The 102,501-nt window shown below is 40.7% G+C and overlaps 8 protein-coding genes across 16 annotated transcripts in view; 5 read left to right on the top strand and 3 right to left on the bottom strand.

Annotated features, from left to right (window-relative positions):
* Positions 1-478: 478 nt before the first annotated feature.
* On the top strand, positions 479-49,049 carry LOC310952968 (LIM domain only protein 7-like). Of its 9 annotated transcripts, XM_083921840.1 has the most exons (30): positions 479-584; positions 722-915; positions 6,790-6,860; positions 9,083-9,152; positions 14,817-14,923; positions 23,153-23,183; positions 24,737-24,844; positions 25,781-25,994; positions 26,710-26,959; positions 31,352-31,375; positions 32,149-32,263; positions 33,122-33,261; positions 33,744-34,425; positions 34,870-35,127; positions 35,525-35,639; positions 37,051-37,212; positions 38,101-38,285; positions 38,378-38,441; positions 38,756-38,812; positions 39,995-40,020; positions 41,037-41,144; positions 42,068-42,154; positions 42,617-43,017; positions 43,231-43,287; positions 44,113-44,168; positions 45,258-45,441; positions 45,708-46,034; positions 46,721-46,829; positions 47,312-47,414; positions 48,351-49,049. In XM_083921840.1, the coding sequence occupies exons 2-30, from the start codon at positions 847-849 to the stop codon at positions 48,371-48,373; spliced, it is 4,203 nt and encodes a 1,400-aa protein (XP_083777966.1). In that variant the 5' UTR covers positions 479-584; positions 722-846; the 3' UTR covers positions 48,374-49,049. The 9 variants fall into 9 exon arrangements, with proteins under 9 accessions (XP_083777966.1, XP_083777967.1, XP_083777971.1 ...); XM_083921841.1 differs by having other exon boundaries at positions 524-915; positions 25,790-25,994; XM_083921845.1 differs by having other exon boundaries at positions 524-915; positions 38,185-38,285.
* LOC310952969 (LIM domain only protein 7-like) lies at positions 28,857-31,345 on the top strand. The gene has a single exon (XM_083921848.1). It carries the CDS (start codon positions 29,197-29,199, stop codon positions 30,037-30,039), a length of 843 nt encoding a protein of 280 aa, XP_083777974.1. The 5' UTR covers positions 28,857-29,196; the 3' UTR covers positions 30,040-31,345.
* Positions 49,050-77,455: 28,406 nt separating the features above from the next.
* On the bottom strand, positions 77,456-78,734 carry kctd12.1 (potassium channel tetramerisation domain containing 12.1). The gene has a single exon (XM_083921930.1). It carries the CDS (start codon positions 78,714-78,716, stop codon positions 77,850-77,852), a length of 867 nt encoding a protein of 288 aa, XP_083778056.1. The 5' UTR covers positions 78,717-78,734; the 3' UTR covers positions 77,456-77,849.
* A 1,731-nt stretch (positions 78,735-80,465) lies between these two features.
* Positions 80,466-83,036, top strand: LOC310952454 (cis-aconitate decarboxylase-like; the record flags this gene model as incomplete). Its single annotated transcript, XM_083921070.1, has 5 exons — positions 80,466-80,477; positions 80,659-80,820; positions 81,298-81,387; positions 81,485-81,684; positions 82,076-83,036. 5 exons carry the CDS (start codon positions 80,466-80,468, stop codon positions 83,034-83,036), a joined length of 1,425 nt encoding a protein of 474 aa, XP_083777196.1.
* Positions 83,037-86,665: 3,629 nt separating this feature from the next.
* LOC310952621 (cis-aconitate decarboxylase-like) lies at positions 86,666-90,051 on the top strand. The gene is made up of 5 exons (XM_083921282.1): positions 86,666-86,738; positions 86,946-87,107; positions 87,482-87,571; positions 87,669-87,868; positions 88,950-90,051. The coding sequence occupies exons 1-5, from the start codon at positions 86,727-86,729 to the stop codon at positions 89,917-89,919; spliced, it is 1,434 nt and encodes a 477-aa protein (XP_083777408.1). The 5' UTR covers positions 86,666-86,726; the 3' UTR covers positions 89,920-90,051.
* An 863-nt stretch (positions 90,052-90,914) lies between these two features.
* On the bottom strand, positions 90,915-94,680 carry LOC310952527 (glutamine amidotransferase-like class 1 domain-containing protein 3, mitochondrial). The gene is made up of 4 exons (XM_083921151.1): positions 94,460-94,680; positions 93,260-93,431; positions 92,287-92,485; positions 90,915-91,415 (listed from the first exon to the last, which is right to left on the bottom strand). Exons 1-4 carry the CDS (start codon positions 94,652-94,654, stop codon positions 91,220-91,222), a joined length of 762 nt encoding a protein of 253 aa, XP_083777277.1. The 5' UTR covers positions 94,655-94,680; the 3' UTR covers positions 90,915-91,219.
* Positions 94,681-95,670: 990 nt separating this feature from the next.
* Positions 95,671-99,756, top strand: cln5 (CLN5 lysosomal BMP synthase). The gene is made up of 4 exons (XM_083921985.1): positions 95,671-95,841; positions 97,083-97,257; positions 97,773-97,998; positions 99,040-99,756. The coding sequence occupies exons 1-4, from the start codon at positions 95,741-95,743 to the stop codon at positions 99,525-99,527; spliced, it is 990 nt and encodes a 329-aa protein (XP_083778111.1). The 5' UTR covers positions 95,671-95,740; the 3' UTR covers positions 99,528-99,756.
* A 77-nt stretch (positions 99,757-99,833) lies between these two features.
* The window catches only part of fbxl3a (F-box and leucine-rich repeat protein 3a), an 8,085-nt gene continuing 5,417 nt past the window's right edge, over positions 99,834-102,501 (bottom strand). Inside the window, exon 5 of the mRNA XM_083921855.1 lies at positions 99,834-102,501. This exon is cut by the window's right edge and continues 1,259 nt beyond it. The gene's annotated coding sequence lies outside the window, so the exon portion shown is untranslated.

Here is a 102,501-nt window from a genome sequence, read left to right as displayed (position 1 = left end):
GATCTGCACCCATAATCAAGTCAGTCGCTGAATTGCACCCTAACCGCCGCTGGGTGGCGCTGCAGGAAAGAAATTAGTTTTAAAAGGAGAGCCGAACTCCTTGATGCAGAAGAGTTTACCCAGGGACTCAAGCTTTGTAACATTTAATTCCACATTTTGTTCTCTGCAGCCCACTTCTTTTAAATTGATACTATTGTGACGTGAAGACCTGTAACGTGAGAAAATGTTATGATTCGGTGTAGAATTACACTCTTGTGCACAGACTGTGCGGGCAGCAGTGGAAACCTGGGATCAAAAATAATCTCCCAGAGAGGGAAATAACTCAAGCTCGTGTTCACCTGGAAGCCGTTCAAAGGGACCCTTGGGTGGTCCTCGGACCCCACTTTGGAAACCCTCCTGCCACAGCCTCATGCAGCTTAAACTTCATGGAAAGAGTATCTCCCCTGTCAGTGCCTCTATGCCAGAGGAAGTGAGCCCTGGTCGGACTTTGAAGACTCGTTTGATCGCTGCATAGGAGTAAACTGAGCGGTGTGTGAAAATACCCGACAGAAAAAAAAAAACAGGTGTGTCGGATGAAAGAACAGGTAAGCAGGGTGATGCAGAGGGAGTGCATCACTGTTACACCCTGCATTCAGTCAGTGATGAGCTGGTGGAAATGAACAATAGGAGGCATTTCTCATCAATGAGTAGTTTGATCACAAGTTCACCTGTGTTGCTCTAGATTGCTGGGCGAGTTTAAAGTGCATTCGTTGTGTCTTGCTTGTCTGGACCGGACCACACTTTGGATGCGGACCACTTGGAACCGATTTGGCCCGCCGGTGCAGCTCGGATAATACGTTTTTTGTGATGGAGTGGCGTGAGCAGTCCACTGTCAGCTGCGACGAAGCCTACATTGAGGCGCAGAGATGGATTGAGGTGAGTAAAAGCATTTTAAAACTATTCCCTATACCTTTCTATGAAGTTACTGACAGCACTTGATAGACAAGGTGAAATACAATTGGCACTTGGCTTGTGATCAACATATGGCAACTCAGGAAAGTGGTTTTGTGTGTGTTTTTTTGTTTGTTTTTTCAGATTAAATGTTTTACCCTCGTATATTTGGCTACTATGTGATAGGCATGTGTCTTTAAAGGTGTAAAACTGAGGTTTACCTTTCAACACATCTCTGATTTAGAAGTATGTTGCATGGTTTTAGCTCAGCTGCTTACCCCAAAAGTTTCAGGTAATAGTCTGGACCAGGGGTCCAACAGAGGCATGTGTCACTCCTGACCTCACAACTCAGGTAACTGGTGAAACACAATCAAGTCTATTATTTCAGCCACTTGAAATCATGTGGCTTTAAACTACTCCAAGCATTAGCCAAGCCCCCTGTCTTATCTGTGTCTCTCCTCGGGATACAGGTAGTAGATATGACCCCCATTCATCACCATTGTTTGCTCCCTGTGTCCTTTGTCAGATCTTGCCTAGACCTGCTCATCCGTTTCCCCCAGGGTTTCTTTGAGGCTACAGTTTCAAGCATATAGTGAGAGAATCAACAGAGCAATTCAAATATATATATAAGTGAATGATCCAAGCTATCTCCCCCCACACACGTTGATAGAATAGAACAAATTCACTGGGTTTGGGGTTTCCACCTTGTTTATGACACATGCCATTAAATGCAATACTCTTAGCCATACACAGAATATTGAAATAGCTATTTCAGGTGACAGTAATGAATCAAAAACTTAACAAGGGGTCACATTACTGCTCATGCAATGGTTTATGGCAATTCCTGAATAACGTGTAATATATAGAATAAAGGTTTCAGCGGTTTCAGGAGGTAAAAAAGAAGATATTTTTTATGTTCTTAACAAACCCCCTTACTCAAAATACAAAAAAGCTACCAACTCACATAAAACCAACACTTTCAAAGAACAGTCCCTTTTCTTTATTTCTCACCATATTTAAAGTTTCCATACACACTCCAGCCTGCTCTTTCTTTCCTTTTTACAAGCGGGTAAAATTATGTTTCCTCATCTCGCAGATTCTCTTCCCAGCAGGGTGGCGCGGAGCTGCTGCATGGCTGTGACTAAACAAATATTGTTCTAATTTCATGAGGGGTGAATCTGAATTCTTCGGATGTGACATCAGTGTCTCTCACACTTGCACACTGGCTCATTGTAGTGGCTTTTCCTCGTGGTTTGTGGTGGGGGGCATGATCTCAGACAGGGGGAGGAAGATTATAGGGAGAGTGAACAGGAAGCTGAACAAGTTCAATAGGTAAAGGTACAGGCCACGGGACGAGTATATTAACAGTGAAGGTATGTGAGGTTTTGGGGTAGAGGAAATACAACAGCAATCGGAGACCAAGTTCTGGCATTGGGCAGAAACTTTCCCCTCAAAGACGTAAAGTTTTGTAGTTATTGGATTCTGCCACTGAATGATTAACAAGCACTTTAAACTGAGGCATGTGTGCATGGCGAGGTTGGTGGTATTGTTAAAAAACTAAACTAAATGGTCTGGAGCCTGTCACATGGACACATTCCTGCATTAGCTGCCATGGCTGTGAACATAGCTCCCTCAGAGCTGGCCTGCTGTCAGCACAGGGTGCCGTGTCCTACAACCACAGGGCACAGTAGAAGAATAGAAGTCCTTGTTAATTGAATAGAAAGGCTGTAAGTGTGACCACTGTGACAATCAAGAGCAAGCGGCAGTGTTTATGCAACTTACAGGTCAGAAGATCATACAGTACATATGGCTGTCTGTAAACACAAACAGTCTGTTATGAATAATAACTAAATGAGTTTGCAGTTGGTTATCTAATCAGTACATATTCGTCAGATTTGATCTGTTTCAGACCTTTTTATGGCTCTAACTGATGGTGTTTTAGCAAATGTTGGTTGTTATATAAATGAGCGTAGTGCAACAGCGTCAGACACGTCATGCCAGTTTTTCTTTTGTTAAGGTTGTGATGGACAAGAACTTATTTTCTCAGGAAGGTGCTACCCAGAATTCTTAGGATGCCTCTTTAAACAGGTTTTAGGTTTCACTACAGCCATTGATCAGGTTTAAGGTCGTGTTATAACAGAGGCAATCATCTGTGTAAGATTTCAGCTCTAGTTTTGATTCTACTCCCCTGAGTTTGTGTGTGGCTTGTTCAATAGGACCATATTGTGTTTCGTACACACTCTGGAACAAAGCAGCCAATCAAAGGTACTGTAACACAATCCTGTGGATTGACTGAAGTTTTGTTACTTATGCTGTTGTTGTTGTCATGTTTCACTGAACCAACTCCAAGCCTCCTAGTGGTTTGGACGTACGTATGTTTGTTGGAAAAACAACGTAACACAGGTACATTGTCAGTTGATTTTGTACATGCTTGGATTAAGGGATGCAATTCGCAATTATTTTCATTATCTGTCAGTCTGTGATTATTTTCTCTGAATTGATTAAATGTCTTTGTCCATAAAATGTCAGGAAATGTCAGTTTTATTAACCCAGATCCCACAGGGAAATCTCCAGGTTGTTTATTTTGTTCAACAGTCCAAAACTCAAATATATTCCATTTTGGAGAGGGGAGAGCAAATCTACATGTTTGAGAAGCTGGAACCGGACAACGTTTTGTCTATTTTCTCATTTATTGTGTTTTATATGTTTGTTTTTTTCCCACATTAACCCAGTGGTCCTGCAGCCAACACCTGCCTTCCGTGACATATGTCACAGTGTTGTTTTTCACATGGATCTGTGACTGGACCGGATCATTAGTCACCTCACTGTAGCACCATTTAGGGTTGTTGACTGTTCAGATAGAGAGCAATTAGGATACATGCATTCAGATGTACTCATGTGAAGCAGTACCTCGCACAAGAAGCCATCCACCCGTAGTTGCATGTTGATGTCATCCTATTATTGTGATATGTTGACGGTGTCGATCCTGATGGCTTCTACAGTGGTATGTTTTCCTTGAGTCAGATCCCTCAAATATTTGGATAAGGTCCCAGTTGCCCTCTGATGACCCATGCCCCTGTCCTGTGCAGAATAATCTGAGGAACAATTAGTAGAGATAGAGAGGGGGGGCTTGAATACTGATTTGCCTCAGAGCCCTGCATGAATAAACAATAGCTGTGGTCACGGACCCAGAGACTATTCAATTCCTCTGATTATTTGTGTTCTGCCAAGACACCATTCTTGGTTCACTGCAATAATAGTAAAAAATATTTTCACACGTGTATCATAACACTTTAGGAGCCTTTTAAGAATTCTAACCACCACATTTCTATATTTTAATGTCGGGAAGGAAAGTCATAACGAGACTCATTTCTTCAGCGCGTTCAGCAGCACATTCTTGAGGGGAGCGAGGGTTGATTTGCAGGAAGGCGAGCTGTTTTTGAAATATCTGCTCCTGCCTTAAATCTCCTCTGTTAAATCAGAGTAGCAGTATGTTGTTGCAGATTAAAGTTGTTATCCCACATGGCAGGTTTAACAGGAGAGAGAGAGAGAGAGAGAGGGCACAGCAGGCTGGATCTAAGTTGAGTTAATACCTCTAATGATGACGATAGAGAGGAGAGAACTATTCTGTTACAGCCAGCTTAGTGCAAGCTTCAGTGCTAGGGTGGGTCCCACCTCCTACACATGGGCGAGGAGATAATATCTTAATTATCACATTCATTCTGTTTCTTTGTTACTTGGCTGTTTTTCCTAGCACATTTTCCTATCTAACATCTACAGTAAGCACCACGGAAAAATAGAGATTTAAGTGATTGTGCTGTTTCTACCTGTGTTGTTTGTTTGCAAGTCAAAAGCAACTGGACTTGGTTATATGTCTTGGAAGACGTTTCACCTGGTCCGGTCCTGTCCCAGCCTGGTCAGTTGCGTCCACGAACTGATGAAGCCTCTTGAATGAGAGGTGAAGCGTCTTCCTAGACAAATAACCAAGTCCAGTTGCTTTTGACTGAAATTGCTCAGGGGATAACGAAGACCTGGACAAATGAGAACATTCACAGGCTCTTTGCATACATGAATCCCAGCTGCTGGCCCCACATACATACAACAGCAGGGGTCAGGATTTCATATGCCAACTGCAGCGTCCGATTGATAATACAATACACTGTGAAGTTTGCTATCTGCGTCTGAGTATGTGTGTGTTCAGCTTTGCTTGTCTGTCTGTGTTCCTGTTTAGTATTTACAGTCTTATGATTGTATTATTTAAGCCTGTCTCTCTGTATGTTTAGTAAACAAAACAAGTATTTCCCAACAATACCTGGATCACGTTGCCTAAATAAATAGATTGCAGACAATGTGTCAAAACTTTAATCTTATTCATCTATTCCAACATGGTCTAATTCTCTGGAATGATGAGTATTTGAAGCCATCTCAGGTTATCCAAGGTGTGGTCTGAGGTAACACGACTTTGTTTGAAAAATAATAATGGTGTCCTCCAGCCTGTCTATGTAATTGCTCCGGTTTCTCCTGTTATCAACAAAACGATGGGCTGTACTTAACTTTGCCAGTAATTTTCCCAGCTTTTGTCCCTTTCCCTTGAAAGTAAAAAGGAACATCCGACCAATTTGGTTCGTGAAACCAGTTCAACTTGTTTTCCCTTGTGCGTGAGTGTGTTTGTGTGCACTTTGGTTTAATGGCAGCTGTCTTATCTAACTGTATTTACAATGTGATATGTGTGCTCATCTGCCCTGTCGGTAATGTAGATTAATCAATTACCATGCAGTCGTTTTCAATAATGTTTATAATTATACTCATCCTCCCACAGCGACTGTTATCAAACTAATTATGCAACAAACTATACTGTAGTTACACGGTTGTCCCAGTTTGTTTGTGTGACTGGGATCATTTGGCAGGATATTTCAAAAACTTGTAAATATGTTGGAAAGTGAGGCCATGGGCCAAGTAACAAGTGATTAGTGTTTGGAACAGATCCAGATCCAGGATGTTTCAAAAGGATTTCTAGAGCACATTTGCTGTTTTCTGTTCTGCACTGTGCATCCATGTATAAACATCTTTAATTATGTATTTTTATGTACATCCAAAATATTATATGTTTTCTAATGTGTCGTATTTAGAAACTCAGGTACTGTATTGTCCAGACGTTGAAACATTCCAACAAAACAGAACAGGAAACTCTGTGAAGGAGTGGCCATTAGCAAGAATTTGATATCGCATAACAAAGTTGCAGTTTCACATGAAAAATGTAAAAAAAAAAAAAAACTATTACTGCCTTTTATTGGAAATACAGATTGCATAAGGCTACAATATGTAGTAAAAATACAGAAGGATGTTTCTGTGTGTCTCCTGTAGTGTATATGTGCATGTCTTTAAGTGTATAAAGCTGGACGTCATGCATGCAGTGTGCGTATGTTTTCCTGCATAATGACTCGTGGTGTTCCCGAAATGGTGGTTTGAGATCATGGGAAAGGCATGAGGCTATAACACAGCGCTGTGTTCCTGCAGCGCTCCAGATGCTCCCATAGCCTTGCGGCTTGGGCAGCCTGGCTCCAGCACAGTTTTAGCACAGCTCTCCCGTTTACCAGCGTCTTTTAGCATTCAAGCGAGAAGAACGGAGACACTCCAGAGCCCCCGAGGAATACCTGAAGAACTGTGCTCAACTCTGTCCCACAGACACTGTAGGAACTCGGGAGGAAATACCTCTCACTTCCTCTGCTACTGTTCTCAACATCCTACCTTTCTTCTCCAACCACCCCACCCCAGCACACATGCTAAACCCCCGCCTCCTCTCCTCACCCAACCCTGCTCACTGCTTTTCTCACTGTTTTTCTATCCCTTTTTTTCCAGGCAGTAACCAAGAAAACATTTGGGAGCGACGACTTCCGATCAGCGCTGGAGAATGGCGTTCTGTTGTGTGAGTAAGTATTGTGCTTTTCCCAGGCACCTCTCTTAAGCCACTCATTCATATGGAAGTCCTCTACCCTCAACCAGGTCTGCACTCCAACGTAAGTGTTACTGATATTTCCCAGGCAGACCCCCTGCCGGGGCACTGTTTGTTTGTCAGCCACATGAAGTAAGCCAGTGTTTTCAGACAGCACAATAGAGGCTGTATTTGTGTTAGTTATTTGATGTTTCCAGTGTCTGATCTGCCCTCTGAGAATATGAAGCGTGATCTATTTCAAGAGGAGTTGTGTTGCCTGTTGGACAGATGTTACAGATCTTTGGATGGGCGATGTGCCATCCTTTAATGAGAGCTGTGAGAAACCGTGTAGTGAATGGAAAGCCACCGACTGAAACCACATCGGAGAGCCAGGGCACTCTGCTTTCTCATTAGCCCGGATGCAACAAGAGGTCTGATGAGTTAGAGGAGCAAATTTATCTCTGCAAAATTGGCTTTTGCATTCATTCACCAGCTTCTCTTCTAAGAGTTGTGGAGTTGTGGCTTTTCTCAGATCGGGGATGTGTTTATGTGTGTGAGAGAGAGGGTTAGCATCGTGTCCCTTTATAAATGTGTATGTGGTCAGCTCTTGTGGATGGACGCAGTGATGTGATTTGCACGAATCAGCAGGAAGCTATAATTACCAGCAACCCATGCAGAATCTTCCAAACCTCTATGGGCATCGTTTCAAAGAAGAAGCCCCTCATTCTGCTGATTTGAGCCTGACTCCACTGTTTGCTCCGCTCTCAGAGAACAACCGAGACACTTTCATTCTGGGAGCTGTCCATGTTATTCTCAGCTTGAGGAAGAGGAAGACAGAGATTAAATCGCTTTCACCTAGAAACTCCATTCCCATTGTGTTGTGGTTATCCCAACTACTTGGAAGGGAACCTTTAGTGTGGGTCACACACATGATTACATCCTACTTAGCTTACAATGTGTGCTATCTGATTAAATATTACAGCTTTCTATTGTTTCGCTGCTAAATGACTAACTTAAACTCACATTCCTTTTGCATTCTCTCTCTACATCTATTGTCAACCTATTCTTAAACTCCCCCGTTACATCCACCCCCCAGTCTGTCTGCTACAGAGCAAAAGATACACCCTGCAAACACCTTGACAACTCATGTAATCTCTAGTTGAGCTCTCTTAAAACAAGGAAAGGGTGAGATATTTGTACTTTTTTATTTGCAGATTAAGGTTTCACTTACAAAACATAGGACCAATTTATATACAGTATATAAAGCAGTCAGTATTAGCTTGACCAACTATGTCATTAAATGCTATTTACTTGTTAGTGCATCTGTAATAACAATCCAATAGGTGCTAATGAAACACCCTGAAAGGAGCCATTCTGCACATGAGCACTCTCACTTTTGAGGCTTTGAGTTGGAACTGCAACGATAAACACTATTTTGATAATTAATTAATCGTATAAGCCACTTTTCAAACAAAAATGACAAACCTTTGACTGTTCCAGATTGTTATATCATAATAAATTGGATATATTTAGCTTTTGGACTGTTGGTTAGATAAAACAAGATATTTGATGCAGTTGCCTTGAGCTCGAGTGAATTGTTATCTTTTTTCACCGTTTTCCGGTGTTTTATGTTGTTGTGATTATTACAAAACGAATTAGCTTATAAAGTGTTCATTGTAATTTACTTGCAAAAGCAATACTTGCACCTGTAAACGGGAGTCTTTTTTACACTGGTGGTACTTCTTTTGCTCAAGTGAAATATCTGAATAGCAATTTTCGATTTTAATTTTAAATTTTCTTTTGGAGATTTTTAGGTCTTACTAAACTACCTACTACCTAGACTAAACAATCCCTTCCCAAACCCTTTGAATAACTGAAAATGCATCATCATTTATTTGTCCCTGTTTTTCTTAGCTGGTAGTTTGTGTTTTGTTTGCTGATATGTGGTAATTCCAGGTTTGTTTGGGGTTGTTCCTGTTGAAGGGAATATGTTTTAGGAGCAGAGGACCCAGCGTGTTTACATCACGGTGCAGCACCAGCCATTTACTAAACTAAAGCCAGGTGGCCACCATTAAACTAAGTCATAAACAAACAACACCGAGACTTTGCAACACTTTTTTCATTCCTTGTTAGTTAGACCAGCCAGGCCAATGACCAAGTGCTTTCACTTACCCCTTTTTCCTTTCCCTGATGTTCACACTCTCTTTCTTTTGCTTGCAGTGTGATCAACAAGATCAAGCCTGGTATCATCAGGAGGGTTAACAGGCTGCCCACACCTATTGCTGGACTGGTAAGTCTCTTGTTATTCAGCTTAAATGTGAGACATAGGACATTCCATGTACATTTTGTTTTAAATATATCTTACTACATAGCCACAAGCTGTTATGGCTATGTAGTAAGATATATTTCCTAGGATGTATATCCTAATGTTCTTTACACTCAGTTTTGTTTCCTGTTATTATTGATGTGCACTTGTCTGCTGTGGAGCGTATTTGTTAAATTAATAGTTGTGATTTTATTTAAGTGGGGTTCTGTGAGGTACTTATCCATAGTTAGTGGAGCACCTACAGTATATGGTGGTAGGCCACCCTCAGTTTGGCGAAGCAGGCAGGAAGACAGGTATGAAAGCTAGGAGATGCACTGTTGTGGATGGGGACAGTAGCTAAATGTATTTTAGCCACCTAAAAAAGGCCAGCCGAAACACTATTTAGTTTAAGTGTACACTATATTTTGACTATTTTCACAGCTTTACCTTGCTGTCAGACAGCCATGTTTAAGTTGACACATGGGGAACCAAAGACGTTCTATGCTCTTTTCAAAGCCACCAGACTGCATTGCATTAAGCTATCTGCCCTGGCCCACAGCAGTACATGTCTTAGCTTCCATGTCTGTCCTCCTGTCTGCTTCAAACTGGTGGGCGGGCTGATCTGATCGCCATCTACTGTGGGTAATACAATGAGTCTGAATAAGTACCTCATACAACCGCACTTCAAAACATCTAAACTATTACTTTAAGTTTAAGCAGCAGTTGAGCTGACTGGTGACAGGTCTGAGGCATGGCTACCAATGAGAGAGAGGTGTTTGCCTCAGTGACTTGTCGCTCCTCATATCCATCCACACTAATAAGTTCAGTGAATGTGGAGCTGCTTGAAAGGGCACTGGCCCCATTTGAGTGCACCCTAAATATGATGTCTGCCATGCCTGAGGCTGCGTTCAGTCAAAGTCATTTTAGACAAAAAGTCTTTGTACTGGTATGATAATTACGTTTTTGATTGAGTGACGGGAGGTCAAAAGGGGACAGAGTTTTGGTTTACGTAATAACCCGTTATTGAATCAGTGTTTTTTCAATCTTTCCACCTTTGCAGGCCTGGCATTGTCTCCAAATTTAAGCTGCTTGTGGCAGAGGCAATGTGGGCCACAGTGTCTCTGTTGAAATAAATGTTTTGGGAGTGTCTGCATACAAGTGCTCGGGAAGTAGAGGGTTGAAAACCCTACCTTAAACCCATCCCTCACAAAGCTCTCTCTTGTGGGAGTAATTGAGTCCAGCTGTCTAGAGGAATTATAGAGAACCCCAACCTTAACCCAGCCAGTCTGAGTGTACTTCGGTGGGCTCAGTAACACTCAGCATGTTTGGCAAGACAATGACAAGTTTGCAGAAGAAGAAACAGACTGGCATTCATGCTAGATGTAAACAGTAAGCATAGTGTTTGCAGTATCAAACACTGTACCATCATATCTGTGTCGTGACATAAATCAAAATTCCTGGCAGTTTGTTTTGGACAAATTATAACTGACTGGGCACCTGCTGAGGTAATGAGGTAAAGTATCTCCTCCATCAGTAGCACTGGTGTGGTATTTCCAAGACTTGGACACAAACCTGAAACAGCCTCATCATAAATTCTCCAGCAAATGTGAAGGGCTCCTGGTTGGCCTGCGGCTATCAGTTACTGCCAACCACATGGAGAAATGTGGAGAACAAACATTACTCACTCTCACTCTGCTGTGAGAAAAGCTTTTCTCTCAAAGTAGTCAAGTAGAGTTGTTAAGATTGTCCTTTATCTCTCATCTCTATAAATAGTAACGGTCTGTTCTTTAAAGGGGACATATGTATCAGGAAATAGTTTCTTTTTCACGGCTTGTGCACATACATTTGTGTATCTGGAATGCCAACCATAAACTGTGACATAAGACTCTGTTTTTTGTGGGCTACCTTGAGTAGATAGGATTCAACAAACCATTCAGAATTGGCTCCCCTTCCTACAGAATGGCACATACAGGCTCATTAGAATATATTAGACACATAGTTATGATTGTCTTTGTGTTGTCTTTATGTATGCTGTTGCCAGAGAAGAAGAAACCGGGAAAATGCTGCTTTTTTAGTATGCTTAACTTCCAAAAAGGTTGCACGTGGAAGAAAAATACAGAAGACAAAGACCAAGTTATGTTGGTGCTTTTTTCCCTTTAATCACAGCTGAATACAAGGCTCTTTGCAAACATGCCTCATTACCACTCAAATATGTACATTTCATGTAATAACTGTAGTTTAAGTTTACTATCTGAAAGATTTCAGCACTCAAATCAACACCAGGCTCCAGCTAGGACGGAATAAAAAGCCCACGGAGGGAAAAGGGGTAAAAACGGAAATCTCTGGTTTTGCGGAATATTTAGCAACATTGGCTCCAGACCCGGGGCCTATTCTTTGGCTTCACTTGTCTCCAAGGGAATATTTCCCATGTCAGCACACGTCTCTGCCTGTTGCTCAGCACTAGGGAGCTGTGGGTTTGGGTCATGGCACTCTGGTTCGGGCCCGGTTCTGCTTTTACCAGTTCTGGGCAGGAAGCCGACAGTTGTGTGGTGGGGCAGCAATCTACTTGAGCGGGGGCCTGGATTTGAAGTCCACTGGTCTGACTCCAAAGGGACAGAGTAAAGATGACTCCGTTGGCATCTTCCCACTGTAAATGCACTGTAATTGACATGGTGCTGTATGTTCCCATGTACACCGACTCCTTGGTTACTTGAGGTAGCAGTGGGAGGACATAAACAGACAGTTTCAATGGACCTGAGGGTGTCTTTACTCATCTAAATGTCTGTGTAATCATCTGTGCAATGATAGGCATTTTACCATGTTATGTTACTGTGTTTGTGTTGTATGGGTGCATGTTATGACTGGATCTGGCTGTTGGGAAAGGAGGGTCTTTTATTGGGTCTCTTTCAGGAGAGGCAACATTTCAAGTATTCCATCCCCTCTCGGTTTATTGTCCCAGGACTGAATGTGTAGCCTGATATTTTAACCATAGCTTTGCTTGGTGTTTGAAGCACTGCCAAGGGTCAGTTGAGGGTAATTGTAGTGTATGCCCATCTTAGACAAAGAATGCAGTGGAAGAAATAGAGTGACCACAATGTGACCAGTATAGAGGGAGATCTTTTTATACCAAATCACACACCTTATGAGTCAAAACCTTCCGTTTTCTCGGTGTGAAGTGCTTAAATCAGGGTCCTCAAGTCTGCATGAGAGGATTAGAGGCTGCTGGATGGGTACAGCATATTTAGCAGGATTATGTGCAGGCACAAGTCAGCATAACATTCCTTCAACATCATTATCTCTGCATGTTCTGGGGCCGGTGGTTAGGGGGGCTTTTAGTGTGTTCATAATGCTTCATGATGATGAAGATCCCATATTGTAAAAAGGGAGATTTCTTTTTTAATGATAAAGCAGATGAAGGTGCTATATGGATACTGTGAAAGTAGCAACACTCAATCCACAGAGAAATTCTCACAGCCCATATTCAGACACTGTGTCTTTAAACGAGCTGTGACAACTTCTGTATGGTTGTGATGTCACAACTATACGATATATAGGTAGAAAGTACTGCTACAGTGCTATTACAGTCATTCCCCTGCTGCAATATCGGTACAGAAACGCTGAGAGCACAGATACGGGAGACTCAGAAATGCTGACCAATCGGAGCAGACTGGTCTCTTTTGGGAGGGGGGGTTTAAAAAACAAATACAAACATTTCAGACAGAGGGTTAATACAGGTAGATTCAGACAGACAGTTTGAGAAAATCATGTGTTTTTTGCACATTAAAGCATGAAAAGATGTTCTAGTAGAAACTAGGGGTGGGAATCCTATTACGATAGTACGACCACCCACCGCGATAATGAAGGGTCATCATGATACAGCGATTCTGTGCGATACATTGCAGGACAATCATCTACGATGCATCACAATATCTGTATAACTGAAGAAGAAAAAGTATCCCTACTAAGGCAAAAAGCAATTGTGTGTATTTATTCACTGCATTATGGTTTCAGTTCCACAGAATCTTATATATATATATATATATATATATATATATATATATTACAGGAATTTACAGGAAACTAACAAAACCAACCTTAAAAATTAATACAAAAAATACACATTTCTCTTTAATAAAAAACACTGATTTGGTGCCAATGTGTGCAATGTATTACAAGAGGAAGTAATACAATATAAATTGCCCTATCGATATTTTGCCCCACCCCTGGTTGAAACCAAAAATTTGTATGTATGAACCTGAAAATGAGCATAATATGGGAACTTTAACATGCAGAGTACTTGAATGTTACCTGTATTATTCCTGTCTTGTCAGACAACATGCTGAGGTGAGGCGAAGAATGCGTTCGTTATTTTTGAATGTACATTCTGTACGTATTGAATAACAAAGTCATAAATCTGAAAAATGTGCATGTCAACTAAGTCACATGGAACAATGAGCTCTTACTTACTGTATTAGATAAAGCTTAACATTCAAAACCCATGTAATGAACTCAGTCCTATTCTGTGTCAATCTGGGACAAAGCAGAAGAAAAGAAAATCCACTCTAATATGATGATTAAAGGGTGACCCGGGTGTCTGTATTCAGAGTAGGGGGGGTTGATCCTTGGCCTGTAGGGGCCCACTACGCCCTGTAGAGCCCGGCAAAGTGCAGTTTAGGGACACGCAAAGTTGTTAGTAAGGGATTCCTGCACAGAGAGGTCAGCTCTGTCCTACCATTTGTTAATAAGCATGTTTGCTATTTAAATATAGAACTAGCTAACCCTTAATTATTCCAGCCCATGTTGAGGCCATGCGTCACTACATGAAACCTTCTTGTGCCTCAGTGCTGCCCCAATGGGAAGTGCAGACTTACAAACAAGACACTTTATTACAACTGGAAAAGTCATTACTCCGGAAAGGAATGGTGTTTTTGTGGTTAAAGATTAGTTTGAAATGCATGGGATGTGTGTGTATTTATAGAGCAACGTGTATTTTTGCTATTGTACATTACACTCCCACATCTGTGCAAGTCATATGCCCACATACAGTATAAACTGTATGCAATATGAAATGATTGATATAGGACACTCCCATGTCCTCTTGAGTTGCTTCGGGAAAAATATTTCTCAGTTTCTGTCACCCGACCTCATGTTTCATAGCAACCAAATGTCTCCAAAATACTCCACCGCCCCACAGATTCCACAGGTGTTCTCGAGTTAAGGGCTTGGCAGGGAGGGGAGGGGACAGTTTCAGGGTGTGAAGGGAAGCAGACCGCAGTAGACATTGTGCTCCTGCGTGTGTCAGTTTTGCACTTGCATGGCCGGTTGGGTGGGACTTGTGCAAAGCTCTGATGTCATCCTTCCTGGTTTTGGTTTTGTCCCCACCCTAACCCAGCCCACAGGTAGCTTTGCTGCTGTCAGTCAACTCCTGTCACGCAGCCTCTCCGCCTGCATGTGTGTTTGTGTGTGTTCTGCACTGGGTCACTTCTTATTTGCTACACACATGCTCCTCCCCACCCGTCTCTGTTCACTGGTGATATGAACTTTGGAAGCAATGAGTTGTAGGCTGTGTCCCTGCCAGAGAATTCTTGAGTGATTATTCTTTGCCTCTGAAGGTAGACAACCCTCATCCCTGCTTTGTTCTTTGTCCAGGACAACCTAAACGTCTTCCTCAAGGCCTGCGCGAAGCTTGGACTAAAGGAAGCACAGCTCTTTCACCCGGGAGATCTCCAGGACTTATCCACAAGAGTTACAGTCAAGTAAGTGCTGATCATATGAACTTTGTAATATATTGATACTACTGTGACATTTTGATACCCGTCCGAGTTGATAAAGATTTCAGAGCACGTGTTTCCTTGTGTGAGGCATAATTTAGACTGCAGTTAGCAGAAGTCAGAGCTATTTTCAGTTTGCATGTATTGTTGTTTTGGTTAGCACCTCTATAAGCACAGTTCTGTGTGTTTCTTTAAAATATGATGGAGGGAACAATTGATGAAACTACACAGGTCAGAAAAACAAACCATGTACTTTCCAGCATGTCTCCCCTGTTCTGAACTGATCAAATGTATTTCCTTTTTGGTACAAGTCTAGAAAGTCATCACAATATATTAGTCAGGTGCAGGATTTACATCTTAAATGAATGTTTTTCTTTGAACAGAAAGAAGTTGCATTTAGTAAGAGCATGGGTTAGAGAGCAGGACAAAAATGTCAAGACACTACCCACAGTGTTTTTGTTTTGTCAGTTGCAGAAAGTTGCTTTTGGCAAGTTGTGTGCCATGCAGGGATGCATGTGGTATGTTGAACAACCTGTTCAGTTGTAGGTCTGCCTTCAGGACGGAGCGATGTAAGGCAGAGCTCAAAGAACAGTCCATCCAGTGTGACACAGCAATGCTGTGCAAGCACAAAGAAAAGTGCTTTAGCAGCAATATCTGCAGGTTGTTAAACTTGTATACTGTCACCCAATAGCAAATAGGTGTCACAATAATGTAAAATGATGCTGAGATGCTGCCGCAACATTTAGGAGAATTTCTCCCTTGATCCACCCAAGAACCTGTCAGTCAATCTTCATAACCAATGACAATGGTGTCGAAACAGTTGTCACAGTCGTCACAAAAACACATACAGAGGCATATGTACTCAAGACTGGAATATGAACTCTTAATATGCAAATCCCCTGCCTTTGATTAAGACACACCCTCTTCCCACGGCAGAGGATATGCTGCCCTAAGATAAGACAATATGAGTCATTAAATGCCTGAGTCAGTGTCATAAAATATAAAGACTATTTTATGGCCCTATATGGACACTTTTCCCATGACATTGGCGGTAAATGACACCCATAGTTATGTAGCGACAGCTGACGTGTAACTAAAACTAACCTTTACATTGTGTTTTTTTAATGGATCAAACTCTTCTACCATGAAATCCTTCAAATGTCCTAGTCCCACCGTTAGGTTGGAGCTGAGTGTACCTCAGCTCTTTGCCACTATGTCCGCTTGCGTGCAGGGGTTTGTATAGAGGGGGGGGTCACTTTCTATTTTCAGCACATGGGTGTCACTTTGACAAGACGGATTGATTGGAATGGTATCAGGACTCAGAAGAAGATCTTTTAATAGTTTGTTGTCTCCTCCTCCCAGTACATTCTCCCCCTGCATGTGGTCTTAGGAGTACACTTGTATGTGTGTTTGTGCACGTGGTTTGCAGTTGAGGTTGTGGTGTTGTCACTGTATCCCAAATGTGAATGTGTTCATTCAAAAAAAAAGAAGAAGTGTTTTTGTGTCTTTGCTTGCTGCTGCAGCACAGTGTTGCTCAACAGTGACAGGTTTTCATTTGTTAGATGAACCTGCAGCTGCTCTGACTGTTCCAGAGTCAGTGTTGATGAATTACAAAGGGAATCTTTTCTTCTTCGTCACTTTTTTTTAATTAAAAGCACCATATTATCTTTGGGCTAAAATGTAGAAATATTTGAGCTTGTGGGCACAATTATGTGGTTCCCCAACTGCAGTATTTATAACTCATACACAGAGAGATGGCACACACAGGGTAACATGAGGACATAATCCCAAACAAGGCAAGCAACCAATGGTTTTATTTCACTGTTGCTTATCAGAGCCCATGTTGCAAATGAGCCACAGAGAGCGGAAGAAACAGAGAGCAGGTTGTCTCTATCAGCTGTCTTTGCCCCTGGTGTGTGTCCAACCTCCACTCCCTTTAACCCAGTCTGACAGGTGCTTTGCTCAGCTTCCCTGTTCTGTGTTTCAGCTACAGTGAGGTTGTAATCCTGTTGGTGCTGTGAGTTTCGTTTCACCTATTTTCAATGATATATAAAGCATCATACATACATCAGCTGCTTTTCATTTTTATTTTCTCTTTTGTACTGTCTTTAATTTATATACATTTCAATGTTCCAGTTTATTTCATTCCACTTGTGTCATTTTCGTTGAATATTAATGCCTGATAGAGAAAGTTATAGGTACATACAGTATAACTTTAACCTCTGTGTTTGCATTAGTGCTTGAAATGTAATTATAAAAACCCTGATAACTTTCTTTTGGCATGAAAATGGAGTCAGATATTGACTGAAGCAAGGTGTGCTGAGAACACAGTTTAATTCATACTGGTCTGTGTTTGCTACGACAGCCATAAAAGATTATTGGAGGTCTATTTTGACCTTTGAGCTTTGCAGTTGTTGTAGTATTGACCTTACACCATATGGCGTGCGTGTTGGTCTATTGCCTCATGTTGTCGAACCTGCTCTCTGATAAAGGCATTTATCAGTTAAAATATCAAAATCTGTCACATAGCATGACAAACTGTTGTAATATAGAAGCAGACTGATAAGAGGAGCCTGTTTGCCGCTGAGTGATGTGTCCTGGAAGATTTCCCCACATCATTGACGTGCTGTGAACTATAGCCGAATGCAAATACCCAGAGGTGTAGACTGAATCTGATTCATCATTGGAGACTATGATTCACTGGCTACTTTGGACCAACTCTGTCAGTTTCTAGCAGCTGCCCAGGAAATGGCGAGTGAGGGCATTAGAGTGCTTCAGATGAATCATGGCATCTGAAAGTGCTCTTTTTAACTTCAGCCACTTCCTTTGGACCCTTAGCTGCCATTTGGAAATTCAGCAGCATGGAGTCAAAGTTAGACTAGGACCACAACTCTGAGTTGACATAAAGGAAAAGCCCAGAACATGCCAGGATTTCCCTAATGACACAGAATGTCAGCTGATTGCTGTACGCTTGACCTCTTTGAATGTTTTAATGACTACCATTTGTCATAGAGATACTTAAACATGCCATCTGCCTTAGAAGGTGGAAATTGCAGTATGTTGAAGGAAGCACATGTCATACTGTAGCATTAAAAATTGTGCTGTTGCTTATACACCTTATTTAAGCTACATCCTCAGGTTAACCCTCCACAGATCTACTGTATATTAGAGAAAGTCTAAGAGGAATTACAACATATTTGATCCTCTATATTCTTGTGAAAGCCAGATGCCTTGGAGAACAAGCTGAGTAGTTTTGGAAAGTAAATTAACGTGCTGTATTTAAACAAGTCTTAGGTATTTGTACTTAACTGTAGTATCTCAAATGTATGACACTTAATTCTTTGTAAACTACATCTAAGGGGAAAGTATTTTACTTTTTACTATACTACATATATTTGGCGGCTATATTTAGTAGTTACTTATAAAATGAGATTCACTGTTAAATATGACATAAGGGATGCATAGTTAGATTCACCAAAATCAGGTACAACATTAATTCAACTCAACATTAACATCAACTCTGCAATGTTCGTCTCTGCATTATGAGTATCTATCTTTGATACTTAAAGTGGCTATAATCAAATTTTTTTTAGTAACAATGTATTAGAAGACAATTTTAAGCCAACTGAGCCCACAATTATCACCTCAATCTTCAGATCTCCTCCAGGAGTTGGTACATCCTTACATCGTACTTTTTCTGGATCTTCTTTGATCTCTTCTTGTTCAGGACCTCTTCCTCTTCAGGAGTCAGCTTGGCATAAACATGATTCTGAATAAATGATAATGTTTTTTCATATTGCTGGATATGCAAAAGAGCTAATGAGAAGAAGAAGAAACTGTTTGCTAACAAGTTAGCCATATCGACATATGTCAATGCTGGGTTCACAACTTGTTTCTCCTGCCCCCAAGTGGCCAAAAATCAGCTCGTGCAAAAGTATATTTTGCCAAAAGTACTTCTGTACTTTTCATTGTAATACTTTTACACTACTACTACTACTTCAAATGATATACAAAATATATGGCCAGCTTTTGCTCTGTGACCTCCAAAAACTGACAGAACACATCCCCCGCAGAGAGGAGTCCAAAGTCTCACTCATTGCCGCCGTTAGATTAAGCAAATAATTGACAACGGTTGACTGCTCTCCAAACCAAAAAAAAAGGAAACTTCACTGCATTGGCAGATACATCAAAATAAATTGTCCGTTGAGGAATGTCAATGACCCCCTTTAAACAATAAATAAAGAGGAGTGGCTATGTGGTGTGATTACCTGATTTGGATTATGCAATGGCATCCCTGGCTTAAGATCAAACCAAATGTTTGAACTACCTGAAGGAATGTGCTGTTTCCCAGATAAATGTGGACTCACTACAAAGCCTGTTATCAGAGTTTATAAAACACCAACGTATATTGAACCTCATGCCATGTCTGTACTGTTAGTTATGTAGTTTAAAGCTCCCATTTTAGGCTCATTTTCATGTTCATACTTGTATTTTGGGTTTCTACTAGAACCTATGCTTTAATGTTTTAAAAAACATTATTTTTCATACTGTCTGTTTGAATATACCTTTATTCATCCTCTGTCTTAGCACCTGTCTCTTTAAGCCCCCCTCACAAAACATTGCAGCTGGGGAATGACTGTAGCAGCACTTTCTACCTATATATATATATAGTATAGTTGTAACATCACAACCGTACAGAAGTCTTGACGGCTCATTTAAAGGCACAGTTACTGAATACAGGCTGTGTGAATTTCTCTGTGTTTTTAGAGTTTTGATAGTTTCACAGTATTTATATAGCACCTCGACCTGCTTTATTAAAAAAAAAGACATGGACAGCTCATGTTTTATAATAGGGGACCTTTAAAACGTATTGTTTCAAAGTGAAGTTCATAATGCAAAGAAGACAATGTGCCCTGTGTGTTAGTATTTCGGGTGTGGTCCACTGAGCTGGCACTGCACGTTCTAGTTTTGTGGTTTAATATATGGTACTGCCGTCACTTGTTGCAGCAGTGTTGTGTGAACTGTGGGCAGATTGTGAAACCAAACGAACAATGATGATGATCAAAGGCCAATAAAGTTTCTTCAGCATGGACATGGCCCTGGCTGTGAAAGGCCAACACAAGGCTTATATTTGTGCTCCGTAGTTGACTTGGAGAGAGAAATGCCAGCCTCACCCTCTTTGCTCACTCACAGAGGCAGCAGTGTCTCTGACAAGTACGCCACAATGATGCCCGACACTGTCTTACCCACAGCTGATTGCTCTTTTCAAACTCTCCTTGTGTCTACATTTTTCAGGACTGATGCATGAGAGCGTCTGGGTGTGTCTTTGATTTCCAAAGTATTTCATTAGAATGAAAGAACAAAGATGAAGGATGTTGTTGAATGCTGCAGAGCAGGTGATCTCCGCTGCAAAGGTATGCTTCTGATCACACATGCACACCCCTTAATTTAAGGCTTTAGTGCTGGGTTTGTTGGTCTTTTGGATGTTATTGTCTCAAAGAAACTGCCTTGATCCCATTTGTTGCTGTACATGGATTGAGACACATCCACAGTTTGGTTGTATGTACAGTTTTAATCAGTAGATTTTCGTCTTGCTAAAGATTGAGACATCATTTTGACTCAGTTGCAGGACAGGGAAGTGATTGACTGATTTGGAAAGATCATTTACTTTGGCTCATTTTGAGAATGTATTTTTCTAACATTTGAATAGTGGCTTATGTTTCTTCAGTTGTATGTGTTTCTTTGTATTGGCAGAAAACACTCTTCAACTCTTTCACATGAAATGAATTGAATGCTTTGGCACAATGGTGTCATGTCATACTGTCACAGTTTGACAAGATAAAAGTCAATTATGATAAGAATATAATATAAAGTTGTGTTATCAAGTTATTATATACATTATGGTTTTGATTAGTATCCAACTTATGCAGCTAATGTTGATCGGTCATGTTACTGTTGTCTCTTGTTTTATCCCCCTAAGCTGCTAATTTGCATGTAATCATGTCTTTCTATCTTTGCCAACTTGTGATGATGTGTAATGGCTGGCTGGTGGAAGTGATTTGAATGTCATGTTACATTGCCAAGCTGGAGGGTTACCTATCAGAGCTCTCTGTACTTACTGTATGGCACATATATATTGCCTGATACGGGTCAACCGCTTGAAATGTCCCATTTTGTAAAAAGTTAGATTCCCATGTCTTTTTTTAATATTATTCTAAACAGGCTGAGGTATATAACTCTATAAGTATCAAAATATTCATTCCATTAATTCTCAAATTATAAATATGAACCTGAAAATGAGGATAATATGTGTCCTGTTTAAATTCTTAAACCAGAACCTTTTTTTTATGTGTCACGTAAGAAACAAACCTAACAAAGAACTAACACACCTTCACAAGACAAAACGTCCAGTGTAAGCAAGTCATTTCTTGGCTGTGTGCATGATACACAAATACCATCTCCTTTCGGCACAATAAATATAAAAAAAAAACAAAGCGATGTGATTAATTTCACTGATAAAGCGACTTCATAGAAGTTATTCCTAGCCTCTGTGCAGAAGTTGTGTGCTTCAGACTCTGATGACGTTCTCGATGATTATGTTCAATCATATGAGCACTCAGCTGATTTGAATGGTCCTGAGGCTTTGGAGAAAAATGGCCCTTATATATTTTCCTTCTGTTTAGCTATTACCACTAGCCATAAATAAGCATTATGAGAAGCCTTGTGGTGCTAGTTTTAGTATACAGCTTCTTTTTTCTGGATCTGGCTTCCACTGCTATAATTGTAGACTTTCTAACTGTGTTCCAAGCCACACAAGAGGGTGCATTTTTTCTCCCGCCTCTTTTATTGGGCCTATAAATTTGCAATATGTCAAATTGGTAACGGTCCAGTTCAGTTTTTCACTTGGCAAATTATCACATTGGAAGCCCCTGGTGTGAGATGACGCATACTGGTGAGAACGTTGATCTGCTTCCCTTCCCACTGGTTTAATCTTTAACAGTCCATTTTGTTTTATAATATAAACCAGTGTTTTTGATGTAAACTCTTGATCTGTCAAGTAAGTGTGGATGTCAGATAAATGTAGTAGAGTTAAAAAAAGAATTACCTCTAAATATGTTTCTGTCTGAAATGCAGTAAAATAGAAAGATAGAGTAACAGCAAATGGAAGTACTCAAGTCAAGTAAGTATGTAAACCAAACGTGTACTTACTTTCTTATACCACTGAGAGCTTTATAGAACAGTAACTTGTTTCCATCTAACTAACAAAACTGATTTTAAAGAATTAAAATGATGTTAAATGACATTATCCAGCTTTGTTTCCTCCCTCCAGCCTATATGAATATTTGACTGACAGGCAGTCATCAGGTGTCAACCCCATAAATGCATTACATTCTCAGCAGGTGCATCGGTTGCATTGCATGCTGGGAAGGGGCTGTAAGAAATCCATGTGCTCAAGGGTAGAGACAGGCATGTGTGACTATTGCATTACCACATGAGAGCAGGAATGTGTAGCATGCACAGGGGAGGTGAAGCAGACTCTGTCAGGTTACTGTATGCACTGTAGCTGTTTATTGGCCTCTTTAAATATAGACTACAGTAAACATAGGTGACAGGTACACAATGTACATTTAAAAAAAAGGCAATATCAGGCTTGCAGGTTGACACTGAGTTGAATTTGGTTACACAGGAGCAAGAATGAGCTGACATTTTTCCTGTGAAAGTGAATTACTGACTGCCAGGTCAACTGTCAAACCCCAGAAATATGACTGAAATGCCGTATGACCTGTAGTATGTGTGGGCCTTTGTTGCTCCAAAAGTAGAGATTTGTTTAGTATTCAGATGTTAAATCATCATTATTATGTTTTAATACGTTTTATTTGAAATCTGAAACAAAAACCCCCTTTGTGCCCCTGAACCTTAACTAGATGTTTTTACAGCTGCTTGATTGTGTGATTAGTGTAAAAATACACAGGCACACATAAAACACTTTACTTTCTGGCTTATTATGTTTCCAGAAATGTGTATTTGTTTTTCCCTCAGCCTTTGTGTTGTTGTGTGAGAGTGAGTGAAGGGCTGGCAGTAGTCTGGATTGTGCTCTCATTTTCCAGCTCTTTCACTGCTCAACACAGAGATCCAACAAGCATGCCCTCTGTTCTTTTTATTGTCATTTTTCTCTTACACACACACCCCTGTTTTCTGCTCTTTCTCTCACAGGCATCAAGAGACTAACAGGAGGCTGAAAAATGTGAGTGGAAACATATAAGCTTTTTTGCTGAGAACTTAATTTGTTGACCTGTCATTCATTAATTATACAAAATAAAACATGATTAGCTTCAGTCCTGTTCAGGTTTCGCTAGAGAATAGAATACGGGAACTCCACCAACTTTACACTTCCAAGTGTTTACAGGTGTTGGGAAGTACCACCTACTCATGCAGGGGGAAAAAGTTGTGTAAAGTCTGTTGTGGCTCCAGAGAGAGCTGCACAAAATCTGATCAATTGCCTCGAGTGATGTCACTTGAGTCAGTGTCGGTTGGGGCTGAAGACTGAGTCTGAAAATAAAAAAAATCTGTAGTTAAGGAGTCAGAAAGAAGTGAGCTGTCGACAGTCAAGTTGCATTGTGGGTAATGTAGGCGCCAAATTTTAGGAAGAAGAATGCGCGGATTAAAAAAAACATATCTCTGCTTCTCCTGTATTGATTTTGACTGTCCATCATGAGTCTGACAATACCATAGGCGCAAAATGCTAAATCTGTGGAGTAATCTTTTAATTTGATACCTTAATAGACCAAAACACCGTGACACTGCGTTAATGACAACAATGGGTAGACAGCTCGTGGTTGATTTACATTGCCAAGACATGTAAAATTGGCAAACTTGTTTATTTGTGTGGTCAGTTGCAATCAGCAACATCCCAGCGTCGTTCATACTTACTGCTAGTTTTGGGTGGTGTCATCCTCAGTCTGTGGCCGAACAGGTAAATCAGTTCTCCAACCTAAAGTTAAGGGAAGTTTTGTTATTAATGAGATATGAAAACATCAAACATGCATTTTAGAAGAATGAGGTGAGAGTATATCCAGGTGTTCTGTGACCCAGTTGGCTCAGTGCTGTTAAATTGTATGTACGGGCATTTTTGTGACATCAAATAAGGGGAGAGATGTGGTGGACGATGACAGGCACAGCCACAGGATCCACAGCCAGAAACAAACCAAAGACTTTGCAATCACGTGTCAGATTTCAAGTATATTTCAAAGTCTTTCCTATAAAATTAAAAGGTAACCTGAAAGGCATTAAAGGTTTGGTAAGGCTTTTACCATAGATGTAATATCCGGCGTACATTTTAATTAAGATTTTCAAGTGCAAGTGAAACCATAGAATTTCTCAGCACAGCTTCATTACTTTCAATTAATCCTACATTATTTTAATTGTATTGCATGTGGCCGCATGACTTAAAACCAAAGAGCTGACATGTCAGTTTGAACCGTATCGTGTAATAGGGGACCGGCATGGTTGATGTAACGATGACTGTTTGCTTTAGTGCAGCACATTTACCTGCCCAGCCTGATAATGCACACACAAACAACAACAGAGTATTCTGGATGAGCCTGGAAACAAGAGCAGGGCACCGGGTGATATCGCCTTGTGTCAGGGTAGCATCTATCATAACAATCACCTGCTTTAGCACGGCACAGAACATTCATCAGCTAGGGGACAGGTATAACTATGGGTTTTGTCTGGTAATAATAATTAATTCCTACATGTATGGTTCGTGTAATTACCTGCTTGTTTTCTTCTCTCCAGGTATTAATCACCATTTACTGGCTAGGGAGAAGAGCTCAGTGTTTCTATGATGGACCCTACCTGAATTTTAAGGCATTCGAGGGCTTATTGGGCACAGCACTATACAAGGTAAAACTGTGGATATTTATCCCATTGTGCACTCTGATCTGTCTTATCTTTGTCGTCATGAAACAAACGTGTTATTCTCCTGTGGAAACCTGAAACAGCATGCATGAAATCCTCTTTTACAGCCATACCCAACACATTTCTGTATCCTTCCTGGTATGAAGGCTATGTGCAGAAGAATGACTTTTAAAGGCCAAGGGGGTCTGAGATTGCTGGCCACTAAAACCAAAGCTACGTTAAGTCATAAATGACCTGATCCCTTGGCTCTGCTATTTTAATCTTGTTTATAGCACGGCACACAGTTCGCATAGTTTACTTCTTCTTTTCTTGAAGATGCCGATTTCCTCCCCATGCTCATTCTCGTGTTGAATTTGGCACTTTGCTTTCACATGGATTTATACTGTAGGTGGCGGTGTGCAAGTCCTCTTTGATTCAACTGACTACAGGGATTTTCACTAATTGCAGTTTGTGCGCCATGTACGTTTAATACGATAATCCAAGTTCACTGGTGTGGAGTTAGGCTGGGTTTAGTATGTGGACTTGTATTGTCTGGTAGGATTCAGCGGATTAAAGATGTGAAAATATATTTTTTTTAAAAGTGGCTGACAAGTCTTTGCATGTTTGTAGCCCTGCTAGTAAATTTGGCTCTGGGGCTTGCTTATGTGTTTACATGCAGTAACATAAGTAAATATTCATCGAGGGAACATGGAAGATGGCACTGTTTGTTCTTACACACATGTAGAAAGCAATGAGGTTTTTCCGTTTAATTTACAGCATGCATTGCCCCTTATAAACAGTATTATATGAGCAATATCTACAGTCTACAGAGGGAGAGGACATACAGTACAGGCTTCACACTGAGACGTACCACACACACACACAAAATGGAGCTAAATATTGTAATTGGCACCCTATTATCTGACTGTGTTTCTGTGAAAGGCTCTGCAGGAATCGTCCAGTCACAAAAGTAGCAGCGTCAGAGACAGCGGTTTTGGAGATAGCTGGTACTCAGAGCGAGAGGAGCTCTTTCAACTGAGAGAAGGAGGAGGAGGAGGAGGACACAGGAGAGACGACTCCCTGGACAGCTTGGACTCTTTGGGCTCCCCACCCCAGAGCATCTCATCTGAAACCACTCTTAAAGGCAGCAGCGAGGGTAGGAGACCTCATTTCATTTGCATCTATTTATGAGCACAGTCAGACATGTGCTGTAGTGACAAGCTTGTAAAACCTTCTGTTCTTGACCTTTCTTCTTTTAACCCTTCTAAAGCTGACTTCGCGGCATTTAAGAGGTTAGAGAGATGTTTTTCTTTATTTTTTGTGATAGCTTTTGAGATGGTCCCTGACACTCTAGCTGTAGAATGCTATTGAAGTGTTCAGACTGTCTCAAATGGCATCTTGCAATTGCAGAGAACTTCAAATATTTGTGAACAGGGAAGATATGCTGCATCAGAGCCAGAAAGTTGCCTCCCATTTGTGAAAACAAATACCTGTTGCCATCTAGTGGTACGCTTTTGAAAGTGAAGGTTTTCAGTGAAAGGAAGGAGATATTATGTATATCAGTGCTAAAGCCCGTCTATGATCTTGTCTCATAACAAAAGTGTGGCACGCTTTGAGAGAAGTGCTCGTCATTGATCTCAGAGAGGTTGTCCCCCCCTGTAGCAGAGGGCAGTGAGACATTCCACAGCCGTCCACACCGGCTTGTAAATGAGGAGGCCTCTGTTCCCCACCCGGCACCCCTCTGTTACTCCTCCAAAGTCACGCCAGAACACACAACACATTCTCCTTACTCGTTTCTTTTCCCTCTTCCCCTGTATGTTTCCTATACACATCTTTGTCCTCCCTCCTCTCCTGTTCTGTCTTTACTCCAGGTTGTTGGAGTGACACTGAGGCAGACTCTGTTTTGAGAATGGCTGAGAACAAGGACACTCTGAGTTACCGCCGGTCAATAACCATCACACCCAAGGCCAGCGCCCAGTTTAACCAGTTCCTGCCTACTAAAGACAAACCCTCAGGCTACGTGCCTGCTCCGCTCAGGAAGAAACGGGCCGAACGCAATGAGGACAACCGGCGCAGCTGGGCCAACTCCACTTACACAGAGGATGAAGGCACACTCACCAGGTACTCTTACACACAACAGTAAACACTTTGATCTGTTTGAAGGTGCTGTGTCTCACCTAAGCTAATTCATTATATTCCTTTTTGTATTTTTTCTTTACAACAACGTAATCTAGAAGTGCTGTGTCCGTACCCTAATCCTCGGTTTGCGCTTCAAATGCCTGAAGTTTTCATTGTGTCCTCTCCCATCATGTTGGTGTTTGTGATGCTGTTGTGTTGTCTGCAAATGGTCGATGGTGGTGTGTACTGGTGTTGTGTTTCATTTGCTGTGGAATGATGACCTCAGCGAAACAAAGCCTTCCTCTGACTGCTATGACAACAGTCGAGGATCCCAGAGTGCCTCGCCTGCGGCTCATCTTCAGTTGGCCTACGAGTATGAAAGTGGCAGCGACTCGGACGCAGATCGACCGGACCCTGACCTTGTTCTGGATGACCTGGCCAGCAGACGCTTCCACAGCCCATCCCCAGCTCCTCCCACCAACTTTGCCGTGCCCATCAGTCCTCTGGCAACAGGAAGGGCGTCTGGGGTTAGCGGGGGCCCCTGGCCTAAGATCACTATGACTCCCAATGTTTCCCCTCAACAGAATGTGACCTGCCTCAGGTCAGAGAACATGAAGCAACAGTGTGACTTTGATTTGCCTGCCTGATGAGCGCAAATTAGAACGCTTCTCTTACCCTCAGTTTGCATGGTTAGTTGTAACCATGAGCAACACACTTGGTTGTAATATGCGGCCTCTAACAGTGCTCTAAAGTCTTCCATTTGTTGCTTTCTGTTGGGATTGTTTTGACTTTAGATGCAGCACGTCCTTATTTGCGCCTTCTGGGTTTTATAAGCTTGATTTGAGATTGCAACATACTTTCTCAAATCAAATTTGCTTCTTTTAGTTTGGTTTTGAGCTTGCATTGGTCTGCTAATCCTTGCGTCATCTCATTTGAGGTTGTTTTGCTTGAGGGATATGCTCCCCTTTGCGTGACTGGCGTGCTGTGCTGCAGCTGAAAAATTCTTTTGACACGTGTGATTGGCTGTCTCTCTTGAGCAGCAGCGGCATCAACAGTGGGGAAATGCAGCATCCCCAGCAGGGCTCCGTGAGGGTGGACCACCGCCCTCCCGTGTCCACTGACAGCCTGTTCAGGGAGATATACGATGACTCTGAGGATGAGGACGATGAAGACGGCTATGCTGACCCCGTCCAAGATGATCTCTATTCCCGCAAGATAGGCATCAAACCCGAGCCTGTTGCCAAAGTATCTTATGACAAGTTCTTACCAAAGTTCTGGACTCCTGAAGAAGACATTCACATACAGAAGATCAAGCTGGGCTCTCAGAGGAGACCCTGGTACAAGAAAATGCAAGGATTCAGGTGTGTGAGGGCATTAAAATCCAACATAATGTTTCATTCTTTCATACGTACTACACATACTTTAAATCCCTGTATATTACATTTTACAGAGTAGAAAAATAATTGATATAATTTATTCCCTGCTTCTCTAAATAATTATTGCATGCCAATTTCACCTTTTAGCTCCTAATATTCAAAATTTGGTGTTTTGTCATTCTGTATAGAATCCTCCCACTTACTTTTCTTTCTCTTTCCCTGCCATTGCCTCCTATCTTTCCACTCCCTCCTCTCTGTGCTCCTGTCCCCTTTCCCTCGTCCACCCTGCTGTCCTCGGCTGTAGCTATAAGAAGTCGGGCTCTTCATCAGATGATTCAGACTGTGACATCAGTCCTTGGCTCTCCTCTGCCCCCTCTCCCTCTGGTCCCTCTCCCTCTCACTCCCACACACACGAGGCCTCGGCTCACACCACCCTTGTTGTGGGGAAAAGGTCGATACAGCTGCATGATTGTGACACTGAAGGAATGTTTTAGAGCACCCAGATTTTAAAGAAGAAATATAATTGGCTCCTGTTGGGGCTGAATTCCTGATGAGCTGCTTTCTAATGTATTGATGATGATAAAACGCTACTGGAGGCTTTACTAACATGCCTTTATAGAGCAGTTTGTTTGCACTGATCTCAGTGGAAAATAAACTCTTTCAGTATTATTTTACTTTTATTACAGTCTATTCCAGTGAAGACTTGACTTTTGTTTTTATAGAAACTAGCATCGAAGTTTAATTCGTAGCAGAGTGATTGAAAATCCTGATTTGATCAACACCTGTTTGAATCAAATATCAACATTATGCGTGCTTGATGTATCTCTTCCTCCTTTTCTTGCTTCTTTGATCCAGTTCACATGCATGCACTCATCACCTCTCTGTCCTTTTTTCTCCTCTTGCCCACCCTGCAGTCCTCCTTTTCAAGCACACACTCGCCCACAGCTCCCCAAGATACAGTCCCCTCTGTTAGAAACCCCACCTCTGGTGTTTGCCCCAGTGGACCCCGCCTCAGGTCCAAGACTGGTCAAATGTGAGAGGTGGCCACTCCTGGGGCGCCAAGACCCCCGGGAGCCCCCAGATCGCTTTGATTATGAGAGTCTTTGCCCTGACTTGGATAATGATGACATGTTTACCAGGCGAACCCTGGCCTTCCAGTCCAACACAAACTTGGCTATGATGAAGACTCAGCTGTCTGCCCACCGTCGCCCCTATACGTCTGAGCCACAACTCAACATAATCACCCAGCAGCACAGCTGTGTCAGCACCGATGACAAAGAGTTCCCTGATATCGAACAGGATGATGTTGTTTATCGTAAGGAGAAGGCCCAGGAGGCTCGGCAGCAGCGGCCTCTCTCAGGAGCCCCTGACAACTATGCACCTATGCCCATCCTTGAGCCATGGGCTCTGCCTCCTGATCTCAAAGCAAGACTCCTGTGTCCCCCATGCCCTCTGACACAGGAGGCAACAACAAACAAACAGAATCGGGCTGAGAAGGAGATGCGTCCAAAAACAGATGACATGCTCATCCGGAAACTTGGAGTTTGTTCTGAACAGAGCCAGAGCTCAGCCAATCAGATGGCGCCCTCAGTACCTTCTTCCTGTAGTGAAGGTGACCTGCAGAAATGGCAGGCGATTAGGGAAGCCAGTCAAATACGATATAAGAAGAGACTGATGGTGGAGAGGCTGGCTGCTCTGAAGTTGTGAAACAGATTGCTGTAATAGTGCCTGTTCTCCTTACTTTGTAGACTGTGAAAACGCCTTTTCAATATTTTCTGTCTGATTGTGAAGTGATCTAGACTGCATGTTGTAGTTGATTGGTCTGAAGGCCACCACAGTGATGGATGGGAGTTATATATATTTTAGCTCTTCTCTATAAAAACTAATCGGTGGGTCACACAATGAGGAACTTTTTCCTGTTTTAAATGTTTGTTGATACCTCAGAAGTGAAAGAAACCGTGATAAAAGTCCATATGACATTGTCACCATTGGGCCATTGGTTGTGGTTTACTGCATGATAGGAATGTAATTAATGTTAGTATGGCAACACGTGATATGTACATGCTGAGTGGAAGGCAAGACTGTACATTGAACCTACTGCTACTGTGTTTTTGAAGTGTGATTTTTTTTTTTTTTAACAGAACAACACAAATCTCCAACATCAGTAACCAAATTGTTTAGCACATCAAAAGCCCTGTCAAACAGACCCCCAAATTCAGCATTTCATGTTTGGTTGTGTGAATGGGGAAAAAAAAGCTTAATAAAGAAAATAAAGCGACTTCATGATGTCGTGATGGACTGATGCATTGAACTGGCCATTTGTTGACCTCAGCTAGCACCTACTGTAACACGGATTTGACCAGAGTTCAGTGTTGTTTTTCTCAGCAGAAGGAACTTCACACTGACATGTAAAGCTCAAAGTCCAGCCGCACGAGAGTGTGAAAAGGTTCAAGCCTGAGTAATATCCAAACATAACCTCCTGAAAACACTGACGGCTCCGAGCGGGGTAATTAAATGAAGTCTTGTCCGTTGAGCCGACATGAAAGCCTATATAAATTCCCCATGGCTCTGAAAGAACATGAAACTTGTGGACTCCATGGTAACCTGAACACAAATCTGTACTGCAGTGTTTGCACATTGACACACACAAGTACGCACAAAGCAACCATTTAACGTGAGTCAAGGCCATCTGGATTTACTTCACTTCCATGTGTAAAGCCAGTGACATCATATTGGAGTCTCCAGAAAGGCAGCATTGTCCAGAGAAACACACGTCTACACACACATCCCCAACCACATGTCAGGGAAAGGAAAGGTGATACTGTGCTGTAAGCCTACACAACTTTCTTCAGTGTATAAAGTTAAAAACAGAAGAGTCATGTTTTAGCTGGGTTTACATATATTTGTAGCGCCCAGAGTCACTATTTGGTCTCATGGTCTTGACCACACCACTCTCAGACTCAAGGATCCTTCTGCAGAAATGTGACTTTGTTGTGTTTGGTTCTTTCCGGTTTCCTAGACAGCAGCAAGAGAGTATCGACGGGTGAGTTGATACGGGCTCCCAGGAATGTGGCACGTTTGCATTTGCTCTGGCCTCTTACAGTCGCACCTCACTACCCCCTGCTTTTGTGCCGCTGTTCTCACTCACTAGCTACTAAATGCTGACACACAACACAGTGTATTGTATGGCACAAGGCCAAGTTCAGGGTGGGCGGGGGTTTCATCGCTCCACAAAGCTCTATTGACAATGCAACAAAGTGAAAAGATGCAATACGCTGGGTCATCTATCTAAACTGTAGTGTGTCCTTGTGAGAGTTATGACTGAGCACTGGTCTAAGCACCCTGATTGCAATATGAAACGAGTGTCATTTTTACAGGTAAGTGGAGAAACAAAGTGCATTTTCTGAAAGCTGTGAGTGACTTTGCTCTTTTGCATGACGGGGGAGTTACTGTACTAACCCACTGAGCTTACATCACTGCACAGTTTTTTTTTGTGTGGTTTTGTTAGTGTACCATGTTTCCAAACTAACACTTGGTTACAGTGTTTTCACCATAAGCTTCTAAACATATACAAGGTGGGAATTATTTTGACTATTTGAATTTTGGTTGGTGTGTTTTCTACTGTTTATTTAACACAATGGTAAGAGATGGTGCATGCATACTTGGAGTGGGATATTTTTTGAATTGTACTAACTTTTTTTTACCCTGTAAAGCTTCTGCCAGGATATGCAAACTAAACATCCCCTCCATTTCTCTTTAGCTGCTGATGTCTGTGTCTTTTTTTTTTTAAACTTTAAAAACTCCTTTTTTTCACAGGAGTAAATCAACAAGTGATATCCAGGTCGCCCCCACCGTCGTCCGGCAGGAACGCTACGAAGAGCTCCAGAAGTATCGTGAGCAGATAAAGGAAACTGAGGATAAGTGGCAGGATGTGAGTATAGCACATCAACGCTCGAGGACATCTGTTTACTTCCCACCATTATTCTTTTACGAATCAAGACAAGCTGACTCTGGCAGTAAGACATTATATTCCCAACACAGAAGTTAAAGGTGAACACATGAGCTGAAGGACCTCTGCAGCAATCAGGACAGCAGGTGTTGCGGTGCTGTCTGTGGCCACAGGGTGAAAACAGAGCTGCTTAGATAGAAGCCAGAGACCGAGGTAGACACTGATTGGTGCAGCACTGCCCTCTGGCTATGGACTGTCCTCATTTCCAAATCAGTGTACATCCTGTATATACTAATAGTATAATGAACGTGAAATGGTGTTATGATTTAATATAGACAGATGATGTAAGACAGAGAGATACAGTTAATATAATACAATTCATCCATGTAAAATTGAAGTTCTTCCTAGAAAATCCTTTCTGAAGGGCAGTGGTTCTCCAATTTTAAACACTGGTGATCATCAAGTGTTCATTCTTAAGTAGATAAATTCAAAAGTAATAAAAAGTTATCCATATTTACATTATATGACTTGCTGTGACAGTGGTGTGTCCGTCAGCAGTCTGCTAGTTGTCTTGGCAAAATAATGGAGCCTTAAAGTAGCATTTAGGTCACACAGTCCCCAATACACAGGGGAAGTGAGCCGGGAGGAGCCTAAAGCACACAAATAGAACACCTTCAAATGTAGCCCTTTCTATTTTTTTTGTCTTTCTCTTTACTTCTCAACTCCCTTCCCTTCAGCTGCACAGTGAGCCATGCAACATGACCAGTCGGTTTTATCTAGATCTAAGCTGAATTGTTACAAAATGCTGCATGAGGTGACCCAGGCTTATTTTTGCTGCAGGACTTGAGCAAATGGAAGAACCGACGTAGGAGTGTCAACTCTGATATAGTGAAGAAGAAAGAGGAAAGGGAGAAGATAGAGCAGGTCACGTACAGCGGCAACAGAAGGTCCAAGACCTTCAAGGAGATGCAAGAGGAGAGGTAAGAGAAAACATATTTTGATAGTGCATTATGTTATTGGTAGATTTAATGTGAAGTATGACGACCCTGGTTTTCATCAGAAAACAACTGAATTTGTTCCTCTTTTGCACATTTTTGTACCCTCAGAGGGGGATCCTTTGCTAAGGTAATAGTAGAAGTAGAAGTTTTGCTGTCTTAAGCTACAGGAGTATTTGTGCAGGTGTGAATGAGTAGGCTGTAATTGTGTCTTCAATCAGTGTGAAAGTGTAATCTCATCATTGCTTACAACCTGCCTCCCCTTGTTTTGCCCCACCTCTCGCTACCCTCCTCTTTTACACTTGTGCTCTTCTTTCTACTTTCCTTCCTGTCACTTGTCCCCTTCTTCCCCCTAAATTGCATCCCTTTCAATCCTCATCTTTAATTTCACCTATCACTGTCCACTTTTTTCCTATTTACCTCTTCACCCACCCCCCCCCCCCCCTCCTCCTATGTCTGGTCCACAGAGAAAATAAAGGAAACAGGAGCAGCATTGGCAGTCGTCTCGGATCTCTGTCTTACCTTGACAGCGAAGACGTATTTGATGAACCTGTCATTTCCCCTCGTACCCGAACCCTTCCTGCCAGGAGCTACACTATTGACACTCCTTACTATTCCTCCGAACCACCTGAGCCTTCTCTGAAAGAGGACGAACCCCCAGCTGCCTCCCCAGCTACTGGCAGGGCCGCTTCCCCTCCCACCTCACGGGAAGTTGACATTTTGGACAGTCCTGCAGGCAGCGACGCCACGGCCACCATCACTCCCACCAACCACAGCTTTTTCCACAGCTCCAATTCTCCAGCAGTTGCACCTTTACAGAGGAGTTCAGTCTCAGAACGCACCAGCAGAGTCAAGACAGAGGAGACCACAACCACAGTCTCCTCTTCTGGCTCCCAACAAAAGGTGTTCGAGCCAAGGCGCCCATTGTCGGGCACACAGACTGAGGTGGGGGCCCCCTCCTCTGCTTCTCTGTACAAACAACCACAGCCCAGCTCAATGGAACCCAAGCCTCCAGGGGTGTCTCGGGTTTCCGCCTCCCTCCCCAGGAGCTACCAGAGATCGGATAGCGCACGTATAACCTCAGTTGTCACAGCAAGGCCCTTCGGGACCCAGTCGTCCCGCCTCACCTCACTTCCCCGGGTCTTTACAGTGAGTACTAGACAATTCTACAACTAAATATAAACTACCGGTGTAGCACAAAGAGCTTATAGACATCTAGAAGGCAGGGGAAAACTTTGCAGTAAGACATATATGCCTGTTATTGTGTTATTTGTTTTGAGTGCATCAGTGTTACCCAAGAGCGATCTGATTACTGTGTGAATAATAGATGAAGCTAATGTTTTAAGAAAACCAACCCAACTGCCCGAGGTGCTATTTTCAGCTTCCTTCACATTTATTACAGTTCCACTTTTATCACATCAGTTAGTGACTGTCATGTGGAGATTGAAAAGGTTTCACCCTCACTGAGTTCACATTCATCCGCTGATTCCCCCACCCCTATTCTAATATCTCTTCAGATTTAAATAGATTATTTTGTAATGGACAGCCCTGTTTTATTTGCATTCTTTGACAATCTGCATCCACCCCGGACAGATGGACGACTCTCAGAAGCGCGTCAACGGGGATACCGATGTTTCTAAGAAGTCGTCGGTGCCGAGCCGCTATCAACAGTTCATGACCTCTGAGGACGAAGCTCAATCCAGCTCGGCACACAGCAGTGAAGAGGAGGAGGAGGAAGAAGACAAGACCGCTGCAAAGAGCATCACCACAACTCAGGCTGTCTCACCTGTCCCTCCTCAGGTCAAGAGTGAAGCCCCAGTCAGTCCTGCTCCAGCCAAAGAAACCAGCCAGGTACTCAAGTTACCTTCTGTTTATGAAACCAATCAGCTTGTATATTGAAGAGTGTGTTTGTGACACAGATTTTATTTTATACTAACAATGTGTAGAGTCACTGAATGTGTTTTTAGCTTTGTGGTAATAGATAAGTGAACCCAAATGTATCATTAAATAATTCAATCAAGCACTGCAGAAATTAAAGAGCAACAGCAGGTCAGCATTTAATCTACAGCCATTAATGATTAATACAAAGCTTTCTTGCCAAAGCAATACACACAGACACACAACCTGACATGCTGATCTCCAGAGCGATGGAAAGTCAGCACCACACCTCTGCACTTAAAGCTGTTTTTTTGTGTTTATGTGAATTGTTGTTCATCTCTTCTCATGTGTGTTGGTGTTCGGTTTCTAGGAGAACTACTGTGAGACCCGGATCAGCCTGAACCAGAAGCCAAACAGCAGCCAAGACTTTGGCTTCCAGGCGGCCTGGGACTCGACAGGAGCTCACGTCAAGTCCATCCAGCCAGGTAACAACAGAGATATTTGAGAGAAATACCTGCAGACAAAGGGATTTGAATTGTATGGGTTAGAGTTTTAGTCACCTTCAAAACTGTCAACCTTAAACTCCAACATTTCCATGTTTTATAAAAACAAAGATCAAACAGGCTTGGTCATATCTCACTCTCACTTAAGCTAACTGATGTATTCACAGATGCAGTACAGTGCAACCAGCAAGCCAGTGTAGTATTTTACAGCCAGGCACTGCTGGATAGTTGTCAGCAGGTTTTCGAGTCCATTGCAGTGGCGAAGCCAGACCTATGTAGGGCAGGATATATCTGGGTCAGATCTTCTGGGCCTGAGCCTCTCTATCTACTGAGATTTGCCACACTCTCAGCTCATGTTATTAATGTTTCACTAATACTTGTTGTGACACCTAACATTGATGCACAAACTCTAGCTTTGCCTCACCAGTTTCAATCTACTGTACCGTGTACTTAAGAGTAACTTTGTCGTCGTTGTTTGAACAGTCAGGGTATGCATCGTGTCAACCTTGACAAATCGGCCATCGTGTTATTTATAAGGATGACACAAATCACCATTTCTCTAAATGTACCAGTATTAGCCAGCTGGCATTCTTTCAACTGCAGTCCTTTGGCGAGATGTTCCAAAACCACTGAAGTGACAGGTTTAGAAAAACAAACATAAATTGAAGAAATGAACATGCACAGATCATTTACAACAGCAGGAAGAAGCAAACCATTGATGCAACATTACAATGACCTCATTCGCTGATCAGCACCCATGCAAAGCGGTATTGAGCAACAGAACAGAAATTGGCTATGTTATTATTAATCACTTTTGGCATTAGCCTTGCAGAGCCATGAGACACAACGTAATGTGCGTAATGTTAACAACCAGTAGCATTAATCTTAGTAGGATGTTATAAATACAAAAAATGTTCAAAAGTTGGTAAAATATTAAGGTCACTCAAAATAAAATATGTAATATATGTTCTCTCTTGTACTTGTTTTACTTGTTGGAAGTAGTTTTCAACATTGTTTGGTGTCTGTCACACAAAATACATCGTAAATACATGTGTACATTTCCATCTTAAATAATTCTAATGACTGCTTTTATAAAAATAAAATAAAAACATGTGTAAGTAAAGATGTCATTGTCCATAAACTTAAACCTGTGGCCTTGTTCCGTATGTGGAGAATTATCCTGGTGTGAATGAAAACTGTAAATAGAGGTCAATAAGATATGTTCTCATATCGGGACAATTTCTTGTAGAATCAATTTCAGTGAAATTACTCAAATAAACATTGCTTTATGCAAGAATATTAGTTCTTGTGAGTGATAGCCAACCATGTCACCGCATTGATAGAAGCGGGTACTTTCTTTGCTGCGAATGATGTGTTCCTCTGTCTCGAGCAGGCAGCCCGGCAGAGATGTGCCAGCTTCACACTGGAGACGAGGTGCTGACGGTGAACGGGCACCAGGTGGCAGAAATGAGCTATGCAGACTGGAAGTCCTGCATGGAGGAGGCTCTGCAGGAGGGCAGTCTGGTCATGGACATACGCCATCATGGCAAGAACAGTGAGTCATCTGAACGCTCTGTGTGTGTGTGTGTTTGTGTGTTGTTTACAGGGGATTGAATTAAACCACTTTAAGGGTTGCATTCCTGGACTGACAGTGCTGCTTATGCTACTTGCGTTGCTAAACAGATTTGACATTTTAAATTGGTCCGTAAACTATTGTGAAATCATCCATGAATGATCTCATGACAGCTAAGCAGTGAAGGACCTGTTACCTTTTTTTCCTCATCTGACGAGGGAAGGCTGTTATTTTGTTGACCTCAGTGGGTTTTATTTCTACTTTTTGCTTTCCTGTGTGCATTTTTCTTGTCCTGGTTTTTCCTTTCTTTTTCTCCTTTATCTCTACTGGTTGTTTCTTTCTTTTTTTTCAGCCTTTTTCTGTCTCATCAGCATTCCTCTCTGTATCCATGTGGTGTTTTCATTGTGGAGAACTATCTCAGCTCAGGTCCATGGTCTTCTTGAGTGTTCTGTTTTCACAGTGTTAGTATAACAGGCTTACTTATCCCAACTACGTCAGTGTCACCTTCCAAAAGTAATAAACCACCCAGAGTAGCTCACTTGAACTAATACACCATACTTGTTAAAATAGACCAGTGAAGCCCAGTGGTGGTGAGCCTGTTAGAAACACTGTGTGGGTTTATGAAAGTTTTAATAGGCTGCATGGCTGGGGAAGGTTTCTCTGTCACACGCTGCTGCTCTCTATAATAACACCATAACAGCAACCTTGTCCCCTGCTTTATAGTGTTCTTTATGTAAATAGAAAAATTCTGTGTAAAATGTTTCACATAGACATTAACAGAATGTCTACTGCATACACACAGGCACAGAAAAAACATGGTTTTATGTGCAAACAAGTCCTATTTTTTCCCATTGCATTGTCTGCATTCAGACTGGGACAGAGATCAACCTTCCCTGCCATTTAAAAGCCATAAGACCATCAATCTGACCAGTACGGATCATCCGATACTTCTAGGTTCCCCTGACTCAAACACTGTCAGCTCCAGCCTGGATTTCACCTCACGTGGTTCCATGGAAAAGCTGCCGTCCAAAGAGGCCCCCTCCCACCAAGTCGTCGTAAGTGACCCAGAATGAACCTTGGTTCGATCAAGTTTTATTTCTGTATGGGCCCCTTTAATGAGCACATACCCTGCCATGTCTCCCCGCAGGATGTGGCTTCAAACGGAGTTAATGGAAGTTTCCGTGAGCAGTTGGTGACCATGAGGAACAAAGGTAAAGAGCAGAGCACACAATCAGAAAGGTTACGGAATTGATCCTGATGACTATTTCTGTACTAAACACAAAAACACATCGACGAGGGGATGTCATGTTGTTGACTTAGTTTTGGGAGAGAAACATCTTTGCAAACACTGGACTATTGTGGATAATACTGATGGACATTTACCATGTTGTGTGACAAAAATGATGTAAGAAAACCATGAATCGGATTATCATGTATCTTAAGCAACATACTGTATGTGTATATTGGTAATATAAGATGGTACAACTTGTTTCTCACTATATCTTGTTTTCCATCTCTCATGTAGAGTCAGAACCCATATCTTTGAAAAACTTAAAACGGAGGTCAGAGTTTTTTGAAAAAGGTAAAAAAAAAAAACAGGAAAAAAAAACAGTGACCAAATCAGGGTGGGTTGGCTCTTCATAATAATGATGACTTCTGTGAATTCTGGTGGCTGAGTTTTCTGTGCTTCTGTGTCATTGAATTCTTCAGATTCCCAATGGATTTTTGCATGTTTATTATCAGTCACAATCTCATGTTCAATTGATAAATAACCTATTATCAATTGATTATGAGCCGTCAGGAGTCCTCCATCATTTTGGTGCCAGAGCTTAACCTTTGTGCTGTCCTTCCTTCAGGTGGCTCAGGGTCCAGTATCAGTGCGCTGGTCTACCTCTGTGGTAAACAGGGTTCAGTGTGCAGTGACCTCTTCCCCTTTGCTTGGTACACCCTGGGACACTGACATGCTTTTCAAACCAATGGAGTCTAGTGATATTTCGGGGTAACTTAAGGAATTATCTCCTCATACACCAAAAGAGTTAACAACTGAATGTGCTGTAATCAAGAGGAGACCGGATTAAAAAATAAATAAAAAAGAATAATAAAACACTCTGAATAAAAGCAACATTCAGCTCCAAAGGCTGGAAAGCACGTCAGACACCACACCAGCGTACCAACCACAAATATAAATATTTAAATCCTGTAGTATTTGTGGGGTAGTTTTCTGAATGGTGTTCAGATGTAACTCATGGTTACACTTTGCACTTTGCTGCGCATGATGTTGAGAGCATTCCTCTTGTTCCTGGCATGCATGTTTTGAACTATTTGTTAGCCTTTCAGACCGGCTGCACTCTGCTTGTGTGCATCCTATGTGTGCATGCTGCTCATATGTGTGTGTTTTTTCTACCAGTTTGTTTGATCTTGCTCTCCTCACAATCAGTTTATTGATTTTCCTATTCAGAAGTATTGGGCTGACATCCAATCTACCTCTTCTAGAAATGGGTGATCTTGAATTGAGAGAATCAATTAGACCCAGCGGGTGAAATTCAACCTTTGTTGCTCGAGGCTTGTTGAAAACACCAATTAAAGTTTTAAATGTTGTTTTAAAGGAAGAATTAGGACTTGATTTTAAAAAACCAAGTTGAGACTTTAATAAGCCTGTCAACTTGTGTTCCTACAGTTTATGGCCCCGAGGTTAACTTCTATTCTATTGCTCTCTCTGCGCTTGCTAGAAGTATTGACTAGATGATTTTATTTTATTTTCAAGGAGGACCAGACTCTGCAATGCCAGATGTGAGTATTTTCAGTGTTTAAAGGGCCGTTTTTGTCTCTTTTGTTGTTTTTTCTATTGTAGGAGGAGAACATATTTAAAACCGATAACCGCACAATTATTACAAAGCCCAGAGCCATTATTAAGAATCTTTCATGCACTAGTTACTTCAGATGCTGGGTCACACTGCTTCTTAAAGGGGAAGTTCAGATTTTTAGAAGTAGGGTCGTATGAGGTACTTATCCATAGTCAGATGTCAGTAGATGGCCGTCGGCATGTTCCCAGTTTGGAGAAGCAGGGAGGAGGACATGTACGGAAGCTAAGAAATGTGCTGCTGTGGATGGGGGTCGCAGCTGACACATATTTTAGCATCGGAAAAACAATATGTTTAGAATATTTTCACTTATTTGCCTTGCTGTCAGACAGCCCTGCTTATGTCTCCAAATTTATCAGCCGGTTTTCACCTGGTTTTAAGATCCATCCTGAGTGGTCAGATCACAAGTGGACGCAGAATTTGAACTTGTGACCTGATTTCCCTTACCGCTCTACATAATTTGAATTAAAAAAATGTTTTTGTTTTTGTTGTGATGTGTTTGAATTCCATTTGCTACTCTTGCATAAATCATTATAACAGAAATTGCTTCTACCGCCTACAGCTTGTTTATGTCAGTGGATGCTGATGAAGGCCCAACATGTCCTTATTTTGCTGCTACATAATAATTGCTTTTAAATAACAAAATAATGAGGGACTTTTACTGAGAAGAAATTATAGTAAATTACATGTATTTATCCGTTTGACAGACACTCAGTCTTCTAGATAGCAACTGCAGACATTACAAAAAAGAGCAGGAATATCTGTAGAAATATATCCTACATATTTGTGATTTTTGATGCATTTTATGAACCTTAAAGTGAGGTTATTATTCACTGGCGGTCATAGGGGCCTGACGATACCACAAAGTCAGTTCGGGGGTCATGCAGTTGATGGCTGATGTGATGCCGTTGCCTTATAGTGAATGCCTATCATCTGTGTGTGCAGATACCTGTTCCTTCCATCACTCCGTCTTCCAGCCGCTGGTCTTGGGACCCAGAAGAGGAGCGCAAAAGACAAGAGAAATGGCAGAAGGAGCAGGAGCGCCTCCTACAGGTACATCAAGGCACACTCATGTGACAGTGACATGTTACAATATGCACTCAGTTGCCAGGTTAGTAGGTGCACATAGCTCAAGTGCGATAAATCCTACTGTCATGAAGGTTATAATGTTCAGCTTTTGTTTAACATGAACTATGGTGTTGATCCTGTTTTTGATGCTGCTACACAATATTCTAATATTTGGTCTGCACTCTTTGATACTAAACCAACACCTCTCTAAATCAGTTTCAACAAATCTTTATGACCTTCATGAAGGTAGTGTTTATTGCAGGACTGTTGTATTAGACTGCATTAGATTCAGCTGGGTGTACCTAAAAACCTGGCAACCTCACAATGAAGCAACCTCACAATCTACCCATCTGACAATGAGACGAGGCACAGAACTTGAGATGACCGACTAGGAAGTCCTCACAATCAAAGCAGACTGCTCTTAATAGGCTCAAACAGACAACTTTACAAAGCGCTCAGGCAGCTGAAAGAAAAGCATCTGTCCAGTATCCAACTTAAATGTAGTAGAATCCTGTCAAAACATTTTTCTTAAGGGTCTATTTCTGGATGGAGATCAAAGGTGTCCAAGCAGAGTGTTGTAGCCGGGAAGGCTTGTTACTCCTTCAGTCTTATTCCCCGTTGGATGCACGGCCTGATTTCATGATGTGCCAAGGAGACTTCCTGCTCTGGGCAAGCTGCTCTACTAGGTTTATCAACTTTTCAGGGTGGTTAGATAACATGTAGGTGAGCTTGGAATCCCACTGTACTGTACGGTGTGGTTGCATAATAACATCACCATGGATTTGTGAAGGTTTTTTTTGTATCTGTGTTTTTTTTTCTCTTGTTAGATTTTTTCAATGTGTGTGAAACAATGTGAGTGCTTGTTGATTTGGATGACCTTTGACCTCTCTTTCTGCTTTTTCATCCAGGAGAAATATAAGCGGGACCAAGAGAAGTTGCAGGAGGAGTGGCTAAAGGATCAGCAGGAGGTTGCCAAAAGTGTAGATCAACAAGAGGTAACAAAAGTATTCTGATTTGGTAAATTATGGCCTAATACCATAAGTCCTGACTCACAGCAGTAAATTATCTAGATGGATCCAAAGAGCTATTTTACTGTCCGAAATTGCTATAATCATGCTGCAGTTAGTGGGTAGCAGCTGGTCTCTCTGGTTTAACAGCGCAGGTCAATTTCACATAAAAGGAAAAGTGAGAGCAGAACAATGTTTAATCATGTGGATATTCACACAGGACACAAAAAACCTGTGGTTTTATTTCCTGTAATAGCAGAAATCTTTCCAGCTCTAAGTTTTGCAATAAAACTCCCTTTTGATTGGAATTCAGTTGCACTTGCTGGTTTGTCACCTTAGGGGATAACATGAGTTCCTCCACTGTTGTGTTTTCTACTGGAGGTCAGATTACTTAATGCCAACATCATGTTAAATGCTTCCTCTATTCGTTCCTTCCTTCTCTCTTTGCAGGTCGAGAGCCTGGAGGTGAACAGGCACAGCATCAGCCCACACTCGCCCCTCTCTCCCATCAACCAGCCCACCTCTCCTCTGTGGGAAGAAGAAGAGAGAAAGAGGAAGGAGGAGCAGGAGCTGCAGAGGCAAGCAGAGGAGCAAGAGCACCAAAGGCAGGCGGAGGAGCGGGAGCGCCAAAGGCAGGCGGAGGAGAGGAGGAAGCGTGAAGAGGAGGAGCGGGAGCTGCAGCGTCTCCAGGATGAGAGAATGAGGAAAGAAAGGCAGGAAGAGGAGGAGAGGAAGATGAGGGAGGAGGAAGAGCTGATATGGCAGAGGAGGAGAGATGAGGAGAGGAGGCAGGAAGCTGCGGAGAAGCACCGGAGAGAGCAGGAGAGAGCCTTTGAGCTGCAGCAGCAGTGGTCAGTAGAGACACTGCTCCTTCTTCTACCCTCACACTTTACTCACACGTCTTCCTCATCTGTCCATCATGTTGATAATAACACATTTAAGTGAGAAACATAACCTGCTTTATTGTCTGTGCATTAACAGAAGCGCAACTAATGTGTTTGCATGTGCTTTGTCCTTCACCTTTGTGTTGTAACCCTGGCCCTGCCTCTCCCTACTCACAAAAGGAATAGTGGCTCCCATGGCTTTGCCAATGTCCAGCCATCTCTGTCCTTTACTGACAGGTTAGTACAGGAGGGATTGTGTTTTCATTTGTGTGCATACATAACCTGCTTGCTTCATAACCTATTTTTTTATTGCAAAATGATGAGTTAATTAGGTCGATCTGCAACACTTTATTTTAGGTCCCCCATGCAGTACAGTATATAAATGATTCATAAATGGTCTTTTACCCACTACTGTAATGCATTTGTTTGCAGATATAAGTGTTCATGTATTTGCCAACATCTTTAACTCCTCGTGTGGGCATCCATAAGTTGAGGCTGGAGAATGAATGGCAATATACTAAAACACTGTTCTATTGATATAAAATATGTGTTCATAGGAGAATTTACACTTACTGACAAATACTGCACCGAGCATATAATCTTACAAATGAGAGATTTGTCACTCAGGTACATGATTTAACTTTTTCTTTGAAGCTGTAAATCATGTTTTTGTTCCGTTATATTTTCAACATACACTAAGGTCAAAACAAACCTGGTGCATATTAACTGTAAAGATTATATGTCCAGGTATGCACTGCATTGTTTCGTGCTGACTCCATCTGAGCCGAAACATTCAAACAGCATCTCTGTATATAGACGCTCATGAAATTGGAGCAAGTGTGTTAGGTATCCAGCTGAGATGAGAATTGCCTGTGATTGATCTGCAATCAGCAGGTTCCCCATGTGACCATTTTTCACTGCGGCATCAAAATACTTGAACTCTTGTATTTCATGGTGGTGACAAAATGGTTGTAAAGTCTGTGGCTTCTTTTAAAAGAGTTGCTCTAAGTATGATTACTTTTTTTTATCAGGCCCTAACAAGTATGTTCTTTTGTGTGACAGGACAAAATCTAAGTCATCTCCCCAGCTTGATGAAGAGGAAAAACCTCAGAGAAAAGGTCAGTTTTCTTGATTTACTGTATTCTCTATTAGTGAAAGCCATAACTGTTTTAGCCTATGCAACACTGATGAAAGCCTTTACATTGGCAGTACTAGGTCCAGCAATGCTTGGTCCGCCAGATGGTATAGGCGGAGCTAATGCAACAGCCTTGTGCTTTTACTCATTTTGTGTGAAAAGCTATTTCTGATTTCTGCTAATGTTGAAAAAACTTACTGTGGCAAAGAAGAAAGAAAAGATTGATGACTAAGGACGATGTAACTTCAAAATCCAGTGAAAATGGGATCCAAAAACACACCTGCAAATACCACGTATCGCCAGATGCCGCCAAAGAGAATAAAGAGAACTTTGAGTGTATAACTTTGAGTTTTATTATAGTTTTTCTTTAATGAAAGATGATCAAAAAGCAACAGCAATATGAGACCAGGGATGTTAGAACATTCAAATATTGGCCTGTGCTTTTCTTCATTCTGTTTTTTCTTTTTTTTTTTAATGACTCAATGTACGCATTTTGTTGCATACGTACGTGGGCTGTACTCTCCTGTAGGTGTGTATGTGCAGCCTGGGGGGATGGCTCACTGGCTGCTGGGAGAGCAGGTGTGGAGTGCGAGTAACAAACAGGCCCAGAGTCAGCAGGCTGCATCAGAGCTGGAGATGGAGAGGAGAAACATCCTCAATGCCATGAGATACAGAGAGCCAGAGAGAGGTGGGCTCGGCCCCTGATCTGCTCTCAGTGTGATGCTTTGATTAGCGGATCACTCAGTTATTAGTAATTATTTTTACCAAATCAAAACTAACAGCTGCTTGATTAAGAGCTGACCAATCAAATGGTAAATCAATGTCATCCAACCCCAGAAAATTAGATGCAACATAAACAATGAACTCGTTGATTGCAGGGTGATTTCTCTCAGGTCGTAATTTTTGTACTTAAAACTGCAGGTCTAATCAAGACTGTTTCGACATCATCACAGCCTCATTCTTTCTGTCCTATTTGTTTTTCCAATTTAAAGTCATAATCTATTTTTTGTTTCCCAGAAACATTTATTGTAACCGGCATAATGTTGAGTTGATCTCTCCTCTCTGGGTGCAGTGACGGGCAGTGGAGTAGGCGAGAAGAAGGGTCAGCAGCCCGCGTCGCAGGCTGAGCTTGAGCGGCAGCAGATCCTGAACGAGATGAAGAAGAAGACTCCGCTGCTGAGGGACAAAAGCTGGATCCGCCAGCAGGCCTCCACCACTGACCCCACCAGGGATTCCGACATACCACCCATGCGCAGGTACAGTCTATCCAGTGTGCATTAGAGTAAAATATCCCGTCTCTGGTGTGTGATGGTGGTGGTTTTAACACTTACTAATACCCTGTAGACTTGTGGTGTATGCTGACATTAAAATATTTTAGTCTGGCTACCACGCTGACCTTGCCTCGGCAAATTCGATTGGACCATTAGTAAATATTTGAACTTCAAAAGGACGGCCATAGGTACAGTTAGTAGCCAGACATTTTAGATGCCTAACATTGGTGTGGCTTGGGTTGGCTTTGCAGAGGGGAGTCTCTTGACAACTTGGACACCACTTACAACTCCTGGCGCTCATCATGGACTCCCAGAAGCAACTCCCACACCCAAAACTACACTCGGCCTCACTCTGCCCTCTCTGGCAGCATTTCTTTTTACGGTGGCGGTTTGGGTGCCCAGCGGTCGGGTTCCTCCACTCTTCCTCCCTCCTACTCCATGGGCTCCCTCCGAGGCGGGGCAGGAACCCACTCGTCCCCTTGGTCCCGACGGTCGCCCTCCCCCTCCCCCTCCTCTCCGTCACCCACCACCTCTCCAGAGCCCACGTCTGAGGCAGGCGCTCCTCAGCAGCGGAGCAGGTAAAATCAGCAATGGTGCTTTGCTTAACACCCCCAACAAGCTGCCTCTAACCTCTTACTGGTATACTGGGTTGCATAATCATAGTTCAGGTGGTGTTATTAAACCATATCTTTTGGATGGGAAGTGGTGGCAATGGTCAGCTAAATCTCAGTGTATTTCTATCAGAATTATATTGTTTTATGTGACATTATCCATCTGTTCACCCTCCTCTCCACAGTTGACACACTATACTCTATTTGTTAATTTAACCCTTATCTTGTTTTTTACAGATTTCCTCTTTAATTTCACTTGCACACACAGTGTTGTTTTGAGTTTGTGTTTTTGTGTTCATGTGTAAAAAGAGTTAAGCTAACACTTCCCAACATCTTTGCCAAATTGTTTCCATATCAAGATTATAAATGATCATTATTTCCTCATAATTTTACATCAGGAATAAAGATGGAACATATACGTTATATATGACACAAAAATATTAAATCAAATTTTTGCAGGGGGCGTGTGTGCGTGTGTGTGCGTGTGTGCGTGTGTGCGTGTGTGTGTGTGTGTGTGTGTGTGTGTGTGTGTGTGTGTGTGTGTGCGTGTGTGCGTGCGTGTGCGCGCGTGTGCGCGCGTGTGTGTGTGTCTGCATACATGTCATGCATGTGTGCTCAGCTCTCAAATCACAGCTGTGCGTTCTGTAATCCAGGTCAGTGAGTGGCAAGAAAATCTGTACGTTCTGTGACACCCCGCTGGGAAAGGGAGCAGCCATGATCATCGAGTCCCTTGGGCTCTGTTATCATTTGGGCTGTTTTAAGGTGAGAGCTGGGCTTGTGTCAGCCCCGGAGCACATCGTCGACACACCTCGGCCGATGCTCAAAAGCTAACCTGACCACTCCAGACTCTTTTTCTGTTTTTACTAACCTGGATGATCCTGCCAATTTTGACGTTCCTGTCCTCCTTTACAGCTGAGCAAAGTAGATTTTCTGTGACAAAACCTGCAAGCCAAACTAATCAACCCCTCCCTCACTTTGTCTCTTTTTACTTAATTGTTGATCCTTCCTGGAACTTTGGTCTACACTTGAATGTGGTTTCCTGCACCTGAACAGTGATCCATTCTGCCGATCTCTGTCATTTGACTCTCATTTATTCTTTCTTTTCATGATTCTCTTTCTATACGTACAATCAAGGGGCTTCTGTCTCTCCTCATCCCTCAGCTCTTGGACTTGGACACTTTAGTCCAGCTTTAAGCACCGGTTGAGTGGCTCTTTAACTCTTCCCTTTTCCTAAATTTCCCCAGTGTATCGACTGTAAGTCTGACCTTGGTGGATCGGAAGCCGGGGCTGAAGTCAGAATACGAAACAAACAGCTCTTCTGTAACTCCTGCTACATGCGATTCAAAGGTGAGTGCGTGATCACTCGATCGGCATGATGACGTGTTGTTTTCAGCTTTCTTTCGATAAACTGACGAAAACGCGGAGTGGGGTTGCCTCCATACGGTTCTCATAGGCCATTCCCCAATACGCAAAATACCAACGTCTTTTCACAACCTCATCAACTAACGTGGATGCTCAGTCGGACCAGCTAACAAAACAAACAACAGAGGAACTGTGATACCAACACACACAGGGAGAACACCATTACTCCACTACTGTATATGTTTACATATCAAATATTTGTTTGCTGCTGTGTTAATACTCTGAATGTTGAGTGCAGCTCCTTTAAGGCGAGACACTACAGACAAAATCATTATCTTTTCATGCACGGGTCAACTCTGTGATTTTGTGCTATTTTGCTTCCATAACTTCTTCTTTCAGACTAGTGGAAAGAAAACGTCCAAAATACACATTTAGGTGTTTATTTTACTGAACATTGTCTATTTTTGCCCTTAGATTTCTCCTAAATTCACCAAAAGTTAGCATCAGATAATGTCACATTTGCATATTTGACCATAAAAATTCAGAAAACTAGAAATTACAAAAATAATAATTTTAATAGTAATAAGTCATCTCCCCAGCTTGATGAAGAGAAGAAGAATAAATTATTTGTTATTTGTTAATGTCCTTATTCACCTGTAGTGTCTTGCCAAATTTATGGAATTGTATTATTCATCTTTAAAGTTTGTTTTCTTAAAAAAAAAAAATGTCTCACTCTGAGTCAGAAATCTCAACTTCATCATCATTTGCCTATTTAAACATTATATTTAAACAATATAAAATATTGTCTTAATGTAAGTAATTAACTGGAGAAGTAATATCTATTAGTTAACATTTTTACCCTATTAACCTGTAGTGTGTCCCATTATTGTAGGTGTAATGTTGCTGTTTGTTTTCTTTCAGCTGGCCAGCCAACCTCTATGTGATGTGGCTGTACTCCAGCAGATCGATGAAGAGACTACTTGTGACAACAACCCATGAGCATTAAGGTGAAGCCATCAGCTGGGACACTTGGTTTCGACATTCTTCCATTTGTGACTCTAGAAAATCTCAGTTGACTCAAAGTTGAATGAGAATTGTATTTGTGTTGTTTTCAGTGTGTGATTGAGAGGGTAAGCTTGCAAAGAAGTTATCTACTTTAACGTGTTTATATAATAGTAAAAAAAAGTATTACAGTTGTACAAAATGTAAGGGTTCAGCATGCATCACAGTTAAATGTTTTAGCCACAAAATTAGTCAAAAAACGTTAAATTGTCTATAAGATTATTGAGGCAGTGTAATGACCTTCACTGAGAAAGATTTTAAAGTTTCCAAGGTTGCAATCTCCTCTTACTCATGCTTCTGTTGGTCTTTTGGTATTAACACGTTTGTCGACCAAGGTATTCTTATCATGTGTATGTGCCTTGTCGTTTGTAACAGGGAGAAGTGATTAAGATTATAAGAATTCTTTCATAACATATTTAAAACCATCTGCTTGGATAGCACTGGAGTCTGGAGGTTTCACTGATAGATGGACGATTGTACACACAAAGCAGGTTTCCATGTGAAGAATATATAATATTGAATGGCATTGACTCACAGTAACATTTGTAAATAAAATGACTAAATGCTCATCCCTGTTGTTTGTGTTTACTTTTTTCAGCTGTGAAATTGCATAATTCTTTGTAATGCTATCCCTGTGCATGACGCAAGGCTCTGCCTGCCTCTGTAATCAGAAATCATTATATTCATCTTTCTCTGTCCGTCCCTCCCGCTCTCTGTTTCTCTGTAGTGCCACAGTCATAATGAAAGGAATTTCAATGAGCTTTTGTGCAAAGGTTCAGAGGACCTGCCTGCTCCGTGTTCTCTGAAGCCAATTTGTCATGCATATTTCATTCAGTGCACATGCATTACATTTGATTACACTTTGATAAGCTATTTTCATAATGTATTCTGTCATTTTGGCTGTTTGTAAAACCACATCTGCATACACATACATTGAATATTCATAAGGGACACTCCTGATTACCTCCCAAATGTATTTTAAGCAAGGTAAAAAAAAAAATTGTCCTCATTTCCCATGAACGGAAATAAGCTCTATTGAAGCAATATATGGAAATACGTTGGACTGAGCATAAATTGGCTCCATTTTCTTGAGGTGAAGCACAAACAGCCCCTGGAGGCAGGCATCTCAAATTCTTAGATTCCTTTATTTAGATTTTTTCTGGCACTCTCGCGGGAGAGAGATATTTTAATCCTTATGCTTCGAAAACAAGCGCGACCTGAATGGCGCCAAGCAGAGTCGAGTGACTGGGAAATATAAAACCCTTCTGGATAAATACCTCATCTTTTTCCTCCAAAGCCAAGGCCACAACCAGCCTGAGGCTTTGACGGGTAGTGTGTGTGTGTGTGTGTGTGTGTGTGTGTGTGTGTGTGTGTGTGTGTGTGTGTGTGTGTGTGTGTGTGTGTGTGTGTGTGTGTGTGTGTGTGTGTGTGTGTGTGTGTGTGTGTGTGTGTGTGTGTGTGTGTGTGTGTGTGTGTGTGTGTGTGTGTGTGTGTGTGTGTGTGTGTTTTTCTGCGGCTTAAGGAGAAACAGTATTCTTGGCTGCTCAGAAGAATAGGTTCTGTAAAGAGATGGAACACAGATGGAACAGCTTATGCTTGCTCTTCCATCCATCAGTGAAAGAATTCACAACTCTGACAACTCACTGTCAGCTTTTTTTAAACGCTCTCCCGCTGAAGGGAAAGATTCCACATTTTTCATGAGATTTCCTGTCAGGACTATGTGGATGATTTTTTCATCTTCCAATCAACACACAAGAGTGGGTCCGATAATCATGCTCCATTTCCACACTGCAGGCTTTAAGCCTAGGTGTACTTTGACTCACCAGTGGGGGGCACTCTGATCTGGGATTGTTACCCAGAAACACTGAAATGATCCTTCAGCTGCAGCTGGATGTTAACTGCTGCTGTTAGCACAACTCTTAATGAAAAGAGATGCTGCTGTGTCCTTTGAATTAAGCCACCGTAGTTTATAAGCATAAGGCGTATGCAATATGTCATAAGATTTTGTGGTTTAAGTCTATTTTGTAAATGATCTACAAGTGACACCGAATTCTGTCTCTGAGCACCATCAGTAGCTCTGCTGTTACGTTTCTCTCCTCAGTAGAAACCACATATTTGACTCCATCTTACCTTCAAGTAGATATGTTTTTGCAGCTCCTGCGAATTGCCTTTCAGAGGGAATGTTTTTCACACTTTGAGAAGCCATCAGGCACTAATTCACCTGCAGCTTGAACCGATGCTATAATTAGTCATGTAATTGCAGACAGTCTCAACAGACCTGTTGCCATGGCTTGCAGGCACTATGCATACATCTCAAAGTGCTGTCGAGGTTCAATTATCTACAGTGTAGGGATTAAACTAAGAAATTGACTTTAAGTAAACCTAAATTCCCAGGTTGAAACTGCGAGACTAGTCTCCATTCAGCATAGTATTTCATTCTCAGTGGAGAATCTTTAACTTGAAAAAGGTGCAGAAATATAATGAATAAGTGATCATGCAGTGGTTTCACACATTACAAACAATAAATATGACAGTGAAAATCCAACAGTATCAATTGTAATGCATTCGTGTAAGCTGTGATTACTTTGGTAATTATAGCAGTTTGACTCAATTTCACGTACAAGTAAACATTTTTTGCAGAGTTAATGACCCCTCTCACCAACTGAGTAGTGAATTTGAACGGTTGCGTTCAGGGAGACATTATTGTGCACTGATGGCAAAGAAATATCTATAAAGAATCCTTTGTTCCGAATGCTGTCAAGGCCATTTAAAATGTTGTAGTCTGGGATGCAAGAAGGAAGGCCTAGTCCTGACTTTCCTGCAGATTCAAATTGTATATATTATATTGTGTATTTTGTAGACGTGTAATCGTGTGGTATTTTTTAAGAATGTGCGCTGACTCTATTGTCTTTTGTTGTTTGAAGTTTGTTTTCCATCTTGGAACTTTGTGGGCAATAAAGTATGTATATGGTCTAGACCTGCTCTATATGACAAGTGTCTTGAGATAGCTTCTGTCATGATAGAAATAAAACTGAATTCAAATCTCAAGATTAAATCATTGTCAATCAATTGATAACATTATCTGCAGCTACGGGTAAATGTGCCATTTCTTCCAAGGCCGTAGTGGCAATTAAGAAGAGTATAGATTTTTGCTTAGCAGCATATCATTCCCATGGTTAAGGCGTGTATTTTATTTCAATATTTTAGAGCTGATCTTAAAACGAAATGGTTTTCCAGAGTTGTTTTCTTTAATGGTGTGTTTCCAGTGTATGCATGTGCTCCTTACTTCAGTGGATTCACAATGACACAAGCATTATCAGGGTGTGCAGTTTCATTTCTGTGGGTGCTACCTGTAGTGAATATGTTAAATACCAGTGTTATCATGTGGAATAAGATACAGACAGTACTTGGTGGTTAAAACGTTCTTTGTGGGTGGCACAGGTGGCTATCAATTGTAGATTATCAACAGATTATCCCCCATCATCCGCAGATATGAAATGTTTGGGTTTTTTTCAAATTTAGAGATATTGATCTGTGACCTTTTGTTCAATGAGGAAATGATCAGCCTAGATCCCTCCTTATCCTCATTATGGATGCTGACTAATCCCTGACTCACAAAAGGGCAAAGCCCAGGGATTCAATTTTAGAGCAGAGATGTGTGGGGGTTTTTTTTTTCAATAAGACTCGATCTATTTGACAACTGAAGGCTTAAAAGTAAATATGACACATTCAAAAGTGCAGGTTTGTTTCTTTGTAGATGATCGTTAAACATGACTCATCTTGAGCAATGCTGTCCTCCTTTCTTCTACTCGTAAGTTACTGTTTTGATAAAGGAGGGATTTTTTCTCCCTTGTTTTCAAAAGAACTGTATCTCTGCAGGGAAAGAGTCCAACAACCAAGAGAATTATTCATCCAAATGTAAGAAAAAAAAAAGCTTTTGTTTATCTTTCTTCCTCTGCGTGCAAGAACACCCCATGCAGCCATGTTACAATCACAAACAAGAACATCTGTGATTTCTCTCTGTGACCTTAAAGAACCCTCCGATTTATTTTTCGTTCCCCTACTTAGCATCTGAGGGAGGAAAAGTAGCACTGGCAATGAGATGCACTGGAGTTTCTTTTCCAGCTGGCGGGGAAGAGCAAAGAAGTGTAGAAAGTGTTACATAGCTCTGAAATGATAAGACTGAATGGTCACAGCTGGGGCACCCTGATATGCTTGAGACCGCATTATACCCGGGGTGACAGGGGACCACATTTTCTGTCCTCACATTAATTCATCCTGCTTCACTTGTATTGCAGAGCATGAGCTGGAATACTGATTCTCAGTTAAGCATTCTGCACTGTTCATCTGGTGTTGTCAAATGGGAAGATGAACGTAAGAGAGCAGTCATTTGTTGAGAATAAATCAAACGTATCCCCATCTTATTTTGCAGTACCTCACAGTCCGATGCATCTGTTCAAACATTACCTTGATAGGACGACAGATGTGTGACAGAAGCAGATGCCTTATATTTTATTGTATGTCACTTCCAGTCCAACTCCGTCACATTCAGCAAAGTGGAATTCACTTAATGAGTTGCAGCCGAAGACACACTGGTTGGTTTGGAAAGGTATTCGAGTCCACAGATGGGAACTGCAATGCTCATTTGTCACCAACTGACGGAGACATCATATTGAAGTTCATCACCTCATCTTTTACCCCCGCCCCTACCAACCGTTTGTTCTCCTTCGTCACACAGGATTGAAGTTAATTAGAATTTTATCAGAGGAAAACTTAAAAGAGAGGGCGACACACTCTCAAATCTGCCCTTCATTTGATGTCAGTGGATTCATTTTGACGTTTGCAATGCACAAACTGATACAGAGACGGACGGGGTAGCATGATGGTGATCTGCCAGACACAACATCAGACGTCATATTCATATTGGCTGAAGCAGAAATGTCTTTCACTATTTAAATGTCACTGTATACAGTAGTTGTCATTTTGGATTTTACAACATTTGGACCAGCTGCACTGAAAACATATTAATATAAGAAGTGACAGATCAAAGCACAAATGAACAGTGACAAAAAGCCTACCAGATTTTCTATTCTACAATTACCTAGTGACGTGAGAGATTTCATTGCATTTAAAATACTATCCGGGGTTGAGAGGTCCTGCAGCTTTCAGAAGAGAATTCTCTTACTAATTATACATGGGAGTAAATTTTGGGCTGGACACAAGGGACACGTCCCCCTCGATATTTAGAACATGTGCAATTTAACTGCTACAATAGAGCACAACTCATAAACACAACAATGCCTCCAACAGAGTAGGTAGTGGAAGTATACACTCTCAGAGGCAATAGTTGAAATCTTTCATAAAAGGGAAGGAAGATGAAGCAGAAAGAACCAAGACAGTATTATTATAATTATTATTATAGACACCATAATCAACCAGAATGCAGGAAATGAAAAGTTTGATGCTCAGATCCTCCAACCATGTGTTGCCAATAAATAATAATACTGTTCACTAAACCCCTGCTTGCTTTGCTTCCAACGCCAAAAGTAACATTTATTCTAACAACAATGATGTGTTTCTGTTACAGTTTAAAGCCCCACAGATTGAAACATCCTCTGTGGGGATATAATACTAGGGCAAACTAGCTCTACTCTTCAAAACAAGAACACTGTTGCTTCTTTATTTCCATGTTTTTTTAATGTACCTGGATCATCAACAGGTGAGCATGCTAGCTTTAGCTATTATATAATGTATATAGCCATCAAATGCAAAGGAAGAATAATTTTGTAGGTATTCACTGATGCTCATGAAAGAAAGCAAAGTGCATTCCCCAAAATGTTGAACTATTCCTGTGAGGTGCCCTGCACACCCACACAGGTGTTGATTAGAGCTCTACTCAGTTTGAAGCAATGACAGTGGGGTTGTCTCAGGTCTGCCAGATGTCAATCAAGCCAGGTTTAGTCTCCCACACAGTCCTGAGAAGATACACGAACAGAAGTGAAAACACCTACAGGGAAAGACTACACATGGGAGTACATTTTAAATTCAATTTCCTAATGTTCACATTTTAAAAGTTGACAAATTGATCATGTATGTTCTGAGCCAATCCTGAGGTATTGTTTCGCACTTCATTGCAATTAATAGAGCATCTAGTTATATTTGTTTTATTTCAAACCTTCCATAAAGCTGTAGGAGGAAATTGGTGTTTTGATGAATGAATTGGAAAGAGACCTTCAGAGAGACTTTAAAATGTTGTGAATTATTACATTACATTACATTTAGCTGGCGCTTTTATCCAAAGTGACTTCCATTCACACCCATGCCCAGCTAGGGAGCAATATGGGGGTTCAGTGTCAGAATCAGAAATACTCTTATAATCCCAGGGGGATTGTTAAAGGCAAAATAGTTTTTTGCCCAAGGACACTTCGACGTGTAGACCAGAGGAGCCAGGGATCAAACAGCTGATTGTAGGTATGGGGAACACCCACTCTACCCACTGAGCCACAGCTGCCAATGACTATGTTGCAGCTTAAAGAATGTAACTGTGAACATAGGAAACAGGCTGTATAAATAAAAATGTTCTCTGTCTGGATACTGTGCAGCTCAAGGATGTTTATATTCTGTTGTTGTGGGTTAACGTCTTGACGTGAGGTTAATTGCATTTCTGGTCAAAGTTAGATAGATATTGTGAATAAAAACAAAAGTCTTTCAAATGATTTGATTACACTGTGGTTAGTGAACCTTAATGTGCAGCTCCAGAACCCATTAGGAAAATATTTATGTCACATACACAGCGCAGGGGCAAATAAGGTTGGAACGAGAGAGTGGTAATGCAGAGCAGACAAAAGAGAATCAGAACTGTTAAATTCATCTCTGGCAGGACGGTGTCACACTCTATATATTAGGGAGCTGTGGAGAGCGTTAGTGCATAAGTGTTACTCAGTCACCGCTGGATGTAGTAATGCCAGGACCCGGCTTTGCTCCTCTCTCTCTCTCTCAGTGTGTGTGTGTGTGTGTGTGTGTGTGTGTGTGTGTGTGTGTGTGTGTGTGTGTGTGTGTGTGTGTGTGTGTGGGTGTGTGTGTGTGTGTGTGTGTGTGTGTGCGTGCGTGCGTGCGTGTGTGTGCAAGTGTGTGCAAGTGTGTGCATGTGTGTGTGTGTGTGTGTGTGTGTGTGTGCGTGTGTGTGCGTGCGTGCGTGCGTGTGCAAGTGTGTGCACGTGTGCGTGCGTGTGTGTGTGTGTGCAAGTGTGTGCATGTGTGCATGTGTGTGAGGGAGTGACTGAGTGAGTGAGTAGCCATATGGGCAACTCAGTAATCCTCTGGATAGCCTAAAGCCAGCCTTGGACTGAAACAGCGCGATTAACACACACAGACAGCAAGACCATTCCCTTTCTGTGTTTCAAATGGTTATGTAACGCATGAGAATGAACCATGACAGAGGCGGAAGTATATATCTGGTGTTTTGCCACTTTATAATGTGCTATACTTCTAAGCGTATGAAGGTTTTGCAACCTTTCAAAAGATTTGAAAAGACTGGTACAAAAATAAAGACAAGCCGTTGAAAATGTTCCCTTAACGGTTCATTTGTTTGTTTGTTTAATCTGCCTTGTTATAATCCTTCCTTTTTAAAATACGTTCTTTTAGTGGAACTCTAACCACTTTAGGCAGAACAGTCTGTTGTGCAGATTATGTAATGATTCACAATCCTGGAAATTTTTGGGTGGTATCTTCACAGTTGAATGCACTCGTTGTAAGTCACTTTGCAAATGTTGAATTCAAGTGTATTACTGACAGTTTGGTTGATAAGCTAGTCCTTCATTAGTCCCACCATGGGTGACATGGGCAGTGTTACAGCTGCAAAGGGGATGTTGCAAAATCAAGAAGCAACTGTAAAACTATATACAAGATATAATAATTAAAACACATAAAAGAAGGGAGCAAAACAGTAAAAAAAAAAGAATAATGATAATAATAATAATAGGATACATATCTACAGACAAGGGTGGTATTTGAACAAAGATGCATGAGACAGTCTTTTAGAGCCAGTTTCTGTTCATTATTTATCCGTCTGACCAACGTCTTTTGTTTCACTCTTGTAGCGCTGTCTTCAGCAAACAAGCTCTAAAAATTCACTGTACACGACAGTACTCAGCACCAACAGCAGACACAGTTGAAGACTTGTGGTGAACTTAGTGGAGCATCTGGCAGCTAAATAGAAACGTATTTTTCTCGGTAGTTGGTGGAGACCAAAATCGGTGCTAAAGGGACTTCCATCCACCAGGGGGACAGGAACCCGACTCGAAATGAATGCTAATGTTGCTCCCTGTCTCATTAAAAAAAAAGATATAAATGGAGATGGCTTTTGAACAGCTCAGTTAAACCAGCTTTTGGGATTATCCCTACAGCTATGTAAAAGAAAATCCAGTACAATGGATGATATCAATTTAGAGGTTCTTCCTTTTTTTGGAAATGTGGGGGATTTGCTGCTGAAGCAGGAAATGGATCCGATTTTATGTCTGGTAGAATCGGAAGACATTTTTTTAGTATTTTTTAAGCTTCTGGTTTATGTGGAACATCTCTATGATGATGTGTAAAGACCAAACTCATGACACATCAGTTTGAAGCTTATTTCTGTCAGTGCATCTTTTGACAGTGTTGTCTTCAGTGTGCGTATGCTTTTTAGACAGCAGTATGAAGGGTGTTCTCCCCTACGCTCATGTGCTATGTTAGGTTTTGACTTTGACTTTTACCCTTTCATCTCAGACATCTGTAACATGCTCTCAAAGTGAGTTTTTTGACCCATGGCTGGCCATGCTGTATGTTATTATTTTACTTTTTGATGTTAGAACTGTTTCCGCCCTCCTGGGGCAAAGAGTTTTCTTGCTCTGACAAATCCCTCTTTTTATGTTGACTGTGGGTAGATCCAACCACCAGGACAGCAAACATGTAAATTCAAATTCTTGTAAATATAGCAATTATGATTTCCGATGTTTTTGTTAGTGTCAGTTTCTTAGTAACAGGCCTACACAGTTTAAGTGCATGGTCCCATAATTGCTGAAATAAGTTCAATCTGTTCCATCATCATTTCAAATCAAATCAACCTTTATTTATATGGCGCTTTTCATACAGAAAAGTATCGCAAAGTGCCTCACAGAGATGTACAGAAAAAGAGAAACGTCAAATAAAATCAGGAGAAGAAAGTTAAAAGAACCCAACCCTCCCACCCCCACAGTCATGCACGGAGACATACACAAATATGTATACGTTCATACACACATTCACACATACACGCACAGCCACGCTGACACACAGACACACAGACACCCAGACACACACACTCACACCTACACAAACACTAGCTGTCACTACAGATACATGGCCGGGCAGCGAGACCTGAGGTACAGAGGAGGCAAGAGAAAGCTACCTTTGGGCGGCCAACCACACTGGGAGAGATCCTAGTCCAAGGTCGCAGGGAGCACCGCCACAGAGATCACCCAAACCCGGGCAGCTAGAGGGCTCTGCACCTTGGTGCGGAGCCTCCTGTCTGCCCTGTCTGCCGGAACTATCCACGGGACAGCACCCCCCGCGGCCAGACCAGAGACAACTCCCAAACTGGCAGGCCCCCTGAGGAAACACTGGAGATTAAAAACGGTTGCCTAAAACAGTAAAGGGTTAAAATATGGAGGCTAAAAACACGAAGGACTAAAACATAAAAGCATAAAAGCACAGAGGCTAAAACATGAACTAGAAAATAAAAGCATAAGAGCATAAGACATGAGAGGCCATAAAAAATAAAAGCATGAAGGCTAAAACACAGGGATTAAAACAGTAAAAAGGATTAAAAGTGCTCTGATTAGCACTGCCTAAAAGAAAAATAATAGCACAGTTTCTAGCTTATTCTCAATGTACATTCTGATTTACCTCTCGTTGCCTTGACTTTGTGTCCTTATGAAGAGACACAAGACTGTGGAGTGAATAGATTCCTGAAAAGGCGGCAGGCCAGTCAAAATGGGACTTTATTGTTTCCACTGCAGCAAGCGGGTAATATTTCATCTGAACAGCACCACTAGAACGTGACGCTGTAAGTCCAGTCTTTTGTTTGCAGCCCATTCAACATCATTATCTCCCTTGCAGAGCTGCAATTACTGTATGGTGAATAGCTTTCCAGAACCCATCATTTCCTGCACTGTAAGCTTCTTGTTTTGTTCGCGCTACAACAGAGGAGCGGAGCTATTGTCAATATATTGATATTAACAGTTTACACAGCAGCAGCACTGGAGAAGGTTTTGTCCCTGTGCCATGTATATACAAAGACTAGAAATCAATAAGAACTTCAGGGATGAAATAGTCCTGACAGTCTTTTGACATATCAGAGAATTGACATCAGCTGCAGTCATTTCTTAGAAGAGACCATAAAAGAGCCAGATATCAGCAGCACGCTGTACACCCACGGGGTTAGACTTTTAGTAATTTCATTTTTATTTTAAGGCTGTAACTGAGTGAGCTAAATTTTTGCTCTCGAGTCCCAGGCGTACAGGGCGTTGATACGCCAGCTGCTATCTTCTTCATACTTGACTGCAGGTCCGGGGGGGCGGGGGGCGGGGGGCTGGGGGCTGGGGCTGGAACAGGGTGCCCCTTAGGGATTCCATCCGAGCCCTCGCTCCTAAATCACTGTTTGAAAATTTGTTTGTTTTGGATGAATGCTCATCATTTATATTCACATTTGGAAAGCTCTCAGTGGAGATAGGAAATGAAATTCCAATTTCCTCTCACATTCATGTTAGTTTAATATAAATACAAAACCTTTGCCGTTCCACCATAGGGGCAAAGGTATATCATGTGCTCTCTGTTGTATTGTATTTGCCAAAGGTCTCATTTCTCTCCCCATTAAATTCTGACTGTGCATATTCAAACTATTCCCTTTATGAATCCATGTCCTTAGATTATGTTGTCTTAATTTAACCCTGTTGCAGACATTAATGTATAAACCTCTCTACCAGGTTCCATCATTTTCCCGTTGATAGACTTAAGCAGAAATTCCACTGTTGGGAAACAGGTTGATATACTCAGACCACCAGTTGCCCCCTGGCTGTGTCTGTCTGTTTGCAATGCACCTCTGTTCATCATTAAACCCCGTAAGTGCTCCGGAGTCGTGCACAAAGCAAACAGAAAAGCTAAGCTTATTAGAGTGTTTGGCTTGTTAACTTGCTAAGTGGCAGGGTGTTTGCTCTTGGTTATCATGAAAAACATCACTTACGCCCATTTGTCTTTAAACTCAATTTCATGCTCTCCTGAGCTGATACTTTGTCCTTAGGAGGAGAAGATATGAAGCAGTTTGGGCAGAGCGGGTCATCCCTGTGTCACGCACCATACATGTGCTTTTTTCTGTGTCTGTGAAGGAAAACCTATTTGAGGAAAAAAACTAGAGCAATAGAAATGTCACTGTCAGAGTTTTAAGATCATCTAGAGCCCTAAGAGCGCTCCTGCTGTGGTAAAAATTGCACTTTTTCCTCTTGTATTTTTAAGAATTTGAAGTGATATATTGTACCAGTGGCAGGCTATATTTAGAAAAGAGGGCACAGTTGTGCACATCGTGTGCTGTTCTAACTCTTGCCCTAATTATCTTGAATGGGAGTTTAAGTGGAGATCAATACAAATTTGTTTCAGTGACATTTTATGTCTTTGATATTTGTTGTTTATTGAGTTGGAAGCTCTTGTTTCATTACTTTGTTTATTTAGTAAGCTGATCTTAACATAAAGGCTCAGATGTCGTGCATTTTACATACACTATACAGAAATGTGATGATTTATGTATTGGATCCCCGTTTTCACCTTCTGCATTGATTTTTAACCACCTTACATTTCTCATAGGTGACACATTCTCTATTATGAAATGTGATTACTTTTTTCTGACACTTAGTGACCTAAAGGGTCTGCTTCTCTACTCGACATTATACTTACCTATGGGGCTACAAAACTTATTTCCAACGCACTGTTGCCATGGTTACCATAGATGCAATGTTTCAGTTATGGATGGCTCTTTGATTTTTCATCTTTTGTAAGCTATAAACTGGTCTTTTCTGACTCTTTTCAGAAAAAAAAAACATCTACAGTGTTCACAAACTCAGTTGTCCGACATCGAACCAAAACATTTTCTAGCAAATTCTCTTCTTGTGATGTTAGTGCAACACTCCCTTGGCGCTGTTCAATTATTTTGGAGAATAATCCCTTTTCTTAATTAACAACGCCACTAAGCCGGGCAGTTTTTTGATAAAGGCCCCCTTCTCATTGTAATGCAAACCACTTGAGGATGTTAGACTGAGCATGTTTCTCGAAACCGCTGATTGATTTCCAAGGGCTTTGGCTCTATATGGCTCTACATGAATCATACCGGCTATTTCAAGCTTTCAGATCTCACTGGTCGTGAAAAAAAGCTTCAGTTATTTTTCTACCAAGTATGATTCTCTTATTTTTAAACACAAGTATTTTGTCTGATTTAGTCTGGGCAACTTTTGGTAACTTAAAGGAATTGTTAATTGAATTGTTGTTTTTGGAAATAGGCTTATTCGCCCTCTTGCAGAGAGTTAGATGAGAAAGTCCATTCCATCTTTATATATGCACATTTCACATACTGCAGCCTGTTAGCTTAGCATCAAGAATGGAAACAGGGGTTGTCTGGCATCCTCACAGTGAAGAACAAGAACAAGATCCCTGGAATTCACTTATCCTGGCCAAGAAATACTGCAGTACATAATCAACCTCTGAATCCACAATAGCTGCTTTTAGACTTTTGGTTCTTGCAATAATAATAATAATAATATAAGATAAAAGTGTTAATGAGTGCTCTTTAGAGGTGCTGGTAGTTAGATTTTGCTACCTTTGGACAGTGTCATCCAGCTAAGCTCAGCAAACTGACTGACTGCTGGCTGCAGCCTCGAATTGAACATACACATATGAGAACGGCATCAATGTTCTCATTTATCTCAGGAAAAAAGCATTTTCGCCAAAATGCCAAACGCTTAAAACACTAAGAGTGGTGAACTTAGTTAAGTGCATGTAACATTTACAGTGACTATTAGGGCAAGTAATAACAGTACATTTTTCTCATTAAACAAAGCAGACAACATCAACGTTGGTAGATAGAAAGACGGTGTATTTGCATGTTGTTTCATCCCACATATTTTTGTGCTTATTAAATCTCCTGTGCCCTTTTGTAATCTCTACCAGCCAGCCCGATTCACTTACTGAGGAGTGGCAGCTGTTGACCTCTTCTATAGAATAATAGAAAGAACTCTGATTTGAGATGGCTGGTTCTTCTTCAACTGTAGGCCGTGCCAAATCAGCTATCTGCCCGATGATTCACAGCTGGAACACAGCTGCTGTAGTTCCTCCAAAACACCACCCTCCGTCTTCCTGACAAACCTTCTCCAATCTAATGAGTAATCAATACCACTAATATGCTATCCCATCTGGCCTTATCCTGTCTATGTCTAGCATTGGGTCAATGGCTGCCCAGGTAGGGAGAGATAAGCTGTAAGTGAGCAGGATGAGGCAGAAGATCATCCCTCGGAGAAATTGGTTGCGTACCTCAGTCCTGTAAGGGGCTGGTAGGAGGGGGATAGAAATACCTTCCACCATGGTCTTTTTTTCTACCCTTCGAGATCAGACCGCAGATGAGGTTTGAGTGTACAGACACATCTGCTCTCTGGTAAGAGTGAAAAGGAATGTATAAAATGCAGGTAATGCAGAAGACCCTCATTAACCTACAAATCTTTCATACAGCTGAACCAGCAAAATGTTTTCTTCTTTTATGATCAAAAAGGTTTTGTCGTTCAGTAAATCATCACCCATCAATATCCTGACCAGTCATGGTCAAAACAGGCTCAATTTATTCAGTATGTATGTAGATATTACCAAACTGTACTTTTAACTGCTCTTAGGTGCTGATGACAGCATCAATTGCTTTCCACGTTTGCTGGCACTACCATTAGGCCATTATATAATTTCTTTATTATATATTGGTCTTGTTCCCTAATGGCATCACAGGAGAGGGAGCCAAGCTGACAACTAAGTGTCAGTCAGCTATTAGTAAAAGTTAAATCACGTTCCACCATGATCCAATGAAAAGGTCTATTTCAGAACACACGATATCATGGCACATTGCTGATAAACACGGCGCTGCAGCAGGATTTGTTCCTTGATGAGTCACTGTAATTCATCTTAAGCCCCCTCAGCATTTTAAAGTCATATCTGCGTCTTATCATTCTGCTGTTTTCATTCAATATTTCATAGCCGATTGTGTGGTGGATCAAGAGTTTCTCCAGTTTAAATGATTCCTTGTAACATCCAAAGGATATCCTGGGAGACACTTTCACATAGAAGTGATTTTTCTCCTCCATAAAACAAGAGCTCTTACAACATGCTGAGTTTCATAAGATCACTTCATGTACATATTCACTTAAATCTTTTTAAAAGAAAAAATGCATGTCCAGGACTGCTAAACAGACTTTAAATTATATCAATAATGCTAAGAAAACATGCCTGCTAACAGTAGTATTTTAGGGCAGAAATGAAGCAACATGATTGCCTACAACACTCGGAGAATTGTACTCGGAAACAGAGACCGGTAATTAGGTCCCTGTAAATTCAATTGACTTCCTCACAGATTCAAGCAAGCATTAATTGTAAGGGTTGAACTGCACAGTACTTGTCAGTTAGTTAGAAGTGGATAATAATTTTGGTTGAATCACCAATAATTGTCTCCACTAGTGAGTGAAGCTGTCATCAGCATTCAAACAGTGCTAGGGCACAGACAGTGCCTCGTACTGAGGAGAGCGATTTCTCCAGGAGCTTCATACATATTCCAGTGCCAAACAAACATACTACAACAAAGGAGATTTGGAGCACTGACTTATGTAGGGGTGAATTTTGATGCAACTGCAAAAGTTGAATGCTAAGAGTTTACCTGTAACAGTTACTTATTAAACTAATTCTGCTCCACCTCCATGTTGCTGCTGATAATCTGCCGGCCATACTAGATTACTGTTGCATAGGCCTAACATTACCTTACATCACCGGCCTCCTTCACCTCATGCTCTCCTCACCTCACAACTGTCTGTCCGTCCTGAAGCATATAATTTACATTAATGTGAATGTTTCCTCTAATTTTATGCATGCTGATGATGCTGACTGATTACTTCTGAATCTATCTGAGCACTGACTGTATCTCTCCCCCAGGACCATGATGATGCTTATCTCTGTCAGCAGTCAGGATAGTACCCAGCAATCTGTGGACCTTTCTATCCATCAGTTTCACTGGAACAACAAAGGCAAGACCAAAGGCCAGTCGTAAGTAATGAAGAAGAGAACATGAGGGTGTCTCAGTGGTAATTGATTGTATGGTGTAGGATATAAAAACCTCCAGTAGGGTTATTCTGTTGACCTAATGGACCTGAAAATGGTGGCAGCTGACAGACACAATCGATAGTCAATAGGGGCAAAAAAGGCAGCACAGAGACAGAGAGAAAAGAGCTGGTCGAGAACAGTGGATGCCAATCTTTGTGGCTTGTGACCTTTTTGAAGTGAAGATAAATGTGTCTACTTACGGCCCCTCGACACAGATTGCATATTATGGGGGTCTGAAACTCACAAAAGGAAAAAAAAGGTTCACAGGTGAGGGACAAGTATAACAAAATTAATCAGTAAACTAGAGACCATCTTGGGATGACGCAATGCCAAATTGGGCCAGAGGCTTAAGTAGGAGGGCAAATGCCCCTTCCCACTTTCCACCCACTTACTTCCAGCGCCCTTGTTTGAACCACACCCATCTTTGAACTTGGCCTTCAGTTTGATCTCAACAACAAACCTCCCTGCCTGCCATTTTTGTTGGCTTACCAATCAGCAGAGTAAAATGCATAACAATGCCAAGATATGTGCATTCATTGTTTGGTGTTCTTTTTGCGTCGTTGGTCCGTTCAGCTCAGATGCCGTGTCGTGTGTCTCTGGGTGAGGTATTGTTGTTGTGAGAGTGTGACTTCTGTGAATCCTTCACCCTGGATCATGTGAATTCACAATGTTGTTTTGTAAGTTTGGGTTTCGAGAGACACCAAATTTTGGGTCTCAAGCAGAAAAAGTTTGAGAGCCCCTGATCTCTTCCCTATTTTCCTCACACTAGGGCTTGCTAACGTTGTCAGTCTCAGCCTATATGTAGCTAAAATATGCTTTGTCTTTCTTATTTTCTGTTGCCAATCCTATTGTGAACACTATTGTGACAATTATCTTGCAACCCCTTGAGGTTTCCTGGCCCCTTGGTTGGTCAAGGAGAAAACCTCCAGTATAGTTTTATCAGCAGGATGTTTTGACAATGAAACTATAATAACTTAAAGGTCCCATATTCTTCTCATTTACAGGTTAATTATTTTTGGAGGGGTATCTACTAGAACATGTGTACATGCTTTTAATGTTCAAAAAACACTTTATTGTTCTCATTATGTCTGAATTTACCTTCTGTCTGAAATGCTCCATTATAGCACCCTTCTCTTTAAGCCCCACAAAAACAGTCTGCTCTGATTTGTCAGTATTTCCGCATCTTCCGCATCTGTGCTATCAGCATCTCTGCTTAGTCCTTGCAGCTGGAGAATGACTTTAATGGCACTTTAATCATTTTAAATTATTTATATATCACCTGAACCTGATTTATAATCATAAAAGACATGCAAATCTTGGACCTTTTTATTTGAAATAAAACGTGATATTATCACTATCTCCCTGGAAATAAAAAACAAATAGCAGGCATATTGTTTATTCTGCCACTCTATGACCTTTACATTTCCAGAAGAATGTCCCTGAATGGCTGCGGTGTTTTTTTGAAATGTCACCTGTCTCAGTGTGAGCTGTGCTTCGTAGTAAAACAGGAATGTACTGAGTGACGCTCTTCAGACCACCTGTCGCACTGTCGTCATCAGCCACAGTGTGATCTGTGACATCAGTGACAGCCAGTTATTTACCGCTTGGCAACATCTTCATGGGTCATCTAATGCTCATGCAATTAAACCTGGACCCAAGATAATTAGTGCACCGAACAAAAAGAAAATCTGTATTAAAGAATACATAGTCAACACATTAATAAATGACAGAATTTAGCATGGCTCTCCACACTGCAGAACATCAACTAAACAGCCAAATCAAATTTGTTCTTACATCCTTCCCCTTCCCACCATCTCACGTAATCCACCACTTGAATTTGATCCAGCTAAAATGATGAAAAAGATGCTGCACATCACACTTAACCCCCTTAACCTACTGCCATTTCCACACAGCAATGAGCTCTTAGAAGTGACTTCAGTTATGACACTACAGTTTAGTGTGCTGGTAAAACACAACCATGCATTAGTGATGATTTCAGAAGTAGTGATGGATGTCACCACCGTAGTCAGGCAGGTCAACTGTTTCACTACCAGCCACACAACCAAGCTGCTTTTCTGATGTACTGTGGTGGATCCACAGGAACAAATAGACGTAGACTTAGACTTAGACTTGGACTTCTCTTTATTGATCCTTTGGGATGAACTCCCCCAAGGAAATTAAGTTTCCAGCAGCTTACGAAAACACAAGGGAGGTATAAAAAATACAGAATAGGATAACTAATAAACTCTTAGCTAAAGAAACACAGAAAGTATAAAAAAAAACAATAAACAGTAGGCAATAAACTCTTGAGGTAGATGTGAGAATACAGGTCAATTAAAATTCACAGAATGTTAAATCAGATAAGTTACATGTAGAGGAAATGTATAAGATAAAATATGTATCACTGTATATGACAGAAATGAGCATTAAGATTAAATTATTGCACTTAAGTGGTGGATAAAATTATTGCACAAAAAGAAGAAGAAAAAAAAGAAGAAGAATCAAAGTCAATACACACATGGTATTTGACTGCAGACTGCTGAGTCTTCTGCATTAATGGCCAAGACTGATGCACAGTTAATGGTTTCTCTATCAAGTGGGGTCATTGACTCATAATAATAGGCCTTTTCAAAAATCCTTGCATATGATTGGATAAACCACTTGTCCATCATCTTTAGGCGGAGTCAAGACAGAAGCAAGGCAGAAAGAAAGTCATCTGGCGAGAGTCAGGTTAACAATAGCTAGGTATTTTCATTCAGTATAATTACATTTTGGACACACACATACGTACAGTATATATATATATATATATATATATATATATATATATATATATATATATATACATGACATTCAGCAAAAACAGTCCTTCACATGCCATTACAGTCTGCTGATGCATGTGTGGCATTTGTCATTAAATCATTAAATGACCTAAAATAGTCTAAGGGACAAGGTTGAATACTTCAATATGTGCGAATCTCTATGTATCTTACACTTGTACAATGCCTTTCTTGCATCAAAATAACTCCACTGATGGTTGCCAGAACATGCAGTCTAAGCTTTGCCTCGAGGTTGGAGCTCCAGTGGCAGACCTTCTGATTTTGATTTTTTTGTCATACAGAAACTCGTCTCTTTGCATCTCTATCTAAAACTGCACGGATGATGATTAGATAGATTTTCATTTTCATTTCTGCTTCAGTGTTTCAGTGACAGACGTTTGAAGGCATATCATAAGCTTTTACATCTTCATCCGTATCCTTGGTAACCAACATAAGCCGTGTCATATATGTTAATTGCCCAGAAAAAGAAGACTCTCAATGTATGCCATGTGAAAACTGAAAGCTATCTGCGCTAAATTACGTTTATCCGACCTAGTTATCTAATCAAGCTGTAACCTGTAAACATGTCCTGCAGAGGAGGCGGACATCTGTCGAGAAAGAGTCAAGCAGATGTTAGATATTTAGTGTTTACTAAGCCTGTGTTTCTGTAGCTCTCTGTGTTACATCATCGCTTTCCTTCTTTATATTTTATTTCGAACATGTGAGCAAACAACACAAAAAAAGAAAAAAAGAAATAACAATAAATGAAATGAACAAAAAACCTATGGACAAACTTAATGATGCACTCCTCATACCACATATTTTTCATAAACACAAATTAACTCTTACATGGCCGAAATGCAGTAGGGGGAAGTATATACTTAATATATATATATACTTCCCCCTACTCCATTTTAATATATATAGTATATATATTAAGTTTAAGTTGATCTGTTTGCTCTGAATCCATATTGACTGTCAGTTAGCAAATTGTGCATCTCAATAAAACTGTGTAGTCTTTCACTGGATACTGTACTACCTCATGCACAGCTCGTGCTTAAATTCAGTGCTGCAACATTTCCCTGTTTTAATGCTGGCTTTGATGGATATCTCCTGCCTGTCTGTCAGACTGCCAGCCTGATGTAGCTCCTCAAAGATTCGAGTCAAGTACATTTTATTAATATAGCCCAATGTAAGTGCAAAAATGAAAGGCAAAAATCACCCAAAGGAAGCATAATGTACCTGTATTGTGTCCCTGTCAGCTGGTTTTGATTTAGTGTGTTACATAATATCTGTTGGGGCTTCCATCAACTCCTCCGGTGTTTATTCTTCTTCTACAAATAGAGGATTGTCAGACAGCCAGCGCGCAGATGAGCCTTGCTGCAAAGCTCAAGTTGGATGAAATCACCTGTGAAATGCTGTGTTCAGAAGGTTTTTTTTCCACTAGTTCTTACGTCGCACATGTAGACTGGATGGGCATACTCCCAGGCCCCCTCCAGGATCCTTGCGAGAGTGAAGAGCTTTTCCGTTGTTCCACGTCCAGGATGGAATCTGCTTTGCTCCTCTTCAATCTGAGGTTCAACTACAGGACGAACCCTCCTTTCCAGCACCTTGGATTAGACTTTACCAGGGAGGCTGAGTAGTGTGACACCCCTGTAACCTGCGACAACCCTCTGGTCCCCCTTTTTAAATAGGGGAACCACCACCCCGGTCTGCCACTCCCTTGGCACTGTCCCAGACTTCCACGCAATGTTGAAGAGACGTGTCAACCAAGACAAGTGTTAGTCTGTGTTATATAAGAGAAATAAATCGATGTTCTTAATTGGCCTTCACTTTAAAACTCTATTGTCTTGTTTTCATTTAGAGGTACAAGGGAGAATGGGTAATCAATAAGAAAGAGAAGAGGAGAAAGGTTTGTGCAGAAATATAAGGATGCACTTAAGAGTGCATCAAATTCTCAGTTTCAGATAGATTTGAACTGTCCACTGGGTTTGGATACAACTCAATGCATGGTTTTCTATGAATGACAACTATGTCTACAGTCATATCCTCAGATACTCTCCATATAGATAGAGGCAGAGTTGCGTCTGTGCTTTTCTTTAAAGGGTAGACATTACATGTGCAAACACACATAAAGTCCTCAGGGTATTTAGACTAAATGATGTGTTCTGTATTTATTTTAGACCACAAATAATCAGTTTGAATCTGTTGGCTTTTACAGAAAAATCCCTTCTCAGCATTCTGCCCAAAAGAAATGTGCAAACTCAAACAAAACCAGCAAAATGGTTCTTCTTAATCACTTACTGATGATATGCTTTGGAGTGTATCCTTTTACATGAAAACCAAACCAGCTTTTGAAAGTTGGTTGTACTTTTCGGAGGAATTCGGAAGACTTTTGCAACATAGCATGACTAAAGGTATTTGTAATCAATGCCAAAAGAGAATCTAGCCACATTACAGCCATGGGTAATGTTTTGCATTTTCCACTTTTACTGCATAAAATAATCTCTAAAAGTCCTTTTTATTTATCCTTTCATCCAAGTCATTGTAAAAGACTTTACAATGTGATATACAGTATAAGAGTGTGAGCTCAACATGGATCAGCTTCTGCCGTAGCTGATCAATGTTGAGCTCACACTCTTATACATCACATCAGCGTTGGGTCTTCATTGCCTGCATTTTAGTGAATTTTATGCACCAATTTAAGGTGGAAATGTCTTTATTTATGCAAAGAAAAACAAACTTCAGTCAATTATGATGCAATACAGTTTAATGCTGTTAAGGCTCTCAGATATGTATTGCTTCCAAATAGTTATTCTCCTATAGATTCACTTTCTCATTTAATGTTATCTCTGCTGAGACAACATATACATATGTAAGCATTATTTACTTTTTTGGGGGGGAAATAACCTTTAAATTTGCATATGGCACCTGTTCATTTCAATGATACATTATTTCATATATAAACCCTGTGACTTTAATAGCTCATATGTGTTCAAGCAAAATCTCTGCTCATATTCAAAACTTACTGGACCTTCAAAACATATCTCACAAATTCCCATTTAGGACTCTCTGCTCTTTATCTGAGGTATAAAACTAAAACTAACTGAAAAAATGTTTTACCATTGTGTAGCTTGTTGTAAACACAAATGTTAAGTTCACCACCTCTGATAAAGTGCAGCTCACAGATGCTTCCCCAAGCTTTTCAGTGTGAAGCACTTTACCCTGTTAGCACAGTATTTATCATGTATTATACTCTACCAGTAGAGCTGCTGCCGTAGTTATTCCCAGAACTTCACATGACAGAGCAATGCATCAATACATTAATCAAGCCTATTTATAAACTCAGATGTAAGCATACTTGATACTTTAGCCCTTTTTATGCTGCTGCACCCTGTAATCTGTCTTCTGATCACAGAAAGGCTTACAGTATTTTCAAAACCAAGCCATATGTGGAAAACCTGAAATTACAGTAATGGCTAACAAAACCAAATCCTCTGAATTTCTGTGAATACCACTCTAATGGGAACCACATTCATCCATGGGCGGCTGTGGCTCGGCGGTTCATCCCCGGCTCCTCCAGGTTGCATGTCGAAGTGTCCTTGGGCAAGACACTGAACCCTGAATTGCTCCCTGTGCTGTGCATGGGTGTGTGAATGTGGTGTGAATGGTCAGATTAGATGGTATGTAGATCCATAAGTGTGAATGGGTAAATGTGACAAGTAGTGTGAAAGCATCTTGAGTAGTCAGAAGACTAGAAAGGCTCTATATAATTACATGTCCATTTACCATTTACCATTCATGCGGACATAACCCTGTCATTGTGGACTAAATTGTCTCTCACATGGTGACTCAGACAACTTCTAACAGCCTCCCAGATTCACTGAGAAAAGAGAACCACCTCAGACATTATACTAATGTCTAATATTATCATATATTGAAAGTATGATGGAACAAATGCAATACGACCACGTACAGATGCTAAATGACAAAAAAAAATAGGTACAAAAGTAACAAAAAACAGTCTATAAAGACGCAGAATTATTACTAATAGATGACCATGTAAAGAAACAAAACGATGACATTTCCAATGTTTGAAAATAGATTCAAAACTACCACAAAACATGCAAAACAATTACAAAGACATATCAAACAACTAAAAATGGCCACAAAGAGAAACAAAATGACCACATATAAAACAGTCTAAAAATAAGTGCACAATGACCACAAAGTGACCCAAAATGACTCCAAATGAATCTGGGTGTCTTGTTCCTACCTAGACAAGGTGGGGGCCTCTTACATGTCTGTGCCCAGGGGCCCATCGTCTCATAATCCGTCCATGATGATGCCTCATTGATACATTTGATACATTTTAGTTGGAAGCACAACTATGCAGAGATAAAAAAAAAAAAAAAAGTTCCCTGTTTTTGATGCAGGGATCAAATAAGAAAAGGCATAAAAGGGTATCTGCAATCACGTCCAGCCACACACAAATTAAAACCGCGCAGAGCTTCAAGCAGATAACAAATATCTTGCTTGCTTAAAAGGACATCTGATTTGCAATAATACTAGGAATGCTGAGAACACTCAAATGAGAGGCCTCCATGTGAAACAAGCTGCCTAAGTATATAAAGCAGCTGTGGAGGGAACATTTTCTATTTGATGAGTGTAATTTTCAAAAGAATGTAGCTGGCATGGAAGGTGGGAGGTTTAATGGCCACATGAATGGATAGAGCAGCATCTCGTTTAGGTGATCAGGGCTCATTACATTAGTATAGACGCTGCTGGTCACAAATGATGACATTATTGCAATTGTCTAGCAGAAGTCTGAAATAAAAGGAGTCTACAATAAGGGTGCAATGCACATTAGAAACTCTCAAGAATATCGAACACACGCTCAGCGATCGCGTTTGACGTATTTGAGATGTGCTCAGTGATGTTACCGGTGTTATAACAATATAAGCAGGGGCATCATTCCCAAGGCTTAGCAGGACATAGTGTGTTTCTCTCATATTTTGTCAAATATTTTTGTTTCTGTAATTCAAGTCTCTCATCTCAGCGCAGACAGATACAGTAGCGGCTACGGTGGCTCAGGGTGCACCAAGTGTCCTGGTCATGTCAAGCTCTCATTTCGCAAGCATAGCATTGATTCCTTCAGTGAGTTGAGCATGTTTTTTTCCCTCTTTGCCTTCTTTCTTACCCTTTCTTTGCAGTAATTGTAATGTACATTCAACTGAAGCTCAGGTGGAAAGACCCTTTCATTCTTACTTGGCTCTTTTTTAAGTCCATTAACCGGAGCATTCCCTCTAACCCGGTTCTCTGACAGCATTCCTTACAAGTCCCATAAATAGGCCGATCTGCTGACCCATAATGTATTATATCTTTTTTATTTGACTACATTCATTTGCCAGAAGCAGTGATTGGGTGACTGCAGATAATGTTGTTGCTATTTCTCGTGATGCCAAAATTAGGGGTCAGTTAAACTTAACATAATTTATGCCAACAAATTCTTATATCGTATGCATACTACTGTATGAATGCTGTTGTCACTTAAAACCTTAATAAGACTTCTGTGACTTGTCTGAGAAGCTTACTCAGGCGCACTAGGCCTACTTACCCGGACTTGCAAGGATGACCATTAGTCTCTTTATGCAGAAGTGTTGTAACCCTATTACTATACGTCAATGCTTCAAAGACTTTTAGAGGGTGAAGTATTCCTTTAAAGGCCTGCACATTTTGTATGATATATACTCTATTCTCTAATGCATCTTCAGTCATATACTGTCAGAAGCAGCTACCTTTTCTTTTTTTCAAAGTACAACAGCAGGGCGTCATGTTGCCGATTGGTTGGGTTGTGTGATGTAGCCACAATGTCCCCTTGGTTTGATTTCAGTATAGGGAAATTTATTGCATGTCATTCAAATGTGAGCATGTGAGGGATAAAGTTACAGTGAGTAAAAATTATAATTTAGTTTTGTAATGACATCTATATTTTATTGTAAAAAAAAAAAGGTGTTAAAACTAATGTAGACAATATTTTTTGGATGGATTCTCTGGATTTCCTTGATGCTCCTGGACTCTGTTAACTCCATGAGCCCTTTTTACCCCATGAAACACTATAATGTGCTATCACATAACAGTGGGATCTATCTTCTTCTGAGCACTGACTGATGCAGTTACCCTGCTGTGAAGTCAAGTTTAAATGTATTTCTAACTCAGAATTTCATTAGAATAATGAAGCCTTTGGTCCAGAGTTACCGTTGTGATGTGCTAATGAAAGCGACTTTGATCTAAAATAACCCAGGAAGCTGAAAGGCATCCTGGACCCATGCATGGAATTCAAACAGTCCCGATCTGCTGAGGTTCATGTCAGGCAGCTCAACATTGAGCATGCGCACGTCGGAGGGGTAAAAAGAGAGAAATATTACAAATTGAGATAAGCATACGAGGAAAGAACACTAACAATGGTTGGCAATCAAGAGTACATTTTCTCGATCATGCTATTTTCAGACTCATTTTGTTTCAGCTTCCTTCTTTTGTTATGTTATCACTCGCACTGAAAAAACAGAAAAAAAAACATTCATTGCATTTCCATTTAACTGAAAGGAAACGCAGTCTTGGGAATTTTAAGTAATTGCTAGTCACTCATTTGTGTTTACTATACCACAATATGTATATAGTGTCATAACAGTTCTCACTACTTCTCACAATTCAATACTAGAATTATATTGTTTGTTCTGTTCCCGTGCTTTCTTTCTATTTTTCTATTTGTATTTGTCAAACAAATAGTGGCAAGTCAAAAAGAAATGACATTCTAACTACAGTTACAGATACTGTATAGTATAGAAATGTCTGTGACTAAATACAGGGGTGGCAGTAGCTCAGTCCATAGGTGACTTGGCTGGGTTCAAGTCCCTGTGTGGACCATGTATGGAGCATGGACTGGTGGCTGGAGAGGTGCCAGTTCATCTCCTGGGCACTGCCGAGGTGCTGTTGAGTAAGGCACCAAACTGCTCGGGGCGCTGGTCACTGGCAGCCCCCTCGCTCTAACATCTCTCCTTAATTGCATGTATAGGTCCTGTCTGTGCATGTGTGTATTTCAGGCCTGTGTGTGTGTGTGTAACATGTTTAATAATAAGAGTGAAAAACTTGCGGAATAAATAAAGTAATTCTTCTTCTTAAAAGATTGAATAAAGCATTACAAGAATGCAATGTTAAGTATAATAAATAAAATAACAGGGGAGACTATTAAAATCGAAATGTCTCTACATCTGATTGGACTCCCATTTGTGCTTTCTTATCATTTAATTCAAATTACAGCTAATGAGCATCCCTAGGGGAGGTATAAAGTCCTGCTCAAACTACCTGTATTAATTTGTGCACAATATGATTGCATCTGCATGTGTTGCAACAGCTTGTTCAGTAATGACTGACAGCCTTTGCTGCACATGTTCGAGTGGGTTTCCTCCCACAGTCCAGAGACATGCAAGTGTTGTGGAGACACTCATACTTCACTGAGTGTAAACGTGGGTGTGAGTCAGTGATTGTTTGTAGGCTGATATCTGCAGTGACCGACTGCTGACTGGTGTTTCCCTGCTTCTGATCCAATAAAGGTTGGTCCAGAGTAATTATGGTGTTTTTTTTCTACATTTAAAAAAAAAAAAACATCAAAGAAAGTTAATATAAGCTCTCTGGCTTTCTCTCACATTTTAATATCAAAGTCGGGAGGGGACTGGACCATGCAATCGTAACATTCAAATCTCAAGATCACTGCATTAATTCATTTGAACACCATAAAAAAAAACAAAAAGAATAAAAAACGGGATCGTTTGGACGTATTCAATGAGACATCTTGTCTTAGGTTTCTAGAATTCTTTGTCTTGAAGGATCTAACACATTTAAAAGATCAGCTTGTTGAAAAGTGATCTATTTATATATACAGTATGTGGACGTGTGAAAATATCTTGGCTATTGATTTACAGATAAATGTGAGTCAGTCAAGGTGGATAATACGGCAGATACCTATGGAGAATTGTCTCAGTTACTGCAGCTGCTGCTTCTGCCGTGTGTCACCCATCTGGATGATGTACAGTAAACATGTTTAGTCATTTAGACTGCCACATGTTTTTGTGGGTTCAGCTCAAAGCAGCCACCATTCAATTTAAGCCTTTTGTTGAAATAGGCTACCGGAATGAACGAGAGAGACAATTAAGGTCTTCAAATAGAGCAAGCTGAGCCCAAAACCTCACGCCATCAGGAAATCTAAACTAGTGGAATATATTGTAGAATAATGGGTCTATATTTCTAGACTCAAAGCTCTATCATGTATAGGGATAGGAATTGGTAAGATGTCATTGATATGGGTTTCACTTCTGCTAATCAGTCTGATTCCTTAATGATTCCTGACCAATTTTATGTGTAAAAAAAGTTGGCCTTTACAGGTTATCAGCATCAACACCAACTGTCAAAGAAAAGAATCTGCTAAGCCTACCTGCGTGGCACTAAAGTTATTATAACGCCAAGCTTTGGACCGTTTCTTCATCTCCACCATAACTTCTTTTTTGATACAAGTTTGAAGTCATTGTAAGAAAAACATGCCGGTATTGATAAAATGAATTGATAAGCTCAGAGACATACGAATCCAGTCTCAATTTAAATTTGTTACCGGTTCTCATCTGGAACAGCTTCTCCATTCCCATCCCTTATCATGTCCATTTTCAGGGGAGACACTGAAGCAAGGGTGTCAGACTGATCCAGTAAAGGGCCGTGTGGCTGCAGGTTTTCATTCCAACCAATCAAAAACACACCTGGTCCAACAAATCAACTGTGTGAAGACGGTTCAGGTGATTGAGTAAGTCGAGTCAGGTGTGTTCTTGCTTGGTTGGAATGAAAACCTGCAGCCACACGGCCCTTTACTGGATCAGTTTGACACCCCTGCAAGGTAGGCTAAAAATTTTAAATATTTGATACATTATTACCATGAAACCTCCCAAGTTGATTACTTACGTTAAGATTTAATTTTCTAAAATTCTCTTTGAACATGCAAATAGGCATTATATTTATAAATATGTGCTTAGTTGCATACATTTCCAGAACAGAAATCTGAACACTGGATAAAGCCAGGTTCAAAATTCAGAGAGGATTTTGGATATCTCTCTTTATCTTTCTATAAATCAGAAAATATTGTCAACAGCCATTTAGAAAATGCAAATGAGTAATTTTCTAATGTTAACTTCTGGTGAATGTAGGAATAATTTGGAGGCGAATAGACACAAAGTTTAAAAATAAAATAAAATAAACACCTAAATGAGTATCTGGTTGCTTTCTTACCACATGGTCTGAATAAAACATGTTATGGAACCAAAAATGTTTTTGCCTGTAAAGTCTCGCCCACTTGTTGACCTATTGTTAATGTGCATGTAAAGGCAGACAAACTTTTCTTCACACTTATTGTAAGATTATTTTGAGGAGTAGAAGCTAACCAGGGCAGCGCTGTAGGGACAAATTTTATTGGTAACTATTAACAATGGCTCTGTACAAGTCATCTGTCCCAGTAAGCCATGAGAGTGTGAAAGTGAGCCTGCATTCACAATACCACGACCCTGAAACTGCTAATTGGAATTCAGCCAATTTATTTTTTACACCTAGATAAATACCAGTTACAGTACAATTATTAGTAGTACAAGAGTTATTTATGCATCCACAAGGATCTGCTAAAGGATCACTACCCAAAAGATATTTTTGTTCCTGTCCAAACTCAACATTTTCCAACTTTTTAAGGCCAAATTGAACATGAATTATTTATTTAGCACATGAAACCCAAAGATATTCCCCCTGAGAGGATGTCATCAGACCCACAGGAGTTACATCACTGAGTCTATAAGCCCCTGATGTTCTGTCATCCCACCCATGGCTCTTAATGTAAGGCCCTTTTTTTCCCCTGTCTGTTTGAATGAAACACATAATCCAGGGCTGGCTGTAGCCATAATTCTGCTCTTGCAACAGAGGTGCACCGATCCTCTCTCCATTCATTCTCACTGGCAGACTGGACGCTTCTATTCGTGTGCAGCTGGACCCTTTCATTATTTACACTTGAAATGAAAATGACATCATGTGAGCACAGCTGCACTATTTGCATCCATACGGCATGCAGCTGAATTTGCGTGACAAAATAGATAGGTGGACACAGATCCTACAGTATTGACATGCAAACATGCTAACTGTATTCAGATGTTGAGGTTTTCTGCTTGAGGTATTTAATAACAGGGCAGAGTCGTCCAATAGAAAATAGATACAATGTGATGGACTATGTCAGAGCCAAGGAAAGTCCATGGTCTGGATTTTGTACGTCAAAACTGTGACAGATTTAGTTGAGCTGCCAGCTCCGTGATGGGCTGGCATCTCTCTTTGAGGCTGACTCTTTGATTCCTCACTGAGTAAAGGTTGGAGGGAAATGAATGTCAGTATTTTGTCATTCTGTACACTCTGCAGATGTTAAGAAGAAGATGGGATGATTGGCAAAGGGCCTGAGAACAGCGGAGTAAAAGACTTTATTTCATCTGAACAGGTTTAACAAATACAACTCTACCAAGCAAGCACATACACTTACAATCATGTCAGTGATAGAACTGCTATGTTTAAGAGTCTATTAGATAATAAACAAAACTTGATCAAACATGTGATCAAGTAAGCTTAGAAGTTACAACACTGAATACTAATTGCTGCATGTCTGTTCTTGGATGCCGCTCAATTCACACAGCACTGAGTCAGATATGATTGAAACATTGATATGCAGTTCTGAGAGGTGGCGATGAAGACTTTTTGTTGGTGTTTTCCAAGCCAATTATTTGGATGGGTGTGTCAACTGAAACAAAGCACCGCTCACTTTGAACATCCAAATTCCATTTCCACTCATTCGTGTAGAGTCTTTTTATGGCATTGTGTGTCTCTGGTGTACCCACAGAAGTGGTAACACTGCTATTTGGCTATTCTTAGAATAATGGATCAGAAGAGTGGCAGTCACTCCTCTTGACAAACGTCACCATTCAACACAGCAAATTCAATACTATTTAAAGACATTCCCCTCTAGATTATGAAATGTCTATTTACATCAACTCGACATGGTTACTGCTAGTTAGTCCCGACAGAAGACGTATTCAGTGTAGCTTGTCCAAATTTTGTCCTCGTTTGGATCATTGCTGGTGTAGGCGCAGGTGCCCGTGGAGCTGCAGGCCACCATGTGGAAGCCCACCTCTGTCAGCTTGTCAAATGCCTGCTCTAGAAAATTATACTTGAGATAGTAGCGGGATGTGTATCTCTCCGGGGGTCTGTCCGGATCTCTGCTCTCATTCAGCGTGTCTCCAAACACTTCTTTGGCCAGGGCTGTCTTCCCGCAAACTGTGATGCGCGCCACTCTCCTGAATTTGGCATCGGTTTGGATGTCTCTGCCAATCGTGTATGAGCCTCGGTATCCTACTGTGATATAGCCCGACTTTCTGGAGTCCAGTGATGGGGAGCGCATGGCCCCGCTGACCGACATGGTGCGTAAAGTCTCCATGGCACCGGAGGAGCCGCACTGCTGCGCACCTTCCTCCGTGTCACTCTGGCTGATCTCCTCGCTGATTGAATTGTCCTTACTCACCCGGGGGCTGAGGCGTTTGGCAAGATCCCGCAGCTGGAAAAAGTCAGCCTCCCTCTGCAGTCGACTTTTCTCGGGGAAGTAGTCCGGGAGGACCAAGTTCAGATCTCGGAGGTAATCTAGGATGTAGCGGAACAAGAACCCGTCCCTGTCCAAGAAGAAGCGCCCTTTGCTGTCTCTCGCCAACTCCTTGGGGGACTTCTTGCTGAACATGTTCCACAGCAGAGAGTCTGGGACCGCAATGAGAGTTTTGTGCCTAGTAACATAAACCTGTCCACCGACATTCAGCTCAATAATCTCTGAAAACGGGGAACCCGAGTCGCTGCAGTTGGATACTCCGCGCTCTGTGTCGGCCAGTGCCATCTTCTCTGAGCCGCTGCACTGATGTGGAATCAGTGGAAACACTGACCAACTTAATGGCAGCGGCTTGTTTATGAAGCCTGGGCTCACCACGTGCGTGAGTGCGCGTGCGTGATGGGGGGTTGACTGTAAAATTAACATTTAACCATAACACGACTGTGTTGCCACAACTATAAGCAAACGGTCCCGTGCGTCAGTGCCTCTCTCTCTCTCTCTCTCTCTCTCTCTCTCTCTCTCTCTCTCTCTCTCTCTCTCTCTCTCTCTCTCTCTCTCTCTCTCTCTCTCTCTCTCTCTCTCTCTCTCTCTCTCTCTCTCTCTCTCTCTCTCTCTCTCTCTCTCTCTCTCTCTCTCTGTCTGTCTGATGTTCTGTGTGTGTGCATGTCAGAGAGAGAGAAATATAATTTATATAGGCTCTTCCAGCTTGACTGAATTGAACTGTTGATAGTTGAGATTTCTTCTGTTGAAAACACATAAAACCAGAAAGCAAACCCCGAGTTATTCAAGCTTTGAAATCAAGAAATGGTTGGAAAATATGGAAAGAGTGACACCCATTGTAACTCCGATGGAAATGCAGCTAGTAACACACAAACACACACACACACACACACACACACAGACACACACACACACACACACACACACACACTCACACACACACACACACACACACACACACACACACACACACACACACACAAAGTGAGGACTTGCAAAAAACTCACTCTCAAGGTTTAAAATTAAAATCTCAAAGTTAGACAAATCACTTAAACAGACATTGCAAATTACCTAAAACCAAACAGAATAAAATACAAGGGTTAAAAGAAAAATAATAATGTAATAACCAAAGATTAAATTTAAAAAACTAAGGCTATAACAAGACTCGAAATTATAAGCCAGATTAAAAAGACAGCTCTCTACTTCACAGAATACCTCCGTACAGTTTAAATTCAGGAATTTATGGAGTATTTGTAGACCATGATACAGTATTTCTTAAAGGATCTGAGTACTTCTTCCATCACTGGATGTTGGTGAGGTTCGTTCCTCCTGTCTATACAAACCTGAATGGGTCCTAAAGCTGTATTTGGCACAGTCACCATAAACTGCTGTTTGAAAATCACACACCCGGGCATGTGATTGTCCGAGAGTGTGTTGGTGTTTAAGACTCATTTCCCTGTTTTCAAAACTTCCCATTGCAAAGAGCTGGATTTCCACTGTCTGACATCTCAAGACTGGTTGTGAAATACTGCTGCTAATCTTCTCTGCCCAAGTCAGATATTTGACCTAAGATGAAGTCATCCTATGACATCCTTTGTCATAATATTCTAACAGGCATAAAGACAGTCAACAAATATACAGCATGGCTCGACTTTGATGATTTTAATTTTATTGCTGTGATTTTCCTAATAATAAAAGAATAACATGCAGTTCTATTCTTTTCTACTAACTTTTCATTCTCAAAGATAAACATCATAGGGCATTTATACTACTTATTTGATATCTGAAGCTACATTTAGCCGTCAAGCATTTGCAAAAAACAAGCAAAAAACAAGCAATTTAGGAGATTTTCCTGTATGGTCCTATAAGGAAAAACAAGTCCCAGAAGCCGTCCAGTCATTGTGAAAGTTACGACTTCTCGTCATAGCAGTTTGAAGCCACTTTGGAAATTTGGTAATCCAGCCTTCAGATAGTGTAGTTACCTATAAAAGGCAGCTGCACTTGGATGTTTTGTCACTTGAAGACACAGCGAAAACAATGCTGCGCAAGGTATTTCTGTTTTCTTTGATATTTATATATTTTCAACATTTTACGATTTAAATGAAAGCATCTTTTTGGAGAGTATTTTTGGTCAATGCAGCATAGTTTTACTTCTAATTTTGATTTGATCTCTTAACAATGGAATTGTCCCAGAGGTTTGCATCTGACTGACCCCGTTTTACCTTTCCAGGGTATTACAGAGAGCTTTGGGGCTGCTATCAATGTCCTCAACTCCACCCAGCTGACAGATGGTGTGATTAACAGGAGCAAAAGGATGATGCTGGACACTCTGGGTGTTGGGCTCTTAGGAACCAGAACAGCTGTCTTCAACAAGGCTCTCACACACAGCCAGGTACGGTAAACTGGACACTACTGTATGCCTTCGAAAATATGGCATTCAATAACATCCTATAAAAAATAAAACAAACTGAATGGAAAATATTTGTTTTAGGGAATTTAGTGTCAAAAACTATTTTGCTTTAGTAATATCTGTCAACCCTTTATATATTACACATCTTTTATTGTGAGTGTCAACCTGTGATCATCATTAAATCTTCCTCTCCTCATCAGACTTTGTCCTTGTTGATCTGAAACTAAAATACTGAGCTACTGATATCAGATATCTTGATAATTGAACTATTATGCACTGTGACTAGTTTCTTTTTCTATGAGGTGTTGAAATTATAAGTCTGTTTCCTGACCTGATACAGTTAATATAATCCCTTTAATGCTATTTGTTCAACATTGTGTTTGTTGTATATTAAGGACGTCACTACTGAGCTCAGAGTTCCATCCATAATTCATTCTTCATATTATTGTCCAATTGCAGTTGTTCACATCTGAGGACAGGAGCAGTGTTTGGGGTAAATCAGAGATAACTCTTCCTCCTCATTACGCTGCATTTGTCAATGGCATCGCGGTAAGCTCTGTCAAATAAAGGCATCATAATATATATAAAATATACACATGTTATGGTGGTTAAACCTCTAAATATCTGTCACATTCTTTGGTAATAGGTCCACTCCATGGACTTTGACGACACTTGGCACCCTGCCACTCATCCCTCAGGAGCTGTGCTACCTGCCCTGCTGGCCCTTGCAGAGACACTGCCCAGCCAGCCCTCTGGTCTGGACCTGCTGCTGGCCTTCAATGTTGGTATTGAGGTGCAGGGCAGACTCATGAGGTTCTCAAGCGAGGCCTACAACATCCCTGAGAGGTGAGATATTTAATAATATTAACCAACATATGTCTGTCCAATTCTAAATCAATGCACACTGGAAATGTTTGAGTGTTAAATGATTAACACAAAAAGTACAACACCTACCTCTAGTGGTATCTTACCAGATCATTTTGTGTTTTTTTAGGATTTAGGAGTGGGGGTGGTGAATGTAGTTTAGTTTGTGTTACTCACAGCAATGAGAAATGACTTTCAACAGAAACAAAGTCATTCATGCCTGAAAACTGAATTGATTGTGAAAATAGCAGCCATTTCACTTTCTGTCAATCAACTAATAAATTCACTAACCAGTCATTTAGCTCTAATCTTAAGCTATTCATCATAAATTCAAGTAGATCCTAATGTTTTGGTCATATTTCCCGACTCTCAGATTCCACCCTCCCAGTGTTGTTGGGGTGATGGGTAGCGCTGCAGCCTCAGCTAAGCTCCTGGGTCTGTCTGCTGCACAGTGTAGTCATGCTCTGGCTATCGCAGCCTCCTCTGCTGGGGCTCCCTTGGCCAATGCTACCACGCAAACCAAACCTCTCCATATTGGAAATGCTGCTCGGAGAGGCCTGGAGGCCGCTCAGCTGGCCCAGATGGGACTGGAGGGGAATCCATCCATCCTGGATATGAACTGTGGGTTTGGGGTTTACTACAAGGACTATAGTCCCTCAGCAATGGCGATATCAGCTTCTAGTGACTTTAAATGGATTCTGGAAAATCAGGATGTGGCCTTCAAGCGCATCCCTGCTCACCTGGGGATGCACTGGGTTGTGGATGCAGCGCTGGCAGCCCGCGCAAAGCTTGAAAATACAGTCAGGGACTTTGACCTCAGCCAGATCAGGCATGTCACACTTCGAGTGCCTCCATCCAAGTACATTGACTGTCCCTTACCTGCAACAGAGCACCAAGCCAGGCACTCATTTCAGTTCAACGCCTCTTCCGCTCTGCTGGATAACAAAGTGACAGTGTCTTCCTTCAGTGAAGCTCAGATTAACCGGCCTGCTCTGAAGGAGCTCTTGTCCAAAGTGGAGGTGGAGACCCCTAAAGATAACCAACCTAGCTTTGACAAGATGTACTGTGAGGTTGAGATAGAAACAGATCAGGGGCAGAGGTATTTGGCCAGATGTGATACCTTTTATGGCCACTGGAGGAAGCCACTGAGTCAGGAGGACCTGGTGGAGAAGTTCAGGGGTAATGCTTCTTCAGTATTGTGCACAGAGGGAGTGGAGGGAGTGATTGATGTGATAGGAAACATTGAGAGAGTGAGAGAGTGCTCAATCTTGGGTTCATATCTGAGAATGACCAGTAGTCAACACAAGGAGTTATTCAGCTCGAGCAGTCTGTGACTATACAGTATGTGACGAAGCCTCTGTGGTGAGTGTGTTATATGTGTGAAGTCACTTAATATTTTAAACCAAATCATATTGTATAAAATATTATTAATATTTTGTGTTCATTTTCTCCACTGAGTAAAAAGTGATATGAAAAAGTCAACTTTTTATTGCATTGCATTTTTTGTACGATACCATGGTTGCTGTTGACTTTCTAAAATGTGATTACTAATCCACTGCATCAGAATATAATCCAATAAGTGAGTCAATCAAAGATTTTTTATCAAATAAATCAGACCATGTAGTACATATTACTACTACAAACCTTTATTAAAAGAGTATCTGGACGTGCTTTTGATCAAGGAGTTACTGTTTGATCAGCAGCTACTATTAAGGTCTCTAAAACAACAGCCCTCATTATTTTTTATTTATCCACCATAAACTGAGTATTTGTACAATCAAGTAAGTTTCAACACACCCTGCACCACTGTCCTGATTCCATCAAATACCTTGCAAATTGGAGCATTTCACATGAATGCAGAGGCGGTGACCTGCTCGATCTTCTCTTCCACGTGGCTTTTTGTAGATGGATATTTCTACTTAAGTGAAGGATCTGAGTACTTCTTCCATCACTGGATGTTGGTGAGGTTCATTCCTCCTGTGTATTCAAACTTGAATCGGTCCTCACACACCCTGTCATGTGATTGTCCGAGAGTGTGTTGGTGTTAAAGACTCGTTTCCCTGTTTTCAAAACTTCCCATTGCAGAAAGCTGGATTTCCACTGTCTGACATCTCAAGACTGGTGTTGAAATACTGCTGCTAATCTTCTCTGCCCAAGTCAGATATTTGACCCAAGATGAAGTCATCCTATCAATTTTGTCATAAGATTCTCACAGGCATAAAGACAGTCAATAAACACAGCATTCGGTGGACTTGTGATTTCACTAATAATAAAGAATAACATGCAGTTCTATTTCTTTCTACTAACTTTTCTGTCCCAAAGATAAACATCATAGGGAATTCATACTACTTATTTTGTATCTGAAGCTACATTTAGCTGTCAAGCCTTTGCAAAAAAAAAGAGATTTAGGAGATTTGCCACTACAGTCAAATTAAGGACAGGATCACATGCCCTCCAGTAATTGTTTAAGCTCATTCTTCTCGTCATTGTTAATGTTTCACAGTTTGCATTTCAACACATAATTGGTCACAGATATGTAATAATTACCATATTCAATAACCATATATTTCTGTTTGAAAGGTTCTGTGTTGCTTCAGCTGCATGTCTCGTCCATCACTCATGTACTTCTCATTCTACAAAACATGTTATGAAACACTTGTTGGCAGTAAAACAGACAGATTTCAGGTCACCAAGTGACATTTCTGGTTTGGCTGCCAAATCTAATAAGGACTCGAGAAGTGGTTACCATAATGGGAAATGGAGAGATGCACACGCAGGGTTGGTTTTGTTTGATTATTAAAATAGAGAGAAGAACTAGACTACCAGAAGGGTTGAAGTGTTTACTGAAGTAATAAGTATGTGGAAAGGTTTTAAAAGATACGCCCAATTTGCACGCAGCCAGTTCCTCTGTCTGACGCCGAGGCTTTTACTTATTGAAGATATTTACAGAAGAACTTTGTGTCAGCTGCTGTTTTCCTTTCAAGCGATGTGTAAGCCTCAAAAGGTCAAGCAAATCATGGCCTTCTTAGGGATCACGGGGTACAGTTCTGACTGGTAATCAGACTATATCACCAATAGCCTACCACTGCAAAATCTTATAAAAACGGATACGGACCGGTGAGGCCCATGCAGCGTTTGTTAATATTAAACATATCATAATGCAGGCGTACACTTTTGCTCTCCCAGACAGTGACAAGCAATTTCATTTATTTGTATCTCATAGGCAAATCATGTTTCTGCTGTTTTGACACAAGTCATTTAATGTCCATTTAATGCATGCAATGTCATAACAATGGGGTGTGGTATCTGCATTCATACCCACCATAAAATTGGTTCATCTGATAGAAAGGGGTTAATTTATCCTCACCGGGTAGAGAGACACTGACAAATGCAGCTCTCACATTATTTGTGGACCGTGCGTGTTAGATAGATGTAGATACTGATGGATTGAGAGCAAGATGAATCCGACAGTATTTTGAACAGAAAATTGCTCTTATCGAAGCAATGATGCTCTCCACAAACATTGCTGTTGTAAAATATAAAGTACACAAAAAAAGGCTTTTGAAAAAAAATAATCTGGTCACAAAATTTAGAAAAGCAGGTACAGTAGACACAAACGATGGACTTTGAAATGGAGATGTCTTTATAGACAAGGTGTAGTTAAAGTTGTACTACACCTTGGTAAGTTTCTATCTACATATCAAAGAGCGAGTTAAAACAATGATGATTGATCATATGGCGTACTAATGAAAGCACTTCTACTTGCCCTACTGCCGAGTACTACAATATGTGTCTGTGGCGACATTCTCAGGCTGGATGTAAATAAGCCGCCATGTTAATGACGCTGCTGACTGCGGTTGGTCTCTCGGTCACTAATGGTTAAACTGCGTTCATTTTTAATCAGAAATTGGGAACTTCCAACTTGTAAAGATATATTAACTAATATAAGTAGACTAAATATTTACTACAACTAGTCATTTTTCAGGAAAACATTAAGGCATAAATGAGATTTTCTTCAGAAACTATCTGCTTAACAGGCGAACAGCCTACACATGTAAGAATACAGACTTATAATAAGATATTATTTATAGAAAACTGAAAATGAAAAGCATTCCAGATAGTAAAGTTTTTTAATTATGATGAAAAAAAGTTGCTTTATTTATGCATATTGTTCTTCTTTCGTGGTGAGCAATCGCCAGATTTTATGTCCACTACTGCCACCCACCCATGGATGTATTCTCTTCCACCAAATGCATCACTGCAATAACTGCGTTGTGGGTGATATCCATCTCTGGAGTGACCATCGTTGCTCACTCGATCACTCAGCCCTCCGAGAGTTGATCTCACCACGTTCACTTCAGTTTTTCAGACTATTGGAACAACCCTTAAGATGGCAGTTGGAATTCCCCCGAGGGTGCTGAGGGGCAGTAAACGAGGGCATGTGGAACCACTATTGGAACGCAGCATTTGTGTGGGATGGCCTCAGGGCTCTCCCTGGTCATCAGCGCTTGCCGATAGTGGCTTGGCTGATGGCAAGGCTGATATCTGAAGCCAGGGAGAGGCCTATACCAAGCAGAAAAAGTATTTGCTGTATAATAAATAATTTGCTTTTTAATAAACTTTTTATACCTTTGAAGTAGTTTGGCTTTCCTTAAGAAAAAAGAACAACACAGCTGGCAAATCTAATGAGTACTAGAGAATTTGTGACCATAATGGAAAATGGAGAGATGCACTGGGAGGTTCTGTTTGATAACCAAAATGGGGGAAAGAACAAGACATACCAGTGTTTGCTGAATTGTTAAATATATGGAAATGTTAAACAAGATACGCCCAATGTGGTACATGGGCCAGTTTCTCTGTCACCCTAACCCTGAGGCTTTTACTTCTTGAAAATAAAAGTCCTGTTTAAAGAAGAAATTTGTGTCGGCTGATGATTTCAACTTTGGAAATATAGTAGAGCCTTCAGATAGTGAGGTTACCCATAAAAGGCAGCTGCACTTGGAAGACACTGTTGAGCTTCAACAATGTTGCGCAAGGTATTGCTGTTTTCTTTTGCACTTTAATATTTTCTTAGATTACTTTTTTTTTCAGCATTTCACTATATGACATTGAATTTAAGCATTTTTGGGGGGGTTAAAGACACATTGATGTAGCATATTGTAACTAACATATTTAACTAACTAACTAATTGATCCTAAACAACGGAACTGTTTCTGAGATTTGCATCTGTTTCAACTTTCCAGGGTATTACAGCGAGCTTTGGGTCTGCTATCCATGCTCTCAACTCCACCCAGCTGACAGAATGTGTGATGAACAGGAGCAAAAGGATGATGCTGGACACTCTGGGTGTTGGGCTCTTAGGAACCAGAACAGCTGTCTTCAACAAGGCTCTCACACACAGCCAGGTACGGTAAACTGGACACTACTGTATGCCCTGCATTTAATAACATCATATAGAACAAATTTAATGTAAAACATTTGATTTTCAATAAAGTAGGATTAAAAACAACACAAAGGTGGCTTATATTCAACTTGTTTTTGTAATGTAGTCAACCCCATATATACTATATACAGTATATCTTATTGTAACTATTATTGTTGTCAGCCAGTGCTCATCATCATCATTAAATCTTTGTTTATTTGGCCCCATCAGAAGTTGTCCTTGTTGATCTAAAACTAAAATACAAATTTTGTTTGTTGGAAATTAGTAATGACTACAGACCCCAGACTTACATTCCTATTATTGAACACTTATCCTCATATGATTGTCCAATTGCAGTTGTTCACATCTGAGGACAGGAGCAGTGTTTGGGGTAAATCAGAGATAACTCTTCCTCCTCATTACGCTGCATTTGTCAATGGCATTGCGGTAAGCTCTGTCAAATAAAGGCATCATAATATATATAAAATATACACATGTTATGGTGGTTAAACCTCTAAATATCTGTCACATTCTTTGGTAATAGGTCCACTCCATGGACTTTGACGACACTTGGCACCCTGCTACTCATCCCTCAGGAGCTGTGCTACCTGCCCTGCTGGCCCTTGCAGAGACACTGCCCAGCCAGCCCTCTGGTCTGGACCTGCTGCTGGCCTTCAATGTTGGTATTGAGGTGCAGGGCAGACTCATGAGGTTCTCAAGCGAGGCCTACAACATCCCTGAGAGGTGAGATACTTAATAATATTAACCAACATATGTCTGTCCAATTCTAAATGAATGTACACTGGAAATGTTTGAGTGTTAAAGGATTAACACAAAAAGTAAAACACCTACCTCTAGTGGTATCTAGCCATGCAGATTTTTTTTTTTTTAGGTTTTAGGGGTGGAGGTGGTGAATGGAGTTTAGTTTGTGGTACACACAGCATTGAAAAATGAAAGAAACAAACTTTTCTCTTTGATAAAGCTTACAGCTAGGGTTTACGAGCCCTTAGCAATGTTGTTATTTTTTAAGCTGCTTAATGATGCTGCTATAGGCCTAGTCTGCCAGGGGATAATAATACTATTCCTAATTCTTTGAGCTTCTCTCCACTCTGTCTGTATCATCCATGTCTCATCACTGCATGTTACTAATTCACTTCATCCCCGGAGTTGTTTGTGCTTTCTCATCTCTCAGGTCTCTGCTGATTGTGGTGGTGCCTGCTGCCATGGTCCTGCATGACACTTCCTGCTGCTATTATAATCTATCACCTTAGCTGTGCTTGTTTCTACTATTCTGCTGTATTAACTGCCACAACATATAAGTCATATTCACATTACTATAGATATTATAGTTACTGGAAGTGTGTCTGTCTCTATCTTTGTGTCTGTCTTTGTCTCTCTCTGTCCATCTGTCCGTCTTTTCTCTCTTTCTCTCTCCTTTTCTTCCTCCCCAACCGGTGCAGACAGATGTCTGTCCTCCACAGAGCTGGGTCTGTCCGACGTTCCCGCCTGTTAAAGGGAAGGTTTTCGTTGCCACCGTACTCTACGGGGGAATTTTTGGGTCTATGTTAATCATAAATAAGCCATAGAGTGTGGTCTATACCTAGTCTAGTGTCCTGAGATAACTTTTGTTATGATTTGGCACTGTAACTAAAATGAATTGAATTGAATAGAATTGAAAAATGAATTGATTGTGAAAATAGCAGCCATTTCACGTTCTGTCAATCAACTAATGAATTCACTGACCAGTCATTTAGCTCTTATCTTAAGCTATTCATCATGAATTCAAGTAGATCCTAATGTTTTGGTCATCTTTCCCAACTCTCAGATTCCACCCTCCCAGTGTTGTTGGGGTGATGGGTAGCGCTGCAGCCTCAGCTAAGCTCCTGGGTCTGTCTGCTGCACAGTGTAGTCATGCTCTGGCTATCGCAGCCTCCTCTGCTGGGGCTCCCTTGGCCAATGCCACCACGCAAACCAAACCTCTCCATATTGGAAATGCTGCTCGGAGAGGCCTGGAGGCCGCTCAGCTCGCCCAGATGGGACTGGAGGGGAATCCATCCATCCTGGATATGAACTGTGGGTTTGGGGTTTACTACAAGGACTATAGTCCCTCGGCAATGGTGATATCTGCTTCTAGTGACTTTAAATGGATTCTGGAAAATCAGGATGTGGCCTTCAAGCGCATCCCTGCTCACCTGGGGATGCACTGGGTTGTGGATGCAGCGCTGGCAGCCCGCGCAAAGCTTGAAAATACAGTCAGGGACTTTGACCTCAGCCAGATCAGGCATGTCACACTTCGAGTGCCTCCATCCAAGTACATTGACTGTCCCTTACCTGCAACAGAGCACCAAGCTAGGCACTCATTTCAGTTCAACGCCTCTTCCGCTCTGCTGGATAACAAAGTGACAGTGTCTTCCTTCAGTGAAGCTCAGATTAACCGGCCTGCTCTGAAAGAGCTCTTGTCCAAAGTGGAGGTGGAGACCCCTAAAGATAACCAACCTAGCTTTGACAAGATGTACTGTGAGGTTGAGATAGAAACAGATCAGGGGAAGAGGTATTTGGCCAGATGTGATACCTTTTATGGCCACTGGAGGAAGCCACTGAGTCAGGACGACCTGGTGGAGAAGTTCAGGGGTAATGCTTCTTCAGTATTGTGCACAGAGGGAGTGGAGGGAGTGATTGATGTGATAGGAAACATTGAGAGAGTGAGAGAGTGCTCAATCTTGGGTTCATATCTGAGAATGACCAGTAGTCAACACAAGGAGTTATTCAGCTCGAGCAGTGTGTTATATGTGTGAAGTCACTTAAAGGGGAATTTTTGTATTTTTCAACCTGGCCTCTATCTCCCCTTGTATTTCTGTCTAAGCGCCTAATGTTATATTGTTATTATAAGTGTCTGTCTACATTGATGAGAGATGGAGAAGTTGCCGTTATCCTGCCGTGCTTTCGTGTAGCCACTGATGCAGGTCAACATGGTAACTAGCTAATAGTATTAGCTAGTTACCATGTTGACCTGCATCAGTGGAATCGCATTTTGTTTTCAGGGAAATGTGATTTGGAAGGATGTCTTCCCCTCTTTGGCTGGCAGTAGTGTCCCATGTCAAACTGCAGACCCGATGGTCTAGAGGTGCAGTGTATTCACCTGTATGACAATGTGTACGTAATGTGCAAAAATGAACTATTATTTATTATTTGAAAATCGTTTAAATAACACAAAACTACGTTCCACAACACTCTCCCTCTCTGAAGTATGGCAACATCCCGTGAGATTTCAGAATGAGATTTCAGAACAAGACTTCATCTTTCCATAATATTCAAAATCAATAAATTAAGACTGATAATGTTCAGGGCTAATTCCAAGTTGCTTCTAAACTGTGTCCAAAGTTGTTGTTTTTTTCAATACAGGGAAGTAAATAGGATTAAAGACATATTTTTAAGTTAACTTTTCAAAAAGCAAACAAAGAAATTAAAAGATGTATTTAATTGATGACTCTGAAATTGCCCGTAGGTGTGAATGGTTGTCTGTCTCTGTTCGTCTCTATGTGCCCTGCGATAGACTGGCGTCCTGTCCAGGGTGTACCCCTTTTCTTTGAGGTGGGTGGAGAGAAAATAGGATAGACATATATGCTTCTGCCTAAGCTTTTTCAGTTACTATTTACGGTTTGAGTTTACACTGATATGTTTATCATTGTTTTATGATGAATGAATGAACAGTACAGTCAGACAGACACTATTTGAGCATGTCAGTGGCAAAAACAGTTACTCACGCTTGAGCAAGAAATGTGAAAGAAAGTTGAACTGAAAAAGTGACGTTTTTGACTTTATTGCATTTTTTTTTGTACAATACCATGGTTGCTGTTGATTTTCTAACATGTGATGTGACAATCCACTGCATCAGAATGTAATCCAAAAAGTGACTCAAACAAAATAAAATCAGACCATGTCGTACTCATTACTACAACAAACGTGTATATTTTATCTGGAAGTGCTTTTGATCAAGGAGTTACTGTTTCATCAGCAGCTACTATTAAACTCTCTAAAACACAAGACCCCAATTGTTTTCTTTCTGTTTCCACCACATTTTGAGTATTCTTACAATCAAGCCAGTTTCAACACGTCCTGCACCATTGTCCCGATTCCATCGAATACCTCGTGTATTGGAGCATTGCACATGAATGCGGAGGTGGTGACCAGCTTGTTCTTCTCGTCCACGTGACTCTCGCTGACACTTTTACTCACATGCTTGCAGCCAAGCTGGTTGATGGCTGCGGCAGTGTCGGCAGTGTTGGGATACCTAAGAGAAAGAAAAGAGGCACCACACAATGTTTAGCTGCTTAAAAGGAAACTTTTTTTTATAACTGTAACGCCTTTTTTGCACAAAACCTCCTACATAAATAAAGTTCATTCATATTTGTAATCTACACAATCTTCTTATCACCACCTGGCGCCTACATTAACCACAATGCAACTTGTGTTATACTAGTAGCAGCTAATGTAGCCCGCTTCCTTCTAACTCCACAGCAACAAAACATTTCTTCTCATTTTCTTCAGCCCTAACTGATGCAGCCCTGATTGACGTCTCTTGAGTCAATTTATCAGACTCCACACAGCTCCCCCTGGAACCACTAAAGGCTTTATACAATGGCTTAGTGGTAGAGTGGGTCGTCCTCCATTCGAGAGATTGGCAGTTCGATCCCTAGCTCCCCCGGTCCACATGTTGAAGTGTCCTTGGGCAAGACACTGAACCCCGAATTGCTCCCCGAGCTGCGCATGGGTGTGAAAATGTGGTGTGAATGGTTAGATTAGATTAGATGGTGTGTAGATGTCCACTGCCATCAGTGTGAATGTCTGTGTGAATGGGTGAATGTGGCAAGTAGTGTGAAAGCGCCTTGAGTAGTCAGAAGACTAGAAAGGCGCTATATAAGTACAAGTCCATTTACCATTTAACGGTTTTAACATATGCAGTAGTATCAGAATCATAACAAGCTTTACTGGCCAAATATGCATACACATACACATCTGACTCCTGTTTTTGTTGTTCTCAATGTGCTTGCACAGAAATAGAAATACAACCAAAAACAAACAATTCTCCAGGATGAACTTAGATGTGTAAAATCATTGAAGTTCCCCTTTAAGATTGGGTTGCTCACGCAGGTAACACTCACTTGTCATCGTTCTCGATACCGACGGTGACCTCACAGCCAGGAAACACCTTGGCAGCCAGAACAGGTGAGATGCAGCAGAGGCCGATGGGTTTGCCCTCGACGTGGAACGCCTGCAGCACGGCCTTAACCTCATCATCAACAGAGCAGTCCTTCCCCTTCACCGCCCACGTACAGAGGTTCTTCGCTGCCCCAAAACCACCTATCGGATATTTAAAAAAATGTGATTATTTAAGTCATTCAAGCACTCTTAGGTAGATTAGGGAGAAAACTGCAGGAATTGGCCCTCAATTTAGTCTCATGGGGGTATTAAAATATAAACAATCAAACTGAGTGTCTCAAAAACTTTTCTGTGCATAAATTTTTGGCACTTGTTTGACAGAATCAGAATCAGAAAACCTTTAATGTCCCGCCTACGGGGAAATTCTTTTGTTACAGCAGCAACAGAATATGACAAAATAAGATACAAAATAGCAAAAATAAACAATAAAGTTAAATTTTAAAAAGGAAGAAATGGAAAATAGACATATATACATATTGACATGATATAGTGCAGTCGTTCTTGTTTTGTTTGTTTTGTAATAACATAATATGGAGTGATTAAATATGATAAAATAAGTCCAAATAGTGCAAAAAGCAGAGGTGACCTTGGTACAGGCATATTGCACAGTGCAGGGTACAGGGTACAGGGTACAGGATGAGGTCAATAGTCTATTGGGAGCAGTGCTGGTTGTAAAGTCCAGGTAAAGAGGGACAAAGAGGGGACAACATGCAGCAAAGGGTCGTGTGTCAGAGTCAAAGTCAAACCCAAACCGCTGAGGCAAGGACCTAGCCTTTGTAAAAGGGATGCATGACACGCTCTACCAGTTACAGTACTGGGCATCCCGTTTTCAGAGTATTTAACTGAATCAACAAAGCAATCCTCCGTGGGATCCTCTTGGTAAGGGAGCAGGCTGTCGTGTTGCAGTGAACAAACCTGGGAATATAACAGCGTCGTGGTCTTTCACACTGAGTTTGGACAGATCCTTGATGTCTCCACGAGCCAGTCTGGCGCTCTCCACCAACACGTTTCTCTTCTCCTCACACGGTTTACCTTTCAGGTGATTCACCACGTGCATCTGGTCAATGTTGGGGGCAAACATGTTTACCTGCAGAGGATAAAGCAAAAGGTGAAGACATCATTAGGACGGCAACCAATGGTTATTTTTAACTGCTGATATTTTTTCACGTCACTCATTAATTGTTCAGTCAAAAAAAACAACACTACAAGTTCATGAAAACCAACAAGAGGTTAGCTAATAGTTTGTTTTGTACCAACATTTCATCAACAACGATACAATTATGCAAGACCAAAAGATACAAGATATAAGACAATACACTTTGAAAATTGTAATAAATAAAAGCCAACAGAATAAAATAAAACAAATACCAGGGTTAATGTAATTATACATACATACATATATATATATATATATATATATATATATATATATATATATATATATATATATATATATATATACACACATATATATTTATATATATATTCAGTCAATAAAATGTTAAAGTTTTTTTAATTTAAAAACATCAAAGGTCTAGCTTGCTTTGTACCAACTTTTTATAACCAAGACAGAATAAATAAAAACATTGAATCAAATTAAAGTGGAAAAACATTGAATATTTTGACTTTTTGCTTGCTTGTGATTTAGGGTTAACCAGGTATCAAAAGTGGTTTGATCCCTTGATTATCAGTCAGTTACTTGACTTACAATACGCCTAAATGTCTTCCTGGAAAAGTGTTTCCTTGCAGGGCAGGGAACCAACAACTCTTAAAAGGCACATATGGACATGTGAATATTGTTTTTGAAGAAACATAAACCTACTTATCCTATGAAATTCATGCACAATCTGTGTAACTTAGTGGAGTCTAAGAGTGCGTCATGGCCTATCTGAACAGACCCCTAAGTGTGCAGTAAGAGTCTAAAAGTGTGTGACATTAAAAGAGTCAAACTACCACATAAGTTCCACTGTCAGACAACATGGACTCTAACTGATTAAGGCTATTATTATTATTATTATCATTATTAAGACTGCACACTTTCTCCGGGTACCATCTTACACACACACAACACTACGCAACAGTATCAACAGATCCCAGCTCTGTTCACAAACTTACACTGGCACCTCCTCTGCTCAGGTGGACCAGAACAGCGGAGGCCTCGTGGATCTCAGTGCCGTCATAGACCCCGCAGCCGGCCAGCACCACAGCCACGCGCTTACCCATCTGAGTCGTGTAGTAACTTGTGTTGACTGTGTGTATGGTCCTGAGTGTCAGTATGTTGCGACCACAGTGGTGCAGCAGGGTGAGCATGGCGGACTGTCAGCGGAGAGGACGCCCCCTTCTTCTACGGTTTTGTCTTCTTCTGCACTGACTTCGAGCTTCAGCGCCCCCTTGTGTCTAAACCTGAGCACTGCTGCAGCCGAGGTTTGTAAAATAAATTAAGAATAAATAAATCCAGGTATTTGAAAACTTTTTTATAATTCAGATTTGGAGTTATCTTTGATTAATACATGTCTTTACAGTGCTATTCAGTTTCAAGCAATTATTCAATGGATTAAATCTTAAATCTTTCGATTTTTAATGAATATTTACAGCTGGACCATAGACTGTATAATGAATTATATTGTATTGAATAAATAATTAATTATATAGACTATGATCTGGACACATCAGCTTAAATATACGAATAAATTGGCATTATAATATATTTTTTAATGTAATGATCTTTCTTTTAATTAATTTACTTATACTTATTTATTTATTTTCATTGCATTTATTAATTTGTGCAAAATAAACTAGATTAAAATAACACAGAAATAAATGTACATACACACAAGCACAGGTAGGACAAAACAAAAACCCCAGTGGGCTTGTAAGAGATGTCCATACTTACACAAGTTAATAATTGTATTTATTTATTTCGAAACGTGTTTACATATATTTTCTGTATTTACTGATTTATTTACACTTAGTTCATTGCTTGATTTATTTTACGTTAGCTTTATTTTGATTTGATTTATGTTTATGCTTATTGTTACTCTGCTCCTTTTCCTCCTTTGTATTGAAACTGTTGCAAAATAATTTCCCTCGGGATAAATAAAGCTTCTTGAATCTTGAATCTTTATATATTATTAATTTAATATAGTATTTTTATATTTAATCATATATTTATGCTAATTCTATATTTATTTCTGAACTTATTTGCACATTTTTACCACTTCACTTCTTTTTTTTTTTATCATTTCACGTGAATAACTCCTGTCATGTGATTTCGTTTCATCAACAAAACCATGTGACCAGTAACCTCATAATAAGGAAGTCCGTTCAGAGGGGCGAGATCATGGGAGCGGTGTCTCCGTAACTCCGTCGGTTTTTATCGGTCTTTGAGGCTTCACCATGACTCACACGGATGTTGTTGTGTGGTTAAACCTGCTTCTGTGTCTCCACGCTGCTGCTCAGTCACGGGGTCATGGACAGAAGTGGCCTGTTCCCTACAGGTAAGAAGACGGTAACCCTGCTCTGCCCATGCTGACCGCTCTCTGTAGACGGTGAAGCTACAGAGACAATAACGTTTCTATGTGGACAAAGTTTTTACATTTACCTAAATAATTTCCTATTGGCTGCGTCTTAAAATAAGATTCATGTTTATTATTCGGTGAACTTTTAGCTGATCTGAAGCCAGTTTACCAAATTATGTCTGTGGTGCGTTCACGTGACTTTGGAAACTTCGCACTCTGGAGCATTTCGCTGTATGAGCACGTGATAAGCCAAGTGAGTTTTCACATTATTGTGCAATGCGCACAATAATTAATAAGAAATATACAATAAGCAGAGTACTCTGGTCAAGAACATAAATAAAAAATACCATAAAAATACTGTAACATTGATGTCAATATGTACAATCTGACGGTTAAAAACAATAGAAGGTTGTGCAGAATGTGTATTATTATTATTATTATTATTATTATTATTATTATTATTATTATAAATGCATCCCCGTTATTTCCCGTTGTACTGTATTGTGAATGCCATCGACTGACAGGTTAACAAAGACCCAGTCTGTTTCCTAGCAACGGAATTACCAGTACTATTGCTGTTTTTATTTTCTAATGTATACTATGTACTATATACTACTCAAACACACACGCAAATATTTTACCTTCATTCTTTTGCATTTATTTGGTCATTTTACTTGCTTGTTATTTTTCAGGTTCAGATTAATAATTTAAAATGTATCTACATATAAATACAATTCTTACATCTAGACTAGGGTTGCAACTGTATTTGATTTCTGTGGTATGATAAACATCTCAGATTAATATTACTATTATTATTATTATTATTATTATTATTATTATTATTATTATTATTATCAGTTGAAATGACCCTTCAAAATTTTTAACCAGAAGGGTTTTTTGTTAAACACTTTATTGTAATCCAAATTGAAACCATTTTAAAATGGGCCACCTATGTGTAAAACATTTCCCTGTTGAAAGACAATAGAATATAATTATTAATAACATAGTTAAGCAAATGTACACAGTATGATAACTGTCATTTTTCATATCATGGTATGCTGTAAAGTCGGTATATTGCTGCAACCCTACAAAAGACATAACAAGCTATTGTGTATCCGGCAGTGTTGATTGCATGAATAAGTTAAAGTTAACTCCACACTTACCAGCTGCAATATTAAAAAGTGATGTTCATTAATGCGTCAATTAATCAACATCAACAGACGGTTCGATCATCGCCCCTCTGTGGACTCCTACTGTGACGCCCTCTACCCGTTCTGTCCCACTGGAGACCAGGATGGACGGATTCCCTACATGAGAGACAGCGATGTCGTCTCAGTCTATCGACTGCAGACGCCCGTGTGGGAATTCAAGTACGGAGATCTGCTGGGGAAAGTTGTAAGTGCATGAATCGTCGTTATGAGTTGAAACATAATACTTCTATTTCACCACACTGAATTCAGGGTTTGGGCCACCAGAGTCTGTAGGAATGTGTCAAACTATTCGGTGATGCTGTTGTAGATACATCATTTTTCTGATTCTGGACTCGTTATTCAGTGTTGGACTAAAATTCAAATTAGGTCTGAATGAAATATGCCGTACGTATGTTGTTTTGTTCCAATGACAATATATTGATTCTTAGTTTTGCCTATTTTGATCAAAATGGCTGCTACTGTTATTATATTCTTTATTATATTCGTTTTGAGTTAAAAATCGATGTGATATCTAATATGGTAATATTCTGTATATGGTTAAAACCGATTATATCTGACACACACAGGTAATTAAATATAGTTGCAGGGTTGTTGAAATACAAGTGCAACTGGTGACGTTATTCATAGATGCACAGCTGCACACACTTCCACTATGTTTGCCCACAAACGGAGAGCCAGTGTACTGTTTCTGTTTCACAGCACATCATGCATGATGCCATTGGGTTCAGCAGTTCAGATACGGGGGCAAACTACACCATGGAGTGGTATGAGCTGTTCCAGCTGGGTAACTGCACCTTCCCTCACCTCAGGCCAGAGGAATATGCACCTTTCTGGTGCAACCAAGGAGCTGCCTGCTTCTTTGAAGGCATCGATGACTTTCACTGGTCACAAAATGGCACCTTAGAGAAAATAGGACAACTCACAGGTAAGACTTCATGTGTAATCTTGTATCTGTGCTCAAAGAGGGCAAAATAAAATACAAATACAGTACCTACCTGTTCAACAGGTGACTGCATGTTATCCCAAAATGACTTAAATCCATATCTGAGCCCCGCAGTTAAACTTGGGGACGTTTCTTTATGATTTTGCAGTTTGTTTTGAGGCAGATGCACATATGCTTTTGCTGGTGGTGGAAATACTCATTAAACTATTTCCCCCTGGGATTATTAAAGTATTTCTGATTCTGATACTCACTAGTACACCAAATGTGTATTAATCCGCAGCTGATGTGTGTGTACTCTGTACTCTTTACTCCAGTCTGGGCAACGTTTGTTAAAAGCTCTAGACCAGCTGTTGGAGCAAATTACTTTCCTCTACTATATTTATCACACTTATCTCATCACTCATGCCTCTCCTTTTATAAAAAGGAACAGCTTTAGTAGGAACAGACAGTGTAGATAGGTCAGAGTATTGACAGACAGACTAACACATTGTTGGTTTTAGTCTTTTCTTGGGATTTGTTGTTTTTGTAGAAATTAAGAAGAAATTAGAGTAATGTACAGTCTCACATATTTTATTAGAGATCATCTACATAAAAGTGGTACAACTGCAGACAGCAGCCACAAGAACCGTATTAGTTTGTATATGTGAATGATCCTTCTTTCTCAGTACCACATCAGTCAGTTTAATGTTTTGTTTTTTTCTGCATTTTAGAATTAAAATAAGTATTTTTGGAGGCACAATAGCGAAGTTGTCTCACAGCAAGAAGGTTGTGGGTTTGACTCTGCATGTCTTCCATGCCTTTTTCCCCAGTGCATTCTGGGAAAGGATTAAACCCTTCTATTGACCCAGAAGTACTGCTCAGATTTAGAAAAACTGACAGATGAATGGATAAATCCACTTTTAAAAGGCTGCTCTGTCACCATGATTAAAACATAAAACTACTTTTATACCTTCCCTTTGTTTGACTTCCTGCTTGACCCTTGGTGTTGCTGGTATTAAAACAGCTTTTCTCTTTTTCGTCCAGGGAGCCAGTTCAATGACATGGCCCAGTGGATCCAGGACGACAACGAGACTGGGATCTACTATGAGACGTGGACAGTTCGCTCCGACCCCAGCCCCAACGCCACCGTGTGGTTCGAGTCTTATGACTGCTCCCAGTTTGTCCACCGCGCATACAGGAAACTGACTGAACTGGGAGCCAAACTGTCCAGCAGATCACAAACCAACTACACTAAGATCTACCTGTACAGCGGAGAGCCCACCTACCTCGGCAATGACAGCGCCATATTCGGACAGCCTGCTTTGAAGAATCTGGCAACGGACATCCGTAAATTTTACCACACGTTCCGACCACACCAGTCGTTTATAGACTTTGCCATCAGTCTGTTGGAGGCTTATAAAAAGGTTGTGTTGGACAAGAGCTTCTACCTCTACTACAACTTTGAGTACTGGCATCTGCCAATGAAGCCTCCCTATGTGCAGATTACATATGAAGAGGTGCCTTTGCCTTAATATGACACTTTTCCTAATGTTTTTATCAAACTGCCTGCAAGTTATTGTTATTTTCATAAATCGATATGGATTTGTAACATTAATACAGTGTAAATTAAACACCACATGAAGTCCAGCCTTAATCTTTTACATTCAAAATTGTAAAGCTAACTCGATATATATCATGTACAGAACTTGTTTTTCACTGTTAAATATCTGAACATGTTTTTTAATTGTCACATACCTTTCATGAAGCATACTTGTGAATTTTATCTTATTGTAATGACTGCAGTGTTTGGAAAATAATAAAATGACAGATGCAAAGAGTACATTCACAACTTTTTATTACCGGTATAAGATCACATGTCCAAAACAATAATTTTAAGACAAGTGACCAGTTAAGCAAAGCAGACAAAGCATTTGCCACACAGAAGCAGAACTAAAAGGACATCATTGTCAACACCAGTTTACTCCTAATACAACTTACTGGAGGACTCTGAACAAATTAGGTTAAATTAACAATTACTGACAAGAGGCATCTTAATGATGTTTTTATCTGCATTTAAATGATACATGTTTTACTCATCCAACTAAAATTCCCAATAAAAACGACAGGAAATGAATAAAACCAGGACAGCATTGAGTCACAACCTTCACTTTCGAGCTGCTGTCACGGCAACCGTATAATGCACTGCACAAATTATGAAAAATGAATCAGGAGATATGTTACTGTACCATTGAGATGCTAATGCACAAAAGCACAAGACAATCAGCACAGGTATTGAACATCAGTGATAAGAGACCAGAACTAATCAATAGACTGTTAGTTCAATCTAAACAAAATTAAGAAGCGTTTGTACTTCCTACGACAAATGTCTCAGTTTTAGTCTACATTACTGCTTGGTTACATGAAAATAAAAATGAAGTCTGGCAGCAGGGCACAAAATTAGCACCATTAACCAGCCAAATGGTGGTAAAATGTGTGTATATGGCTACTAGATTTGCGTCACTAATCAGCCAAAACAAACAAACAATGGTAAACTATTGCGTGGCTGGTACAATCTTAACATTCACTAGCCATTTAGCCGGTGGACAAAAAAGTGAATTTTGCACCCTGCGGTCTGGCAGAAAACAAAACAAAAACTGTAAATGTGGGCTGTAAAGATCATATTGGCATGCAGCGTCCAAAAGTTTGTCCACTACTCAACTTTTTAACGTATCTATCTTCGAATGACATCACTTAATGGCACTTTTAATGATTTGAATTGGGAATTTGCCACAATTATTTGGTTGACCTGCTACCCGTTTCTGCAAATTTTCTATGGTGCATTTTGTTATTACATTTTTAAGACATATTTTCCTCTTTTTTTTAAAAAAAATTCATTAAGATAATCAGATAAGATGTCTTTTAGACTAAAACAAACTGTAGAGAGATTGCAGGGTTTGATTCACTAACTGGAGTGTATTTTTATGCTTTGGAATAAAGTATTTTGTGGCAGTGGACTGAAACTTTTGGACCCCTCACATGCAACAACATCATCGGGACCAAGGTGGACGTGTCAAAACCACACACACACAAAAAAAACACCCAATATTGCTGCTGGTCTGCTTGCTGGTTATGATGGCTTCTTTTGTATAACTGAAAAACACAAACAAATTACAAAAGCAGTATCCATATCAATAAATACACAGCTTATCTTCTCTAGTGTATGTTCTACAGTATGAAAAAGATCCATCTAGTAAAGGAGAACTCGCACTCTGGTTGTATAAAAGACACGAGCCGTTGGGTTAAGGAAACTTCAAACCCTGACAGTGGGCGAAATAAAGAAATGGGTACATTTCTATTCATAATAAAACACACAGCGTTTTATATACAGATGTATTTGACTTCCTTCTTAAAGGAAAAAAAGTTTGTTTCACTCATCTGACTTGCCAAATCTCTTTCGACTGAAATGAATGGATGTTTTGGACAGGAGTGCTAGCGATATCTGCAAAGACGATGTTTGTAATAATGAGATGAATACTGCTTCCTTTCCTGTACGTATGATGTGGTGACACGATGCAGAGCAAACGTGGGCTAACAGGAGGGCAGATATTCGCAACATATAACTAAGGTTTAGAGCTTGAACAGGCAAATACCAGAAGATACCAATGAAACCTATTTAGGGACATATATTCCTTAAATGCACCTGAGATTAGTTTTGCATTCCCAGCGTGCATTGTAAGCTAAAAGCCGCAGAGACAAGTCTACTGCATTATAACAAAGCAACCTCACCAATTTCTACCTCCAAATTCACACATTTCTGTGCACTATCTATATTTACATATAATTATTTCTTTGTTTTTTATAAGTAGTTATAGCTTCATTACTTCAATATACTCTCCTCAATATCGGACTCGACAGAACCCCAGAACACTGTAAATAATCATCATTAGAATCTGAAGCCCAACAATACAAATCTGAGCATTATAAAAATTCTTTCCAAGCTTTCATGAGAGCAAACAGACTTGTTTTGTCCTGACTGTCATTTGGTATTCATGTAAGGTGCGTAGGATATCTATGACTGTACAGAAACCTTTAAAACAATCCCGAGAAATTCATTTGTTAAGCCAATTGATGTATTATGCAGGGAGAAAAAAAAGAATCTGCAGAAATCTGGAGAAAATAAAAATCCATTGCATCGATCTGCACTGTACACCTTCACATCACAGCGATAGAGACCTATATACACTTTCACTTTATCTCCTGGACAACTTCTTACATTTTCAACAATCATTTCTTTCTGTTTTGAGTAATCTCAGGAAAGGAGGAAAAGCAAGAGGCCGTCAACAATACTGCTGCTCCCTATGGTTAAATGAGTTTAAAATGGAGGTGTAGGACCCAGCCACTCTTCTGCAAAATTAAGTGAATCCTCCCCCCTCGACAACACAAAACAAGACACCTTCTGTCACATACTATGTACAATAACATCACAGCCATTTGGAAAACTTCCAA

Source organism: Echiichthys vipera, assembly GCF_963691815.1.
Source record: "Echiichthys vipera genome assembly, chromosome: 10".
Lineage (NCBI taxonomy): Eukaryota > Metazoa > Chordata > Actinopteri > Perciformes > Trachinidae > Echiichthys > Echiichthys vipera.
This window is presented reverse-complemented; position numbering and strand designations above follow the sequence as displayed.

Bases quoted from the DNA above. Each gene is read 5' to 3' on its own strand.
- LOC310952968 (XM_083921840.1), top strand. From the start codon at position 847: ATGGAGTGGCGTGAGCAGTCCACTGTCAGCTGCGACGAAGCCTACATT. The intron at 26,960-31,351 runs GTACTCTTACAC...CCGGTTTCCTAG, and splicing joins GATGAAGGCACACTCACCAG to ACAGCAGCAAGAGAGTATCG. The intron at 47,415-48,350 runs GTGAGTGCGTGA...GTTTTCTTTCAG, and splicing joins CTGCTACATGCGATTCAAAG to CTGGCCAGCCAACCTCTATG.
- LOC310952969 (XM_083921848.1), top strand. From the start codon at position 29,197: ATGCACTCATCACCTCTCTGTCCTTTTTTCTCCTCTTGCCCACCCTGC.
- kctd12.1 (XM_083921930.1), bottom strand. From the start codon at position 78,716: ATGGCACTGGCCGACACAGAGCGCGGAGTATCCAACTGCAGCGACTCG.
- LOC310952621 (XM_083921282.1), top strand. The intron at 87,572-87,668 runs GTAAGCTCTGTC...CTTTGGTAATAG, and splicing joins CATTTGTCAATGGCATTGCG to GTCCACTCCATGGACTTTGA. The intron at 87,869-88,949 runs GTGAGATACTTA...CCCAACTCTCAG, and splicing joins GCCTACAACATCCCTGAGAG to ATTCCACCCTCCCAGTGTTG.
- LOC310952527 (XM_083921151.1), bottom strand. From the start codon at position 94,654: ATGCTCACCCTGCTGCACCACTGTGGTCGCAACATACTGACACTCAGG. The intron at 92,486-93,259 runs GTTTGTTCACTG...AATATCCGATAG, and splicing joins CGACGCTGTTATATTCCCAG to GTGGTTTTGGGGCAGCGAAG. The intron at 91,416-92,286 runs GTGAGTGTTACC...TCTTTCTCTTAG, and splicing joins GGTATCGAGAACGATGACAA to GTATCCCAACACTGCCGACA.
- cln5 (XM_083921985.1), top strand. From the start codon at position 95,741: ATGACTCACACGGATGTTGTTGTGTGGTTAAACCTGCTTCTGTGTCTC. The intron at 95,842-97,082 runs GTAAGAAGACGG...CAACATCAACAG, and splicing joins AAGTGGCCTGTTCCCTACAG to ACGGTTCGATCATCGCCCCT. The intron at 97,999-99,039 runs GTAAGACTTCAT...TTTTTCGTCCAG, and splicing joins GAAAATAGGACAACTCACAG to GGAGCCAGTTCAATGACATG.